Genomic DNA, 137,296 nt, shown 5'->3' with positions numbered 1-137,296 from the left:
GTTTGACTTTTCTCTTTCTAACTTCATATGTGAATTGATCAGAGCGGGCTGGAGGCAGGTTGCATCTATAAATGTATGTTGACTTTGGACTTTGTGTTCTGATCGATCATCTCCAGCCTAAGCAGAAACATGTGTGGCCGGGGTGTAGCTCAGGCCTGCCAGGGCAGGTCAGCCACTTACCAGGTCGGTGGTTCGATCCCAGGCTCCAGGTTGCATGCCAAATATCCTTGGGCAAGATACTAACCCCATTTGCTCTCTGATGCATCCATCGGAGTGTGACTGTGTATGAATGTTAGATAGCGCAGTTAAGAGCTTAGAAGGAGTGAATGAGTGTGAGTGGTGAATGAAATAGTTGTATAAAGTGCTTTGAGTGCTCAGACAGAGAAGAAAAGCGCTGTTTAAGAACCAGTCCATTTACCACTGCTGCCTCAGACTTCCGTTCTTCACTAACAGAGTGAAGTCTGGCTGCTGTGAGCAGTACTAACAGCACTTCAGCCATAATCAGCCTGACCTCTGACCTCTCCCCTCATTCACAGAGCAAACTGCTCCCTGGAAGTGTTATTCTCCATTATGAACACAGCAGTGTCGTCTGATTTAAGACTCAAAGGAGCTCATCTCATCTGCACTCACGCTCACACAGATCACAGCGTTCCTGCTCTGATGTGACAGACTCAGTCTGCACGAGTAAAGGTCAGAGGTTATCTCACAGTTCAGTCCATGCACTCAGGGCTCAGGTGCTTGTAAGAGTCACAGATTCTTTGAGGCTCAGAGTGTTTTTATTAGATGCACCATGTTTGTAAAGGTCTTAATTTAAAGACGGCAAAAATGTTTCATTATAATGTTATAATGTATAATCCTCCTCTCGACATAGATGGAGCAGCTCCTCTGTCAGGTACCTCGGGTGCACCTGACTAACACCATCACCTGCATCAACATCACGACTCTTATAAAGAAGTCGACCACCACCTCTGTTTCCTGAGGAGGCTGAACAGCGCTGGGCTGGATGTTGGTGTCCTCGGGTCCTTCTACAGCTGCACTGAGGGGGTTCGTAAAGTCTGCAGAGGACTATCAGGTGCAGCTTAACGTCGATCAGGGACATCTACACCGTCAGGTGCAGAGAAAGAGCCACCTGTATCCTACCTCCTCCCCCACCCTGCACATGTACTGTTTACTCGCCTGGCCTCCAGGAGGAGGCTGCACTACATCAATGCAACACCACCCAGACTGACACACAGCACACATCTGTTATTTATATCAATATATTTCTGTATTTTGTTTTTAATATTAATTTTTATATTTATTCTACTTCATTCAGCTGTTTGACCTGTTGATTCATGGCAGGCTGCAAATATCATCACCTAAAAACTGTCTTACAGTCACATCAGGTCAAACAGCTGAATGACAATAAAGCTTCAAATTTAGTGTAAAATGTGTTAAAGTTTCTTATTATTGTGCACAAAGTATTATGTTCCATAAAATAGATGTTCAAGAAAATACATTTACTCCTGTTAGGTATTAACTCAAAGTAACTCAAGATCAAATCCACAAATTTATTACAGTTTATTGCAAATAAAGACATAAAATAAAATCAGGCAAAGTTCAGCAACAAAGAGAATAAACTAGCAACAATAGAAACAACAGAAAAACCGAAACCATCAAACACAAACTCCAGAAATTTGATTCTGTTGGTCTGGATGGACCAACGTTTCATCCTTCATCCAACTTCAGCCTCAGCTGCCTGCAGCTCTCCAACCTTATTAACAGCACATTTACATCAGGACTGACACAAGCACCTCTGACTAACAGTCAGGTCAGTTTCATGATCATAAATATGTAACATCCAACCTGCAGACTGAAGGAGTCACTTGGATAAGTGATGAAAAGTTTCTCTACTTCCACATGAACAGAATCAACTTTCTGGGATTTCTGTACCTGGACGATTGAACATGCATCAAGACAGCAAACACAAACTTACACCACAAAATCACTGAGAAGACGCCACAGTGGACATCATGACCTGAGTGAGAACAAAGAACAGAGACAGGAGGAAACTGGTGAGTGTCCATAGCGAGGGACCGGCTGAGAACAAGTGAAGAAGACTAACAAAAAACAGAAAGGAAATGATGGAAACAGCAGAACTAATTCCAAAACATGACAACAAAAATTCAAGTTTCAAGATTCTTTATTTGGCACGTGCATAGTTATACGAGTACAACAGGCAGTGAAATGTGACCTGATACGCTCCTCAAAATTCTTGTTCACCTGCATTAGTTTATTTTAGGCAGGATGTTGTTGTCCTTATAAATGCATCCAGTGTTAGAGAAGACTCCAGCAGAGCACAGGCATCAGTGATGACACATCTGTGTGGCTGCAGGAACTGTAGCAAGTGTGTGAGGTGTTATCATTAACCATGTCTGTGTCCTGTCTTCATGTAAAAAAGTCAGAACGCTTTGATGGACTTTAAAACTGTGTTTTATAATTTCATTTTTTTAAAAATAAATAAAAACACCATCTGGAAATGAAACTGGGACGTTGAAAGAAGCAGCTTTAATACTGAAATGATTTTAAAGGCCCAGCGTCGTGTCTTTGATCCAAGCTGTGAGACGAAGCTGATAAATGTGTCTCTCAACATGTCCTCGTCTAGTTCCTGCTGAATGACTTTATTACGTCACCGCAAAGAAACGTTTGTTCAGAGTCGACTTTGTGTTGCAGTTTATATAAGGGCCACATGATGGTGCTGGTGCTCCACCCAACAGGCAAAGCAAGCGCCAGCACTGCGCCACCTACAGGACCCTCACAGCACTGCTGCAGCTGCAGTGTAGACTGTCAGGCTCTCAGTGCAAAATCATGTGAAGAAATATGATATTAGATTTATGCTGCAATAAACAGCTGTAACATGGATCCTGTGTAAGGTTTACAGGATAATGCTGCATTAATGCTGACATAATCAATCATCAGTTCTCTGATGTCCGACATTCAGACCAGCAGAACAAGCTGTTGCTTTGAATCACGTCTAACTCTAGATTTTTACACACTTGTAGTTGTGGAGTTTGTTCCACAGAGACAGTTTCACTTCTGACTCTTTCAGTCAGAATGAAAAAGAAGCTCAGACTGAAACCATGTTTGCTCGTCTGTGCCGCCATAATCCAACCATGACTAATCTTTAAACTGTGAGTCTTTACTGAGCTGTTGGTCTCACACGTTGGTGTTTGACTGTTTCTCACATTAAGCAACAAAAACATGACCTTAAAGCCTCCACCCAAAAATCCCCACAGCTCCATCACGGCGAACCAGTCCGTCCAGACACACACTCCTCCAGTTATTTGTAATGAATGGATACATGAATGTATTATTAATGTATCATCTTTTTGTTTTTGAATCTCAAAAAAACAAAAAGTGCTGCATAAATATCAGCTATAAATACTGAAGTTGATTTATTTCCTGGAGACTTGTGACATGTTTAACCATCACGTCTCGTCTATCATATATTCATATATTTTCTTTATGTCAGAAGATTAATTAAATGTTCTGTTTTCAGTCATTTATTTCACGGTTCAGGCTTCATAAATGCTTCTAAAGTTTTTAATGTGTGGTGTCAAACATAAGGCCAGAGGCCCAGAGTCGGCCCACTGCACGTTTTGGTAAATCTGTCTGTGGACGGTTTAATAAATGGGAACATTTCCAGACTCTATTGCTTCACAATAACTTTAACTGTAATAGTTTTGCTGTTCCAGCCAAAGTGACAGTTTTAGGTGAACATGCGCAGCAACATTCACCGGTCGCTGACAGACACACACATCGGTCTGTGTTTGTTCCTGCGCACATCACAACGCGCTCAAACAGAGTTTGTACCAAAGCTCCAAACGACTGTATGAGTCATTACTGTGTTTGTCACACTGTTCACACTCAGCACTAATAAAGACGTGAACAAAGAAACACTTTTCCAGTTTGATGTGGAAGAACTGTGAACATGTGCAATCACATGTTGTGTCCGTCTCAGAGCTTCCTGCTCTGCTTCCATCAGCGATGAGTCGCACCTGATTGGTCGCTACATTCTGCATGTAAAGTCCTGATATGAAAACAATATAATAATAAAGATCACAGTATGTCGACAGCGCTCAGCACTGACCTCTGGCTCTTTCCTGTGTTTCCTGGTTTGGTTGATGCCGTTCTCTCTGGTCTGCACACAGACTCAGTCCAACACCAGCTGAGGTCCAGATCAGGTGAAATAACGCTGTTGGAGCTCAGTGAGGCTCTTCTGTCTGAGAAAATCTGTGCAGCAGATTCAGTGTTTGAGCAGAAAGGATCACGTTTTACACGCATGCTCAGCTGTCAGTCTGCAAACTTTATCTGTTTCTTTCAGTCCTCAGCACAAACCTGAAGATGCTTCTTCAGAGTTTTTGAATCCAGTTATTAACATGTTGTTACTGTTTGTCTCCTTCAGTGTTTATATGTGGAAGCTTTAACTCAACAATCAGCAGATAAACATGTGATGCACAGATCAGAACACATGTGACTGTAAAGGACTTGAGCTCTGCTGCCACACTGAAGAAAGCGATGTTGCTGTATTCTAATGTATTATACATAATGCATATTTGCCTGTATTATAATGACTCTAAATGGACATATTTTTATTTCTTGAGAGGCACAAAGTTCCTGAAAGTGTGCAGGCTGCTTCAGCTGCAGCTTTTTTCCACCACGTGTGTTGGAAACATTCTGAGGTCGGGTTTTTCTTCTTCCGCGTCTGCTGCCGGATGTTTGTCAGGTTGTGAGGCGACCTCAGAGCCTCCCACCGCTGCAGCGCCGCTTCCTCGCTCTGCCCTGCTGCTGCTGGCTTCCTGTCAGCGGTGAAGCTGCAAAAACAACAAATAAAACCCACCAACAAACAGACACAGAGATGTTGGTGTGGTTACAGCCACGTCTCTGACACTCACACAAAAACAAGGTCACACTCTTCATAATGAGGATGATGATGGTGACATCTGTAAACATCTGCAGGGACTCAAGAACAAAGCAAAGGACACACAAGGACAGTGATGTCACACTGGACAAATGCAATGATGAAATGATGAGTGAAACTGAAAGATGTGTGATGACAGTGGACAAAAGAGTGAACGAGGTCTCCAAACATGCAGGGCCTCCAGCAGCAGCACCCAGGGTGACGTCTGGGACCAGTTCTTCCAGTCTGAAACATTTATTGGTTTATTTTCTGTGTGGAGCTTTTTACTAAATCAAGTTGTGTTTCTTCAAACTCAAACACAGAAAACATGAAGCAGGTCAGATTCCAGCAGACGGCTCTGATCGGGTTCATAATATCAATGAGGGAACATCGAGGCTCCGCTGCAGTGTGTAACACACGATGAAACAGGAAGTCCTAATAAAACACACAAAGTAACACTAAAATAATCCCTGAAGCATTTTTCTGTGTCTGTCGGTCGAGACATCAAACAGTTCAACACTTCTCACTGATCTGACTGCTGCTGTGCATAAAACAGAAATCTCACATGAACTCAAACATCCTCCTAAAGTGTTGCTCACAACTTGTCAGCCTTCTTCAAATGCATATGGACGCTAATTTATCAGGTTTTTTTGAAGCATTATCGAAATTCATTTTTATTTCAAAGCTACATGTGCAGAATCAGGAAAATTCACCATCTGAACACAAAGTCAAGGAAGTGATGAAATAATTTCAGATAATTACAGAAACAAATACAAATAAACTGAACATGTGTCCTAGTAAATGAAACTTCTCATCAGACTAACTGACATATTTGTACATTAAAGAAATGAAACAAGCAGATGGTTTATTAAAAATAAAACTTTAATTTGTTAAAGTTGACTCGACTGTAACATTAAACTGTTAGTTTTAGACGATGCATTTTAAAGGCCCAGCCAAGGTTCAGTTTTGCTTCTGAGTTATAAAAGTCCAATATTACTCAGTAAAAGGATTAGAAACTGAAACTATATAGATTTTCTATTTATGACCATAATTTAGTTTTTTTTAAACATGAATTATGTTTATTTACTTTCTAATAAAGTGTCTATTATAATATAAAGTGGAGCTTCTAACATCAAAGATAAGCTGTGATTATTAAAGCTGCTCCAGTTTTCTAACTGAAACATTTGCTGCTAAAACACAGGAAGAAAGAAAAATATCCAAATAAGACGAAGAGCTTCATTTATGCAACATTTTACTGAAATATTTGGATTTTAGTGAAGATTTACAAGCAAAACTTTTACTTTGGCCTGAAAAGTGTTTCCTGTTTCAGCCACAGTTTGAGTGCTGACCTACCCTGGTACAGTAAACCCTGTGCACTGAAAATTCACAAGACTGCATTCTTTATTTTCATTTTCTAACATGTTGTAACATCATCATAAATGTACACGTGTTCACAGTAACTATCTGTACTCGTGTGCATTTCACTGAATACTGAACTGAGAGAAGGTCGGACTCCATCGGAGCAGCTTTGTCATATATTTGAAAAATACATTAAAAATAAAACAATAAATATTTCTGATCCTGTGACACCGACTGAGGAGGTTGTGACATCACAACAACAGAGGAACTAAAGTCTGTTTTCATTTTCCTGTCATCTCTCTCGACCCTTCGAGCTGGACTTTCATTCATGCTTCAGAATCTGTAGAAATCAGTGAAATTCACCTGTGACAGTAACGATATTATCAGACATAAATAAAAATAAATGGAGATATTTAACAGTCAACAGCAGATATAATAAATTAGCAAATCACACAAATACAAGTTTGAGCTGCTCCACACTAACAAGAACAGCCCACGATCACGGAGTCATTCTTTCTGCTCACGTCTCAGAGATGAAAAGCTGAGTTTGGCTGTTGGTGAAACAGAGCCGTGAAATGTGAAACAGATTTCTTTGATCGTTAATATTTGCTGTAACAAGTGAAAGTGCACAGATGAATTTGGGTCTCCTGGTGCAGCTGTTGGCGTGTCCACCTGCAGACGCACCTGAGGTCGGATTTTTGGCCTCATCTCTGTGACGTGAAAACTGCGGCGGTGCCACCGGCTGCACACGTTTCATATTTAGGCGTCTGATCTGTTTTCTCACACCGATTGTGAGGCCACACCTGATCGCACATCCTTACCTCCGGCACCGCCTGACCTCGATTTCCCCGCCCACCCCCACTGACACGCTTCCTGTCCCAGCAGGCTTTGGGGCAGAAACCGCAGCCGCCTTCGTCTGTGACGCAGCCATCACGCTGCAGCTCGATCACATCGGGTGACCACATCCTGTGGAAACAGTGAGGCAGAAGATTTTCCAGCAGCAGCAGCAACAGCCAATCAGATCGCAGATACAAACACCTCCGCAGAATGACAGCGAATCTCTCACACTACAGAAAAATGTGTCAACTTTCACACTGAGATAAAGCAGGCAGATTAGAATACGGTGCTTCTGATAATTATTTCATTCAGTTGTTGGATGTAAATGTGTCTGCAAATGTAAAACTTCTGTCACAACATTTCTGAAAAAGAAAAACTGCAGTTTTCTGCAGAAAACAGTCCAAAATTCTAAAACTGTTCTTTGTAAATCATCCTTTAAATGAGCCTCAAACTGTTTTGTCTTGACACACAAAAGTAGAAAGTTGGCTTTAGGACAGGAATGCGACCGAGCTGAGGGCAGCATCTGATCAGACATGCACGGGGTTGTTACGCACATCGTAGATGAAAATGTCACACACACAAAATCACACAAATTTGGCTTTAAGAAGAAAAGTCGTATAACTTTGCATCGCCTGCTGCTCCTGTGACTCAAACCCGCACAGAGGAAAATGGACGGAGAGTTTTGAGCCTGCAGACGGCTGCAGTTTAACAAAACTGAGACACGCGTGCAGTCAATCTGTCAGCAAATGTTTCTGTTCTTCAATCTTGATAACCAAAAGTATTTGGACAGCAGGTCGTTCTACCCAGATACGTGGTATGGTGTATTATGGGATTCATCTCCCAGTTACTGTGACTGATGTTACCTCATGAAGCCTTGATCACAGTCAGTGTTTGATTGTTTCTTTAAATATTAGCATCATCTAACAAACACTTACTTGTTGACACAGTGTGAGTGGAAACTGTTCTTAACGATCGCTGCGTGCTGCAGGATTAAGATTAAGCATTATTAGAATATGTGGCCGTGACTGCTCGTATACTTTGAGCACAGAGTCAGTGCGCTCAGACAAACAGGAAGTTTAACAGGTTACATATTTCTTTTAAAATTTGAAGCATTTCTCATTTTTTCAAAGATATAAAACTTACAAAGACAGAAGGTTGAAGTTTGCAGCTAAAATGTCTTAATCTGTAGATATGATATTAAAACACACAGTATATAGCAATAATGAGTGTGTTTATGTGTATATATGTACTTATATCTTACAGCACACAAGATTGCATACAGTATGTGTACAATACAGAGGTCAGAGGTCATGCATTCAGAGCGATGAACAGGAGATAACCACCTTACAGAAGGTTACTTCATTTAAAAACAAAGTTTGTCAGCTGCAGTCTGAACGTTTAATCTGCACGTTGTTACATTAAAGACAGAAAAGAAGCTAAAGAATAAACACAGACAGATTCTCTCTGCCAGTGGAAAACAGGTGGAGTGGAAGTGGTGTGGATGTCTCTCTCTGTCACACACACACACACACACACACACACACACACACACACACACACACACACACACACACACACACACACACACTGTTTCCACTGAGTGTGGTTGTGTAACCTGGAAGTGTCAGCACTCAGTGATCAGACCGACATGATTCATCCTCACAGATCTGATGATCTGCACTCAGATCAGTAACTGCACAAACAAATGAACTTTATATCTCACAGCAAAACATCCCAATGACGAGAAATGTGTGATTGGGCCGTGATGGTAAACACACCCTCTGTGTCATTATGAAACTTTATGTGTATGCATATGTAAGGTTCATCTAACCTGTTAGAAACTTCAAAGCACAAATAATCAAACTAATGACACTGATAACTATAAATCAGGGTTCTCATGATACTAGACTTTCAAACTTGCCATGGACCCAGGAGAACTCTGGATACTCCTCATACTTTTCAGTACTATGGGAAAAATCTTTGTCTCCATCCTGCAACAGCAGAAACAGTGAACAAGTCATTTAGTGAAAAAGTTTCTTTCATTTATTTTACAAATTATTTATTAGATTTGCCAAAATAACTCTTATTATTAATTAATTATTTTTTAGGGGTTTTATTTGTTTTGAAAATCATTTAGATCATTTCATCACATTTGGTAAAGGTAAAGTAAAATCTTAATCTACAGGAGAGGCCAGCCAGCTCGCTCTTTTGGTCACTACCCACACTCGTGACCATGGGTGAGGGTGGGGACGTAGATCAACTGGGAAATCGAGAGCTTAGGTTTTACACTCAGCTCTCAGACTGGTGCAGCGGCTGCAGTGATGCAGCCGCTGCACCAGTCCATCTGTTAAGCGCCTGCTCCCTTCTCCCGTCACTCGTGAGATACTTAAATTCCTCCACTTGGGGCCAGAACCTGACCCAGAGTGGACACTCCACCCTTTTGTGGCTGAGGATCCTGGCCTCAGATTTGGAGGTGCTGATTCTCATTCCTACTGCTTCACACTCGGCTGTAAACTGCTGCAGTGCAGCTCCAGAAAAAAAACACATTACATAAAAAGTTTGCATGAATTTGCATGTCCTTTATGTCATTGACAGAAATCTGACTCCCACAGATTACAGTCCATCTGTCAGTTACTGATACTCATCATCTCTACTTGTTATAAAGCACATCTGGCCCAGATTCAGTTTCTTCCAGTACTTCCATAAAGTGAAGAAACCCTAAATTCTCCAGTATTTGTAGACTTTTTATTTTTTTATTTTTTTTACTTTAAATCAGCAGTTTTAATTAAAACTTGTTTTACTGCTTCAGGAAGATAAGACTTTGTTTGGAAGTGAGATTTTTTTTTAAGGAAAATTGAGACTCTGTAATTAATATAGACTTTACCAGCTTTCATGATTTATGTCTCTTTAAAATGAGACTGTCTTCAAATCTGAAACAAGTAAATATGTTTTCTTTGTTTGCTGGTGACACATCAGCCTGTGGGCTACAGCCTCACATCCACTTTGCACCAACGAGTGTATTTCTAAATTATTTATTTAACTTTATGTTAAAATATACTCGCAGGAGGATAAGAGCACACACACACACACACACCCACACAGACACACACACACACACACACACACACACACACACACACACACACACACACACACACAGTTATCTTTGTATTGTTGTTGTATTTTGCGCAAACAGGAAACAGAACAAACAACAAACCACAGAGAGAATCGCAGCTCGCTCCAGTTTAAGCAGCTCTGCTGATCTCAAACACTGATTACTGTTTTCTGCATCGAAGAATTATCTTTAGAATCAGCAGCCTGTTACAGCCATCTTAGGAGTCATGATTGAAAATAAAAATTTAAATCAATTAAAATGTAAAAATGTTGCAGTGAACAATGCTGCTGACTCAGCAAGAAGGTCATGAGTTTAAATCAATGATGTTTGGAGTAACTGGCAAAAAACAGGTGTATGAATGTCTGTGTGTTTACCCTGTAAGCTGTGTATGGTACACGCTGCCTTTAATCCTGTGGCAGCTGGAAGTTCACTAAATCCATCACGTTTCAATGCAAAAAACAAAACAAAACAAAACCAATTGAATTACCTGTTATTTGTTTAAATACTCACATTTTTTTTAATCCATACTAAATGTTGTGGGTTACAAAGTAACATTATTCTCTCTTTTTACATTCTGTGTGTAGTACAGAGGGTAAACCTTTCACACTGATACATAATACAACTGAAATATTATCAATACTTCTTCAGGGTGTTCAGTGTGAATTGGGGGCAACATTTCAATTGTTTTAATTTATTGATTCATTTAAAAAAAAAGAGTCTTCAGATCAATTCAACTTTTTTCAATTGAATTTATATTGTAAGGTAACAATTCTATATTAATATAAAGAAAACCCCAACAATCAGATGACTCTCTATGCACTTTGGTGACAGTGGGAAAAAAACTCCCTTTTAACAGAAGAAACCTCCGGCAGAACCAGGCTCAGGGAGGGTGTATGTGAGGAGCAGGATTTTGAATTCTGGATTTAACAGGAAGCCAATGAAGGGAAGCCAAAACAGGAGAAATCTGCTCTCTCTTTCTAGTCCCTGTCAGTACTCTTGCTGCAGCATTTTGGATCAGCTGAAGGCTTTTCAGTGAGTTTTTAGGACATCCTGATAATAAAGAATTACAGTAGTCCAGCCTGGAAGTAATAAATGCATGAACTAGATTTTCAGCATCACTCTGAGACAGGATATTTCTAACTTTAGAGATGTTGCACAAATGGAAGAAGCCATCCAGGTCTTTATATCCATAACATGCAACTGTTTCAATTAGATTGATTGTCATTTTAACTGACTTTTTATTTTTATTTGAACTTTATTGAATTTTATTGAATTTTATTTTATTTGTATTGTTTCATTTATTGTTGCTGCCTGTGTTTGATTGAGTAATTTCTGTAACTGTGAAAAAAAACTCTTGAAAAAGAGGTTTTTAATCTCAATGGGATCTTCCTGGTTAAATAAAGGTTAATAAAATAATGTCTTAGTCCCAGGATGCACAGACTGATTCAATATTGAATCATTTGTAACTTTGCCAAAACAATGTGGGACTCTGTAGTTTTCTCTGGTCCCCTCCCCAATCAGACCAGGAGTGACATGTTTAGCCGCATGTTCTCCTTAAATTGCTGGCTGTCTGAGTGGTGTCCCAGAAACGATGTGGGCTTCATAGATAATTGGGAAACCTTCTGGAGGAAACCTGGTCTTGTTAGGAGAGACGGCATCCATCCCACTTTGGATGGAGCAGCTCTCATTTCTAGAAATATGGACCAATTTATTAAACCCCCAAAACATGACTATCCAGAGTTGGGACCAGGAAGCAGAGTTGCAGTCTTACACGCCTCTCTGCAGCTTTCTCCTCCTGCTACCCCCAAAACCCATCTCCATTGAGACTGTGTCAGCTCCCAAACAGACAAAAAACAAACCAAAACCAGCAACAAACAACTTAAACATAAAAAACACAAAGAAAGAACAATACAGTATCCACATCTGAACCAAAGAGTAAAACAGTGAAATGTGGATTATTAAATATTAGGTCTCTCTCCTCCAAGTCTCTGTTAGTACATGACTTAATAATTGATCAACAAATCGATTTACTCTGCCTTACAGAAACCTGGTTGCAGCAGGATGAGTATGTTAGTTTAAATGAATCAACACCCCGAGTCATTCTAACTACCAGAAACCTCGAAGCACAGGCCGAGGGGGCGGTGTGGCAGCAATTTTCACACCAGCCTATTAATCAACCAAAGACCAAGACAGACTTTTAATTCATTTGAAAGCCTGATGCTGAGCCTCGTCCACCCCAGCTGTAAAACTCAGAAACCAGTCTTACTTGTTATCATCTATCGTCCACCTGGGCCTTACACAGAGTTTCTCTCTGATTTCTCAGACTTTTATCTGATTTAGTGCTCAGCTCAGATAAAATAATTATTGTGGGTGATTTTAACATCCATGTAGATGCTAAAATGACAGCCTCAACATGGCATTTAATCTGTTATTAGACTCAATTGGCTTTCTCAAAATGTAAAAGAACCCACCCACCACTTTAATCACACTCTAGATCTTGTTTTAACATATGGCATAGAAACTGAACATTTAACAGTGTTTCCTGAAAACCTTCTGCTGTCTGATCATTTCCTGATAACATTTACATTTACAATAATTGATTACACAGCAGTGGAGAGTAGACTTTATCACAGTAGAAGTCTTTCTGAAAGTGCTGTAACTAAGTTTAAGAATATAATCCACCCACTGTTATCATCTTCAATGCCCTGTACCAAACATAGAGCAGAGCAGCTATCTGAACGCTACTCCAACAGAGGTCGATTATCTTGTTAATAATTTTACCTCCTCACTACGTACGACTCTGGATACTGTAGCTCCTGTGAAAACTAAGGCCTCAAATCAGAAGTACCTGACTCCGTGGTATAATTCTCAAACACGTAGCCTAAAGCAGATAACTCGTAAGCTGGAGAGGAAATGGCGTGTCACAAATTTAGAGGATCATCATTTAGCCTGGAGAAATAGTTTGCTGCTTTATAAGAAAGCCTCCTCCAAAGCCAGAACATCTTACTATTCATCACTGATTGAAGAAAATAAGAACAACCCCAGGTTTCTCTTCAGCACTGTAGCCAGGCTGACAAACAGTCAGAGCTCTACTGAGCCAACAATCCCTTTAACGTTAACTAGTAATGACTTCATGAACTTCTTCACAAATAAAAATTTTATCATTAGAGAAAAATTACCAATAATCATCCCACAGATGTAATATTATCTACAGCTACTTTTAGTACCATTGATGTTAAGTTAGACTCTTTTTCTCCAATTGATCTTTCTGAGTTAACTTCAATAATTAATTCCTCCAAACCATCAACGTGTCTTTTAGACCCCATTCCTACAAAACTGCTCAAAGAAGTCCTGCCATTAATTAATTCTTCAATCTTAAATATGATCAACCTATCTCTAATAATCGGCTATGTACCACAGGCCTTCAAGGTGGCTGTAGTTAAACCTTTACTTAAAAAAGCATCTCTAGACCCAGCTGTCTTAGCTAATTATAGGCCAATCTCCAACCTTCCTTTCATATCAAACATCCTTGAAAGAGTAGTTGTCAAACAGCTAACAGATCATCTGCAGAGGAATGGCTTATTTGAAGATTTTCAGTCAGGTTTCAGAGCTCATCACAGCACAGAAACAGCTTTAGTGAAGGTTACAAATGATCTTCTTATGGCCTCTGACAGTGGACTCATCTCTGTGCTTGTCCTGCTAGACCTCAGTGCTGCGTTTGATACTGTTGACCATAATATCCTATTAGAGCGATTAGAACATGCTGTAGGTATTACAGGTACTGCACTGCAGTGGTTTGTATCATATCTATCTAATAGACTCCAATTTGTACATGTAAATGGAGAGTCCTCTTCACACACTGAGGTCAATTATGGTGTTCCACAGGGTTCAGTGCTAGGACCAATTCTGTTTACATTATACATGCTTCCCTTAGGCAGCATCATTAGAAGACATAGCATAAATTTTCACTGCTATGCAGATGACACGCAGCTCTATCTGTCCATGAAGCCAGGTAACACACACCAATTAGTTAAACTGCAGGAATGTCTTAAAGACATAAAGACCTGGATGGCCGCTAACTTTCTGCTTCTTAATTCAGATAAAACTGAGGTTATTGTACTCGGCCCTGAAAATCTTAGAAATATGGTATCTAACCAGATTCTTACTCTGGATGGCATTACCTTGGCCTCCAGTAATGCTGTGAGGAACCTTGGAGTCATTTTTGACCAGGACATGTCCTTCAACGCACATATTAAACAAATATGTAAGACTGCTTTCTTCCATTTGAGCAACATCTCTAAAATTAGAAATATCCTGTCTCAGAGTGACGCTGAAAAACTAGTTCATGCATTTATTACTTCCAGGCTGGACTACTGGAATTCATTATTATCAGGATGTCCTAAAAACTCCCTGAAAAGCCTTCAGCTGATCCAAAATGCTGCAGCAAGAGTCCTGACAGGGACTAGAAAGAGAGAGCAGATTTCTCCTGTTTTGGCTTCCTTCATTGGCTTCCTGTTAAATCCAGAATTCAAAATCCTGCTCCTCACATACAAGGTCTTATATAATCAGGCCCCATCTTATCTTAATGACCTTGTAGTGCCATATCACCCTATTAGAGCACTTCGCTCTCGCTCTGCAGGCCTACTTGTTGTTCCTAGAGTATTTAAAAGTAGAATGGGAGGCAGAGCCTTCAGTTTTCAGGCCCCTCTTCTGTGGAACCAACTTCCAGTTTGGATTCAGGAGACAGACACTATCTCCACTTTCAAGATTAGGCTTAAAACTTTCCTTTTTGCTAAAGCATATAGTTAGGGCTGGACCAGGTGACCCTGAATGAAATTATTCATCTCTGGCTCTCTTCTATAGTGAGTCTTTGTCCATTCTTCCTCCCCTGACCCTCAAACGGCCACAGCAGATGGTCACTCCTCCCTCTCCTGGTTCTGCTGGATGCTTATAGTTTGTCAATAACTGACTTGCTTGATCAAAATCTGACAGTACTGTTCATAACTTCATCAAGTTTGACAAGGTCCTCAAAACTACTCGCAGCCCGACACCATGACACGGCCTAAACCTGACAGATAGCTGTATCACTGTTGTACCTCTCTCAAGAACGCTTCTTACATATTGATAAAGATTTTTATTTTTCACTCCATCAGACCTATTGACACTGATTTAGAGCTGTTCCTGTGTAATTTGACACATCCCAGCCTTTTACATCCCATTTATCTTCATTAAGAGAGGCTTTGACAGTCACACTTCCACTGAGATTACATCTGATGAGGCTTCTTATGCAGCTCTCAGGCTCTGTGTCTATTTTCTGCCTAAATGTTTAACAGGTCACTGTGAAATGACTTAACCAACTAAACCACCAACCAAACAAAAAGCTAATTTCTCTAAAACCTTCGGGGGCAAGAACTAGACTGACTGAGTGAAAAGGCAGCAAACATCCAAAGAAAACTTTGAAAGCTCTTCAGAGAGCTGAGAAATATTGCTCAGGGTCACTTTAGAAATCAGAAGAAAGTAATGAGGAAATGAGGGAGAGCTCCAGACTTTTGTTCAGTTCGGGAGGTCCTTTGGAAAGTCTTCTCTAAAATTATGGTTAAACATGTGACCTACAGTCTGACGTGCTGTGAGTGGTCAGTAAAAATAGAATCATGCTATATAAATGCAAATAATTCAGAATAAAAACAATCTCACTGTTTTCTTTTTAGCTTTTATTACCACATCACACAAAGAAATGATTGAAAGGACAATCTGTTAAACATAACTGTGACATTTACATCATCAAGCGAGACAGAGTTTAATTCATTCATAAAAAACATCAGTGACAATATGTAAAGATAACATAAAATCAAACTTTTTGGAACAATCAACAATGTATTAAAGGATAACGTCTATAGAGCGTTATTAACAGATGGTATGATAAACAGGTAATATGATATTTATACATGATATACACGCTGAAGCTCAGTGAACTTCAAGTTTCATCCAGTCACACAGAAGATTGTCCTCTTGGCATTTCTGTGAAGTTTCTGAAAGACAAAACATAAAACAGAAATTTGATTCATGTGAACTGAACCTGCTTTAATACAAACAGTAAAAACAAACTTCACATGCTGCTGGTTTGAAACCTGACGTTTGTTATTGTCAGAGTTTCTTTTCTATCCAGGAGAGAAAGCAGATACAAGAAAAATGACACATTTAAATATTATCTAAATATGAAAACTGACCAACAATATTCCTGCTGTTTTAAAATAAAATGTAACTGTTGATTAAGACGTCAGGTAACTCTCCTATCTTAACCTGGTCCTGTGAGAGAGTTTTCAGGACTTTGTTGACCAAACCAACACCAAGAGAATCATTTTCAAATGTAACAGTTTCTGGTTTGTATGTAAAAGAAATAACAGAACAGCTTTTCATAAACACAGAGCTTTAAAGAGTATCAAAGAGAAACCCATGCACTGTTACTGAACCACGTGAGTCACAGGTGAGGACTCTGTAATATCCTCTGCTGCTTCCCACAGTGAATTTTTAACTGTGATAATCTCAAAGGCAAAACAAAAGATTTTATAAGATCACCCAACGTTCATGAGACAGAGTTTATGAAGTTTGACATTCACCTTGGTTTTATCCACATCCCTGATTAGACGATCAGGGAAAAAACAACTTGTTTTCTATCTCGAGGTCGATGTATAAATTGGATCTTCGTGTGTCGTCTTGTATCATTTCCACTGAGGCAACACAGCTCCATGGACTGTATTTGTCATGGTTTAGGATTTGTTTGTTTGGCCAGTTACAAATATTTCATCAAATTTTCATGTTTAAATATTGGAAATTAGTTTTTCTGTTTAATAAGTCCAAACCGTTACCAAAATGATTTTATTGCCTAAACCTGACAGGATGTGGACTATGAACTCTGATCCAGCTTTGATTATCCAACAACTCACAATGGACACAAAGCAGATTTCCATTTCTAACATGCTCTAAGTGTATATCACAGTTTGACTGATCCTGGGTTATTCTGCAGTCTACAAATGTGTGAAAATTGGCAAATGCAGGTAAAAGTTTCCCAAATGCAGGCTCCATATCGACTGTCAGGGATCTGTGTACTAAACCTTTATCTTCTCATTGGAAAATGAACAAAAAGGTTCAATAAAGCTCAGAAAACATGTTTGTCTTTCTGTGTGTGATGGAGATAACAGTCAAATAACCCAATATAGTTAAACATCTCCCCAGTCACCAGGCCACAAACACAAACACGTTACATTTGTTTTGTACTCACACTGACTAATCCACAGCCGCAGAGTCATTATGATGTTAAAGATGATGGTCTTGATGAAGATCACTCTGAGAGCCAGGATGGTCAGAGACATGAGGTTCACCTTTGGATCTGCAAACAGCACAATCAGAAAAATGTCAACCAACAAACACAAACAGCTTCTTTCAATCCACCTGTTTAATCAGATCTAATACATACCTGGCTCCAAAACATCAACACATGGGCTGTCACCATTGGGTGGTGCTGAAAAAAATCAAACAGATAAAAGTGGTAATTAGCTTCATTTCAAAGTAAATCTCAGCAGATTGGGGAATTACATATCAAAACAATCGGCTACTTAAATCCAAATGTGAATATCAAGCTTTTGATTGATGATACTTTTCTGAAGTATCAATGTTTTGTTTTTTCCCAATTATGTCATTAATTATATGATGAAAATAATTCGAATGAATTTCTTGATACTTACATTCACAATCTTCTGCATCATCGCCTGGAAAAACCACCTGGTTGTACAGATCCAAGTTTGGTGATATCGCCACAGCTTTTGTCGTATTGAATTTCTGAAAATATGGATGCTGGTTGGATGCTGCATTGTGTCTGCTGAACCCAGTTGCCAGGCATGCCGTATTGCTGCCTTCTCCCAGTTTGAAATAGGATGGCTTGTACTCTACCCCTGAAAAACACAAACGAAGAACTCATGAACAAACTAGAATAATGTGGAATTATCTGCAGCTTCAGCATTTCTCTCAAAACCTCTGATCACTTGTTGGCCAAAGAAACGAGGTTTAATGCAAAGAGATGAGTTCACTCACAGACACACTGTGATTCAGACATGGTCAAAAACATCTGAGCTGCCGAGATCAAACTCAACAAAAGGATAATCAGAATGATGCTGCACTCTGTAAAAGATGGTTTCTTAACTTTGTAAAACTTTGCTGATGGTATTTGTACAGTTTTACATGTTATTAACACGAGAACACTTTCACTTAATGAAAGTAAATCCTCATGTGGATTCACTTTCATCTGGTCCACAGCAGGAATTTACTACTTTATCACAACACAATTACAACTTCAGGTCACAACCTTTGTGACTCACATGAGTGGACATAGTATAATATATATTTTTACCAGCGTTATAAAACATGTTACGTGACTCAGTCTTTTGTTTTAAAGTAACTTATTTAAGTACATTCATGGTGTTTGGTGCAGTAGTTTCATAAAAACAAGTTATTTGTCTGTGTTGTAGTATTTAGTATTAAATAAATATAAATCTGTTCACAAATACTGTACTCAATTAAAATATCAAATTGGAGCTTTTTAGTTATGAGCGTCTGCTTGCTATGTATTTATACAAAAGTTTATTTAGTTTCAAAATTATTTCATACAGTGAGGTGAAATAATGATCAGATATTACTTTATATTACATTAAGTACAAAGTATTTCCTATTGAGATTATATATTAAACTCAGTTCTGAATTCAGGCAAATGAAAAACATTTTAGAATTTCATTAATTTTTCAGGTTATGCAGACGATCCACTTACTTGAGGATGAAATTAATGTGATTCCTGATCCAAATATGACTTTGTAATTATTGTTATTCACACTGCAGCTAAACCAGTTACAAAAACCAGTGCAGCTCTTAACCATGTATATGTAAATAATACTAGTTCAGTAAATGTCTGTCAAATTGTTTTACTGTAGTGTAACATATCAGTAACATTACAAGCATGTTTGAGTTGTTGTTAACACTATTACTAACAGGATACAATTCTGGTAATAAAAAGCAACCTAACATAAAGTTAATGACTCAGAGATTGTGTTTGCCTCTGAGGTGCACGTCAGGAAAAATAACTGAGACAGTGTTTAAAATCATCTCTCTGACTCACTTTGACCCAAAATTTGGTTCCATCACCAAATATGAGTTTAGAGGCTTCAGATCGCTTCACACATTGTTGTGGTGTTGGATAATTACTGCTCTTCACCGCATACAGTTTATTTATTCTTTAAATATGAATCATGATTATAAGATCACTGTGTTTAATTTAATGTAAGACTTTTGAAATGTGACAGAGGAAAAAGGTACTTGTTATCATTTCACCAAAAATATAAAAAATATAAGTTCAACATCAACACTGTCATTTGATGGGTGTGAAAACATTTGATTTAAAGAGTGTTTGGATCTAGTATGTTGCTTCTGTACACATCAGAGTCACAACATCAGAGTCACAACATTAAGTTAAAGTATAAACTAACAGAAACAGAACAGAAAAATAATTTACTAATGGAAACTAACAGTCATCTAGATTTAACAACCACTCTGATACAAACACCCTAAACACTGCAGACAGATTAAACGTAAATGCACTTACGTGACTGTACAGTAACTTTGACCCCAGAACCAAAAACCAGCTTGTTGTTATTACTGTTCACACAGTGAATCAGTGGCATTCAAAAACTCCTGAACCAGATTCATCACTCTGTGTTTCACTCAGCTTCTGTTTCTTTTACTAAATAAATAAACACATTTTTCTGTGTTACATAAAATGTTTTCCATCATTACAACCTAAATCAGAAATTCAGAAACAACAGTTTGGTTTACAGTTTGTGTTTTGCTGACCTGAAAGAGTTTGTTTGATTTAAGTAACATCGTCTGTCCAAACAAAGACTACTGCTCCTGTTGTTGCATCCATCACTCACTAAAATCACTCAGGTCCAATCAAATTCATTCAAGTTAAAAAGACTCAATCTGGACTGTTTGGGAGTCAGAGCTGAAGTTTTCTCTTTTTCTCCACATCACTACTTTAAATCCAGATGGTATATTTTGTTATATTTTGTTGGTGTAGAAGCTTTTTTTTCTGAATAAAACTTTTTCACTCACTTGTTTGAACTCTCAGACGACTTCCTGAACCAAAAATCAGTTTCAAATTATCACTCTTCACACTATGAACGATCCAGCAACAAAAACTCACACGCAGCAGCAGCAGTAGAGCCCAACAGACAACAAACTGATATTAACTGAGTCACTGATCATGTGTTTACATTTTCCTTTTTTCCCACAATCTCGACAATTTGCTTTTGTTAATTATGTATTTAATTAATCTAATTGGGTAAAAGATCCTTTGAGGTTTGAGTCAGGAAAAGTATTCAGTGTTAAAAAAAAGAAAGAAGCTGAACGAAGCTTAACTGAGGTTAAATGTATTTGTGTAACAAAAAACATGAAATAATAAATAAGCATTAAAAATTGACTCTGTTCATCTGAGTTTAATTTGTTTTCAAAGACTTACTTTTCATTACATTCACAGGTTTTGTGTGTGTGTGTGTGTGTGTGTGTGTGTGTGTGTGTGTGTGTGTGACTAAATGTGGTAACAGAATTATCTTTAGAAAATTATAGGATGTTTTTGCTCATTGTCATTTGAATCTAACATTAAAAGCCTAACAGAATAATAATATTTACATTTTTAAAGTTGCAAACGCTGATAACTTATCTTCTATCAAACATGCTGATGTGGGTTTGGTGAAGTCGTGATTATTTATAATTTTAACAATGTGAGATTCACTAAACATCAAACATTGATGTGCAGTTTTAATGAAAGGAAACTCTTACTCTGTTGTACTTTCAGCTCAGTTCCTCGTCCAATGATTAGCTTTCGTGTCCCATCATTCACACACTGACTTACTTCATCACAGAAACTGAACAGGTTAAAGTTTCACCTGCTGTTTATGGCTCGAGGACATTTAAGTGCAGACGTATTCAGAACCAGTGTTTTCTCTGCTTAAACCTTAAAACCAAACATTAAGCTGTCATGTGAATGAAAAGGATTATTTAAGGATATTAGTTCGCTCACTCATACCTCGCACCCTCAAAGCTGCACTTTGTAACTTAAATGATTATATAAATATACAGTGTTTGGACTCTTAGAATGAAGAAAAACTATCAAATCAAAATCAAATTAATAACTAATAACTTCTAGTAACGCCTCGTTTTTCTTCTTCTCTTGCAGTAAACACGACTCACTGTCAGAGATGATGACTTTCATTCCAGATCCAAACTGTAGTTTTTCATCAGCTGATGCAGTCGCACAGTTAAAGAAGACTGATCAATAACTTATCTACACCTTACAGGACGTTTGTGTCATTTTTCTCTTTGCATGTATTTAGATAAATGAGCTTATTTAAAAATTATTATTTACTAAAAAACTTTTTTGAGAAAAAATATAGATCAGTATTTTCTGTGAATATAGGAAAAATAAATAATATTACAAATGTAAAATGAGAAATGTTCAGTGATGTTCGTTTGTTTCATAAACCTACTTTTCTCTATTTTCAGCTCGGTTCCGTCTCCAAACACGAGTTTTCCCGTCCCATCATTCACACAGTGAAACACTTCTTAACTTCAACTCAGTAATCAGCTGAATGTCTGACATCTTCACAGTAACTAATAACATATAATTATAAGAGTAATGATATTAACAACTAAGCACGTTGGATCAGTTGTGTATTTACCTCAAATTCAACCTAAAAGACTGAAACTCAGTGACGATAATCTTGGTTATTCATCAACTTTGGTTTGCAGATGAAGCTGATCGTTTCAAGATTATTTTGGGTTGTTGAAATATTAACTTGTGAAATCTCATAAGAATACAATAAATACACATTACTCAGTGTTGTGCTGACAAACTGTGGCTCTGTATTAAAGTGTAATGACATTCAAGAAGACGTCAGGACAAAAGAAAAACTGTTTCAAAGACAGAAAGGACCCATTTAGTTCTAAGTCATGATTAATAAATGATAAATGGCTCACGAGTTTGAATAATCAGCCTGGTTCCACCTCCAAAGTGGAGTTTTCTGCCTGCAGAGTCAGTCACACTGCACGCTGCTACAAACCAAAAACCTCAACTACAAAACTGCTTTTAGTGTAAATGGTTTGTTTGTAACAATAACTTCTGATAGCTCAGTAACATCTTCTCTTACATATAAAACTCAAATCTGATGCATTTAGTCATGAAATTATGAAATTTTGTCCAAAGACTTTCTTGAATACATGAAACTATTCTAATGTTTCTTTTAAGTAACTGCAGGCAATTTAAATTTACTGCTGAATAATGACTTTTTTCAATGGTTGAAGTTTAAAGCATGTTTTTGTGTCTAATGTTGTAGAGTTAATCTGAATGATTGCTCTGCTGTAATGTGTGATTGATAACTTCTATACACGATCTTTGGATTATGAATAAAACGAGCTTACAGGCATCGACTGTGACTTTGGTTTAAGAAAAGAAAACCCTGACAAAGTAAATGACAATAATTTACCAGCTGATGTCACAATAACAGCTGACCTCATACTTCAGTTTTATTTAAGACTGAATATTAATGTTGTAAAACTACCTTCAGTTCAGACTTACTGGTTTCTACATGCAGAGTTGTTCCAGTGCTGAAGAGGAGCTTAACGCCGTCATTCACACACTGAGAACAGACTCAGCAAAAACCAGTGAGAGCTCAGCGAGGGGCGAAACACATGAAACCAGTTTAAGGCTGGACATTTGTTCCTGTGTTTATAAAGGATTTAAAGTGACTGGAATTTAAAAACACATAATGTTACCATAAGGTAGACGTGGCAGACACAATATAACTCTAATTACCAAGGTTACCAAAGGTACAGTCTCCATACTCTGTTAACCTCCACGTACTGAACTACTCCATTGGTTAAACAGGGAAGATGGACTTACTGAAGCCATCAGGTGTGTGCCTTCACCACAGGTGAGTTTATAAAGCCCAGAGTCAGTCACACACTCAGAGACTGAAAGGATGCAGCACCATGGAGTGAAATACATTTAGGGGCCAGATGAAGAATAACCACAGAGAAATGTTTCTGTTCTGATGTCAGTCATAATGATTTAGTTCATCATGTATTTTAATTATATTATGTGATATTTATTCTCCTGTGAGAACACCATCTGACCATGAACTGAAAAGAAACGTAAAGTCATTCCTTTTATTTTTATATGATTTCATTTTAGTTGTTTTGATGGCTCAGCAGGAGAACAGCGACAGAAATTAGGATTTATTTTAAGTCTTCTTTCTCCAAACAACAGTTTCCAGTTTGTTCATCTTTCTATCCACAGCTTGTTTGTCTTACACACTTGACTCAATGTGTTTTGGAGTCAATTAATAAAAAAAACTGTTAACATTTTTTATTTAACATGTTTTTGTTTTTTAAATCTCAGAGTTAAACTGATCCTGTCAGCAGCTGTTTAAATGTTCTGACGTGCACGTTAAAACTACATGTGACTTTTATAAATCATAATTTTCCAACTGAATCAAAGTCCAACACTGTCATGAGTAAACCGTATTATATATTTGGATATGGAATATTTGAATTCGACTCACTGCTGTTTACAGTCAGTTTAGTTCCTTTTCCAAAGAGAAGTTTCCGGTTTGCTCCTGAGGCAGTCACACCGTGGAGCTGATCGCAGCATTAACTGGAGTCATAATCAAATCATCAAATCATTGATGATGGGACAACTTTGGCGTTTTGAACACTTTGTTACTTTTAGTAAGTTTTTTATCTGTGACACAGTGAAGAGTAACAACATACAGACGTTTTACAAACAGACTTTGTGTCTACTTTTACTTCACAGATATCTGTGGACTGCTGGTATCATTGTTCTGGGTAAAAATGGGGATAGTTAGCTGAGAAAAGTCAGCTGCATCGTTTCTGTTCCCTAAATAAAAACGACTTACTTGACTCAGTTCTAACTTTTGTGCCCAAACCAAAGACGACTCTGGAGTTTCCGAAGCCAGTCACACAACAAAAAACACAATCACACAAACTGACTTCAGTTAAATCCATTTCCTGAGTGCACATGTCCACAAACAACATATTAACTTATTCACAAAAAATCTTTGGCTAATAATATTTTACTTTTGTTTTATTTTTTACCAAATCTCATTTGGCTTAAAACAAAATATTAATATATATAAAAATGTAAGAGTAGCCAAAATCTACACGTGACAGTTATATGCAGGTCAGAGTGTGATGACATGTGTATGTCAGGTACAGATGAATAACATAAGTAATAATTACGGAACTGAAAGTTTAAAGTTTCTGTCCAAATAAATAAAAGATAAACTCAGATGTTTATAAACACTTACCTGACTGAACTATGAGTTTACTACCAGGACCAAAGACCAGCTTGTTTCCATAGTTACTCACACAGTAACACTAACAGTGACATAAACCTCAGAGATAAGCTCTGACACAGAAACTAAAATTAGTGCTGATGAAATGTGGAAAAATCCAAAACGCAGGAATAATTTTCATTGTTTGTACTGAGCTAAGTTGGTTTTTATTACTAACTGTGTTTTGATTTAATGAACTGCTGATAAAAATTCCACTTACTGTCCATCACTGTCATTTTTATGCCGTTCCCGAAAACTATTTTCCAGCTCCCTGTCCCAGTCACACAGTGTGTGTGCGCTCAGCAAAAACTACCTGAGAAGGTCGTCGTCTGTAAGAAGCTGTGCGCTAATCAGTAGAGAACTGCTAGATTATTAGAGTATTGGTTTGTGGTAATTAATGTGTTATGTTTTATATCTTTATAGTTAAAAACCTCAACATCACAACTAATTATAACATGAAGAATATCATTAAACTGCAAACACATACAGGCTGAACTGTGTTTGTATAGATGTGAACAGTTACAGTATTACAGTCATGTGACTGTTGGGTTTTTCTCTGTGTGTGATTGTAGGGTTTACCTTACAGTATAAAGCACCCTGAGGTGACTGTAGATGTGATTTGATGCTGTATAAATAAAACTGAATTGAAAATTGAATCATTACAAGAACTGTGTTTGTGTCTAATAATAACAACAATAATAATAATAATAATGATGATGATGATGTAACTTTGTTTGGGATGTGAAAAAGGACTTACTGGAGCTAACTGTCAGAGTAACGCCTGACCCAAAGCTGAGTTTGGAGGATCCGGAGAGCGTCACACTGTGACTGCTGTCAGCACTTTAACCCAGAGCTGCAGGTGAGCGTGAGTGAACGTCTTCACCTTTAAAGGTGTTTAAATAAATCATGAACTTCTTGATGAACCAAACTGCAAAATGAGTAAAAGCATTTGATTTACAGTCATTGTCGATGACGCCACATGAAGGACTCACTTGGTGTTTAGTTGTTGCAACACGTAAAACTACTTAGCTAACTAAAGTACATGAAAATTATTTTTAATTCCAATACTTAATATTTACTGAAGTTACTCACTGGTTACTATGGTTACTTTGGTCCCTTCTCCAAACAGGAGTTTGAAGCTCGCCCCTCCAGCAGTCACACAGTGGAGTCAACATGAACATTTACCCACAGGAAGGATGGCAGAGAAGTGAAAACTTTGTCTGGGCGTCATTTGTGTATTTTATATATTGTTGTTTTATTACTGTTTCACTATTTAGCAAATTTGTTTAATCAAACTAACAAAACAGCAAAAATATAAACTGTACTTACTGGAACTGACGGACAGTTTAATGCCAGAACCAAACAGGAGTTTGGCACCTCCAGTCACACTTGGAGAAATGCTACCACATAAACTCACAGCTGACACATCGAAGAGCAACAGGTACTGAACATGTGCAGCATGTTTACGGACTGATTAAAACTTTAACACGGGTCTGTTTTGAGTTTGGCTGCAGTTCTTCCAAATAATGATTGAAACATCTGAACTGCACTGCTGTTCTAACTGTAGTGTGTCATTAGCTGAAGCTTATGTAATGGTCATTAGTTCTTTGATTAAGGACTTCATGATAAGTATCTGGATTAAATCAAAAAGCTGTTTTTATTCACAAATCAACAAGTAGCTGTAACGAATGTGGGCAGTGTTTCAGTCCTGCACTGAGCTCTCGTTCTCAGTATTTCACAGTTTTATCACTTTAACACATGTACAGTACGTATGTTACAGGAAACACTAAATATATTGTTTATATGTTATTTGAATTCTTTGGATACTCACTGGCTTCAATGATTAATTTAACACCAGCCCCAAAGAAAAGCTTCCTGCTTGCTCCAGTAGCAGTCACACAGTCGCTCCTCTCACACAAATAACTGATGAGCAAGTGATGAACACTGACGACCTGATCTGTGAGCTGCATACATGGAAAACCTCAACATGGACACACAACATCACCAGTACAGATACTAGTATAAGTATCAAAGTACAAACTCCTGACACTCACTGGTTTGTAGAGTCAGTTTGGTTCCTTCTCCAAAGATCAGTTTGAAGTTTCCTGATCCAGAAGTCACACAGTGGATCTGCCCTCAACACAAACTGGCTGCCACTGCACACACGTGTGTGACAACACAACAACAGCTAATCTACACTTGGTTTTTCTAAAAGTAAATATAAACAAAGACTTGTAATGTAAACTTGTCCAGGACATGCTGCTGATTATCTGTTTGCTCTTAATAAAGGTGGAATGTAATGTAATATAAAACACCTTGAGGCGACTTTTGTTGTGATTTGGCGCTTTATAAATAATATTGAATTGAATTGAATTGAATGCAAAATGAATTTACTTAATTATAAATTTGAGGTTTAACTTTTCTTTCAATCACTATGAGCTTTAATTTTTTTTCAATCTAAAAATGCAAAATAAAAATAGTTGAACATGATGAAGTTTGTCTGTACAAAGAAGGAATGATGAGATTTTTCCACCTGATTGTCTTTTCAGAGACTGTTGTGATGATAAATGTGACGCTTTACAGTCAGACTGAGCGACACTGTTAGAGGATTTATTATTTGGTTTTATGCACTTGATCTATAACAGAAATGATACTCACACGCTTCAACAGTCAGCCGAGTTCCCTCACCGAAAACTATTTTTCTGTTTCCAGTTCCAGTCACACAGTGCGCCTACGCTCAACAACAACTACGAGCTCACAGTTTCATTTGTCAGGATATGTGTGTGTGTTTCCCCTGATGTCAGATACATTTAGTTGATATTTGGACTCTCACAAATAATTATTCACTGAATGATCAAACAGTTTGACAGTTTGTTGACATGAAACACTGGTGTTTCTAAATTTCACGCATCACTTTCCAGTTAATTCTAAATATCTGACACAGCAGCTGTTTGCTGCACAGAGATACTCACTCGATTCTATGGTTAGTTTGGTTCCTGTGCCAAAGACAAGTTTGTAGCTTCCAGTCAGAGACGCACAGTGAAAGATATCAGCACAGCTCCACGCACAGACGGGTCAAACAGAGCAGTGATCAAAGCTAAAGTGTGACATTTATCCACATATAGATTTTAAAACTTTACTGACAGACTGAACAATTTTACTTTTTAAAATTTACCAGTGAAAATTCAGTTAATAACAATGATAAACATAAAATATAAAACTTTTCATTGTGTCCTCCACAGAACTTTGATTTTGTTATCAAAGTCAGTTTAAATCATTAGGATTGGACGTTAAAGTCACTGAGATGAACATTTATCAGTGTAAAGCACATCGTCATTATATTCAGTTTATTCTGATCATGGTTTATAGTACTGGTCTTACTGGTTTCAGTGTTCAGTCTGATCCCTGCTCCAAAGACGAGCTTGTTGTTTCTATTATCCACACAATAAGAAACAGCCGTACACAAACTCACAGTGACAGAGCTGATGTCATCCAGCACACCGAATAACATAATCAATAAATTTAAAATATATGTTTAACCTTTGAATTTCATGATGTATCTTTTTATATCTTTTTTGGAGACAGAGTGAAAATCTGCAGTTGAAGATTTTGCATTTCTAATAAAAGACTTAACTGTTAAAAAAGAACAGAACTCTGGAGATTTCATTTCACTTAATAATAAATGAACTTGATGAAATATTAAAGTGATATATGTTGAATAAAGTGTATATTATGTGTGGCTGATGGAGTCAGACTCACGTGTTTGACCCACAGAACAAAAACTACCAGAGTCCTTTCAAACATCCATCATTCTTCATGTAACAAACATGTTTGGAGCTCAAACCATTTAAATATCTTTTGTATTAAGTTTCTGTTTGTCTGGATCCTCAGGATTTATTTTTCAGTGACGGAGTTTCACAAAAGCTGACTTTCCTTCTACTTTAAACATTTATATATGTGATATATTTAATCATATGTACACTAATGATACAAAGTAACCTTAAGATTAAAATGAATTCAACTTACTGGCAGCAACATGTAGCTTTGTGCCTCTTCCAAAAATAATCTTATTAACATTCACACAGTTCAAAGTGCCAGTGCTAAAACATCATCAGTGCAGCCCTGCAGAAACCACCTAAACCCAACACTGCTCAGACAGACTTCTGAAGTCTGAATATATTTTTCAAATATTTCAATCAACTCTCTCATTAAATCATCATGTTAATCATTGTCTGTGCTTCTTTAAAAAATCCCCATGGCAACGATGTTACTGATAAATGAACTGGACTTTTAATTTGGTCCCACTTCCACAGAGAAAGCTGAATTGTGACTTTCTTTGTACCATTTTTGAGCCCCTGAATATTGATTTATTTGAATTGATATGATTACTTACAGGTTTCAACGACTAATCTGGTTCCTCCTCCAAACAACATCTTATATCCAGCATTCACACAACATGAAGCTTCACAGCACAAACGTCTTGTTGGGCTTAGACTAAATATGTCAGTGTCGATGCTTCATACAATCAAACTCGTCAGCTTGATTATCATGATTCATCATTATTGTTATTTAGACAATATTAACGATCCTAACAATACTTGTGGTTACTCTCGATCACTTACTTGGATTAATGGTTAATCTGGTTCCCTGTCCAAAGATGATCTTACCAGCAGCGTTCACACAACATGAAGCCCGAACACACAAACTGAACACTGAAGAACTGCAACAAGCTGACTGTAGAAACACTGTTTCTGCTCCTTTCTATTTCCTAATACTCCTGTTTGCTAAGAAATAAATAGAAATTAATACTAAAAATTAAAATATTGTTTTTTTTTAATAAACCACATGTGTCACTGGCTTCTAAAGATATAACATATCTGTGGTCAGGATCAGAGAACTTACTGGTTTCAATGGTTAATCTGGTTCCCTTTCCAAACATTAGCTTAAATCCACCACCATCCTTCACACAACATGTTGACCTTTAACACAAACTCAGCACTGCTGTTTATTAGTTATGGTTTTACTTATTTCTTCAATATTTCTGTTAGGCTGCTCTAATATTAACGTGCTGTGCTTGTTTTTACTGATTTCAATGTTTAATCTGTTTATTTCTGTAAAACTAAAAGAGTTAAAATTCTGTTTTCAGGATCTTTTATTTCCACACTTATCTAAAGACTGACAATTTTCAAAATAAAAGTAGTACATAAGCCTAACATTTACTGAATCAGTTCCACATACACACGTTTTTCATATGAAAACAACAGTGTACTCTGTACTTACTGGGTTCCACAGTTAGTTTGGTTCCACTTCCAAATATAAGCTTAAATCCACTGCTACTCGTCACACAACATGAAGACTCACAACACAAACTCAGCACTGACTCTGAGTCCTCTCAGAAAGATAAAAACTCATATAATTGATCTTATTACAAGCTGGTTGTGTTTTCTTTTAATGTTTGTTTGTTTGTGTATGGCTTTCCTGAAACAACAAACAGTCTGCAGACAGTAAATGTGTGACGTACAGTCAGACGGGTCCTGGATAATGAAACTAACACTAGAGGATTACAGTAAATCATACTCACACAAATCAACAGAAAGCTGAGTTCCCTCAGCAAAAAGTATTTTTTGGTTTCCAGTCACACAGTGCAGCTCCCCTCAACAACAACTCTGACACAGTTTCAGTTCAGGATTTAAATTTGCACATGTGTTATTAGATATTTAAGTCTGAATTATTAATATCCAATGAGAGGTGAAACAAACAGTAATAAAAGAGAGAACAGGGCGATAGAAACATGGTTCCTATTTTGTGTCGTCCTCCGGACTTATTATTAGAAAACAGGAAGTTGCTGCGTGAATAATTACATGTTTGAATATTTCGTTTTAGTTCATTTTGAATTCAAACTGGACTTACTGGCTTCAACGTTCAGCCTGGTTCCCGACCCAAAGATGAGCTTGTTTCCAGTATACACACAACAGGAAACACCTCTACACAAACTCTACACAACTAACAGTGATGCTGCTCATATTATTAATTCATCTGACTCATCTGAATAAATAACACAGTTGTTGATATTGTAAAATAATGTAATATAAGGCAGAAACGTTCATTATGAAGTTCCTGTGTGTAAGATCTGTTATGGAAACATTTTTAGAAAAACAGAACTGTAAAAAAGTCTTTTTAAACTTTTACGCTCCAAAGTTTAGAAACTCAGTGAAAACCAAACAGACTGAAAGCTCCACAGCAAACATGGTTTCACACACAGTTCAGACTCTGACCAGTGAACAGAGCCAGGAGCCAGAAGCTGAACCTGGAGTTCAGATTAAATCACATTCGACTTTTTCTGATTGTTTTGTGTGAAACAGCAAAGCTGAACTTCAGACTGATGTTTCTCAGAGTCTGTTTTATTATTTCATTGTTAGTTTGTGTCCTCGCTGGACCTGTTTTTGTTTTTAATGAAATGACACCTACTAACTCAGATTTATAAATATAGTGATGATTTGTTAAAAAACAATTTTACTTATATTACTTACTGGTTTCAATGGTTAATCTGGTTCCCTTTCCAAACATTAGCTTAACTCCACCACCATCCTTCACACAACATGTTGACCCTTAACACAAACTCAGCACTGCTGTTTATTAGTTATGGTTTTACTTATTTCCTCGATATTTCTGTTAGGCTGCTCTAATATTAACGTGCTGTGCTTGTTTTTACTGATTTCAGTGTTTAATCTGTTTATTTCTGTAAAACTAAAAGAGTTAAAATTCTGTTTTCAGGATCTTTTATTTCCACACTTATCTAAAGACTGACAATTTTCAAAATAAAAGTAGTACATAAGCCTAACATTTACTGAATCAGTTCCACATACACACGTTTTTCATATGAAAACAACAGTGTACTCTGTACTTACTGGGTTCCACAGTTAGTTTGGTTCCACTTCCAAATATAAGCTTAACTCCACTGCTACTCGTCACACAACATGAAGACTCACAACACAAACTCAGCACTGACTCTGAGTCCTCTCAGAAAGATAAAAACTCATATAATTGATGTTATTACAAGCTGGTTGTGTTTTTTATGTTAACAATGGATTATTGAGCCTTAAGAATCAATTATTAATATTGAGACCAAATAACTGGAAATCTTCTTTTTCAAAGAGCTCTTTACATCTTGCATTTGTGACTTGCTGACACGAGTCGATAAAGAAAAGTGATCTTTGTTTGATACTCACTGCTCTCCACAGTCAGCTTGACTCCCTTTCCAAACATGATTTTCCAGTTTGAGGAAGTAGTCACACAGTTCAAATCATCTCAACAATAACTGGCGCTATAAAAGCATGCATGTATAAATCTAGAAGAAATATACATATATATTCTATTAAAATGTATTATTAATCAGTTAGTCTTATGAGTAGTGTGGACAAAGAAAATGGGCTTTCCTGAAACAACAAACAGTCTACAGACAGTAAATGTGTGACGTACAGTCAGACGGGTCCTGGATAATGAAACTAACACTAGAGGATTACAGTAAATCATACTCACACAAATCAACAGAAAGCTGAGTTCCTTCAGCAAAAAGTAATTTTTGGTTTCCAGTCACACAGTGCAGCTCCCCTCAACAACAACTCTGACACAGTTTCAGTTCAGGATTTAAATTTGCACATGTGTTATTAGATATTTAAGTCTGAATTATTAATATCCAATGAGAGGTGAAACAAACAATAATAAAAGAGAGAACAGGGCGATAGAAACATGGATCCTATTTTGTGTCAACTAATTATTAGAAAACAGGAAGTTGCTGCGTGAATAATTACATGTTTTTTTTTTTTTGTTTGTTTTTGTTTTTTAATATTACCTTATTGTTAGGACTGTTTTTGTTGTGCATCTGCACTTTATTGTTGTCAATGTCTACGCATGGGACAGTGTGAAACGTAATTTCAATTCCTTTGTATGGCAAGTACATTTGAAGAAATTGACAAATAAAACTGACTTTGATGTTTGAATATTTCGTTTTAGTTCATTTTGAATTCAAACTGGACTTACTGGCTTCAACGTTCAGCCTGGTTCCCGACCCAAAGATGAGCTTGTTTCCAGTAAACACACAACAGGAAACACCTCTACACAAACTCTACACAACTAACAGTGATGCTGCTCATATTATTAATTCATCTGACTCATCTGAATAAATAACACAGTTGTTGATATTGTAAAATAATGTAATATAATGCAGAAACGTTCATTATGAGGTTCCTGTGTGTTTTTGTTTTTAATGAAATGACACCCAATAACTCAGATTTATAAATATAGTGATGATTTGTTAAAAAACAACTTTACTTACTGGTTTCAATGGTTAATCTGGTTCCCTTTCCAAACATTAGCTTATATCCACCTGCTCCAGTCACACAATGAAGAACTTCATAACACAAACGTCTCCAATGATTCATGTTGAAAAATTAAATCACTGTTTGGCAGAATTGCAGGTTTCTGACTACACACCATTCTTCTAGACTTATTCTTAACTTTATTCTTATTTTATGCCAGTTTTATCTGCTGTCCTGCATCTTAAATGATAAATTATCTGAATCAGTTTCACATACACATGTTTTTCATATGAAAACAACAGTGTACTCTGTACTTACTGGGCTCCACAGTTAGTTTGGTTCCAGTTCCAAATATAAGCTTAACTCCAGCACTGCCATCCTTCACACAGCATGAAGACCCACAACACAAACTCAGCACTGACTGGGTTCAATGGTTAATCAACATGTTATGTATCATTTCCCTTTTGATTGAGTTATCTCTTTAATGGGCCTTCAGAATAAATTGATAACTTTTGCACTCTATGTTTGTATAATTATTAAATATTAAGATGACATTTCTTAATAAAATGACCCATTAAATACTATATATGTTGTTTATATGCAGGTTTTACTCTGAGCTGTGTTTTTCTTTGGTTTCCAGCTGTTTAAAAATATTTTATATTTACAGTTCTCATTTTAACACTGATCATAATTAATATCATTACTCACTGGGTTCAATGGTTAATCTGCTTCCACTTCCAAATGTCACCTTAGCTGCACCAAGATTCACACAGCATGAAACTCCATAACACCAACCTGAGACTGAGTCGTGCTGAACTTTGGAAAACATGGATTTCATATTTGACAATTTTCTCTTTACATTAAAAGAACTACTCTATGAGAAAAATGATCTACTATGTTGATTCATTCTTCGTACAGGTATTTATGTGATGAAATTAAAAGTATTACTGAATATTTCTTTACTCTATGATGGTTTGATGAGACTCAGATGAGGCAATAGAGCATCACTGCCATTGTCCATTTAAACTCAAACATTTCATGTCTTATATTGTTTTTAATACTTACAGGATTCAACAATTAATCTTGTTCCACTTCCAAAGCTGATCTTATTTCCACCACTAACAGTCACACAGCACACAGCTCCATGCCACAAACCTCAGCTGTGATCATCTCCAACAAACTATTAGGAAAACATGAGGACACAAGCCAGCATCCCCAAACTAACCAGAGCAGTTATTAACATATAAATTCTGATGTTTAGTGTAAATCTGACATGCAGCACTGTTTGGTTTTACTGAATACAGGAATTCTTAGTTAATGTATTTGAATGACAAACACAACATAGCAGTAGTTACATCATTTTCCCCTGATTTCTGTCAAACAACTATATTTTATCAATATATTCACATATTCAGTTTATTCTGTCTGTTTATGTTTCTTTCATTTGTCAGTTTTATAATCCTGTTACTCATTTTCATCACTGTTGAAAGATTAGTTAAATTAATGTGAACTAATTTAACTATTTGCTACAACTGTTATCTAATATGACCTTTATATAAACACTTACTTGGATTAATGGTTAATCTGGTTCCCCGTCCAAAGATGATCTTATTAGCAACATTCACACAACATGAAGCCCCATAACACAAACTAACACAAACTAACACAAACTAACACAAACTAACACAAACTAACACAAACCAACACTGGATAACTGAATTTAGATAAAGAACTTTTTCACCATTAATAATTACACTGTTCGATACTCTTTTCTAAGAAACAAATATACATTCAATCTTAATTTGTGTCTATTTTTAAAAAAGTTTCTCCTTCTATTTTAGAGATGCAGGTTTCTGACGTCCCAACATAATTTATCTCGACTTAATCTTAATGTTATTTTATTTCATGACAGTTAGTTCTTCTGCTGTGGTTGTTTAAACACACACATTATGCAGCCACATGTGTGATCTTAGGGTTGTTTTTAAAAGTAAAAAGTCTTTCGGTAACCATAGAGACTATTTATTCGACATTCTAAAATGAAGCGATATAAATGTGTGTCATCGGATGGCAGCGCTGCACTGAACTGTTTCATGTTTTCTTTTTCGTCAGATTGTTTGTTTGGTGTTGATTTGACAAACATGTTGAGACTGAATCATCTAATATTCATAATCGTAGATTTTCAATCAGTGGATTTCTGAAGTTAATTTAAACCTTTTCTCATCAACATCTAGCATAACATAAAATACTAAGACTTACTTGGATTAATGGTTAATCTGGTTCCCCGTCCAAAGATGAACTTATTAGCAGCATTCACACAACATGAAGCCCCAGTACACAAACTCAGCATTGAATAACTGAGTTCAACTACACTTTAAAAAGCACATTTTTCACAGCTGATAATTATTTTTATTCTTGTTTCTTAAGCAACAAATATGTATTAATTCTTAAATTTTGTCTTTTTTAAATGTTTTATCTCAGAGATCCAAGTTTCTGACTGGATGTGATTTTTCTAGATTTGTTCATTTTATTCTTACTGTTCTTGAGTTTTTGTTTTTAAGTAAAACACATCATCATAGTACTTACTGGGTTCAATGGTTAATCTGGTTCCACTTCCGAACATTAGCTTTGTTCGACTGGCGTCATTCACACAGCACGAAGGCCTTCAACACAAACTCAGCAGCCTTCTGTTAATGTACATGTGAGCCATTCTTGGCTTTACTAATTTAAACTTGGGCTGCGTTCTAATTTACTCCCATTTCCAAAACAAATTTAGTCTCTCAGCTTCATATTTTCTGATTTTCCTTCATGAACCTGAGTCAGTGCTTTACTTACTTGGTTCAACAGTTAATCTGGTTCCACTTCCAAAGATAAACTTGTATCCACTGCCACTCGTCACACAACATAAAGACCCACAACACAAACTCACTGCTGACTTTGACTCAACTCAGGAAGATCATAAAACATATCTCTTACAGATTTTATGCTCTTGCATGTTGATATAAATGCTGAGCTGTATGGTGTAGTTCTTTTGTTCTTTAATGTTACAAATTTTCTTCTTTTTGTAACAGTGTTTCAATCAATTATGTCTCAACATTTACCTAATTAATCATATTGATTTGTTAAGTACAGTTAAGTTGTGCTTTAAAAATATTTTGTATTTATAATCAATAAGAGTACTCACTGGGTTCAATCAATAATCTGCTTCCTCGTCCAAATGTCATCTTAGCTGCACCAGTATTCACACAGCATGAAGCTCAGTAACACAAACCAGCTAATGAAACATGATGTTCATGTTTCACAAACATGTTGATAGTTTACTTAAAAAAACAAACAAAAACAAAAAACAAAAAAAACCCGACTGTGTGAGAAAAATTTGTAATCTGCCAATTTAGATTTTGGTGTACAGCTGACATGAAGAACAGGTATTTGCATATCAGTGAATTCTTTGTTAATAATGTTATAAAGATAAGAGTCAAACAAACTGTTTTTATTGTACTTTTGATAAAACTCAGATGAGACTTTAAAGCTTCACTTTAACATGAACATTATGTTCAGTCAGAATAAGGTGTGATGTAGTTTATGGTTTATATAAAACATTTCTTTTACTCACTGGATTCAACAGTAAATGTGATTCCTCTCCCAAAGAAGATCTTATTCTGATTTGTACCAGTCACACAACAAGAAGCTGCATAACACAAACTCAGCAAAGCTAAAGATCAGAACTGAGACGTTCACTCTAAACATTAATATTCAGACATGATTAAATCATCGAGATCCTCTCATGTTTTTACATTTTGCTGTGTTATTGACCTCACATGATTACACTGATGAGGCTGCTCATGATTCACATATGATTAGGTTTTAATGAATCAGTTCACCAGCATGCACCGTGTTTAAAGATGATTCAATTTAAATATAAATACATACATAAAAATATGTATAATTACTTAATTACTTAATTATCACTGTCCTCAAATTGTTGTCTTTTATTATACAACATGATGTTTTGTGCATATAAGATCACAAATTTAATTACTTAGAATATTTTGATGTGTACTTACTGGGTTCAATAATTAATCTGCTCCCCCTCCCAAATATCATCTTAGTTCCAGCTCCAGCATTCACACAGCACGAAGCTTCGCAACACAAACTGAGCACTGGTGAACTTCATTTATCAACAGTGATTTTGTCTCATTTAAGACATTTGTTTATTAAAAATACTGCCATACGACCTCATTATTACATTTATATTTACATAACTGGCATTACTGGTATACTGATGATTTTTATATTCAGTCAGTGTTAAATATGTTATTCACATTAAAGCATTAAAAGTCTATTTTTAGTATTTGTGATTTAGTATGTAGCTCTAAAAAACTAAGGTATGATTTAGTTTATGATTTATATTAAACACTGTTGTACTCACTGGATTCAACAGTAAATGTGATTCCTCTCCCAAAGAAGATCTTATTCTGATTTGTAGCAGTCACACAACAAGAAGCTGCATAACACAAACTCAGCAAAGCTAAAGATCAGAACTGAGACGTTAACTCTAAACATTAATATTCAGATTTGATTTAATCATCACCTCACATGTTTTTACATTTTGCTGTGTTATTTGACCTCACATGATAATGTGCATTAAAGCAAAATGACTAAACTGATGATGCTGGTCATGATTCACATATGTTAGGTTTTTATGAACCAGTTCATCAGCATGCACCGTGTTTAAAGATGATCAATGTTTAAATACATAAATAAAATCATGTTCCACTGCATATAATTACTTACTGGTTTCAATGATTAATCTGGTCCCACTCCCAAACAAGATCTTATTACCACTTCCAGTATTCACACAGCATGAAGCTTCATAACATAAACTCTGCATGTGACCAACTGTGATCCACTTATATGTTTGTAAAATAGAGGAAATCAAATTTCTAATATTAAGATTTGAGCTTTATTCACTTTTGTATTTCAGATTATTTCTAAAGAACACTCGTTATAGCTTTCCCCTGTTATTAATAGATTAGTACTTCTTAATCATCTTAAACCTTTATTAGCTCTCTGAGCTGTTATGACACCACAGCATCACGTAGATCAAACAAAAACTCTTAATTTGTGAAAATTTGATGTTTTGAAGTTTTCCGCTTGACAACAGTGTTATATATTTCTGGTTTGGTGAGAGCTACATTAACCCTGATTTTCATAAGTATCAGAACTTAAATGGTTTTAATGATAGTTTTAGTTCCACTTCCAAAGAAGATCTTATTCTGACTTTTAGCACCCAAACACAAAACCATATATTCTAATTTACTGACATTTTCAGTTTCTCAGCTTCATATTTTCTGATTTTCCTTCATGAACCTGAGTCAGTGCTTTACTTACTTGGTTCAACAGTTAATTTGGTTCCACTTCCAAAGATAAGCTTGTATCCACTGCTAGATGTCACACAACATAAAGACCCACAACACAAACTCACCACTGACTTTGACTCAACTCAGGAAGATCATAAAATTATCTCTTACTGAATTTCTTCTCTTACAAGTTTACATAAATATTTTAGCTGGGTGCTGTTGATTTTTATCTTTTACAGTTGTTGTTGTTGTTTTCATGTTACAAGCGTTTTGTGTAACAGTGTTACAGTGAATTATGTCTAAACTTGTCGTTAACCTTGAGAGTCATTTTTTAATACTGATACCAAATAACTGGAAATGAGTTTTTTTTCAAAGAGCTCGTTGTATCTTTTATGTTTAATACTGATGTGAGGCCAAATAACATGAAATATCTTTTTTTTTTTTCAAAGAACTGTGTCAGATTATTCAATGTTCAAATGAATTTGCAGATTTGTTATTAAAAAATCTATCAAATATTTTATATATAATTTTACGGTGAACTGAGGTTTTGTTTGTGTTCCAGTGATTAAGTTGTTATTTTAATTATTTTATATTTGCAGTTGTCATTTTAACACTGATTATGATCAATAACAGTACTCACTGGGTTCAATCATTAATCTGCTTCCTCGTCCAAATGTCATCTTGGTTCCACCAACACTCACACAGCATGAAGCTCAGTAACACAAACCAGCTAAACTAAACAGGATTTCCATGTTTCGCAAACACGTTGATGTTTTCATTAAAATAACTACTGTAAAAATCTGCAACTTTAGATTTATGATGTACAGCTGATATTAAAATCAGTTATTTTTATATCACTAAATTCTTTATTCAGGTCAAAGATAAGAATCAAACAAACTGTTTTTATTGTACTTTTGATAAAACTCAGATGAGACTTTAAAGCTTCACTTTAACATGAACATTATGTTCAGTCTGAATAAGGTGTGATGTAGTTTATGGTTTATATAAAATATTTCTTTTACTCACTGGATTCAACAGTAAATGTGATTCCTCTCCCAAAGAAGAGCTTATTCTGATTTGTAGCAGTCACACAACAAGAAGCTGCATAACACAAACTCAGCAAAGCTAAAGATCAGAACTGAGACGTTAACTCTAAACTTAATATTCAGACATGATTAAATCATCGAGATCCTCTCACATGTTTTTACATTTTGCTCTGTTATTGACCTCACATGATTACACTGATGAGGCTGCTCATGATTCACATATAATTAGGTTTTAATGAATCAGTTCATCAGCATGCACTGCATTGAAAGATGATCCATATTTAAATATAAGTACATAAATAAAATCATGTTCCACTGCATATAATTACTTACTGGTTTCAATGATCAATCTGGTCCCACTCCCAAACAAGATCCTATAAGCATTGCCAGTATTCACACAGCATGAAGCTTCACAACATAAACTCTGTGATCTGTATTTGCAGAATATAGAAAATTTAATTTTTCATATTAAGATTTGAGCTTTTTTATATTTTGTATTACCATACCTAATGACACTGATTTACATATAATTATGATTCTTGCACTTTTTAAATGATTATCCATATTAACTGCATATTGCATGATGTGACAGGTAGCACTTATCATAATGTCACATCATTAAGCATAACTGAGGTATTAGTACGCTTTTAAGAAGTGTGTGATTCACACGCCAAAAAAATTAACCCAACATGAACTCCATCAAATAAATTAGCTGTGGATCTATTTTAGTGTTATTTAAAAAATAATAATTTCATATATTTATTTTGTTTTTTTATTAAAAAGATTAATGCAAATTCATTTAGTAAAAACCTTTATAATATATATATGAGTGACTTTATCCTGCAAATACGATGACATTTAGTTTTCCAGCTAACAACAGTGTTATGTTACTGGTTACATGGTTTTACTATTATTATTATTAATATGAAAACTTACTGGCTTCAGTGTTTAGCTGGGTTCCACTGCCAAAGAATATCTTATACTGATTTGCACCAGTTGTCACACAGCATGAACCCCCATTACACAAAGTCCCAGTAAGGAACTGAACCAAACACATGGAAACCAGTAACATTTTACAGTTTCATGTAAAGTATTTCTACAGTAAAGGTAAATGTACTTAATTGATGTTAACAATGGTTTGAATTTATTACAGATAAACTGCACTCAGTGCTGCTTTCAGAGACATCTATATAATAATAATTATAATCAATGTCAAAGCACTTACTGGGCTCAGCAGTTAATCTGATCCCTCTTCCAAAGATCAGCTTATTACGGTTTGAAGTAGTCACACAACATGACACACCAGCACACAAACCAGTAACTGACAGGAGCCAACCACACAAACCAGTAACTGACAGGAGCCAACCACACAAACCAGTAACTGACAGGAGCCAACCACAGTTAAAACAATTTGAATGAAAAGACTCAACTAACTTTACTTATTTGTCTTCTAACTCATCCTTCTTTAAACACACTCAACTATTTTACTGACTTACTGTTTATTTACTCAATTATTTTGTTTAAGCTTTTCAAACATTATATTTTTTAATTAATTCCATTCAAGTTACTTCAAATTGTAACTTTTAAAATGATTATTATAATACCACAACTACACACAAACTGGGTTACTGGTTTTTTTTGTTTTGTTTTGTTTTGTTTTGTTTTTTTAAAGGTAAAAACAGTTTCTAGGCATATTTCATGCTAAACCATTAAAACATATATCAGCACTTACTGGGTTCAGTGGTTAATCTGGTTCCACTTCCAAAAATGATCTTATAACCACCTCCAGTTTTCACACAACATGACGCTCCAGCACATAAACTGTGATGTAACATCAGACGCCTTTAGAAATGCTTTTTCTACTCTCAGAGTGGGGATATGTCAAAACTGTATTTATATTATATTATATATTATATTATGCATCTATATTTAGTAGAAATACTGTGTAAAGTCATATCATCCACTTTGATGTTGTATCTTATCTTTGTGTCTTATTTTTGTAGGTCAAAGTAAATGTGCTTTGGGTAAGATTTCTTTTTAAATTGACAAATGTTCAAATTTCAGCATTTCAGTCACTGACACTGACATGTCTGCTTCATCTTTAGGGAATTTCATGCGTAATCTGCTTTTGTATTAAAAATATGATTCTAAATGTTTACTTTGTACTTACTTTGTTCAATATTTACTCTGGTTCCTCTTCCAAAGGTAAGTTTCTGTAAGCCAGCATTCACACAGCATGAAGCTCCCTCACACAAACTGAGTCAAACTCCATTCAAAAAATAAATTCGACTCTGAGCTTTTTGTACGAGCGTTTGGTTTTTCTGTCAAATTGATGTAAAATTGTTCAGTTTAGTGCAAACTTAAATTTAAACACTAGTTTTACATTTTAATCACTTTTCAGTTTCTACAAAACAATTGAAGGTCAGAGAGTTAGTAGCTATCCTTTTGTTGCTTATTACATTATTATTGGTTTGTTTGCACTCATATACATATCAGAACAATAAACTTACAGGTTTGGAGGGTTAATCTGGTTCCTCGTCCAAAGATGAGCTTGTTTGTATTTTGAGTCACACACAGTGAAACTCTGTTACACAAACTCAAAGCCATTAACTGACCTGAGCTTCTGTGAGTTTGCATGTGAGACTGGTGAAGAATATTCAGCTAAAATAAGTTTAAAATAAGGTTTTATTTGTATGTATTTTTATAGCAACCTTTCCTTAACAAACTGTATTTGCTTATTATTATTTATCAATAGCAGTACTTACTGGGTTCAATCAGTAATCTGGTTCCAGTTCCAAAAATGAGCTTAAACTGATTCCCAGTAGACACACAATGTGATACTACACAACAAAAACCCAGCAGTGGCCCTTTACTACCCAGAACAACTTTGTAACACAAATACATTTAAGAACAGTTAGCTCTCATTGTGTAATTGTCATTGTTCAAGATCTGACTCTTATTTACAAATATGAAGGGAAACAACTTTAGTTTCATAAACGTCTTTAACAAACAAACAAAAGATAAAATATTATTCTGCTGTCTGATATTCTACTGAAGAGAAATCAGAGAAAGAGAAGAGAAAAGTAATCTTACATATTTTATGTGTCCCTAGAAAAAAAACTGCAGTGAGTTTTTCCTACTGTTGCTTGTATATTATAAATATATACTTTAAATTACTCACAAGATTTATCTGCATTGAGTTTTAACACTTTGAACATATTTATTATGCAGAAACACAAACTGACTTACTGTCATTAACATATAGTTTGGTGCCGCGTCCAAAGATAACCTTGTTTGCACCCCCGCTGTATGTCCCACAGTCTGCAGCCTCAGCACATTAACCTGACTGACTGCAGCAAACTGACAGTGTTTATGAAAATCATCAATACTGTTTCATTTTCTATTAAATCTTTTTGTTTAAATAATTACATTTAATTATACTAACAAGCAAATTCTTTGGTGAAATATAGAGGGTTTCAAAAATAGCCCAAAAACATCAACTTTAAAGTTGCCCACATAAAGTGGAAACATCAATGTCATCATCACCTTTTTAAAGCTAAATCTTTAACAAGATTAAGTTTATCAGATAAAATCTGTCTCTTCTTTGCTCTCAAAGATTTCCAAAATAACAAACTTCTGGAGGGCAGTGTTGCTGTTTATATTATCTATCAATATAAAGCATTAACGTTAATCAAAGTGTTTGCAGTAATGAAAATAATTCTTAGTAATCCTTTTATACACTTACTGGCTTCAATCATCAGGCTGGTGCCGCTTCCAAAGATGATCTTATATGTAGCAGTATTCACACAGCATGAAGCACTGTGACCAAAACTAAACCAGGCTCCATTCACACAACCATGTTTTTACATTTGATACTTTATATGAAAATGCTGTCTGCAAATTATAACTTTATATTTCATTTAAGATGTTGATTTGACTTTATTTTTTGCACTTTGAATGATTTTTTATACTTTTAATGGATAATAAAATCTGTCTTTTTTCTTTTCATGCACTCAGTTTTTCACCACTAAACCAAAAGAGTTGAACTTACTGTCATTAATGAATAATTGAGTGCCACTGCCAAAGATCACCCTGTAGTTCCCACCAGTGTTTGTCCCACAGTCTGCAGCCTCAGCACATTAACCTGACTGACTGCAGCAAACTGACAGCGTTTATAAAGATCGTTAATACTGTTTTAGTTTTATATTGAATCCTTTTGTCTAAATAATTAATTTGTAAATAAATAATTATATTTAATTAAACTAATAAGCAAATTCTTTGCTGAAATATGCAGTAGATGTAAGTTAGACATGCGTTTGTACTGCACTGATGTGTCTTTGTTTGAATGCACATTCAACATGCACAGCTTCAGCTTATTTTAATATGTTTTCAAATAAACTAGTTTCTCATTTGGTTTGGTGGATGTCTTTAGGTCTCAAGGTTTCACTACATTTAAAGTGAGTTTGCATATACATATGTATGTATGCAACAAAGTACTGGTATATTAAATGATGAATGTTAGATTTACTTACTGGGCTCAACATTTAATCTGGTTCCCTTTGCAAAGATGAACCTGCTTCCAGTATTCACACAGCATGAAGCACCACAGCCAAAACACAGTGATAAACTCAACCAAACTCTGTTTAACAAACTGCATTATGTGACCTTTGACCTGCTGTTTAGTTATTATACACCATTAATCTGTTGATTTTAAAAACTTTTGAACATTTGTTTTATGTTCCACATGTGAGTAATCATCAGTTAAGGTGCATTGATGATGTATATTACTTCAGACTTCATGTACTTGGGTTTCCTTCACTAAAAGAACTGAACTTACTGTCAGTAACATAGAGTTTAGTCCCACGTCCAAAGATAATCTTGTTGCCACCACTGCTGTATGTCACACAGTAAGAAGCTGCAGCGCATAAACCTGACGCACTTAGTGTTTCCAAAATAACCAAAAAATAACCAAAAACATCAACTTCAAAGTTGAAGTGGAAACATCAATGTCATCATGACCTTTTTAAAGCTACATTTTAACAAGGTTTCACTTCAGTTAATCAATAAAGCCGATAAAATCTGTCTCTACTTTTGTCTCACAGATTTCCAAATGAACAAACTTCTGGAGGGCAGTGTTGCTGTTTACATTACAGTGACGTTATAAATGTGTATCTTTCAATAACAATGCATTAAAGTCCAAATATTAGCAGTAATAACAATGTTTCTGGGTGATCCTTTCATACACTTACTGGGTTCAATCATCAGGCTGGTGCCGCTTCCAAAGGTGATCTTATTTGTACCAGTAATCACACAGCATGAAGCACTGGGACCAAAACCAGTGACAAACTGAACCAGGCTCCATTCACACAACCGTGTTTTACATTTGATACTTTACATGAAAATGCTGCATTTAAGATGCTGATGTTAACTTATTTTTGCACTTTGTAGGATTTTTAATACTCTGAATGAATAATTAAAGTTTTTTTTTCATGCACTCAGTTTTTCACCACCAAAAAAAAGGAATTGAACTTACTGTCATTAATGAATAATTGAGTGCCACTGCCAAAGATCACCCTGTAGTTCCCACCAGAGCCGTATGTCACACAGTCTGCAGCCTCAGCACATTAACCTGACTTACTTACAAATACAGCCTTGAATACTGTTAATCCCATTCAAATGGATAAAAAGAGTCTGAATATAATGTGATTACAATGTTACCCTAATAGTTACTATATTACTCTGTTAGTTTGGTTCTGTATCACTGAGGTGATTTACATTCAGGGTGATGTTGTTTGTATTCTTCACTGAGATGATAAGTCTGGATATAAAACAAGGAGCAGCTGTGCACACACATCAAATATACAAGATAACCCCGGCCTCCAAACATCATGTCTGCTTGTACACGTGTAAGTAAGAAAAACTCGTTTCTGAACTGAACTTACTGTCATTAATGAAAAGCTTAGTGCCACGTCCAAAGATGAGCTTGTTTGAACCAGAGCCAGATGTCACACAGTGTCAAGCCTCAGAGCAATAATCTACAACTACACAGACCTACTCAAACCTGCACTGTAACTCAAAAAAATAATAGTTTGGAGATAAGTCTATTATTATCTACTTTATTGAGTTATCGCATAAAAAGTCAAAGTGTGCGCTAAGATTTTGTTCAAATGCATTGAAAGGAACAGCATCTTAAAAATGTTTCAAAGTCATCTGTCTGATCACTAAAATCATACTGAAAAACTGCTGTGTGTCATTTTCTAAATATTTCACCTACTGTTGGTTTGTTACAAGTTCCATAAAAAAAACTTCCACATAAATAATATTTTAAGTTGTATCAGAACTTACCAGGTTCAATGGTTAACCTGGTTCCTGTTGCAAATAACAGCTTCTGCCCAGAATTCACACAACATGAAACTCCATAACACAAACTCAGCATCAACTGAGCCAAGCATTTAGGAAAATATATATATACATATATATATATATATATATATATATATATATATATATATATATATATTTAACATTAAAACACTGAAATATGTTTCAACAGCTGTTTATTGTAATGTTACTGAGTATGGTATAAGCTCCTTTTTGTGTTTTCCTTTTTTTATTGCTCGTATTTGTATTATTGGAAGATTAGAGGTTTTTTTTATTTCATTTATAAACTTCATAAATGGCTGTAAATATTGTTTTTAACCTGAACTAACTTCACTTCAAATGACCAGTTTACCTGACAGTTTACAATAATAGATGTAATTACATTTTTCTGATTTCTACTTATATTTGTGTTCAGTATCAGCACTTACTGGGTTCAATGAGTAATCTGGTTCCTCTGCCAAAGATGATCTTAGCTACACCTCCAGTATTCACACAGCATGAAGCACTGGGACCAAAACTAGTGACAAACTAAACCATCCACACAACCATGTTTTTCACCACTAAAACCAAAGAATTGAACTTACTGTCATTAATGAATAATTGAGTGCCACTGCCAAAGATGATCTTGTTAACACCAGAGCCGTATGTCACACAGTCTGCAGCCTCAGCACATTAACCTGACTTACTTACAAATACAGCCTAAAATACTGTTAATCCCATTAAATGGATAAAAAGAGTCTAAATATAATGTGATTACAATGTTACCCTAATAGTTACTATATTACTCTGTTAGTTTGGTTCTGCATCACTGAGGTGATTTACATTCAGGGTGATGTTGTTTGTATTCTTCACTGAGATGATAAGTCTGGATATAAAACAAGGAGCAGCTGTGCGCACACATCAAATATACAAGATAACCCCGGCCTCCAAACATCATGTCTGCTTGTACACGTGTAAGTAAGAAAAACTCGTTTCTGAACTGAACTTACTGTCATTAATGAAAAGCTTAGTGCCACGTCCAAAGATGAGCTTGTTTGAACCAGAGCCAGATGTCACACAGTGTCAAGCCTCAGAGCAATAATCTACAACTACACAGACCTACTCAAACCTGCACTGCAATCCAATAATAATAACAATAACAGTAATAATAATAATAATTTGGGAGATGAGCCATTCTCATCTGTTATTATCTACAATTCTTCTGGGCAGTGCTGCTTTTTAAATTACAGTGAAGTTGAAAGTTTGTATATTTGAATACAAAGCATTAAAGTTAATCAAAATATTAGCAGTAATCATAATATTTCTTTGGTGTTTTGCATTTTGTAGAATTCGTAATACTCTGAATGAATAAACAAAGTTGTTGTTTTTCACCACTGAAAGAACAGAATTAAACTTACTGTCATTAATGAATAATTTAGTGCTGCTGCCAAAGATGATCTTGTTAAAATTAGCGCCAGTTGTCACACAGTGTCGACCCTCAGAGCAAAAATATAGAACTATATAGACGTATTCAAACCTGCAGCATAACTCCAAAAATGATATTATTTTGGAGATAAGTCTGTTATTATCCAATTTATTGAGTATGTTATTGCACATTAAGTTCATTTTGCACATTACGCTCCTTTGTACATCCATCTACATCGACATCTGCATATCGCTTGTCTTCACTTACTTATTTTTGTACTTATTTATTTATCTTTCATTATTTTTATCCTTATTTATCTTGTTCCTTCAAACTAACCTAACTTGGCATTTGCGTGATGGACAGCAAAGGAAGAATTTCATTGCACAGAGAAATACTATTTCTTCTGTACACATGGCAATAAACTCTTTGAATCTTGAATCTATGGTATAAGCTCCTTTTTATTTTCTATGTTTTCCTTTTTATTGCTATTATTATTAGAAGAAGATTAGATGGGTTTTTTTTTCATTTATAAACTTCACAAATGGCTGTAAATATAATTTTCACTTAAAGTGGTCCGGTGGAAGACCAGTTTAGCTGACAGTTTACAATAATACATGTAATTACATTTTTCACTTACTGGGTTCAATGAGTAATCTGGTTCCTCTGCCAAAGGTGATCTTAGTTACACCTCCAGTATTCACACAACATGAAGCACTGGGACCAAAACTAGTGACAAACTAAACCATCCACACAACCATGTTTTTACATTTGATACTTTATATGAAAATGCTGCATTTAAGATGCTGATGTTTACTTATTTTTGCACTTTGTAGGATTTTTAATACTCTGAATGAATAATTAAAGTATTTTGTTCCATGTACTCAGTTTTTCACCACTGAAAGAACAGAATTAAACTTACTGTCATTAATGAATAATTGAGTGCCGCTGCCAAAGATGATCTTGTTAACAGCAGAGCCAGATGTCACACAGTGTCAAGCCTCAGTGCAAAAATATAGAACTATATAGACGTATTCAAACCTGCACCGTAACTCCAAATAACAACAATAATTTTGGAAATAAGCCATTCTCTGCAATTATTAACTACTTTATTGTCCATAATAGTACTTTATTGTACTTTTATATCACAAAAACTTTGCCTAAATGCACTGAAAGGAACAGCAACAAAAGTTTAATCCGATCTGTCTTTAGTAATAAACATCATGCTGAAAAATCACTGTGTCAAAACATTTGTTTTGTTACAAGTTCCTTTAAAAACCTTGCATATAAATAATATTTTAAGTTGTATCAGAACTTACCAGGTTCAATGGTTAACCTGGTTCCTGTTGCAAATAACAGCTTCTGCCCAGAATTCACACAACATGAAACTCCATAACACAAACTCAGAGACAGTAACTGGGCCACGCTTGTGTGTTTACACTTGAGACTGCTGCAGAATATTAAGGTCGAATAAGCTTAATATTAATCATAATATTAATAAACAAAGACATGAGCTGCTTTCTTTCATTTAACATTAACCACTGCTATAAATATTTTATTATGACAAATTCTGACAGCTAAACAAATCCTGAAAAACAATATTTCATTTTTATTATGTCATTATTGTTATTTTGTCTGGTAAAATGTACTTAAAAACTAATTTATTCATGTTTAAATCGGTGGCTGCACTTACTGGGTTCGATCAGTAATCTGGTTCCACTTCCAAAAATGAGCTTACGTTGGTTTCCAGTAGACACACAATGTGATGCTACACAACAAAAACTCAGCAGTGGCCGTCTGAACAACTGAGACCGTCCACTTTAAAGTTCAGATGGTTCCATTCAATCAGCTATGAGGTAAAAATGAATTCCAGAATAACCAGTTACCTCTCAGTATATGACTGCCATGTTTTCAGATCTGCATCTTATTTTTACATCTGAAGATAAAACAATATTTATTTTGTTTTATAAACTTCTTGGTCAGACAAACAAAAGAAAACAGATTATTCATCTGACATGATACTGAAGGCCAGCACTGACACTAATGTCACAGTGATCTCAGATATTTTATGTATCCATAGAAAACTGTGTTTGGTCTTCACAGTATGATCGGTAATAACATTATTTCATGTGGACCAGTAAAACTTACTGGGTGCAACTGTTAATGTTGTTCCCATTCCAAAGATGACCCTGTTTCCACCAGCATCCTCACAGCCTGAAGCACGTTAACAAACACTCAGTAACAAGCTGCACCAAAGCCTTCTGGGAAAATCAAAAAGATGCTGTTTATACATTAAAACTTTATACTTTTAATTACTACTTTGATTTGTTTGTATTGAGTTTTAATACTTTGGGTGAAATTTTAAAGCTTTTTTTATGAGGTCAAAGATGAGCTTGTCTGTGTTTTCACACAGCATAAAGCTACTGTCTGACTGACTGCAGCAAAGTTTGGTGTAACATCAAGAGCTCCAAAGATGATCTTCTTGTTAGTGCTGCGTATAGTTTGGTGCCGCGTCCAAAGATGAGCTTGTTAGTGCTGCTGTATGTCACACAGCATAAAGCTGCAGCACACAAACCTGACTGACTGCAGCAAACTCAAAGTGTCATTGTGACCTTTAAACGCTAAATCTTTTGTTTTAACAAATACATTTCAGTTAATCTGAAAAATCTAAAATCTGTCTCTACTTTTGTCTCACAGATTTCCAAATGAACAAACTTCTGGAGGGCAGTGTTGCTGTTTACATTACAGTGACGTTATAAATGTGCATCTTTCAATAACAATGCATTAAAGTCCAAATATTAGCAGTAATAACAATGTTTCTGGGTGATCCTTTCATACACTTACTGGGTTCAATCATCAGGCTGGTGCCGCTTCCAAAGGTGATCTTATATGTACCAGTATTCACACAGCATGAAGCACTGGGACCAAAACCAGTGACAAACTAAACCAGGATCCATTCACACAACCGTGTTTTACATTTGATACTTTACATGAAAATGCTGATGTTAACTTATTTTTGCACTTTGTAGGATTTTTAATACTCTGAATGAATAATTAAAGTATTTTGTTCCATGTACTGAATTATTCACGACTAAAACAAAAGAACTGAACTTACTGTCATTAATGAAAAGCTTAGTGCCGCTGCCAAAGATGAGCTTGCCAACACCAGAGCCAGATGTCACACAGTGTCAAGCCTCAGTGCAAAAATCAACAGCTATTAGACGTATTCAGACGTGCATCATAACTCCAAAAAATAATAAAAAGTTTGGAGATAAGTCTAAGATTTGCACTATGATTTTGTTCAAATACACTGAAAGGAACAGCATCTTAAAAATGTTTGAAAGTCATCTGTCTGATCACTAAAATCATACTGAAAAACTAATATGTGTCATTTTCTAAATATTTCACCTACTGTTACAAGTTCCTTTAAAAAACTTCAATACAAATAAAATTTGAATATGTGTCAGAACTCATCAGGGTTTGTTTGTTTTTTACATTAAAACACTGAAAATATGTTTCAACAGCTGTTTATCACAATGTTATTAGTATGGTATAAGCTCAGTTTGTATATTTTCCTTTTTATTGCTGTTATTATTATTATTATTATTATTATTAGATGAGACTTTTTTTAGTTATAAACTTCATAAATGGCTGTAAATATTGTTTTAAACCTGAACTAACTTCACTTCAAATGACCAGTTTACCTGACAGTTTACAATATTACATGTAGTTACATTTTCCTGATTTTCAGTCATATTTGTGTTCAGTATCAGCACTTACTGGGTTCAATCAGTAATCTGGTTCCTCTGCCAAAGATGATCTTATTGGAACCTCCAGTATTCACACAGCATGAAGCTCCAGCACATAAACTCGTGTTGTCAGGCGCAGCCAGCTAACGCTGTAATTTTAACTGTAGCAGTTTTGTTTGAATGTTAACATACTTCTTTACAGTCTTTGTGCTTTTGTTTTCTATTGTTAAAAACATATAATAATATTACAAAATTACATCTGCACTGCAGTCAGTGATTGGCCAGCTTCTAAAGATAATCATGTTTACAACTACAGTTGTTTTTGTAACTGAAAATCAGCTGACAGTTACATGATGACAATTTATAGATCAAATGTAAAATGTAAAGAAATATTTTAGAGATGGTCATTTTCATCTGTGTTCATTATGGTCTCCATTTACAAGGTTTTCATAACTATCTGATATATTTATGTAGTGTGTAAAGTTTATTTTGGATTCTACTGATTCTACAGTTTAAAGTACAGTAAAAGTGCAACACACACACGTCAGTTTGACAGTTTCACGATTTCACCTGTTTCTTCTTTAGCTTCATTATTGTTGTCTACAAATTAATATTAATGTTGTATAACAAGCACTTACTGGGTTGAATGATTAATTTGGTTCCTTTTCCAAATATGATCTTAGTTCCACCTCCAGCATTCACACAGCATGAAGCTCCAGCACACAAACTGAGCAGATGACTGGATCAAACTGACAAACCTTACACACGATTCTTTAAGGTTATGATTTGTCAAACATTGAATGTAATTCTGGTTTGTTTTTTTCTCATTTGTTTCAAAAAAGCCAAATTATTTTGGTGCTAATCAATATAGTTACAATCACAATTTTTCAGACACATTTTTCTGTTAAATTGTTTATAGATGCAGAATACAAGTAAATAAATAAATAAGTGATCTCTGTCAACACTCACTGGGTTCGATGATCAGCCTGCTTCCTCTACCAAAGATGATCTTTTGTGCATTCACACAACATGAAGCTCCTGAACATAAACTCAACCTGATCCACTGGATTCACATCTGTTTATATCTTTAGGTAAAATCATCACTGAATTTAAAAATGTTTAAAGCTGACAAGTTTTGTAAGTTGAAGTGTCATAATTATTATAATTATCATTTGTCAGACATTATTTTATCTTTGAGTCTCAGTTTGAACCAAACACCATCTGGACACATGAACATTCAGCTCTCGGTTAATGAGCTTGTTTTCATTAAAAACAGATGTTTTACATGTATGATAAATGTAAGCTCTATTTTCACTTGGGTGGAGAACAAAATGCTTCTTGGATTATACATGTGTTCAGTTCTACACTTTTACTGTTATTATTCAGACTGTAAGGGACGTTTAAAATTCAAACATCTGGCTTTTCTCTCTCTTCTGCCTGTTAGTGACTCAGGTGTGAAACACCAGATAACATATGTAAGATCACATGTTGTAATTCCAAAATCACATCCAGAAACACATTTCTGTCCCTCTGGCATCAGTGACTAACTTGGCTGCACTTCCATAAACAATCTTAGATCCACTTTGTAACGAACAGTTTTCACCAAACTACAAATGAATGTTAGAAACTCTTAACAGATACTCACTGCTGTTAACTGTCAGTGTGGTTCCTTCCCCAAACACAATCTTCCGTCCTCCACCAGAAGACGTAGTCACACAGTATTTCTGACCTAACACTTAATCTAAGCCACATCACCTGCACAGCATTCAGCTCAAAGAGGCTCAAATTAACATTTTTTCATCTTTTACACAAACATATATACATTTCCACTGAGTTAGGTAACTTTGGGAGGGTTTAGTAGTCTTTGTCACAATTTGCAACAGAATGTGCGGTTATATGATCACAGTCAGAGACCGATGCAGAAACTCTCTGATTAAACACCAGATGTGCACCAACACCAGCCTGCAGGTCAACTGTAAGTAAATGAGCTTAAAATGAGAATAAAAAGATAAAGATGAGCAGACTTACAGGTTTCAACAATCACTTTAGTTCCTGTTCCAAACAAGATTTTACCGACACCAGAGCTCTTCACACAGCAACACACTGCCTGACAAAAAGCACAACTAGCCCAACACACTCGTTCTTCTCTAATATTCTCAGGATTTAACAGCATCACTGAGAAAATCACTGAGTTTTCAGACCAGAACACAACAAGCTGAAACATCAACGAGACGCTTGAAGCTGCTCAGACTTCAGCTTGATTTCATCTGTTTTACACAAACGTTTTTCCCAAACTCACAGCTGTTACTGAAACATCACCAAGCTGAATATGAAAAGTCACATTTCTAACAACTACAGACACTTTTTATTTGGACTTTTATTTAATGACTCACTGAACATTAAACATTAGACAAAGAGCTTCGAGTCACTAATTCAATCTAACCTGTCAAAGTGAAAACAGTTATTAATAAGACTGATTATTGTCTGTTAGATTGAAACTTCTTACTTGCTTCCACAGTCAGCAGAGATCCTTTACCAAACATCATCTTCTGTGCTGCTCCAGTCTTCACACAGCACAAACCAGCTCAGCAAAAACCATCAGCCTACAGCAGCTGCTGAGCTTCACTATAATATGTTTATTATATTTATTTTCTTAAAACTATTTGTCAGGAACAATTTGATGTCCTGATGTTAGGACTAACATGCAATCTGAATTTTTTAAACGACACCAGCTGCTGTGTTTCTCACTGTTTGCAGATAACGTGTTTCTAACTCAGTGTTCAGCACCAATAACCAAACAGCAGCGTTTCACCTTTACTGTTCACACTCACTAAAAACAGAGCAGCTCAAAACTCAAAGACACAGTTAAACTGTAACTTTTTCACCTTCAGTCTGAACATCCTCATGAAAATGTGTTTAATGTTCGTTGCCTGTAGCTTTAATTTAAAAATTAAACTTACTGCTGTGGACGTTCAGTCTGGTGCCCGATCCAAACAGCAGCTTATTATAATCAGTATTCACACTATGAGAGGCAGCGTGACAAAAACTGGTTCCTGGCTGCCTCTGTGTCTCGCTTCTACAACCTGTCCTGGACTACAAACATGTTGAAGTCATTCAGTATGTTGTGGGTCAGAATCTGTCCTCACAATTAGAATCTGAAAACAAATATCTGCTGGGACTGAAATCTTGTGACTGATGTTGGTGTTAAACTTACTGCTGTGGACATTCAGTGTGCTGCCCGATCCAAACAGCAGTCGCCCGTAAGAGCCAGTCTTCACACCGCGATGTGAACCATGACAAAATCTACTCTGAGCAGCACAACCTTCACACAGACTGATCCCACTTTAATTTAAAAAAGGAAAGAATTTCTTATTTGGCTCAGCAAATGTTTAGCTCTGCTAAATCAAACTTGTGAACCTTGGACATTATCAATATGACGTACAACTGATGTAAATATTTGTTTTTCCTAATTTATTTACAGAAAAAAATTATTTTAAGTGATCAGTTTTTGATCCTTTGATCTCTTCATGATATTTATTCTGATATTTGTTTTGAAGTTTTAATTGAATCCATAACAGAAGTCAAATAAAGACATGGCAGCACTCACTGGCTTCAATGATTAACCTGCTTCCTGCTCCAAAGATGATCTTTTGCCCAAGATTCACACAACATGAAGCTCCATAACACAAACTCAGCACATCATACGTTCATCAACTTCTTTGACTTCTTTATGAATAAACATGAACAAACTTCTAAAGTTGATCACGTTGGTCAGTTGTGTTTATTACAAGTTAATGTTTTCATTGTGATCATGATTTATCTGAAGTATGTTAAACAGATGGATCGTTGGCTTCAGAGCAAACAGACTTTACTTCAGATATGAACATTTCACGTCTGCAGTCACTTTTTGGGCCAACAATAAATAATATAACTACAGTTTTGGTCAGCTGACCTGTTTCTATTTGCTCTGATGGTTTTCTGAATAAAACAAAATGTAAATTCTGACATTTTCCTGTAGATCATGGAAATCTTTCAAAGTGATCCAGAGTGGATATGTTTGACTCGTCGTGTATGTTTGATGAATGTTTTTACTCTTCACTGTTATTCTAATTGTACCTGTAAAAGTAACGTTTTATTCTTAATGCTCAGTTTGCTTCATATTCCAGCATTTAAACATTTGGTGTTGCTTTGTGGCCAAAAATTAAATCCATTCATATTTAATACACTGCAGATGTTTCAGCTCTGTTTGCATTATTGCAGTTAACTTAAAACTATGACTGTTACTGTCACTTATAAATGGAAGTGTATCAGTACTTACTCGGCTCAACGGTTAATCTGACTCCTCGCCCAAAGTTAATTTTTTCTAAGCCGACATTCACACAACATGAAGCCCAATAACACAAAGTCAGGAAAGGATCAGCTGAACCAAACTCTGTGTTTGATCTTTACATTTAAAAATACACAGAAGTTTAACATATATCATAAACATAAGCTCAGCTATTTTCACTATAGTGAAGAACAAAGTGTTTTATCATAAGTTTGTTCAGTTGATGTATTTTAGTCTTTATCTGTGTTTATTTATCTCTATAAATGTTACAGAAATATTTGTAATTTAGAGATAATTTAACATCAACATTTCTCGCTGGTCTTCTGACCTTTAAGGGGTCAAAACATATTGATTTAATGTCCCTCAGCTGTAAACACTGGTCAACATTTAAATGTGATATTTACAAATCTAACCTGATTTTGCTTGTTTGCCAATAAAAAAACGAATAAACAACAAACATTTTTCAGCACTTACTGGTTTCAATGATTAACCTGGTTCCACTTCCAAAAAGCATCTTATACCCAGTATTCACACAACATGAAGCCTCATAGCACAAACTTAGCAGATGATCAACTGAACAAAAGCTCGTCTTAGACGTGATTTCTGAGTTTTCTCACTACTGTCATATTATTTTTAGAATTATTAATCAGAACTGTCGTAGAAATATTTATATTTACAGTAACTATACTGCATATAGTATTGGTGTCCATGAGTAACCCTTTGTTAGTTGAAGTAATTACTGTATTTTTGTAACTGCACATTTTACAAGAAATCACAGATTGTGTGTTTTTATGCAAATTTAAATATACATGTTAATTTGAATGTCAGCATTTTTTTTATTTCTTTACTTAAAATGTTTTGTCAGTTTCTTCTTTATGCTTTGATCAACTCTAACTTTCAGCACACACTCACTGCTGTTGATGATCAGTGTGGTTCCTTCCCCAAAGACCGTTTTCCATCCTCCGGTGGAAGACGTACTCACACAGTGTTACTGATCAGACACTTAATCTGAGGGCAGATCAGCTCCACATCACTCAGCTCACAAAGGCTCAAATGAACATTTTATTATCTTTTACACAAACGTATATATACTCTGTTTCACTGTATGTAGAGGGAAGAAAGGCTTAGTTTTAAATACCTGACTGTGTCCAAGTAAAACATACATGAGGTAAAACTTACTGGACTCGACCGTCACTCTGATCCCAGAACCAAAGACCAGTTTCTGGAAGCTTCCAGTTTTCACACAGCAACAAATGTCAGTGCAAAAACTGTAACACATCACTTCAGTCTGTCTGATATAATAATCTTAATATACATTCATGTTTTCTGAGTTTGGTCTTTCAACTGAAGATAAGAAATGAATTTTGAATGCACAGCTGTCCTTTACAACACAGCTGAACATCTCTGATAAACTTTAGTTTTTAAGTGTTTATTTATGAGATTGATGCAGAAACTCTCTGATTAAACACCAAATGTGCACCAACACCAGCCTGCAGGTCAACTGTAAGTAAATGAGCTTAAAATGAGAATAAAAAGATAAAGATGAGCAGACTTACAGGTTTCAACAATCACTTTAGTTCCTGTTCCAAACAAGATTTTATCGAGACCAGAGCCCTTCACACAGCAACACACTGCCTGACAAAAAGCACAACTAGCCCAACACACTCGTTCTTCTCTAATATTCTCAGGATTTAACAGCATCACTGAGAAAATCACTGAGTTTTCAGACCAGAACACAACAAGCTGAAACATCAACGAGACGCTTGAAGCTGCTCAGACTTCAGCTTGATTTCATCATCAACTCAAACAGCTGTTACTGAAACATCACCAGCTGAAGCTGGCAATATGAAAAGTCACATTTCTAACAACTACAGACACTTTTTATTTGGACTTTTATTTAATGACTCACTGAACATTAAACATCAGACAAAGAGCTTCGAGTCACTAATTCAAGCTGACAAAATATTTAGAGTTTATTATTATTGTCTGTTAGATTGAAACTTCTTACTTGCTTCCACAGTCAGCAGAGTTCCTTTACCAAACATCATCTTCTGTCCTCCTCCAGTCTTCACACAGCACAAACCAGCTCAGCAAAAACCATCAGCCTACAGCAGCTGCTGAGCTTCACTATAATATGTTTATTATATTTATTTTCTTGAAACTATTTAATTTTAAGTTTAATGCAGTTGTTAGATTGTGGACAGTTATCATGATTTCTTATGGTTCTGATATTATTTTCATTTTGCCAAAAAGAAAGAATAAATTTTTTAAATACTAAATATTTTTTTATGTTATTTGTATCTGTTTGTTTGGATTAATGGACACGGCCATCAGTTTAGTTCATTTCCAACAAGTTTGACTGAACACTGATAAGATCTCTATGTTAGGTGTGACTGTTACATCATCACAAATCGAGAGAAAGGCTGATTAAACGAGAATTATGATTCTGCTGAATAAGTTTAGTAGAAGAAGAAAACTCAGACTTACAGCAGCTTTAATAATTTAATTTAAACTTACGGCTCTGGATGTTCAGTCTGGTGCCTGATCCAAACACCAGTTTGCCATAACCGCCCCCAGTATTCACACCATGACACACAACATAACAAAAACCTGGTTGTGCATCTGTGTCGTTCCATCTGTTCTATTTAATTCTTTCCTGACTGAAATGTTTCTGAGCTGAAGGTGATTCTCACACCAACTGTAAAGAATCTGATTGATGCTGTGCTTCGACTATTAGAATATGAAAAATAGAAATTCCATCTTGTGACTGATTCTAGTGTTAAACTCACAGACGTGGACATTTTGTCTGCGCTGATCCAAACACCAGTGTTGTGCTTCCAGTGTTCACACCGTCAACTAAACCATGACACAGATTTAAGCCTTTAATTGTCTGTTTGTTACTAAACTGAATCCAAATGTTCCAAATATTTCTTGTTTATTTACTTTTGTGCTGCCAGTACATGAAAATATTTGTTCCAGATTAACAAAATAACTTTTGCTGTCATGTTTATTTTCATGTACTTGTGCAAGGTTTTCAAATGTAACTTTTACTGTTGAAACAAGTTACAGTTACATTTCTCTCTCTTTAGACTAAAAGTCATTAAATCATAAACACAAGAAACGATTTCATATTTTCCTTCATCCTATGGTGATGTTTGTTTTTATCAGCAGATTCATGAAACTTTCAGTCTAAACTGACCTGATTCGACGATCAGCCGAGTTCCTCGACCAAAGATGAGTTTTTCTGCACTTCCTCTCACACAGTGACTGACAGCTGACTCAAATCCTCACACAGTCTTTCTACTTTTGTTTTGGTGTAAACACAAACATTCAGAAATATTCACTGAGACATTATTATAGACAGAAATGGCAGCAATGCTGAGACTTTCCTTAGTGTATGTTTGTTTTGAAGAATCACCGTCATCTCACCCGAGCAGACGAGGAGTCGGATTCCTCCCCATGAATCAGTTTGTCTGCACTTAGTTTCACACAGCTGACTAAAATGCTTCACCCACAGTCTGACGTGGAGACTCGGTTTAAAACATTTTGGCTGTTTCTACAATGAAGTCCTGTCAAAATTAAACTGGTTAACAGGCTCTAAACTTCACAGCGGTGCAGCATTACTGAACCGCACTGACTGTAGTCACAGATCACGTTCTTTGATTAGTTTTTATTTTCAGTCCCAGTTCAGGAGAATATTTTAATCTTTGACACTGAAATGAACTTTTTTTCTGAATGAAAACTTTACGTCTCTCATAGAAAATAATCTGTGACAGGTTTAGGATCTAATCATCGTTTCTGCCTTACAACAGTCGAACTTTCACTTTGACTCGTTCTGATGGCGAAACCTTCACACGTTAAACTGGATTTTGAGCAATAAAAATAATATCATGTTGTTCTGCACATAATGTCCTAAATATTTGTTAAATATATATTTAAACTCACTGGAGTTGACAGTCAGTCGAGTTCCTCTGCCAAAAATCATTTTCTGTGCGTTTCCTTTCACACTGTGACTGATCGCTGAATAAAAACCTCCAAAGTTCAAACTCATGTTTTAATCTTAAGTTTGAATCGTTGCAATGAAAATATTTCAATCATCAAAACCTGATGATTGAAATATTTTCATTGCACTAAAACAGGGATTTACCTTTTTAAGCTTTAATGACTAAATATAAATCATTAAAAACTGAACACTGTGTTGGATTGAAGTATTGTTCTCCTCTGATTTTATGTTTTAAATCTATAAAATTTTACCTGATTCGACACTCAGTCGAGTTCCTCTGCCAAAGATCAGTTTGTCTGCAGTTCCTCTCACACAGTGACAAACAGTTTGATAAAAACCTCACAGCTGCCTTTTACTGAAAAGTTCCTGATTAATCATTTTTAATCCACTGACTGGTTTAAAATGACAGAAATATGTGTTTAATATTGTGGCAGTGAACAGCTGGAGGCAGCCGTGTGATCTGAGTTTTTTCTTTGTTTCTCACAAAAGTGAATGTTGAACCTTCCAACATGTAATCAGATCTAATTATAGCTGCATTATAGTCACTTATAAACATTTATCACACACGTTTGTCCTCATTTTAAAGTTCAAATGTTCAACTTTCAGCAGAATCATTATTTATCAGTTTTCTGTTTGACTTCATTCATAGTTTACAGCTTCTGTTACTTAAATCAGTGAAAATATTCAGTGTTTTGTAGAAACTTTAAATAACTTGGGTTTAAGAAATGTTGTTTAAGTTCATGTGTTACTGACAGATCTGTAAAAATCAGGCTTTCATTAAGATTCATGTGCATCAAACACATAATCCTGGATTATCACAGCATCACAGTATTTAACATTTTCTGTGATCTGCAGCTTCAGTTCATGTTTTACATCATTTTAAAGTTACTTACTGGACTCTACACTGAGTTTTACTCCTGGTCCAAACACAGTCCTGTAGCCTCCCTGACCAGTCACACTAAGATACAGCGCTCAGCAAAAACAGCTGCCTGCACTGGGACCAGTTTAACTGCTCAGTTTTCTCCCATCTGAGTCAGAATAATACAAATCTTTAACTTCTGCTCGTCACGTCTCATTTTTCCTCCTTAGCCCTACAAATGCAAAATCTAAAACTGTAAAACTCACAAACCTCACATGCACCAACAGGAGACTCAGTTTATACTTTGCATTTACACTGAAATTCAAAACCAAAGTAATTTTTTTATAACAGACTTTTCATTCAGCATTTTGAGGCTTTTTCAAAATGTTTTACTTTTTATTTATTGTAATTTTTCCAATTTATTTAGTTTTAAAATTATTTTCTTTCCCTACAGTTTTTTTTACTCCATCTTGGATTTTCTCATCTCCTAAAACTCATTTTACTTAAATTTGCTTGCACATACAGTCTGCATGTGAATCCAGTCTGCATCAAACAGACAAACTAAAACTGAAGGTTCTTTAATGAAAAATGTGTAAAATCATGAAAATAAAAAAGTCTTACCGCTTTCTACCATCAGTTTGGCTCCACTGCCAAAGAAAACTCTGTTCACTCCCTGATTATTCACACAGTAACAAACACTGAGACAAATACTGCTGCACAGCTTTTATTTCCCATCTGTCCTACTTTATGTATCTGTTAGTTATTAATCACGTTTCACATCAGGTCTTTGTAGAGTCTCAGTTTTTGGTTTCTTTGTTTTTTACATTAAAAGTCACATAAAAATATACAAATGTTTATTTATTTCCATTTGCAGCCAGTTTGCACCAATAAAACCATCAACATTAAAACTAATAACAGGTTTTTTTTTTTTGATCTTACCAGTTTGTACGATCAGTTTGGTTCCTCTCCCAAAAATCATTTTGTTTCCTGCTTGATTCACACAGTAACACACACACCGGCAAAAACTGCAGTGTGTCAGCACATCTGTCTCTTTTTATCCATATCTATGTTTACACCATGGTCCTTCATTATAATCTAATCTCAGCAGTAATTTATTTTGTTTCTGTGGATCTGAAAATGTTTCTGAGCCTGTTTGTGATCATTGTCTGTCGTCAGCTGCAGATTTTGACACGGTTCATTTATTTGTTGATGGATTTCACTGCAGATGTCTCTGTTTTAAGTTCCACTTAAACTCAGTTTGACTTTCTTTGTTTTCATCTTTTGAATTTCTCATCAGTTTGTTTAATAAACTGGAAAAAGCAGAGCTGATATTTGTTCATTTAAATAAACTGTGTTCTTTCCTTTCTGACATGATTCCTGTCTGCAGCCTGCACCAGTCCAGAGCTGTTTGCATCTGCAAAGTGTGAAATCATTAAAAGAAATCTAAGTCTTACCAGCTTCTACAGTCAGTTTGGTCCCTTTGCCAAAATAAAGTCTGCCGGCTGCTCCCTGATTATTCACACAGTAACAAACACTGTGACAAATACTGCTGCACAGCTTTTATTTCCCATCTTTGCTACTTTATGTATCTGTTAGTTATTAATCACGTTTCACATCAGGTCTTTGTAGAGTCTCAGTTTTTGGTTTCTTTGTTTTTTACATTAAATGTCACATAAAAATAAACAAATGTTCATTTATTTCCATTTGCGGCCAGTTTGCACCAATAAAACCATCAACACTAAAACTAATAAAAGTTTTTTTGGATCTTACCAGTTTGTACGATCAGTTTGGTTCCTCTCCAAAAATCTGGTTATTTGCCTGACAAATACCCTGGTTAGTTTTCATTTTATTCACAGTATGTTTTGGTTCATATTACACACTGGCAAAACTGCATCTTTTGGTTTACTTGGTTGTGTCAGCTCCTCTGTCTCTGTGTTCATGTCTGTTTCTACACTGTGGTTCTTCATGTTCATCTAATTATAAGAGTCATTTATTTTGTTTCTGTGGATCTGAAAATGTTTCTGAACCTGTTTGTCATCATTGTCTGTCGTCAGCTGCAGGTTTGGACACGTTTCATCAGTTTGATTTGAATTTTCTTCTTGTTTCTTATTCGGTCCAAATAAAGCTCTAATAAACTCATTTTAAAATTACAGCTAAAACAAAACTACTTCAAGTAATTTCATGAAAGTCAGCATCTTGCCAGCTTCTACAGTCAGTTTGGTCCCTTTGCCAAAATAAAGTTTCCTTGCTCCCTGATCATTCACACTGTCACACACACTCCAACAAATACTGACAGGCTGAGCTTGTTTCATATTTCTGATGCAGTGTTGTTGTTTCTTATGTTCGTCTCTATTTGTATCAATATTTGTTATTCTGTTGATTTAGTTTTATTTATTTTTCATCTTTTGAATGTTTTTTTTTCTTGTCAGACTTTTTGGATGAAAGCAGAGCTGATATTTGTTCATTTAAATAAACTGTGTTCTTTCCTTTCTGACATGATTCCTGTCTGCAGCCTGCACGAGTCCAGAGCTGTTTGCATCTGCAAAGTGTGAAATCATTAAAAGAAATCTAAGTCTTACCAGCTTCTACAGTCAGTTTGGTCCCTTTGCCAAAATAAAGTCTGCCGGCTGCTCCCTGAGTCACACAGTAACAAACACTGTGACAAATACTGCTGCACAGTTTTTATTTCCCATCTTTGCTACTTTATGTATCTGTTAGTTATTAATCACGTTTCACATCAGGTCTTTGTAGAGTCTCAGATTTTGGTTTGTTTGATTTTTTACATTAAATGTCACATAAAAATATACAAATGTTTTTATTTCCATTTGCAGCCAGTTTGCACCAATAAAACCATCAACACTAAAATTAATAAAAGTATTTTTTAGTCTTACCAGTTTGTACGATCAGTTTGGTTCCTCTCCCAAAATCATTTTGTCTGCTCCTGGTTATTCACACAGTAACACACACTGTGACAAATTTGTTTGTATGAGGACAGTTTACATTTGATTTTCACTGAAATGTTTTGGTTCATATTTTTATTCATCTTGTTGTTTTTGCATGAATCTGTATTTGTTTCAGATTTCATGCTGATGTCTCATTGATGATTTTCTTATCTTTTGGTTTACTTGGTTGTTTCTGTTTGAAATCATTTTAATACATTTTATAAATGTGTTCAGATATTTTCTTCGATGATTATCTGCAGCCTAAAGTCAACTTCAATGAGACAAAATGTAAATCGTGAAATAAGAAAGAAATCTTCTTCTTACCAGTTTTACGATCAGTTTGGTTCCTTTACCAAAAATCATTTTGCCTGCTCCCTGAACATGTAACACACACACTGGCAAAAACTGCTGTGTGTCAGCATATCTGTCTCTTTTTATCCATATCTATGTTTACACCATGGTCCTTCATTATAATCTAATTTCAGCAGTAATTTATGATGTTTCTGTGAATCTGAAAATGTTTCTGAACCTGTTTGTCATCATTGTCTGTCGTCAGCTGCAGGTTTGGACACGTTTCATCAGTTTGATTTGAATTTTCTTCTTGTTTCTTATTCGGTCCAAATAAAGCTCTAATAAACTCCTGTTAAAATTACAGCTAAAACAAAACTACTTCAAGTAATTTCATGAAAATCAGCATCTTACCAGCTTCTACAGTCAGTTTGGTCCCTTTGCCAAAATAAAGTCTTCTTGCCCCTGATTATTCACACAGTAACAAACACTGTGACAAATACTGCTGCACAGCTTTTATTTCCCATCTTTGCTACTTTATGTATCTGTTAGTTATTAATCACGTTTCACATCAGGTCTTTGTAGAGTCTCAGTTTTTGGTTTGTTTGTTTTTTACGTTAAATGTCACATAAAAATATACAAATGTTTATTTATTTCCATTTGCAGCCAGTTTGCACCAATAAAACCATCAACACTAAAACTAATAAAAGTATTTTTTTTAATCTTACCAGTTTGTACGATCAGTTTGGTTCCTCTCCCAAAAATCATTTTGTCTGCTCCCTGATTCACACAGTAACACACACACGGCAAAAACTGCTGTGTGTGAGCATATCTGTCTCTTTTATCCATATCTATGTTTACACCATGGTCCTTCATTATAATCTAATTTCAGCAGTAATTTATTTTGTTTCTGTGGATCTGAAAATGTTTTGAGCCTGTTTTCATCATTGTTGTCGTCAGCTGCAGATTTTGAATCTTCATTTATTTGTTGATGCATTTCACTGCAGATGTCTCTGTTTTAAGTTCCACTTAAACTTAGTTTGACTTTCTTTGTTTTCATCTTTTGAATTTCTCATCAGTTTGTTTAATAAACTGGAAAAAGCAGAGCTGATATTTGTTCATTTAAACGACTGTGTTCTTCCTTTCTGACATAAATTCCTGTCTGCAGCCTGCACCAGTCCAGAGCTGTTTGCATCTGCAAAGTGTGAAATCATTAAAAGAAATCTAAGTCTTACCAGCTTCTACAGTCAGTTTGGTCCCTTTGCCAAAATAAAGTCTGCCGGTTGATCCCTGAGTCACACAGTAACAAACACTGAGACAAATACTGCTGCACAGTTTTTATTTCCCATCTTTGCTACTTTATGTATCTGTTAGTTATTAATCACGTTTCACGTCAGGTCTTTGTAGAGTCTCAGATTTTGGTTTGTTTGTTTTTTACATTAAAAGTCACATAAAAATATACAAATGTTCATTTATTTCCATTTGCAGCCAGTTTGCACCAATAAAACCATCAACACTAAAACTAATAAAAGTATTTTTTTAATCTTACCAGTTTGTACGATCAGTTTGGTTCCTCTCCCAAAAATCATTTTGCCTCCCTGGTTATTCACACAGTAACACACACTGTGACAAATACCCTGTTTGTATGAGGACTGAGTTTACATTTGATTTTCACTGAAATGTTTTGGTTCATATTTTTATTCATCCATATCTGTATTTGTTTCCAGATTTCATGCTGATGTCTCACTGATGATTTTTATCTTTTGGTTTACTTGGTTGTTTCTGTTTGGAAATCATTTTAATACATTTTATAAATGTGTTCAGATATTTTACTTCACGATGATTATCTGCAGCCTAAAGTCAACTTCAATGAGACAAAAATGTAAATCGTGAAATAAGAAAGAAATCTTCTTCTTACCAGTTTGTACGATCAGTTTGGTTCCTTTACCAAAAATCATTTTGCCTGCTCCCTGATTCACACAGTAACACACACACTGGCAAAAACTGCTGTGTGTCAGCATATCTGTCTCTTTTTATCCATATCTATGTTTACACCATGGTCCTTCATTATAATCTAATTTCAGCAGTAATTTATGATGTTTCAGAATCTGAAAATGTTTCTGAACCTGTTTGTTAATTGTTGTCCTCAGCTGCAGGTTTGGACACTTTTCAGTTTGATTTGTTTTCTTCTTGTTTCTTATTCGGTCCAAATAAAGCTCTAATAAACTCCTGTTAAAATTACAGCTAAAACAAAACTACTTCAAGTAATTTCATGAAAATCAGCATCTTACCAGCTTCTACAGTCAGTTTGGTCCCTTTGCCAAAATAAAGTCTGCCGGCTGCTCCCTGATTATTCACACAGTAACAAACACTGTGACAAATACTGCTGCACAGCTTTTATTTCCCATCTTTGCTACTTTATGTATCTGTTAGTTATTAATCACGTTTCACATCAGGTCTTTGTAGAGTCTCAGTTTTTGGTTTGTTTGTTTTTTACGTTAAATGTCACATAAAAATATACAAATTTTTATTTCCATTTGCAGCCAGTTTGCACCAATAAAACCATCAACACTAAAACTAATAAAAGTATTTTTTTAATCTTACCAGTTTGTACGATCAGTTTGGTTCCTCTCCCAAAAATCATTTTGGTTCCTGCTTGATTCACACAGTAACACACACACCAGCAAAAACTGCTGTGTGCCAGCATATCTGTCTCTTTTTATCCATATCTATGTTTACACCATGGTCCTTCATTATAATCTAATCTCAGCAGTAATTTATTTTGTTTCTGTGGATCTGAAAATGTTTCTGAGCCTGTCTGTGATCATTGTCTGTCCTCAGCTGCAGGGTTCATTTATTTGTTGATGGATTTCACTGCAGATGTCTCTGTTTTAAGTTCCACTTAAACTCAGTTTGACTTTCTTTGTTTTCATCTTTTGAATTTCTCATCAGTTTGTTTAATAAACTGGAAAAAGCAGAGCTGATATTTGTTCATTTAAATAAACTGTGTTCTTTCCTTTCTGACATGATTACTGTCTGCAGCCTGCACCAGTCCAGAGCTGTTTGCATCTGCAAAGTGTGAAATCATTAAAAGAAATCTAAGTCTTACCAGCTTCTACAGTCAGTTTGGTCCCTTTGCCAAAATAAAGTCTGCCGGCTGCTCCCTGAGTCACACAGTAACACACACTGTGACAAATACCTTGTTTGTATGAGGACTGAGTTTACATTTGATTTTCACTGAAATGTTTTGGTTCATATTTTTATTCATCTTGTTGTTTTTGCATGAATCTGTATTTGTTTCCAGATTTCATGCTGATGTCTCACTGATGATTTTTATCTTTTGGTTTACTTGGTTGTTTCTGTTTGGAAATCATTTTAATACATTTTATAAATGTGTTCAGATATTTTACTTCACGATGATTATCTGCAGCCTAAATTCAACTTCAATGAGACAAAAATGTAAATCGTGAAATAAGAAAGAAATCTTCTTCTTACCAGTTTGTACGATCAGTTTGGTTCCTTTACCAAAATAAAGCCTGTAGTTTCCTCCCTGAGTCACACACTAACACACACTGTGACAAATACTGCTGCTCTCACTTTAGTCTCCACATGTTTCTGTTTATTTATTCTGTATTATTCAGTCTCATTCTGTGTTCTCGTCCAGCAGTTTTGTTTTCTTCTGTTTGTTTTGGGGTTTTTCAGACGTTTAAAAGCAGTTTGGTAAATTCAGTCGTTTCATCCCAACATTTAAACTCAGTATCACCAATCCTGTTTTTATCTGATGTTATTTTCCAGTACAGTCGTCAGCCTGCAGTGTTAGTCCATCAAAATGAGTGAAAACCTTTCAAATATGTAATATTCAATAAATACAAACAGTGATTGCAGACTCTGAGCACTGAGCTGACCGCAGCATAAAATGATAAAAAGCGACTTCACGTTAAATCTTACCCGTCTCTACGCTCAGTTTGGTTCCACTGCCAAAGACGAGCTTGTCGTTTCCTCTCGTCACACTACAGCAAACACTGTGACAAAAACTGCTGCACTCTGTCATGTTTCAGGGTCAGCTTTAGAGTTTCACTCACTTTCATATTGTGCTTATTTATGTCATTAATCAGTCTAGCACACGGTGCTCGTGTATCCATGGTTACTGTCTGGATGGTTTGCATGAAAAAATGTTTCAGTAAAATATTAAAACATTTAACTGAGTCGCTCATTTCACAGTGTTAGTCATAAAAATATATAAATATAATCATCTTACCAGCCTCTACAGTCACTTTAGTTCCTTTGCCAAAATAAAGTCTGCTGTTTCCTCCCTGATTCACACTCTAACACACACTATGACAAATACCACTTTTGTCTTTCACAGCTTACATTTCATGTTTTCACTGGAAATTTTACTTATTTCATATTTTTATGGTGTTTATGGACGAATTTGCATCTGTTTGTGCTTCTGTTGGGTTCATTTATTAACTGATCTCATTGTTTTACAGTAACATGAGTCATATTTTTATTCACACTGTTGAACATTTAATCATTTAATCAACAAATCTGAATTCATTTTAAACTCTTCATTTATTTGCATGTGTTTGTCTGTGTTGCTCACAGCCTGATTATTTCTATCAGTCAAAATCTGTCCAGTTCCATAAATACACAAATGCAACACACACATAGATTCTCTATAGACGCACAAAAACTAAACACTAAAGAAAGCAAACGTACCTGTTTCTACAGTCAGTTTGGTTCCTTTGCCAAAATAAATTTTGTCGTTTCCTCCAGTCACACAGTAACACACACTGTGACAAATACTGCTGCTCTCTGTTCCTGCTGTTGTTCTGTCTGTTCGTTAATCTTTCAGAACATCTGTTTATGTCTTATTTTAATTATTTGTCTCAGATATTCAAACTTGTGTCGCAGTTTTTACTGTTTTTGATGTTTTTTTCACTCAATCAGAACGAATCAGACAAAAATGCAGTGAAAGCAAATAAAATCATGACTGCAGGTTCTGTACTCACACTTTGATATTATATTAAACGATTTTACACTTTCTACAGTCAGTTTGGTTCCAGCACCAAAATACAGGCAGCATCCACTCTGTGTTCACACTGCTGCACTGTTGTCATTCAGTGTTTGTTTCTTCTTCTCTCGAATGTTTCACATTTTGTTCTGAGCTGAATGTGAGCTGATGTTTCTCACTAAGACTGAATGGAACCATCTCAGTTTGCACTAATTAGAATCTACAAAAAGTAATAAATTTTCAAAAAAATTACAAATGAAAGTTTAAAGTCTAAAATCATTTAACCAAAGACACCTCTTACCTGTCTCTACAGTCAGTTTGGTTCCGTTGCCAAAATAAAGTTTGTCTGTCCTCTGATTATTCACACTGTGACTCACACAGTGACGAATACTCACAGACTCGTGTGGATGTCAAATATTCAGATTTTCTGTCCATGATCAGTGTTTTTATTCCTCCTGTCACCTTCACAGTTTAGATTTATTTGGTTTTCTTGCATTAACTGGTCATTTCTGTGATGGTAACGTGAAACATTTACATAATTACACATTCATTAAAAGAAGCTTTGCTATCAAAGAGTAAAACAGATATTTCCTCCATAAACATTGTGTCATTCACTGTTTTCTGTGTTGTTCCATTTTGTTTGTACGAGACTTTGTTTATCCTGTTTTTTGTTTTTTGTTTTTACATAGAAATAACATTTTTCTAACACTGTTTGTTCAAATTAGAAAATCATGTAAACTGAAACTTACCTGAGACGATGTGGAAGAGTCACTGGGCTCGTTTTCAGATATCCACCTTAATCCTTCAGACTGAGTCATTCTAACCAAACACGTTGTCTGTGTTACTCTGGATGAAGCATCTGTGTTTTCACTGGTCGCCTGTGTCCCCTGATCCAGTTATTCCCACCTCTGTCAGAGGGGTGTGGCCTAAAACCTAGATTACAAAAGTTAAAGTTAAAGTTTACTTTAAAATGTTTTTTAAAGCTTTTAAGAGCTCACAACAGGTCACAGTCACAGTGTGGTGCAGAAATAATCAGCGTTGTATGAAAGATTATTCTGAGTAAACGATCTCCAGCTCATGTGGCCATCAGTGAAGTTTAGCTGTGTTACAGTTTAAGACCAGAACTGAACTTCAACAAGTTCAGCTGATTGTTGGTTTTGTTGTCAAGCATCAAACTCTGAAGAAAAACTTCCTCTAAAAGTGAGTCAGTCCTGCAACACGACCATGTTCACATCACATCAGACGTAAACATGTTCACAGCCTCCATCTTCACAGCAGTACAGGGGCTGATTTTAAGCTTAATGTTTGCATTATTGGGGGCGTGGCCTCTTTGACTGACAGGTGGATGGTGACACAGGTGGCTGCTGTCTGCTAGGCTTCACCTCAGTTAGTTAGAGTCCCTGAACTGGACCTCTGGACCCTGTTTGTGCTGTTGGAGCCTTTTTAATGACACAATAATAACCAGTGAGCAATAACACAGCTCGCTGAGCGGTTACTGACACTAACAGAGCTTTTATTAACATGTCGTGTTGTACAAACTAGTATCTGTGTTAGCTTTTAGCTATCACCTGATTAATATTTGGTGATAATCCACTCTGTAGTCCTGGTAACCTGATAACAGGCTGCCCAGCAGGTAAACTATGATGTCAGCATCACTGTCACTTCATGTCGCGAGTTTGTCTGGATAACACGGGGAGGTGCCTGCAGTCAGACGGATGGCAGAGAGTGATGGAGGCTAATGTAACCATATTATTAAAAATGTCTGTTAACTCAGATGTGAGAACAACTGAAACACATGTTGGAAATGATTTAGTCAAAAATGAGTCATTTGTGTCAAAGTTAAAGAATGAAAAACGAGCTGAAAGTTTAAAACAAGCTTACTGACAAACAGTCACAGTTTGAAGATTATTGCATCATTCAGGCTAAAAATAGTTTCGACTAAACTCATCAGAACTGTGTGTGTGTTTTACACATGAAACTCACAGTGTGTTTGCAGGAAGCCTGACTGAAGCGTCTCTTGGATTTCTGGACGAGCGCCTCCTCTGCTTCTCCTTCTCTCACATACAAACTCATCCAGGACTACATTTATAGTTTGTGTGAGACGCAGGAAGCAGAGCGCAGAACTGATGTGACCTGTTTCTCAGACAAACTTCACCTGTGGCCTAAAAACAGTGTGAATAAAACATCCAGCTGTTAGTGAGTATTTTGGGCTCTGACCCAGTTTGCAGTGCTTGATCCAAGTTTCCATGTTTGCTAACTACAGCTCAGTTACAGCGCTGTCAACCAGATTCATCTGACTCACATCAGGCGGGCCTGTGACAGTCAGACTCAGCCAACATCATCAATGTGTTTCAGACACAGCTGCAAACGTGGGCAGGTATGCAGGGCCCAGCATACCTGATGTTCTCCCTGTGCCGTCCACTGGGGGGCAGAGTCTCTCTGTGGCAGCCGCATTTGTGCTGCTGTCACTTTTAGAAAAACTCTGACAGGTTTTTCCGAGTTTGCAGGGTCTGCACTGGCAGTGAACCTGATTTACTTTGTGGGGATAAAATGCTGCTCATGGGGCTGCTGAAGGTGATGTGAGTCAGATCAGAGGTGCAGAATCAGAGGCAGTGTACCTGTCAGCTGTCAGAGATCACATGACTGCCTTCCACCAAAGCAGGTCGCTCCAGTGTTTGGTTGATGTTTTATTTTGTGTAAACAGATCAATACCAAATGTCCACAAAGCAGCACGATAACGAGGTTTAAGATTTACATGGAAATCAAAGATTCCTGCATCGAACAGTTTATCATTTATGCATCTGTGAGCTTAAAGAGGACAAACCTCCAGAAGCTTAGTTCAGCAGATTTTACAGAGATGAGCCTGAAATTCTTACAACCATCAAAACAGGACGTGTGTCTCATTAAATGTGTTTTAAACATGGTTTTCTGTTTGTGTTTGTTGTATCTGATTTTAGTGTGTTATAAAAGTCAAAGTTAATCAATAATAAAAAGAAGAGAATTGCATGTTTCCCCTTTAATGATCAGTGTGATGCTGTAACGTGTAACTTGCTGTGAAAGTGTTGCAGAAAGCGTGTGAGGAAACGAGCTGCTCACAGCTTCCTGTCGATGTGAAACTGAGCTTCTTGCTGGTTTCTGTCTGATTTTATCTGCAGCTTCACGTCTGACTGTTCAGCTTTCAGTTGAACTGTGGTTTCAACTGAAAGCAGGAAGACACAGTGAAGCACGATGAGGCAAACGGGGTCAACTGATGACGACGTCACAGGTGCAATAAGAGAGACAGAGACTTCACCTGTGAGCAAACTTAAACTCTAATGATTCGAGGGAAGCTTTTAATCAAAGAGCAATCCTTTATTTAACCCTGCGGCAGGTCACATGCTCTGTGAGGGTGCAGCCACCAAAAACCTGCAGTGGCTGTGATGATACTGCACGCTGCCCAAGTTTAAATCAGTATCAGAAAATGAAGAGAAGATTCAAACACACAAACAAGTTTATTTTGTATTAGAAGCAAACGATGTTTCAGTGAGAGCGGTCACACTGACCGGAGAATAAAGTGTACAGACACAAATCAGATACAAACGATGTGATTATAAACGACAGGAAGTAAAACTAAATGTAATGTTTGTACAAACAGCTGAGAAGCTGAGAGTGTTACACTGACAGGGTTTATTTACAGCAGCTCAAAAGGACGAAGCAGAGCGAAGACGAAGCTCTGACTGTCAGCACAGCTCGGCTCACACTTTCACACATCAGCAGGTTTAACACATGACATTGTTCTTCTCTGACAGAACATGTCGAGACCGTCAGGGCATCTCATGTTGAATCAGTTCACTGCATTCATTCATTAGCCTTTGTTCTTTAAGACTAAAGTTTAAATTGCACACTGACTTTAAGTCTTTGCTGTATTTTGTACAGATAATTTGAAACATTTAACAGATTTTATGTTTCTGGTTTAATGTTTATTGCATGTATTTACAACAAAATGATAAAAATGTGTTTCCATGTTTTTTCCATTTGGGTAAAAATTTCTGTTTACTTTTAGATTTTGTTGGAATTTGAAACGTTGCTCTTATATGAAGGCAAATGATCCTAAAATCAGACCCAAAAATGTTTGTGGCCAAATGTTTGTGCTTTATGTGCGAATTTACAGAAGACGTCCTGAACGTTTGTGCTTTTATCAAAAACAGGAGAAAGAAACTGAAGCTGAAGCTCTGCTCTCATCTGGCCGACCTGCTGATGGACTCAGACCAGCAGACCTCTGATGGTCAGGATGGTGTTGAAGGCCAAAGTCTTGGTGAACAGCACTCTGACTCCGTTCATCACCAGCAGGTAGAAGTTGAGCTTTGCTTTTTCTGTACAGAGGTGAGACAGACGTGTTAGCTCGGACTGAGACACGAACACGATTTCAACAGGAAGGTAAAAAAGATAAAAAAGATTCCCGTGTCGATCTTCACCACGGCTCAGTTATACAGAGACAAAGGACACAGAAGAAATTTATTTTCATGACTGCAGTTTAATTAATAAACACTAATACTCACTAAACTCTTCATATTTCTGTTCCTGTATATTTCTGCTTGTTTGTTAACGTGAACACATCAGTGTGTTGTTCTCTGCACTGATACATCAGCACCCACACAAACTGACCACGTGAAAAATCCACAGATGAGACCGAGGTGTGGCAGAACTGATGACATGTTTGATCATATTTACACTTCAGTTCTTTTTTACTTTTATTCTCTTTTGTTTTGTTTTGTTTTGTTTTGTTTTTTGTTGTTTGTTTTTTTTGGAAATGAAACTTTGAGTAAAAAGCAAACAGATGATTTTCTGCTGCTCTGATATGAACTGCATGTTTTCAGCCTGTGTGACTGACATTATATATTATATATAATATTTGAGGTTACACAATAATCTGTCAGACAGCAGTGACGTTGTTAGTGATGAGTCCTATGATGACGATCTCGTTCATGTGACTGTGAAACAGCTGAACGTGTGTTCAGGTGTGTTTGCACGCTCACCTGGGTAGACGCTGCTGCAGGCGTCATCTGTGTGGAAATATGAAGTCCATTAATCACACAAACACGTCACACAGATTCTGTGTGTGAGCTCGATGAACTGTTTTTATATCTCAACCCGAAATAATATAAGAAGGGTTGAAATTTCGAAATGTCAAACAAAGTCTCAACCAACTATGACATGAAGTCATTTTATTTATGACCATATTTACAGGTTTGTGTTAAAAATAAAAGATTAACAGTGTCTGAAACAAACACAGCTGAAGTTTAAAGTGATTCTGAGTCTCACACTGGCATTACTTATTGTTTCAGTGAGTTCGTTTTCATACCAGCTTCGTTATTGGTGGAGACTCCTTGCAGCTCGCAGGAGTGGATGGTCTGGTTGCTGAATCCAACAAAGTAGTAGGTTTTAGTCTTTGTGGACAGAACGGCCTTGCTGAAGTTCGCGCTGGCCTTCCCGTCCCTGACATTCATAATCATTTCTCCTTCATTTGAATGAAAATCAGTGGCCAGACAGACCTCTGGGCCCAGAGCATCAGCGGGCTGCGGTGGATAAGCAGAAGGTGCCAGAGGGGTCAGAACGTGAAGGGTCGGGGTCACATTAGGGCGATCTACACAGGAAAACAGGATAAAGCAAAACCACACAGACAAAGTTATAAAGTAGAAAAGGATCATAAGAAAATAACAAAGTTTCAGTGTCCACAAAACAAACGTTAATGTTTCAGCTTTAAAACAGGTTCATTTATCTGACATTTGTAAATGAAATCTTATGAAACTCCAAACATGATGACTCGTGTGACCCTGAATCCTTGATTCTACATTTAGAAGTGCCGTGATCGATATTTCAGTTCTGTTAGGTTTAGACTTTGATTGTTGTGGGTTTGTGTTGCAGTTTGCAGCTAAGAACAGTTTGCTCATGTTCAGGGTGTGTAAATGTTAGTAAAGACTGTGCGATGGAGAAGACACACAAAAGCCTTTCCCCAAATTTATGTTGTATAAAATTTGTACATTAAACTTAAAGGATAACAAAATTATTTTAGTTGTTCTTTGTAATTACAGCAGGCTGGAAATAGTCGCCCGCTCTGAAGGTGACATTAATTACTGAGGCAACGAGTTTTTATAAGCCAACTGTTTGACACGAAGCTCCTGTGGATACAAACTCACAGTTAAACTGAGAGGAAGCCGACGGCGACTGTGCTCGCTCCGCTCCGAACACTTTAATCTTTTTATTTTAGGATTTAAGAGTTTGACAAAAACACTGTGACATTCACACTTCAGCCATTCTGTAGCTTGTTCGTTTGTATTTCACATAACTAACGATGAGTTCTTTGACCTGAGAGTCAAATTTCAGTCCAACAAAAATAAAATGAACTGATTTTGGTCCAAACTGAGCCAACAAATAAAAATCAGATGTTGAATATTTGAGTAAATATTAAACTTCTTTATTTCTGTTGTATAAAGTTTATTTTCAGATGCATTTAACTTTGTTTAATGCAGCGTCCACAGTATATATCATCACTTACCAACATACGTTCGACCAAACTGTTCAGTTCTGCTTTTTTATGCTTTACACATAATTTAAGACATAATCACATCTGAGTGTTTCCTTGAAAGCTCTGATATAAAAACACGTATTATCTGTGCCGAACCTTCAGTGCTTTAATTTGATGTTTCTTACGACAGTTTCCAGAAAATCCTTTTTAGAAAACTGAACTTTTCTCACAGCTTTTACCTTTATTTTCAGTTCAGACAGTAACAATCAGAAAGTCACTGCGAGCTCATGTTCAAGTATTTTTTAGCCTGTTGTGAAGAGTCAAGTGTTCAACTACCAAAACCTGAAGTTCTGTCCTTATAAGTATTTATCCAGGATTTTCTTTCTTCTGTGCCAATTTGCAAAAACAGCTTCATGAACATGATGCAGGTTCTTTTATTTACGTCACTATAATTGTGCACATTTATAACTCTTCTGCCTTTTTTGTGCTTTACAGTCACTATCAGCAGCTCTGGGAGGTTTCTGTTACATTTTGTTTTGTTGTTTGTTTGAACAGACTTGACTCTTTGGCTCTAACATTAAATATATCTTTACTATTTGTACTCATTAATACTTTTAGCAGACTCATCAGAACTGCACACAAAGACGTTTCAGAGAATTCAGGCCGACTTTGTTTGATTTTATATTTTCAAAACGAGATTTTAAAAACAGAATTTCAGATTTTTAAATCTGACAGTTTGTTGGTTTGTTGACATGTTTCTGTAGCTAATGTTCAGGTTTCCCTCTGAGCGTTTTTTTTCTTTTTTACTGGTGATTATTTTACTTTGTTTTACTTTTTGCTTTGGTCCTCACTAAAGTCACAATTTTCTGGTACAATAAGTTCATTATTCAGTCATTAAAGTCTGTCATTCTCTGCAGAGTTATAACACACTAACTACATGTTGCAGCTGACTCTATTTTGGACACTTTCACACTTTGAATGAACAGAAAACAGGATTTAAGGCGTTTTCAGGACATCCTGTGTGAGACAGAGCAGCTCTGTCTCACAGCAGCTCGTCGTCACGTCGCTGCACTACTGATCCATCAAATTCAAGCTTTAAAACATAAAAACTCAGTTTTGGACTAAACAGACCTTTAAAAGGAGATTATTTCTCACAGTATCAGCCAAGAAAAAGGGATTTTTCTTACCTTTAGGGCGGACGGTGAGCTTGATCGGATTTCCAAATGTTAGTGCATCACAGTGTTACAGCCCCGTACAAAAACCTCTCGGCTGTCAGAGGTCCTCAGAGCAGCTCAAACACGTTAAAAAATCCACTTCCACAGGACAGACACCGAGCTGTTACACCAGAGGAACAATCAGAAAGTCATTTTTAAGTTTTCATCAGGTTAACACTAGAAGTCCCAGGCTTTTCTAACCCTCTGTCAGCCAAGTGGAAGCTAACTTGGCTAGTCTGTTAGCATCAATTCATATGTAAATTGGGTCGTTACCTGAGAATTGTGGAGGGGAGTGGGGGTGTGTGAATGATTGCGGATTTCTAACTGCAAACTGCCTCTTTGTTTGTGTGTGGGGAGGGGGAACTGCTAAAAGCTGTGAACTTCATTTTGTGTTCGTCTTGATGCATTCTCAATCATCCAGGAAAATAAATCTCCAAAAGATTTATTGATAAAAACAGTACAAAAAAAAACAAAAATATTTCTACAAAACAACCATTTGTACACATATTTACAGATAATAATAAAAAGTGAGTGAGTACATTTCAATCACTCACAATCCTAACTTTACACCATGGTATCTGTAGTCTGCATTTACCACATGTGTATCTGTAGCAGTGAACACATCGCACAGTGGCATGATTGTTCTTGCATTTGTGTTTGACCTGACACGTGGCTCTTTTTCCAGGGCTAGGTGTGGAGGGTTGTGTCTGAAGCAACTGTTCTTTTCTTGCCTTCTTCCCAGCTATATGAGAGTTAGCCAACTCTCTTGCAAACTCCACCAGGAAGTCCACCCGTCTTTCCTGCGTCCCGGTGCATGCTTGATACAGCACATGTGCATTCAGTGCTGCCATGTCAATCATGTTATAGGACCGTGTACTCCCGCACCATCTGGTCCATCACATCCATGCCACACTTTGTGGTGTTGTAAAGGGTGACAGTGTTTGGCTTCCTTTTGGTGGTGTTATCAGTCTGAACCACGCTGTGCATGCTGCTAAGAATATAGACTGTCTTCTTCCGTTTGGCCGCATACGCCGTCAGCGTGGCAGCAGAGGTTGAAAACACCTAAGAAATAAGATAAATTGTTATTTCCATAGCACTTTTTACACACAATGAAACACATAAACATAGAACCACAAAAGACCTGCAGCCTACCTGAGTGGTGAATTCATTGCGATTTGTGTATCTAGCGGATTGAGGAATTTCCGTGAATCTTGCTGACTGTGCCAAGGATGGTGGTTTTCCGTCTAAGAAGTTTTTTGCTAAGTGAAAGCGATGTGAAGAAATTGTCCGTGGTAACATTTCTGCCCTTGTCTAGGAATGGTTCCATCAGCCTCATCACTACATTTTCAGACAGTCTCTCCCCACTGGGACGATTGAGGTCCTTGCCAAGATATGTGAGGACATTGCAAATGTACTTGGGTTTTAGGTCGCAGGCCACCCAAAACTTGATCCCAAACTTGTCAGGTTTACTTGCAATATACTGCAGGAAACAGCACCGAGTCTTTGATCTTGATCTTGATCAAAGATCTTGATCTTCTTGAGGGGTTACTAGGGTTCCATCACTACGTGACTGCTGGTCAGCAAACCTGGGAAACCCACAGATCATTGGAACTATGCCGGCGTAACCGCTTCCAAGACATCATGCAACACCTACGCTTTGATGACAGGTCCACCCGCAGTGATCGAGCAAAGACTGATAAGTTCGCTGCAGTTTCCAGTGTGTGGGGATCATTTGTCACCAACTGCATCATGTGCTACAACCCTGGTCTACATATCACCGTTGATGAACAGCTCTTCCCATCAAAGACTCGGTGCTGTTTCCTGCAGTATATTGCAAGTAAACCTGACAGGTTTGGGATCAAGTTTTGGGTGGCCTGCGACCCAAAAATCCAAGTACATTTGCAATGTCCTCACATATCTTGGCAAGGACCCCAATCGTCCCAGTGGGGGAGAGACTGTCTGAAAATGTAGTGATGAGGCTGATGGAACTATTCTAGACAAGGGCAGAAATGTTACCACGGACAATTTCTTCACATCGCTTTCACTTGCGCAAAAAACTTAGACGGAAAACCACCATCCTCGGCACAGTCAACAAGATTCGCCGGAAATTCTCAATCCGCTAGATACACAAATCGCAAAGAATTCACCACTCAGGTAGGCTGCAGGTCTTTGTGGTTCTATGTTTATGTGTTTCATAGTGTGTAAAAGTGCTATGGAAATAACAATTTATCTTATTTCTAGGTGTTTTCAACCACTGCTGCCACGCTGACGGCGTGCGGCCAAACGGAAGAAGACAGTCTATATTCTTAGCAGCATGCACAGCGTGGTTCAGACTGATAACACCACCAAAAGGAAGCCAAACACTGTCGCTTTACAACACCACAAAGTGTGGCGTGATGTGATGGACCAGATGGTGCGGGAGTACACGGTCGCAGAGGAACACGGCGCTGGCCAGTTGCCGTGTTCTATAACATGATTGACATGGCAGCACTGAATGCACATGTGCTGTATCAAGCATGCAACGGGACGCAGGAAAGACGGTGGACTTCCTGGTGGAGTTTGCAAGAGAGTTGGCTAACTCTCATATGGCTGGGAAGAAGGCAAGAAAAGAACAGTTGCTTCCGGACACAACCTCCACACCAGCTCCTGGAAAAAGAGCCACGTGTCAGGTCAAACACAAATGCAAGAACAATCATGCCACTGTGCGATGTGTTCACTGCTACAGATACACATGTGGTAAATGCAGACTACAGATACCATGGCAGTGCCAGGATTGTGAGTGATTGCTGAAAATGTTGAAATGTACTCACTCACTTTTTATTGTTATTTGTAAATATATGTACAAATGGTTGTTTTTATTTTGTTTTTTGTACTGTTTTATCAATAAATCTCAGCAACAAAGGAAATACACCCATGTGTGTTGATTTCTCCCTAAGGCAAACTGAAACACAAGTTTCCTTGTGGCTCAGGAAACTAACCACTCCAAGTGGTTCAGCATGGCCCCACCTTATTTACATAACAAAAGCAGCTGTTCACAGGTGATTAAGGATATTAGCTAAAAGCCTACCAGCCATTTGGCTCGACGGTGGGTTTTATAGGTAGAAAAGCCAAATGGCTCTTCTCTGGGACTTCTAGTGTTAAAGTACAAATATAAAACCATCTACCTGCACACAGAGCAGAGCCATGAGGGTCAGAAAAGTGAAGAAATATTACTTTTCATGTAGAATTCGAGCTGCTGAAGACTCACCTGAAGCAGATGTTTTGTTTCTTGATGTTTTTCTGAACTTTGGCTGATTCCATGTTTTAAAGACGGTTCAGATGAAGCTGCAGGGTTTTTGTTCAGCTCTGTGTGGATGTTCAATCACTGTGGAGTCCACCCCAACACAGTGAAAAACCCTCGTACAAAAACCTGCCACAGCAGCAGGAGGAAGCAGATGTGAGTCGCTGCCACATGAACAAAAACTTACTGCTCACTGTTTCTCTGTGACTCTCTGTCTTTACTTCATTTCTGCATGTTAGGAAATAAATGCTAAACACATAAATCAAAGACATCGTTTCAAATACCTTTCACGACCTTATTACACTTCAATGTATTTGATTTAACTAATATCTTCACTTGGAAAGTGCTGCGTAGGGAGAGGAGGGATTTTAAGGAAACTTGAAGCACACTGAGGAAGAGGAGCTAAATGAAGGACATGAGAGGCAGTCCAGTCTTTAATCCAAGCACAGGTGATACGCAGACAAGTCATCAAGGAAATCAATCAATGCAGAGACAGAGCAGGAACATACAGAACACTGAAAAAGACGAACAAAATTAAAGATTAAAACACCAGGAGAAACAAAAACACTGGTAAGCATGTTAGAAAGGATCATTTGTAGTACAAGGAGTGCGAGGCAGGTCTATCCTGAGCAGACTGACAGATGAACACATGTGTGGATGGATGGGAAATACTGGAAGGGCAACAAAGTGTGTGTGTGTGGCACAAGGCTGCTGAACTGTCCATCATCTTCCGCCAGTTTCCTCTTATATAATAATCTGCCTTTAGCTAGCTGACATGCACACAAACAGTTCATGATATTTGTCGAGATACTGTTCTTCGGGCCTGCCGTTGCTTGTCGACTTCCCCAACTATTAAAAACAAATTGTATCACCTGCTTTGGAGAGAAAGTGGCCACGTGGTTTTCATTTGCTTCAGTTTGATTTTCTTGTAGTTATCTTTAGTTTAAGTTAGAGTTTTGTGATTGCACTCATTCATTAGTTCTTTCTGACCAATAGCAGAGCAGTTCTTGTGAAAAATCCAGTTGATCAATTCAAGAATCATCTTAATGCAACATAGTGTTAAAGCCAGGTGGCCATGGAGAGAGAGCGTGGACCCAAAGACAGTGCAGAGGCAAGTTTGGTTTTCACTAGTTTATTGTGTATTTACAAGTTATGGTGATGTGATGTAGTGTGACTCTAGGATCTCTGTTTCTGCTGCACGGGGGTCAACGAGTCTCTGAGGAAAAGACACTGCAACAGAGGAGATAAGAGTTGATGACTGGAGGGGAGAAAATCAGAAATCTCAGTAGCAGAGGTGTGGTGAGGGGCTAACTTGAATCTGCAGGTGAGTAGACGTGAGGGGAGGGAATCAGGAGAAAGCAACTTCCAACCTGTTATCCAGTATTCCAGCAGCCAAGGAAGAGGCAAGTAACTCAACATGAGAAGAGATACAAGTTAGTTTCAATCAAAAACATGCAAAGAATTTCTACATGGCCTGGTGATAATGTTAGGGTTGAAAACTTTTGTTTTGTTAGTATAAATAAAACCGTTTTATTTATGTTTAAATACACACTGCGAATGTGCTCATATGAGTTAGCACTCTGTCTTTTGAAGCTTCATTCGGCGTGACTGTTTGGACTGATATTGTAGGAATTATATTACAGAGGGTTGTTTGCAACACACACACACAGAAAATGGTTAGAATAAGTTTCTGGGTTACAAGATATCCAGAATCAGTAGAAGAACAATGGATAATAACATTAGGCTTTTCTGTCTGTGACAGAGGAGGGAGCAGATACCGGGTATTATACATGCTTCCCTTAGGCAGCATCATTAGAAGACATAGCATAAATTTTCACTGCTATGCAGATGACACGCAGCTCTATCTGTCCATGAAGCCAGGTAACACACACCAATTAGTTAAACTGCAGGAATGTCTTAAAGACATAAAGACCTGGATGGCCGCTAACTTTCTGCTTCTTAATTCAGATCAAACTGAGGTTATTGTACTCGGCCCTGAAAATCTTAGAAATATGGTATCTAACCAGATTCTTACTCTGGATGGCATTACCTTGGCCTCCAGTAATGCTGTGAGGAACCTTGGAGTCATTTTTGACCAGGACATGTCCTTCAATGCACATATTAAACAAATATGTAAGACTAGAGATGGCACAATACCACTTTTTTATGTCCGATACCGATATCATAAATTTGGATATCTGCCGATACCGATATGAATCCGATATAGTGTTTTTTAATCAATAAAACTGTTTTTTAATATCTTGTTGCATTTTGTATAAGTTCAAACTCAAGTTTAAATAAACAACAACACTAAAGCTATTCTGTTATACCTGTATGTAAAAAATACACTGCACCCAAAATATTTCATAGTTCAGCAACACTGATCAATCTAATAAACTTAAACCTGCTCCATCCTCCCTATTCTGGTATTTCAAAGAGTACTTAGCAGAAATATTAAGCAACCTAACTAATAGGGTTGCAAACTCCCAGCAAACAAAAATAGGGAACCACCCCCCACCCTCCACCTCATGATGCTTAATCGACGTAATCAACTTTAATTTGATGCAGGGTGAAAAAAAAATGCACAGAAATAAATTATTTTTCAAGAATAATTAAATAGATTCAACATCTTTCTTCAACAGAATTGCAGACTGCACAGATGGAACCTTCCCAAAGGAAAAAGTACTATAGCTTACTAGGGTATATTAGACTTAACAGTTACTATATACAGTAATGGACTTCTATACATTTTACATCAGATTAAAACTTTGGGTGTAAGATTCAGATAATTATTTATTAAAAACGAGACATTTTAAATGAGAATAAGAAAGAAAAGTATGTCTTTGTGCCCCCTTTTCCCTGTTCATGCCCTATCGGCCCCCCTGGCTACACTTTGCTAGATCCGCCCCTGCACAGTTACCAGCCGTCAGCTACGTAGAAAAGGATCCTGGTGTAGAAAGTAATATTAAATAAATTCTAACAACAGCTTATCAAGCTTAAACGTGCTGCTGTTGTTCAGCCGCTGGTTTCCTCTTTCTGGTGCAAAGTGGGCCAAACACAAAGAAGAGAGACGGACTCGCGACAGAAAAGCCGATCAGCTGATCATTGATCAGTTTCATGATTGAAGTAGCAGCAGGAGAGGGAGAGAGGCAGATGTTAGGCAGAGATTAAATGCTGGTTTGGTAGCGAGGCTACAAATACACACAGCCGCTCTATCACGTGAGCACACTGCTCCAACGTGCTACGGTTATGAGCCGAGTTACGCTGTGTTGCAAGTTTTGTGAGGTGTTTTTTTGATATTTAATGGATCGGATTACATTTTTTATTTCTCTCCGATATCCGATCCAGTAATTGGATCGGTCCATCTCTATGTAAGACTGCTTTCTTCCATTTGTGCAACATCTCTAAAATTAGAAATTGTCACGGTTCTGGGTCCGTTGGACCCAGTATTTTGAGTTTATTATGTTTTGGTTTAATTTTGCATTATGGATTGTTTTCTTATTCTCTTGTAGTGCTTGTGTTGGTGGCGGCGATGATGATGATGATTATTATTATTATTATTATTATTATTATTATTATCATTATTATTAGAGTTTCTGTTTATTCGTGTTTTGGAATTGTGGTCATGTATTGTTTGAGTTCCATGTGTTATATTCTGCCTCTCAGTCTGCGTCCTTGTTTAGTGGTTTATGGTTTCCTGTTTTGTTTTGAAGGCGTGTGCTTTATGTTAATGTGAGCAGCTTTGTTCCCCCTGTCTCGTTAGCCCTGATCTCTCCCTGCTGTGTCTCCCTCCTGTTGCCGATTCCCTCATTACTGCCCTGTGTATTTAAGCCCTGTGTTTTCCCGTGCTCGTTGTCGCGATCTCCCTCATGCTGTGTGTTTCTCCCTGTGTCTCCTTATGTGTGTATTGTTAGATTTGTCTCAGTTTAGGTTTTTGTAGATGTTCTTGGTTTAGCAATAAACGCTGCCTTTTGAGTTCAATCCCGTTTCTAGTGAGTTTGCGTTTGGGTCCAATTCCTGCCTGCACACAGCGAAACATGACAGAAGATCGCGACCAGTACATGGACCCAGCAAACCGCTCTCAGCTGCGTGAGCGTCAGGATGCTGCCTTTGCTGAGCTGGAGGAAGAGCTCCGCTTGAGGCCGTGGCGCACTCCTGACTACGGGCGGATTTTCCAAGGAACTCGGCTGGCTCTCGGTGGTCCCCGGAGCTGCCGAAAGCCCCCACCTGCTGCTTCGGCTGCACCCAAGCCGCGGCCGCTTCAGGTGGGAATTCTCCGCATCTCTTCAGATGCCCATGCTCCAGCCTCGGCGTTGCCGTTCTGCATGCCGGAGGCTCAGCTGTTTTCTCCGTCCCGTCCCCTTCCGAAGGAAGCGCGCGCGCCGCCATAAACTGGACAGTGTTACGCAACTCCCGGTGGTGAGTTACAATGATTATTTTTCTCCCGCTTCTTTGGGCATTAAAAACAACAGACTCACTCCTGATCCTGTCGATGTGTCCCTGCTGGACGATGACATAGACTGGGAGAACTTTTTCTGCTCTGCTCCCTCTGAGCTGGGACATGACAATGTTTTTGAAACCGTGAACTCTATCAGTACCAGACCTAGAAAGACTGTAAAACATTGTGGGAAAGAGGCAGAATTTATTTTGGATAGGTCTGTTTTTGTGGACCCGGTGGAGATTCCGTTTGAGCCTGCCCAAGCAAAGACTGTTTTTTCTGAGCATAATTCTCCGTCTACCTGTGTTTCTTCTCCCAGGGCAGCTCGGGCCCGGCTTTTCTCTGCACCCGTTTCAGTCCCTCGGGTGGAGAAAGCTGAGGTCCAGCTGGTCCCTACTCCGGCTTCCCGGCCGGCTGAGGCTCTGTTGGTCCCTGCACCCGTACCAGCTCCTAGGGTGAGGGCAGCCGTCACTCAGCTTCCTCCTACACCTGTACCCACTCCTCGGGTGGGAGCGGCTCCTGTCTCGCAGATGCCTGCACCCGTTTCTGTATCCACTGTAAGCTCAAGCGAGTCTGTCCTGCCATATTCTTCATGTTCAGAAGGCTCAGAAGAGTTAGCTCAGCCTCCGTCACAATTGCCATCGCTACAACAGCCCCTACAACATGTATTACAGTCCCTTGCTCAGTCATTCACTCTGTTGGTAGCCCAGTCCCTAGCTCAGTCCCCTGTGCCCCCGCTAGCTCAGTCCCCTGTGCCCCCGCTAGCTCAGTCCCCTGTGCCCCCGCTAGCTCAGTCCCCTGTGCCAGTTCAGACTTCAGTTCAGTCTCCCCTAGCACAGCTATCCACGCAACCACCGGCTCCACTCTCATCACCACCCTTAGTAGCCCAGCTCCCCGTGTCTCCGGTAGCCCAGTCTTCTGGTCCGCTTAACATTCAGCCAGGGGTCCCAATACCCCCTGGCTCTACATCAACACTTGCTGGAAGCTCGGATGAGCTCATCCAGCACCCTGCGGCTCCCACGCCGCCACCTGCCTTCTCCGCTGGAGGGCCCGAGGAGCCCGTCCAGCCTCAGGTTTCGTCAGCTGGAGGGCCCGAGGAGCCCGTCCAGCCTCAGGTTTCGTCAGCTGGAGGGTCCGAGGGGCCCGTCCAGCCTCATGCCACGTCAGCTGGAGGGCCCGAGGAGCCCGTCCAGCCTGAAGTTTCGTCTGCTGGGGGTTCGGGAGAGCCCAGCCAGCTTCAGGTTTCGTCTGCTGGGGGTTCGGGAGAACCCAGCCAGCCTAAAGTTTCGTTAGCTGGGGGTTCAGGTGAACCCAGACAGCATCCTGCCACGTCTGCTGGAGGGCCCAAGTCGCCCATCCAGCTTCAAGTGTCGTCAGCTGGAGGTTCAGGAGAACCTGTCCAGCCTCAGGCCACGTCTGCTGGAGGTTCCGAGGAGCCCGTCCAGCCTCAGGCCACGTCTGCTGGCGGGTCCGAGGAGCCCGTCCAGCCTTACGCCACGTCTGCTGGCGGGTCCGAGGAGCCCACCCAGCACCACACCTCGTTAGCTGAGGGTCCTGGAGGACCCAGCCAGCACATCCTCATGTCAGCTGACAGTCCGGGGAGGTCTGTTCAGCCGTCACCTGCTGAACTATCCCCCGCGACTTCTGCATCATCTCCTGCAGCATCATCTCCTGCAGCATCATCTCCTGCAGCATCATCTCCTGCAGCATCATCTCCTGCAGCCGTCTCGCTGCCGTCAGGTTCCGCACCCGTCTCGCTGCCGTCAGGTTCCGCACCCGTCTCGCTGCCGTCAGGTTCCGCACCCGTCTCGCTGCCGTCAGGTTCCGCACCCGTCTCGCTGCCGTCAGGTTCCGCACCCGTCTCGCTGCCGCCAGGTTCCGCACCCGTCTCGCTGCCGCCAGGTTCCGCACCCGTCTCGCTGCCGTCAGGTTCCGCACCCGTCTCGCTGCCGTCAGGTTCCGCACCCGTCTCGCTGCCGTCAGGTTCCGCACCCGTCTCGCTGCCGTCAGGTTCCGCAGCCGTCTCGCTGCCGTCAGGTTCCGCAGCCGTCTCGCTGCCGTCATCCACGTCTGGTCCGGCCTCCGTGTCTTCATCCACGCCTGGTCCGGCTTCAGCTTCGCCTTTGTCTGGCCCTGCCTCGTCTACGTCTGGCCCTGCGGTTGCCGCACCGTCATGGGACCCAGCTCGTCCTGTTCCGCCTCGCCTCTGCTGGCCGCTTTCTAGGCCTCTAGTTGGGCGTTATGGCCGTCGAGGCCGGCCTCCGGAGAGAGATCATCGCCGCTGCTGGCATCGCGGCCGACCTCCGGATCTGCTCAGTGGCCGCCACTGCCTTCCGAGTGGTAGGCCTCCTGAAACTGTTGCCCGTCGCCACCATTGCCATGTACACGGCCGGCCCCCTGAACTGTCTTGGTCCTTGTGTTGTCAACCTCCGGGTCGACCCCCTGACTTTACTGTGGATTCATGAATAGCCTTGTTTTGTGTTGACCTGTGTTCTTGTGTTTTTTGGTCTGTTTGTGGACTCTTGTTGAGCTGTAGTTTGGTTTCCTTTCTTGATGTGTTTTCCTGTGTTCTGGACTGTTCTGCTCCTTGGTTTTTTGTTTCGGTCCCTCCATCCTGGACCCCCTCCACCCGCCCTGGCCTGGTGCTTTGTTGTGCTTTTGTTTAGGGCTGTCGGGAGCCAGCCCTTAGAGAGTACTGTCACGGTTCTGGGTCCATTGGACCCAGTATTTTGAGTTTATTATGTTTTGGTTTAATTTTGCATTATGGATTGTTTTCTTATTCTCTTGTAGTGCTTGTGTTGGTGGCGGCGATGATGATGATTATTATTATTATTATTATTATTATTATTATTATTATTATTAGAGTTTCTGTTTATTCGTGTTTTGGAATTGTGGTCATGTATTGTTTGAGTTCCATGTGTTATATTCTGCCTCTCAGTCTGCGTCCTTGTTTAGTGGTTTATGGTTTCCTGTTTTGTTTTGAAGGCGTGTGCTTTATGTTAATGTGAGCAGCTTTGTTCCCCTGTCTCGTTAGCCCTGATCTCTCCCTGCTGTGTCTCCCTCCTGTTGCCGATTCCCTCATTACTGCCCTGTGTATTTAAGCCCTGTGTTTTCCCGTGCTCGTTGTCGCGATCTCCCTCATGCTGTGTGTTTCTCCCTGTGTCTCCCTATGTGTGTATTGTTAGATTTGTCTCAGTTTAGGTTTTTGTAGATGTTCTTGGTTTAGCAATAAACGCTGCCTTTTGAGTTCAATCCCGTTTCTAGTGAGTTTGCGTTTGGGTCCAATTCCTGCCTGCACACAGCGAAACATGACAGAAATATCCTGTCTCAGAGTGAAGCTGAAAAACTAGTTCATGCATTCATTACTTCCAGGCTGGACTACTGTAATTCACTATTATCAGGATGTCCTAAAAACTCGCTGAAAAGCCTTCAGCTGATCCAAAATGCTGCAGCAAGAGTCCTGACAGGGACTAGAAAGAGAGAGCAGATTTCTCCTGTTTTGGCTTCCCTTCATTGGCTTCCTGTTGAATCCAGAATTCAAAACCCTGCTCCTCACATACAAGGTCTTAAATAATCAGGCCCCATCTTATCTTAATGACCTTGTAGTACCATATCACCCTATTAGAGCACTTCGCTCTCGCTCTGCAGGCCTACTTGTTGTTCCTAGAGTATTTAAAAGTAGAATGGGAGGCAGAGCCTTCAGTTTTCAGGCCCCTCTTCTGTGGAACCAGCTTCCACCTGTTTTCCTTCTCTCACCCCAACCAATCACAGCAGATGGCCCCGCCCCTCCCTGAGCCTGGTTCTGCCGGAGGTTTCTTCCTGTTCAAAGGGAGTTTTTCCTTCCCACTGTCACCAAAGTGCTTGCTCATAGGGGGTCATATGATTGTTGGGTTTTTCTCTGTATGTATTATTGTAGGGTCTACCTTACAATATAAAGCATCTTGAGGCGACTGTTGTTGTGATTTGGCGCTGTATAAATAAAATTGAATTGAACTGAATTGAATTTAAATGAATACCAGATGAGGTCAGACATGGACGGGGAGGATTTGCAGGAAGACAGCAAGACTGCTTCGTCCGTGTGGGAGTAAGATAGCCATGATAATCTTTGTTTTTGTCTCACTACAAAGTTGTACAACCCGTTTGAAGCTTATCCTTTTTATAAAGCAAGCTGCTGGTTCACACAGAGGTCCACAGCTCTGTGTAAACTTGTAATTTCAACTGCCAAAGCAAATTAAATCTTTTTAAAAGACAGAACTTTCTCCTGAAATTCTGTCTGAAAAATTTGAACACAACAAAAACAATAAGGTAGTTAATGGACTGGAGGAGAGTTGGTGGAGATCCTCATGTTAAATGCTCCTCCTACTGATTGCCAGCAATGACGAACAGGTGAACCAGGCACGTGTGGACTCCGGGCTCCACCCAGAGTGGGCGGACACTGCAGGACCAGGCCGGAGCAGTGAACACTCACTGAGGACTGAGGAAGCATCTAGTCAGACAGCTGAATCACCTCAGTGGGCTTAGATTTTTCTGTTTTATCAGTTACAGTTTTCTTTGTGTTCTGATGTTTGAAGGATACTGAACTTGCTTTTTAGTGCAATCCTCAGATGTTAAACCAGTTAGCCAAAGCTCCCTGCAGTCATTGAGGGAAAATCTCTTATCTAACAGTTATTTTGCATCACGATAGGAAACCTTGAAACTGCAACAATGGCTTACTAAATTAGAGATCTACAAATTAGCACAGAGGGCTACACAACACAGGTTTTCTTTGGATTCATTGGCTCCACAAAACTAAAACTACACTCAGACATAACAGGTATCACAACAGAGGTCATTAGCTGTCAATGTGCAAGATCATGTTGTGGTTCATTTGACTCCTAAAATGATCCCTATGAGTGCTGCCTAATAAAATGAAATACAGATGATGTTTATAGAATATAAATAAAAGTTTAAATCTGCAAAGAACATTTAAAAATATAATAAAATGTAACACTGTTGCAAATAAGACAACATGCTGCAAAGAATCTGCATTCTGGTCATTTAGTGCACATAGCAGTAAAATAAGCTTTTTAATTCTTGTTAATTCTTTTATAACTGTGAGGGAGTGTGTGCTCTCAGTGCTGCTGTTTGTTTCTAATGTGATGCCTGCACGTCTGACATTCAATATTCAAGCTTTCTGTCCCGCAGCCTTAGAGGAGACGCGGGAATCACTTCAGTTTGTTTGGAGGTCAAAGTGAAATGGATCGACTGAACAGGATTTCTTGTTGTGTGTTCTTGCAGCTGCAGTTCCAGCAGCGGAAAAGAGACTTAGCTGTCATGAACTGGCTACACCGAGTCAAGAGCAAAACCCAAGCAGGGAGACGGGAATGGTTGTGCTTAACAGTCTTTCATTAACAAAGTTAATAGAAGTTTATATGTTGCATTGGCAGGACTGACTGGGAGCCACACAGAGGAGGTGCAGGGTAGAGGGCAGAGACCAGTTAGGGTCCATGTCCAATATGTAACTATAACTAGAATATGTTTCAGTAAACATGTAAATAAACAAATCTTGTGTCAGTGTCCAAATATACACGGACCTCACTATACTGTTTAAGACCCACACATATAAGACAAGAATATCTTTACTGTCATTGTACAAGTAGAGCAAAATTCATACAGTGCTTAATTACATAAATAATATACACAAAATAAATACAAGGAAATATGAACTGATAAGGCTAAACAACATAACAGACATAAAGTAAATGTGTACACTAGTCCCTGCAGTCATGATATAGTAATACCTCAAAACTACTCTTTAACTGCATTTAATACAAACTGATGTTATTGTCCTGTATTTTGCTATTGTTTGGTCATTTTTGCATTTTGCTGGTATACTTTGGTTGACTCATCAAACCAACCTCAGTCACCTCCCTCAACTTCTCCACCTGCCAGCTCAAACCTGCAATGCCAAACCTTACCTGGATTTCAACCAGCATCCTGTTCCCTTCAAAGTAAATCCCTACACACCTTCTGTTCTCACTCACCATCACAGCAGTTACTTTGGATTTAACACTTGTCTCTAGTCTCTAGTGGATTTCTTTCCCTCAGACCTGCAAGAAACCCCCCACCTCCCTGAATTCACCTCCACCTTTTTTGTGTGGAGTAAAAATTGACATTTTTGAACTTCATCTCTATTTAGTCAATCCTAGTGCTAAGTTTCTCTTCATGTAAGGATTATACACCAAAACACAAATCAGACAATGCAAACCTTTAAAAATCAGTCCAGTAGATTCAAGCTGTTTGACATCATTTACAATTAAAAACAAAAAGTGGAAGTAAGAAACTGGTCTGAACAATCTAACAACAAACATATTAATAAAGACTTAAACATGAAAAAACATGTAAGGTTTGTTTGAAGGATGAAACTTGCTATTCCATGAGCATCTTTTAAAGTCTTTTTTTTATAAAGTTTTTATTTTGATGGTGAAAAAAGTCTCCAGAGAACCTAAAAACAAACAAAATATGTGTGAACCTGCTGACTGACTGCTGACTTAGAAACTCTATTCATCTGCTCTGTACGAGCAGCGTTCAGACCTGGAAATGCTGTGGATGGGTTTTTGTAAGGGTGTCACACTGACTTCAGTCACTGTGGCCCCGTATCCACGGTGAAAAACACTCGTACAAAAACTGTTGAACTGTTTGTCTATGGCAGACGTGCAGAAGCAGCTGAACACAGCTTGAGGTTTCTTCTCTGTGGTTTGTTTGAAGACAGGAGATGCTCTTATCTGATGGAGCTGAGCGTCAGTCTAAAAAAGGGGCTTCAGAGGTTTTACTGCCATGCTGAGCAAAATTACTATTGTAATTATATTTAACTGCTGTGTTCTGAACAGGCTGAGCATCACAGGAATAACAAAGAGCCTCCTGACCTTCTTCACTGCAGTGCCAGCTGCTATCCACAGGATCACATCACTGTCATCTTCTGAATTCTTTCTTTTAAGCTAAATCTCAGTTTCACCTCAGCAGACCGATAAATCTGTTTATATTGCACACAATATTATTTGATCTGTAATATTTAATGTAGAATATTACACAATAAGTGCCTTATTTTTAATATTGTTCCTCATTTTTGCATACAGTTACTTTTAGTATCTCTGGGTTTTACTGGAGTGACCACACCAGTGTTTTGCAGTTAAGCAGCAGGTTTCATTAGCAGCCAGCAAGTCACGACTCAAACGAGGGAAAGTCTCGTTTAGCATCAGGAGATATCTACAACATAAAAGCTGAGGTTAGAAACCTCACACATAACTCATGTGATCTCAGGAACAGTGCTGAGATATAAAGAAAAGCTTGTTGGGAGTTTTTGTAAAGGTGTCACACTGACTTCAGTCACTGTGGTACGTCCACACGGTGAAAAACACTCGTACAAAAACTGTTGAACTGTTTCTCTATGGGAGAGTCGCACAAGCAGCTGAACGTGGGTTGAGGTTTCTTCTTATCAGCCTCTGTGGCTTGTTTGAAGAGAGGAGGATTTTTATCTGATGCAACTGAACATCAGTCAAAAAAAGTCATTTTAAAGGTGAATTCAAACATTTGACATGTTTGCACTCAGATTAACACAAATGTTTGCTTTTTGTAGCTTTTTGACTATTTTCATTGTGTTAAACTGTCATTTTTTCTTTTATAAAAATACAAATATTTCCATAAAATGCTAAAAAGTGTAGAAATTAATGCATATTACTTCAAATTCATCAAAATGCAGCTAATTCATTTTATGACGCTCAAAATCCTCCAAATGTTAAAAGGGAGTTTTTCCTTCCCACTGTTGCCAAAGTGTTTGCTCATAGGGCAGTTGTTGAGTTTCTCTGTATTATTGTGTTTTAATGTTATTTGGTGCTATATAAATAAAATTGAACTGAATTGAATTAATGCTGTGTGAATATGTTTCTTGCTCTCTCATTTCATTTCACAATCAAGTAATAGCACCGCCACACAAAGAGCTCTGTCCATGGTTCTGAAATCACAGCCTACATGCATCTCTGTGAACTCCTTTGTTTTTGTTGTTATTTCGTGTATCTGTATAAAATGTACACAGACATTTGAGCCAGTGTGGATGCTAACTTTACCGACACGAGCTGTCAGATTTCATAACATAGGCTCTGCTCCAAATCTGGGAGATCCAAGATCCTGTTCTAGCAGAATTAGGTACCCTTTAGCCCTGTCCTCAACTCAACAAGGAGCAGCAAGTGGAGAAATCATCTAGACTGGACTTACTAAATAGGGACAGTTTTGTGATTCCCTGGACTGTAAAGTTGTAACTTCTGTATAACGTCTTGTTTTATTTTGGTAAAGGTTGTCTCCTGTATCTTGTGTCTACTTCCTCCCACGTTTGATTGTGCACCCGTGTATATTTGTAGTCTTAGTTTCCCATTGTTCCTTGTCTGAGTGGCTGTTTGTCTCCCTTCTGTGTGACTTTCTCATATTTGATCCCACGTGTGTGTTTTTTGGCTTCATTTGAAGAATCTCAATGTAGTTGTCTTTGGATTGTTTTCTTGGACTTCGCTGAAATAAAAGTTTTTGCACTTACCTGTTTCATGTGTTTCGGTTCTCTTCCTTCTGCGTTTCATGACAAACTTTGCTTTTAGTTATGCTCTGTGTTTTCTTTTTGTTTTCTGAGCTGATTTATTTTTCCTGTTGTTTCATTATTTTTTCAACAATATATTTCTAATGTTTATAAACAGTATATGAATTATCCCTGAACCCTGAAACCATACCTCTGAGCCTTTGAGAAAGGCTGTTAGAGCCTAGAAGATGCATTCTTGCTAGACCTTTGTGAAATGAATCAGTTCATTGTCAATATTAGGAAATCACAGGTAGGAAGGCTTGGCTGTGCAACAACATACATAAAGTTAAAATGTATAAAAACAACACAATGTCTGATCACACAGATTCAAAGCTGTATTCATCCCAAAAAATGGAGGACATTTTTTAAAATGGTGATTTTACACTTCATATGAGGACTCACATGGAGAAACATTACCCCTGCAACACCTGTGAGAAAATATTTAAAGGCGTGTGCACACGTACACACATACTCACACACAATGTTCCCTCTAATTTTTCATGTGTCTGAGCGAACACACAAACTCCCTGAGCGATCCCTTGGACCACTGTGAGCGACATCAGACATGTGTGCTGTTGTCACGCCAGCATCTAATCCATCCAAGTTACATGGTTTATTAAAATAATCAAATGACAGCATTTACATTTATGTTAGACTATTTTTAATTAAGTGATTTAGCCCACTTACATTGAAAATTAAAAAAAAAAATCTTGTTCATGACCTGTGTAGTATGTTAACACTATTGGAAGCAAAAATAAATTGAACTCCAATTTTGAAAACACAACTTTCTTTTCTTTTCTTTTTTTCTTTTTTTTTATAAAGCTCTGATTTGTATTATGAGTCTGTGGTCTGGGAGAGAGTCTGTAACTCTCTGTCTGCAAAATACAGTAAATAATGACCAATGTTGGGCAATTAATTATATAGTTACTTCTTCAAAAAAGTAACTGAGTTATGAAAACAAAGGGGGTTTTTTGCAGCTATTTACCTAAAAATGCAGCCAATGCATTTTTTTTAAATAAACATTTCAAAATATTTACAGAACAATCAGCTGTTCTGCATCAAATCTGATGCCACACAAATTATTTGTGCCTCTCCAAAAAATAATTTCTGTCCACTATGAGATAAAGGAGAACAACAGCCTGATACCTGCAGGCCTGACAACAGGAGATGTATCACTGCTGTAACACCTGTAACATTCAGCAGTCGCCTCATTGTTCTGACACACACAACAAAACTATTGACTACACTACACACTAACTACACAAGATAACACACTAACTTTAGACTCCAAACACGCTAAACGTCGCAAATCTCTCACATCTCAAAACACTCCTAAAACTTCCCCCCTTCCTAAACATCTAAATGCCATGTTGCCATATCACTTTTTGATTGGTCTACATGGTACATTTTTCGACCAATAGGAAAGGGTGGGGTTTTTTTTGGGGGGTGTCTTTGCTCACAGGCTTTCGAGCATTTTCCTTATAAAATGCTGTTTTTACTGTTTCTTCCCGCAGTAAATATAAACAATGATAGTATTCAGAAAAAAACAAACAAATATTGCAATATTTTTATCATAACTCTGGTTTTACATGGTCTATAACACAATTTAAAAACTGGTATAAAGTCCACACTTTTCCCGTCAGTTGTTCCGTCTGTCCTGCTCACATCTCCAATGGTTGGACACGTTGTCATTAACGTGGCTTCACTCCACATCAGCCACGCCGCTTTGCTAGCTAAAACACCGGTGTCGGCACATAAGGACGCTGTCATAGCCTGTCAACCACGTTGATTAGCTGCATATATACGAATGTGAATCGCATCACTGGCTGGAGCAGCCAGTCTCTGGTCACTTACTGACTCACACTGCAAAACAGAATTAATTGTTAACGTATTTATTTTAATTGCAATTCATGTTAGATTTTTTTGTGCGCAACGCAGATTTTCTCTGCGCAGAGACCGTGCCAGCGAGTGCGCACGCGCGCAGTTTAGAGGGAACATTGTTCACACATGAAAAAAATACTAAAAGACTTTGGCCAAACATATTTAAAGTTTCTGATGAATTCTATCATTTAAAACATTTAAAGGTATAAAAGCACTGACATGTCACATCAGAGAGTTTCATCAGCTTTCATTTTGTTGTAATTGTTTTACTATCGACATGAGTCCTACAGGTTAGAAAGTCTAATCCTGCAACACCTGTGAGAAATGAAGCTTATAGTACATACGAGAACGAACACAGAAAAAAAAAACCCTCACTCACTTACCCCTACAACATAATTAGGAAAGTTTTAAATTAATGAAAAAAGTGAATTGACATTGACAAATCTCACACAGTAAAAGCTATATTTGTGAGAAAAGATTCAAAGCCGTGATTTTACCATCCACATGAGGACTGACAAGAAATCTCATCCCTGCAAAACCTGTCAGAAAAGATTTAAAGATGTTAAAACAGTGAAATGTCAAATGAGCACTTAAATGTTTAAAGATGCATGTTGGCCAAATGTTACATTTTTAACTGTTGATTTTACTGATAATATGGTGTTCACACAGGTGAGAAACCTTATCCCTGCAACACCAGTGAGAAAGGTTTTAATGTATTTCAATTCAATTTTATTTATATAGCAGCAGTTCACAACAGTCGTCCCAAAGATCTTATATTGTAAGGCAGGGCTGGACTGGGACAAAAAATCGGCCCGGGCATTTTGACTAGAGACCGGCCCACCAGGATAGAGATTGAAAATGTGATGTCATTCAGGGGTAAAACCGCAAAGGATTCTGGGAACTTGAGGCAAGAGGTACTAGCGCACGCAGGCTTTCAATTGAACTCAGTTACACAGCGATAAAAAGAAACACAAAAAATGGCAAGAAGCTGTTGTATTATTAACTGCAATAGCCGGTCGCGTGACAGCCACGGGTAGCCGACGGGTAAAGAGATCGTTTTTTATCGGATTATGTCGTTGAAGAGAAAATTTTTAAGCCATGTTTCCGAAGTAAGAGCCGACGGATGGTCTGGATATACCAAATATAACGTCTCAGAACACTCCTGCTCACATGTTAGTCTGCTCCAAGCATTCCCACAAAGGTCAGTGTTTTGTAGTAGTTAATATGTCATTTTTCTTAGCATAATTGGTGATATAGGTTACAAGCAAGTCTGGCGCTGAACAGAAATTGTCGCGCTATGCTCCTTTACTTATTGTGCATAAATAGTGAATTGTCCTGACACAATATTGCGTTTCGCTTCTGTTATTACCACGGTACATTGACAAAAACATATACTTTTATTCACAGGATAAAACAGTTTTTTTGTATCACTAATTGTCCAGTGCGATTACAGCATACAGTATTATTGTCACTGCTACATTTCTGTAATGCCTACCAGAAATTATTTCCACTACTAATTAATTACCGTTGAGCTCAAAGGTCCTATTAATAAACGGTTAACGATTGTGTATTTATGAAGACGATTTGTGAGACTGGTAAACTTACCTTTGTTTGTATGATGGTCGTTCTACACGGTGCATTTCAAGGTCCTGTAGCCATCTGTCGGTAAACTGTACCTGGGCTTGTTGCAGTGACCTGAAGTTACTAAAAACTTCATGAGTGTATGCACTCACTCCAAGAACCGTATAATTATAAATCTGAGCGTGGTGAAAGTTGGGCAGCACGCTGACGTCTTTTGTCCACTCTGTGTGCTCCTAAGGGTCTGACCCTCTCACTCCTTTGATTTTTTCCTCGTATCTTTTCTTTGCCTTTTCGTCGAGTCTGTCTTTGTACGGTCCGGCATTATTCTCCTTCGTTTTGTACATTCCTTTTTTGTGCGGCAAAGAAAAACCAAGAAGGTATTGGAACCGGAGAATGAACGTTTTGCGGTGCTGCAAATGCTTGCATTTGATGCGGTACTTGGATTGTTTTGCCTCGAGTTCCCAGCATGCAATGCGCGAAAGTCACGTGATCTGTCAATCGCTATAGGAAAAACCTTAAATTAAGACCAAGAACACTAGAGGTGAGACATGATCATTAATTAATATTAAAATTAATAAATGACAGATTTAGTGATATTTTCATAAACACCTCCTTTCCTTTTTTTGTTCTCCATTTTCTTTAGTTCCTCTATAAGATTGCTAAACAAGGGGGAGGGTGCATCCGGCCTCCTCGGCTGTAATTGGTCCAGCCCACAGTCAATCATGACCAACTGGCCAATCCAGCACCTTTCATTATATATACCCTTCCTAAAAAAAAAAAAAAAAAGAAAAAGAAAAAAATCCATCGGCCCATAAAAACAAAAAATCTCCAGCGGCCCACCGGGCAAATGCCCGGTATGCCCGATGGCCAGTCCAGCTATGTTGTAAGGTAAAGATCAGAAGGAAACCACAACAAGCAAACAACCCCTATTATCAAACACTAACAATGGGAAGAAAAATCTCCCTTTTAACAGGGAGAAAACTCCAGCAGAACCAGGACCAGGGAGGGGCGGCCGTGATGGTTTGGGGTGAGGGGAGAAAGACAGGGCAAAGACATGCTGTGGAAGAGAGACAGAGATTAAGCAGGTGAGTTAAGGAGATGTATTTATTTTATGTTACAGTTCATGTAACGCACTGCAGGTAACTGTGGTCTTCAAACTGATTCTATCCAGGCAGAGAAAACATGGGTTTGGGTGCATGTTTGACCATTAAAAACATGGTGGATCTCAAAAAATATCAGTGAGCAACATGATCTGGACTACAAACAAGGTAACAAACAGCCACACTCTCACTTACGACACACAATGAAAGGAACAACTCAGCTATATCTGGAAGAAACAACTGCATCAGTCAGACAGTTGCAGAATAGGATCAACTGGAACAGAACAGAATATGAAACAGTTTCAGACAACAATTAAAGTATCAATGACGACTGCTGCTACAAATGAAGAGTACAATCAGAGGAATAAAACTGAGACTCAATTAGTAATTATCCACTTAAAATGTAGAAGCCCATAGGCTATTTTTAATCATATCAAAGAATATTTTAACCAGTTTTCACATCCACCCAGTGTCATTGCCTTATCTGAAACTTGAATTAATATGGAGGAACAGACTTTGAACTGGAGGGTTATGAATTCACATTTATAACTCTGCAAAACAAAGGTGGAGGAGGAGTGGCCGTGTGTGTGGACAAATCATTGAGATTTAATGTGGTGGATAAGATGACAACAGTGATTGATAATGTACTGGAATGTATAACATTCCTGTACATTATCTATTTATGAAATCTATAAAGAAAAAAGTAAAAATGTAATCATTGGCTGTACAGAGCTCCAGTGGTGTTGAGAGATTTAAAGACTGGATAGAAGAAACATTTACTGAAATAGTTCATGAAAACTTTTCATTTGTGGAGATTTCAGTATTGATTTGCTAAACCCAAATAAACATAAAACCACAGATGGATTTATTAACACAATGTACTGTATGAACCTATTCTCTAAAGTTACTAAACCTACCAGGATCACATCACACTGTGCATCTCTCATAGACAACATGTTTACAAATAACTTTGAAAATAAGACAGTAAGTGGAATTCTGATTAACCATGTCAGTGACCATCTTTCAATTTCTACAATCTACAGTAGGAATAACAAGATTAATAAAGTGGACAGTCAAAAAGTGTACAGACGAGTAAGAACAGAGGAAACAATAAATGCATTTAAAAAAGATTTCATGAAACAGAACTGGGGTGAAATTTGTAAGAAACAAGACGTTAATGCTGCGTATAATGAATATGATGAATATTTACATTATTGTATAATATTTACATTATTGTATAATTATTGTATAATATTGTATAATAATATTTACATTATTGTCCAACAAAGCAATATAGTAAGTTAATAAATATTCTAAGATATAGTAAAAACAGAAATACTATAAGAAGCAATTATATAATAATATAAATAATATAAACTAGACTGGACAGGAAAAGCAGAGGTGCCAACACCACCAATTTTCAGTATCTGGAATTTGTACCATCTGGTGCTGTCACACATTCAGTCTGGGATTCTTCACCACTTAAACTGGCACCAATCAATGCAAGGTCTGTGCTGAACAAGACTTTCATATACTGTGACCTGTTTGTCTCTCATGGCTTGGACTTTCTTGTTATTACTGAAACTTGGCTATCCACTGATGATCTAGCTGCTTTTGTGGAATTGACTCCTGAAAACTAACCTCCCTAACACACCTAGAACCTGCCATCATGGAGGCGGCTTGGCAACAGTTTTCAGAGATCACTTTAAATGCAGAATGCTACCCAGAAGTGACTACACTAGTTCTGAATTGCAACTGTTTATGCTGGATCGGTGCTCTCCTGTACTCTGCTCTAGTTTATAGGCCTCCTCAGCTTAACAAAGATTTCATTCAGGAATTTTCTGACTTTCTATCTGTGACACTGCCAACCACTGATAGGCTTCTAATCCTTGGTGACTTCAGTATCCATATGTGCTGCCCCTCCAAACCTTTGGTTAGGGAATTTTTACAACTCTTGGACTCATTTAACCTGAACCAGTCTGTCAACGGCCCTACGCACAAGCAGGGCCACACTCTAGACCTCATCTTGTCATCTGGGCTCTCAGTGATCAGCGTTGAGGTGATTGATGTGTGTCCATCTGATCATAATTTCATTTTGTTTAATATTCCCATTCCTCACTCGTCCTCTAAACAAACCAGGCCCCCTCTCTTATAACAACTGAAACTGCTCCCCAATTCTCATTTGCCTTTGCTGCATCTCCTTTAGCCACCTTTGATGAAAGTTCTCCTCATTGCAATAATCCTGATGAGCTTCTTGCATGTTTTAATCTCTAAAATGTAGACGGCAAAAATTTAAAACTGAGCCTTGGATAAATAAGGTCACTCGTGCCGTCAGGCAGGAATGCAGGAAAACAGAACGAAAATGGAAGAAAGATAAGCTCCACATCTCTTACCAAGTGTTTAGAGATTGTTTAAAGAACTATCAGCACACCATCAAGGTAGAAAGAGCAAATTATTTCTCCAAGGTCATTACTAAGAAGTCTGGTAATCCTAAAGTTCTATTCAACACAATCAACTCTGTCCTGCATCCCACCACTTCAGTCATATCTGAGACTGCCTCACACACTTCTGAGGATTTTCAAAAGTTCTTTACTAAAAAAATTGATAATATCAGAGCACATATCCCGCTCCCATCCCAAGACCCTTCGAAAACACCTACATGTTCATTCTTTTTCTCCGAATTTAAACCAGTCTCATTATCCCATCTTACTGATATAATAATGCACATGAAACCAACTACTTGCCTCTTGGATGTGTTACCTACACCATTTCTCAGAGATGCGCTATTGTAAACAGAAGTATCTCAAATGGAACTGTTCCTTATTCGTTTAAACAAGCTGTTGTCCAGCCGCTTCTAAAAGAAACCTGGTTTGGATCTGTCAGTTCTTGGCAATTTTAGACCAATCTCTAAGCTGCCATTTTTGTCTAAGGTTCTCGAGAAAGTTGTCCTCCACCAATTATCCTCATTCTTAGACACACACAATATTCTGGATAAATATTGTGAAGAATAGAAATATTTTCCTGCTATTATTTGCTGCTATTTTGATAATCATCATTACCGTTTCATGTTAATAGTGATGTTGCTTTCCCAGATGCATTCAGATGTTCAAATATATTGGTATTATATCAGTCTTTATTACAGGTTGTTATAACCACTTCAAATTGTGGAGTTGAATTTATAATTTAAAGGTTTTTGAATGTTTTGTATTCTTATACTGAAGTCTTCAGTGGGTGAGAAGCCGACTTTTGGTAAGACAGTTCAACACTGATTGGGTTGTTGAACTCACACATGTGTTCATTAAAATGCCGTCTAAATTGCACACGCCTGGATCTGTGGTTATTTTTGGATTCCTCTCTCAACATTGAACCCTAACATTTGGGGGCTTCGTCCGGTGAGAGAGATGGAGGAACTTTGAGAGATCCGGGGTCCGTGGTAATTGGACGGGCAGACGGTAATCAGTGGTGAAAGTGAGCAGGCATTCCCCGGGGCATTTAAAGGTAAGACACTGCCTGTTGAAATATATTTCCAAAAGGTGTCACATTGGGCATGTCAAATTAAAAGCCTGGTCACTGTAATTACTGGTGAATGTCTGTTTTGAGTTTGATGGGAATTTCATGAGCATGCTGGTTGAAGTAATGATAAGTGATAAGTAAAAGTACTGGGTTCAAGTCCCAAAGAAACGTAGAAAGTAGGGAAATTGGTCATTTCTGTGGGTTCAAGTCCCGCTGGACATTGGGTCTATCTTGTGATGGTCATCTCGTGGGTTCAAGTCCCCTATGTCCACAAAGGTAGACCTGCCTCAATCTTAATCCTGTTTTGGGCTTAGATTGTTGTTTCAAATTATTGTAAATTTTTCTAGGACGACAGCGGCGTCTGTTAAGAAGCGCATTTTCTCGGAGGTAACACTCCCTCCTGGATAAAGACGTTTATCCTTGACCTACCCTGAAGAGTAGGGTTAGTACGGCACGACGAGCAGGGAAGGACTGGGGAATCTTCAAAATTGCTAGGAGTTAGAGTCTCCTATTTTTGCGCTTTTTTGGCTACCGGTAAATTAAGTTAGGGCTAGAAATCTGGACAGAGCAGTTCGAGTCTGGTCTGGTGAATTGGTCGCAAAAAACCTGGGGTTTGCCCGTTCGAGTCGGTTATGGTAAATCTATCGAAATTCGTAGGAGCTAAGAGGCCTAGAATCTGTGCAGTTGTAATTAAAGACGTCTGTAATATAAAATATGAGATCTATGAGTAAGATCAGTCTCTGTGTCAGTAATGCACAGCCGGATGTGCACTGATGGTGTGTGTAAATGCAAATGAGCAGCGGTGATGCGCAGAGAGGGTGGTTTCGGTTTCGAGAGTATTGAGCTTTATGGCTATTGTTTGCCAATTTTCCTGTATATAAGAGGTTGGTTTTGCTTATTACGAGAGTATGAATACAGTTTGAATATATTAGTGTGGATGTATAGAAAATGACTAGAAAATGACTGAATTTTGATAGATGTATATTTTGTGAGCCATAAATGTTGGTGTGTTTTATTTTTCAGTTATGTGTGTGTGGGGAGAAGCTGTGTAAGACGATGAGAGGTTTCAGTTTTTCCTTTTCTTTTGACTTGCTCTTTCTGATCATGGAAGGCATGTCCAAAATACTCGTATGAAAGCGTATTTCGAGTGATTTTAACCGTGTGAATGCTGTCAGTATTTGATTTGAGTGACTCTGCATGATTTGTCTGAGTGAGTGGAAAATGGAAGTTTGAGAGAGAAAAGGCAGTGTGTGTGAGACGATTTATGGCGTCTGAAAGAGGTTAGAGCATTTAAAAGGGGTGTATGAAATAAAGGAGTGTGAAATATATTTCTTTTTGTGATGTAAAATAGGATGTTTAAAGTTTGCAAGTGCTTTTAATTCAAGAAACGCATGAGTGAGGTTATGAGAAATTGAGTTTATTTTTCTGATGGAAAACATATAAGTGTATACGCTACAAACTGATCTAAAGAAGGGTGAAGGGTGATGTGTGTGGAGAAGTGTTAGTTGTCCTGATGTTTGAAAGAGCTCTATTTAAATGTGTGTGAGTGAAATGAAGGTGTATTGTTTTTTAGATCAAGATTTAGTAGACTTAAAGAGGGTTTTTAGACTATAACTATAAAGGGAGACAGACTCTGCAGAGAACAGGAAATAGTGAACAGGAACTCTGCATGCCCATAAAAGGAACTGAGTGTGTACAGAGAGAACACAGAGAGACAGATGAGGCACATGAAGCAAATGAAGCCTTTAAGAAAAAATGAATATAATACTAATTGTATGCTTTAGTGTGTCAATACAGGTGGACGTCTCTCAACTTTGGAACCTTGAGTGCAGCACCAGAACAATAGATTAACAGAATTGGGAGAATAAGCCAGTCTTTGGCTCGAAATTGTGCAGCTTGATCTCTCACTTTGTCCCTGAAACTGAGAAGAAACTCAAAGGACAGTCAATTTCCTGATGAAGACCGACAGAACATCGTGGACTTGAAGAATTAACTGAAGCTAAAAGCAGTGCAAGCGAAAGCAGTAACACTGACAACCACTGATGAGTCCAGCAGTGTGAAAGATGCAACATGCATGCTGGTGAAGAACAGGGTGATGTGTCTGCTTGAAGGCACTGACTCTCATATTTGCCATGAATGGAGAAGAAAACAGAGCAAATGAAAATAAGACTGAAGGCACTGAATGTGATATTTTGCCATGCTGGGACTTAACTTAAAAGAAAAGACTGTAAAGAAACAGAGAAGAAGACAACAGCTGAGTTGAAACTGTGTTTGCTGGAGCTTTGAAGCACGAACAGGACACTGTGAATGAAAAAGGGACCGGTGAGAGATGAAGCTGGACGAGTTTAATTGCGAGAATACAGGATATGTTTGGACTGAAAATTGAAACCTGAACTCATGACTGTTTAGGGATGTCCACTACAGCATAACAAAGAGGTAAACATTAGAAAAGGTAAGAATAATGAACGAGAATAATTGTCATTACCTTAATGAATAGAAAACACACATACAAATTGTTACATGTGAGATTATTTTTGAAATGAATCAGAAGGGAGATAGTTTGAATCTAAAGCTCAGTGGTGAAATGCATAAATTAAATATGAATATATAGGATGCAATGAAGAAACAGCTGACACGTAGTGTACATTAACATGAATACATAGAAATGCAACGAAGAACTCAATGAATTAATTCAATGAAGAAGCAGTTTACACCCAATTAACATAAAATGCAAGGAAGAACACGCTTACATGCATGGCATAATTGGTGTTTCTGATCAGAGATAGAGAAATGGGTTATTTAAGCACTTGTGATAATAATGAAAATGTCTTAGTTTTGTTATTTTCAGGAGTAAAGCAGACTTGGACCAACTCTCCAGACGCACCAGTCGGAAGGAAATTGTAGGTTAACATCAATGGATAAGTTAAGGCAAGTTTCTGGTTGAATTGTTCACAGAATCATGTGTCCATGAACCTGAAAAGCAAGCCCCAGCTCCTGGCTGAAGACCAGGAGGGATTTTATTTAAGGTGGGAAATCAAAAGTTTCGGTTAGTAATTCGGGGAAAGAGAAAACTGACTGGATAACTGGAGAATTGGGAAGGGTCTGGGAGACTGTGAAGCCATAGATGCAAAATGACACATACCCATACACACACAAACAGAAAATGCATTAACCTTATAAAGACAAGCTCCTGAAGCTTAATGAACAGATATTGATTAAAACCCTGGCTAAGAACACAAGCATATGCAATGAAGATCTGCTTGCTGCTTGTATGAGTGAGAGAATGGTGTGAATGGTTAATAAAATTGATGGAAAGATTTAAAATAGATGGAAAAAACAAAAGAAAAGTGTTTATAAGAGTGACTTAGGAGTGCTCTCGTACTGAGTGATCAAAACCGGTGATTAGTATAGAAAGAAAATGAGAATAATTCAATAATGTGATAAGGTTTAAACATGTATTTCTCTTGTCAAGTTGGCTGTTGAGCTGTGAGTCTATGCAAATTAGCTGGAGCAGAGACACTTCCTGTGTGCGTGTGTGTCGGAGGCTTTCAGTTCAAGAGAGAGCGGTGGCTGTTGAAGATTATTTGGCGAAATATATAATGGTAAAGTATCAGGATATTTGATTACGGTGGTCAGGTCTGTTCAGAGGGGCAGATTTGGACAGGAAATTTATAATTTAGTGATGGTACGTTGTTGAAATCGGTTTAGATCTTATGCAGAATGAACACATGGTAAAGTGAGGAAGGGAGACATTGTGCAAACGGTCTTTGATCTTTTGACGAGGTTTTCAGTGCGTTGAATGGGTGAAATTTAAGATGGTTTAAGATTTTTGGGGCTGTTGTTTTCATTTTAATAGAGGGGTTTTGATAAACATGGACATGTCTAAAAGGGCCCATAGTTTTGGAACAGTGCACTTAGAAAAAACCTGTCAGGTGATTTTGTTTTGTACTTTGATGAGCTAATAATCAGCTCTCTTTTTCATTTTTGTTCTAAGCAGGCCTGGAAGAGAGTGAACGGACGGGCGCTGACAAAATTACCAAGTACGAAAATCAGGTGGGCATTACAGAATTATAATTGATTACAATCAGAGACTGAGTGGCGGCGAGTCCCTGTCTAAAAATGATTGCAGCGAGTCAATCCAGTCAAAAGTATAGCGAACTATTTTCCTAAAAAGGAAAACGAAATAAAACAAATGATTGAGCTCATTTTGCTGATGTGGAGCATCTGATGACGCATGCAGAAGGCTGCAGTATCAGCAAAAACATCAGGTGTGAATGCATGTGAGTGAATGCAGTGATGGGACCAAGGGGAAATAAATGAAAGGACAAGTGGGAGACTTAAATAAGGGGTGCTGATTTTGGGATATTGATGGATGTTTGGAGAAAATTTCTTTTTACTGGGGTTAGATTATGGGATTACATTATATTGTTGGGAGAATGCAAAATGCTAAAAGGGAAACATTGTTTGATGAGATTTAAGTTACCATTAACTGAGGTAACTCAGGATTAATAACTGTTTTGTTTAAGGTTATTTTTGTCATGACACAGACTGGATCATAAAGGGGGAGAGTGAAGTACAGGTTTTGTTTCCAGGAAGTTCCAAGGATCCAGAGTTCGATGGAGCAACGATTTTGAGAAGATTTGACATAATAATTTAATTGATTTTGTTCCTTTGATAGGTTTGTAGCTTAAACCTATTCGCTGGAACGTTGAAGGCAATGTGATCACACAGCAAGCAAGACCCGAGTAGGCAACATTCTTTATGTTTCACGTGCACGGGAGAGAACTGGACAGGCGCGTTCCTTCGCTTGACCCCAGTTGCTCTCGTCCGTTCCCCGTAACACTGCTCTTTTATTGTGGTTACATGAATATGCATAGGTTCATTAACATATGACATCTTATAGGTATACATGTGAACAAGGAATACCTTGTGTGTGTGTGTGAGCTGCTGACCAAAAGGGTCATAAAGCAGGAACAACATCCTAGGTCATAAAGAGGGTAACCTCCCCACACCCAATCTATGGTCACCCTAGATAACACAGTGAAGCCATACAAAGGGCAGGAAGTTTTACCACATCAGACCTTCACAAGGATGTTTGCCTGTGATAAAACACTACAGCCCCCACTCAGAACCTCGAGAATCTGGGAGGGAGAACAAAAGAATTCCTTTCAACACACAGTTAAAGTACAAATGGTAAGAATAAAAATGACAAACATTTAACAATTCACTCTAACATCTTAAATACAGGTTTTCAGGGCTGGAGCAAAATACCGGAGAGGAGGATGGCTGAAGTGTTCTGAGGAATGATATGATAGGACTAACATTTTTTCCCTTTTAATTTCCTAAGCTTGGGTGAAGCATGTTGAGTTTTTGCCACATGAGATGTGTCAAAAAAGAGAGGGGTTTAAGATTTAATTTGTTTAATTTAAAATGGGTTTTAGTATAATTTTATAATGATTGGGGTTGTTTGATAATTTAGATATGGTAAAACCGAGGCAGAGATTGTTAATTCTAAAAAAAGGAGTAAAATGAACTGAATTCTGTTTAGAAGATAAATTGCTGGTGTTAATAAGAAGTTGTACACCAAACTTAGAGGGAAATGGTGGGAATAAAGGATATGCTTTGGGGAAAATAGTGAACATTTTATGAGTAGAAAATGTGGGATTTCTTTTTGATTTTTAAGATAAGTTGTCACAGTGACATAATGTTAGAATGTTGTTATAATGTAGGCTTTAGAAACAGAGAGTAAATAGATTTATTTCTAGGGTAGAGGAGAGCTTTTATGAGGATGTTAAAAGTCTCGCTGACTCAAATGAATAATATTGGAGATTATATATGTAGAAATGATTTTTCATACACATTGCATTTTGTGCCTTTAACGGAGTTGTGGCTCAGAGAGTCGTCTCTTGAGGGTCACAAACTTTTGGTTAACGTTATGATTAGCCAATCTACTGTGAGAATGACCTGAGTTATTGAAGGATTGCACACGCTTACAGACATATAGAGTTCATTAAGACACATGACAGGATTGATTCCAGGCAAAAGGCCTGAAATCCATTTAGCATTTAACTGAATAGGAGTTTCGCTTGTAACTAAATTGGGTGACATGTAAAATATGGAGATAACACATGCAGCTCCAAATGAGTCCTCTTATATAAAATGCAGTTACAGAATAACAAATGCCTGTTGAAGTGACTAAGTTTTTGTTTAGAACAGAAGCAAAGGGAGAAAGCTTATATAGTCTGCTTAAGTCTGATAAAGAATAAATTAGAATGTATCATTACAATAAGAGCAGCAAAATGAAATAGAATGATATACACAGAAGTTGTTCCTAGGGAGCTTTTAGCTATGATGAAATTTATTTAGGAGCTATTGATAATGTGCTTACACGTAGTGATTAAAGTGGTTGTGTTTTTTATCCTTTAGTAGAATAAGCAGGTATAATGATTTTCTTGATACATTTTCTTGTAATAGGTGACTTTAGATGAGAGGCACCTGCAGCAGCGACAGTTTTGTGTATAGGATGTTGGTGATCAGATAAGGAACCAACAGGAAGCCTGCAGAGACGTGCAAGCAGTGCTTTTAAGAGTTTTACAAATGCTGAGTATGGTTGAATGAGATATAAAAATAAAAGTCAAAAACCAAATACAAAATTAGGTTCATGTTTTGAGTAATATTAGCTTGAATCAGGTTTGAATGAAGAGAACAAGAGAGGGTCAGAGTGGGAGAAGTGATCCTAAAGTTTATGACGTCAGGGGTGGACAGGGAAGCAGCTGAATGGGCCAAGGAGTGACCCAACATAATGTATTGCGACCTCTGGTGGTCCAGAGGTCGAGAGTGGGAGTGTGAAGAATAGAAATATTTTCCTGCTATTATTTGCTGCTATTTTGATAATCATCATTACCGTTTCATGTTAATAGTGATGTTGCTTTCCCAGATGCATTCAGATGTTCAAATATATTGGTATTATATCAGTCTTTATTACAGGTTGTTATAACCACTTCAAATTGTGGAGTTGAATTTATAATTTAAAGGTTTTTGAATGTTTTGTATTCTTATACTGAAGTCTTCAGTGGGTGAGAAGCTGACTGCAGGGACAGGAAGTTACATGTGTTTGAAGTTGCAGGCTTCTGCAGAAGTGAAACTGAAACCAGAGTTTAACTGCAAGTTAAGAGCAGGGTGTTATTATGCATGTATCGTTGATTAACACACACACTTAGTTAGAGGGATCACTGATAGGGGAAGTTCAAATTGTGTTGCTTGGGGTGGCTTTTAGACTATATTAGGAGGAGCAAACATATTGGCAGATCTGAGAAGGAAAACCTGTGTTATGAAAATGATTTTAATCTTTTATACATGATTGCATTTGAGGTTATGTTATCATCATTGGAGTGTGACATTTAGGCCAAAAGTCACTCATAGTTTAGCTGTATGAGCTCAGGCCTTATGTCTGGCTATGACAGAGGTGTGAGGTGAAGCTGGGGTGCAGGAGAGGTCACGACACGTACACAGTACACAGTACACAGCATGCACGCGCCCCCGCACGTGCACACACACACAGATAGACTCATTTAGGTAAGAGTTTATAACTGCAAAGTCGAGGCGTACGTGGTAGTCTGTTACAGGAAGTCCACCTGATGTTCGGGGAGATAAGGAGGCGCTCATGGAGCGACAGCGAAGACGAGCTGAGGGGAAGCACCGACCCGAAGACTATGTTCTTTTAAAACTATGTTAAAGGTTGTTGACAGAACATTTGTGGTTTAGGCTGACGTATGCTGTATTAAATCTGCCTAGCAACAGAAGAGGGGGCGGTACAATTCTCACCTCTATAAAGTCTTTGTTTTGACTTTTGGTAAGACAGTTCAACACTGATTGGGTTGTTGAACTCACACATGTGTTCATTAAAATGCCGTCTAAATTGCACACGCCTGGATCTGTGGTTATTTTTGGATTCCTCTCTCAACATTGAACCCTAACAATATCAGTCTGGTTTCAGAGCCTTCCACAGCACAGCGTCTCTACTGAAGGTGTTCAATGATTTACTTTTAGCTGCTGACTCTGGTAAAAGTACAGTTTGAATTCTTCTAGACCTGAGTCCAGCATTTGGTACTGTTAACCACACAATCCTATTAAACCGTCTAAAGATGTGTCAGCATAGAAGGAAGTTATAATTTAAGGGATTTTGAAAAAGCCTTTTTATTTCTGTGAGTGGAGCAAAGCTGTGGAACAGTTTGAGTTTGGAGAAATTGATGAAATTCAGTGAATATCTCTGTTTAGGAAGTTTTATAGTGTGCTGTATATATTATATCAGAAATATGTTTGTTATTATTACTGCAGATTATATCAGTAAGGAAGCTGATGAAATATTGACTGATAACTTATGGTGAAGGGGTGGGATTAAATATGCGTGTCCTTCAAACTCTTTTTCGATATGTAACTGAATCAGAACAGGTGAAGCAATGTTGATATGTATTGGGGTTTTTTGTATACTATTTTTTCTCTTCTTTTCTTTGCTAAATGAACTTTGTATATTGTTTACATAATCAAAATAAATTAACAAACAAACAATCTTTTGAAACCGATACTCTATGCAGATGACTGAAAACAAGACCTGCGTGTCAGTGTCTTCATTCATTTCCCTGGTTTTAGGGCACAACACATGAACTAGTTTTTCAGCATCACTCTGGGACAGGATATTTCTAATTTTGGAGATGTTGCACAAATGGAAGAAAGCAGTCCTACATATTTGTTTAATATGCACATTGATGGACATATCCTACTCAAGAACAACTCCAAGATTCCTCAGTGTTACTGGAGGCCAAGGTAATGCCTCCAGAGTAATAATCTGGCTAGACAACATCTTTCCAAGAATTTCAGGGCCGAGTACAATAACCTCCATTGTTAATTAATATAAAATCTGTAAAAATAAATTCACATCAAATGACACACATCAAAGATTCTTCCAAGCCAAAAAATGTGTGAAAACTGGTGATTTTATCATATGATTACTCATATGGATGAACAACTAAGAAACCGTACCCCTGGAAAGATCTCAGAGAAAATCTGTAAAATTAAACTCCATACCACACCAGTGACAAGAAATGTAAATGTATCAAAGCATCAAAACATCAGATCTCAACGATTTAAGACATAAAACACTGATATCCCATTAGTGTGAAGCAGCATTCTTGCGAAAAATGTTTCATTGATTGGTGATTTGATTGTCCATTTTAACACTCACATGTGTGAAACTTTACTCTGGGAACACCTGTGAAAAAAGTTTAAATGCATAAAAACAGTAAAGAATTTGCATCAGATATCAAAGACACATTATTGCCAAAGCAATGCGTTAAACACCTACATGACACACAGGGAGAGAGAAACCCTACCCCTGCAACACTGGTCAGAAAAGATTTAATGACATGAGAACCCTCCACATTGCTTATAATTTCTCTAGTAAAGAGTCCTAAACACATGAATCATAAGCAATTTTAAAGATTCAGAGATATATTTGTGTGTACCAAATATAGTTTGACCATCACATTATTGCACACATCACATTATTTCAATGATTTAAAGCCAAAGTCCTACCAAAATGTGAGGACTCATGCAAATGGGAAACCTTACCTCTGCAACACTAGCGAGCAATGTTTTACACAGGTGGTGGAAATTATCCATTCATCCATCCATTCGCTTCCGCTTCTCCTTTTCAGGGTCGCAGGGGGCGCTGGAGCCTATCCCAGTTGTCATAGGGCGAGAGGCAGGGTCCACCCTGGACAGGTCGCCAGTCTGTCGCAGGGCTAACACACAGAGACAGACAACCATTCACACTCACATTCACTCCTGCATTCACACCTATGGGCAATTTGGATTAATCAATTAACCTATTTTCACAAACTGCATGTCTTTGGATGGTGGGAGGAAGCCGGAGTACCCGGAGGGAACCCACGCGAACACGGGGAGAACATGCAAACTCCACACAGAAAGACCCCGGCCTGAGGGTGGAATTGAACTCAGGACCTTCTGTGCGGCAACAGTGCTAACCACCGTGCCACCGTGTTGCGGTGGACATTATTTCAGAAGTAAACATATAAGCAATAAATAATCATTATTTATTTCTTATATGTTTATACAAGCTTCAACTTCATCAAAGTCACAGATACGTTTAATAGGTATCCTTGGTGTTAGTGACTTAGTTAAGAAAAATCAAAGTCATCGACCGAGTGAATATTTTATTTTCCTTAGAGCTAAGCAGTGCCCAAAGCAGTGAACAAAGGCTTCTAATCAACCCTTATGTCCCATGACAAAAAAACAAAACAAGGAGGACGTCTGAAGGGCGATGGTTCTCAGGTGGAAAAGGATGGCGTGCCCACTCTAGGTCAGCGAAGAGTTGCTGCCAAGAGTGCAGAAGTTTAAGTATCCCCAGGTCTTGCTCATGAGTAAGGGGAGTGGCAGAAATGAGCTTACTTAACTTAGACATCAGGCGAGTGACCTCCTGTGATTAATTTATGTTATGTTTTATGTCCCACAAATTTCTTTTGAATTTATTTTAACGACAGACTTTGTGTGAAAGTAAACTGTTCTTCAGTTTCAGTCGTTTTTTTTTCACAGCTCTGAACAGTGGAGCTGAAAGTTGTAATTTTTCAAGTGCGCTTGATCTTTTCAAGTTTCCCCTGGACACTGGCAGCTTTTTCAGTTGTTTTCGGTCTTGTCCTCGTGCCTGACCATTTTCAGAGAATTGCTCTTTGTTTGTTAAACCTCTTAAAGATGGCACATGACTCAGTGAAACACTAGAAAGGTTCTTAATTCAAGGGATGAACTCAAGATTTGTGTTTGCACATAACAGACAACAAGAATTGCTTTTAAATTGTATCTTTACCCACTTTGTTACAAGCAAAAACACATAATTACTTCATATGTACTACACTACCATGTACTTTATTTTGATTTATGTTTGTAAATTTTAATACTTTGCAATACATTACAATTCCTGGCAAAGTATAAAAAAGAGGCTCAAGACTTTTGCACAATACTGTATACTAGCTGTGGAAGAAGGAACAGAAAGTGAACAACATCCTGTGCTGCTCTGGTCCGTTTGGCAAAGCTTTGGTGACCTCTGGTGGTCAAACAGGTGAGGTGAGGAACCAAAGCTGCTGTGTGTGTGTGTGTGTGTGTGTGTGTGTGTGTGTGTGTGTGTGTGTGTGTGTTGTGTGTTTTATAGATCAAAGAAAATGTAATGGATATACACTTACATAGAAATTTATTGTTCTGCTTATTAGTTCAAACCTCTCACTAATAACTATTAGTAGAGTGACACCTGCTGGGATTAACTGGATATGACAACTAATTGCTGATGAGTCTCTTACTACTTATAAGAATTCTCCAAATAAGACCATAAATCATTACATAATCTTTGCACCTTGAGTCTAAAATGAACCAGAACAAAAACACAAGGAAACGTGTTTGTTGCTCGTTATTGTTTCTTTACCCTAAATATGGTCGGACTCGAATAATGTTCATAATTTATGCACGAGTCAGGCACCACAGTGACTCTCCCTGAGTATGAAAACTGTGATGATTGTAGTTTTTCTTTCTCATTGTTTCTCTTATCTACATTCTTTAATTGTGAAGATGAGTTTTTGTGAAGAGTTTAAATATGTGTATCACACGGCTCCTTATTCTGGTGATTTTGCTGAACCTCAGTGGTTATTACACATGAATATCTGGTCCTAAAACAGTCATAGTCAGTCATATTTTAACTTCCCTCACAGAAAGTGTTTATACTGAATTATAAACTGCAGATCTCCTTATAAATAGAATGTTTCATTGATAAATAGATGATTAATCCTTAATTCATCTTTCAGAGAGCAGGGAGATTTTTTTTATTAGATTTTTTAAAAAATGTGTCTTGGAGAAAAACATCTACTTTGACAAAATATTATGTCCTGTTTTACCTGAAACATGAAAACATAGGAGGCATAATGATTTGCATATAGTTTACTGAAAGTAAAACTATATGTTCATGTATAAAAGTGTCCCTTATACTGTCCTCACTGCTATATTGTGAATAAAACATACTTGTGTACTTAATAATTAGATCTATAATAATCAATGATAATCTAACATTAGGTTAACACACTTGGTTGGAAATCACTCTCCACACCGTTAACTAAACCTGTGATCTCACACAAAAAGGCTGAAAGTGTTCAAACATTAGGAACAAGCAGAGACGTCTGCTTTCAAATGCAAACTTGCATCAGTTCAGATCGTTTCTCCTGGAGTTCAGTACCAAACTGTCCCTGTTGGATCTCCTCCCTCTGGAAGCTCCTCACTCCTCTTGAACAAAGATGGATGAAAATGTGACCTCTGACCTCAGTTAAGCCTCTGGGAGCAAGTTAAAGTCAAACCTCAGATACACAGTGACCTCTAGTGGCAGTTGAGTGAAGACACAGCAGCTGCGGTTTCTGAAAGCAGGTTTAACAGGTTTGGACTCACTTTAGATGAAACAAACAGTTCAGACGTGCAGGAAAGCTTTTCTCCAAGGTCTCTGCAACAGTTTTAAGAACAATAACTTCCACTGTCATAGCAAAGATCAAATGATATCAAAATATATAATGACAAAATGACATAGCTCTGAACAAGCTGCATGTCACACTCAGCAGGGCTTGTGTTAGCTCAACTTTTGGTAGGTCTCTGGATGTCAGGTGCAGGAGATGAAAGTGAACTTTAGTGTGTTACACATTACCTAACAAGCAAAAGGTCCACAGTCTGAGGAAAGGCATGAAACCTCAGACATGTGGAACGACTCGCTGTGGGATCACTTCTCAATCAGGGAGCAGGTGAGAGCAGCTTCGCTGCAGCCACACCAACTCATAAAACACACCATAAAGTACCACAATGTGTGCTGACGCAAGAAATGATTATTACTGAAAATGATCTTTAAATTCAATTCAATTCAATTCAATTTTATTTATATAGCGCCAAATCACAACAAAAGTCGCCTCAAGGTGCTTTATATTGTACAGTAGATCGCACAATAATAAATACAGAGAAAAACCCAACAATCATATGACCCCCTTTGAGCATATGATTGTTGGGTTTTAAAGTCATCCATCATTTACAGCTGGAATGTAAAGTTGCATTTCGGAGAGGAATTGTATTTTATTGGAGGCTCTTTCCTCCTCTGCTGGAACTTAAACACAGATCAAGCAGCAACACATTAAACTGATGGTTTGTGATGGGAGCAGCTGAACATTTGTTTCCAAGATAAAACTGTTTTCATTTTGAGACTGAAATCAAACCCACAGAGGTGGATGTTCCACACATGGCTGCATTTATCAGTGGGCAGGTGTAAACCTTGTGTTCTTTAACACAGCCATATCTTGTGATGAAAATGGATCTACACTGTCTCCTAACAAACTGCAGAGGTTTAACAGTGTGTGGCTCCCTCTAGTGGATGTTGTGGAGTATTCTGTTGTCTTTGCTCCAAAGGTTTTTGTACAGAGTTTTGGTGTTTCCTGTCACTGTGGGCTGCAGAGCACAGTAGTACACAGCAGAGTCAGACAGATGAAGCTTCTGGATCTTCAGAGGAACTGATTGTTGTATTTTGTTGATTTTAGCATCAAATCTGTCTTTTGGAAACTCCTGATCATTATCTTCTGTTCCTGTAGTGTCACGTCTTAAAACATACTTTGGAAATTCATTTATTTCTTGTTTGTACCAGAACAAATATGGATATGCATCAGTTGTTTCATATCTACAGTCAAGTGTAACTGTGACTCCTTCAGCAGCAATGACATCTCCTTGTTCCTGGATCACTTTGTCTTCTCCTTTACACTCTGAGGAAGAACAGAACATGCAGAGGAAGAGATGGATCAATAAACATGATTGAAGTTATTGAAAAGTTCCACAGTGTAAATGATGAAATCCCCTCTTTCTGTCCTTGTTGTGAATCGTGTGCAGAGGAAACATGTTGATGTTTGTATCTTACCAAAGAAAAGAGCAGCAAGAATAATCCACAGCCAATGTTCCATCTGTACAACAAGGTTTCAATCAACAGGAGAAACTAGCTGATGTTCAACATTCAGTCTGAGAATTGTTCTCTTCACAGCAGCACTTATTATTGACACAATGGTTGAACACAGTGCAGAAGGAGAGCACCGCCTACTGGATGATGTCGCCCTCTGTCTCCTCTTTGAGCTGGATGTTCACTTCTCTCACTTCCTCTTCCTCCTGGTTCACAGACTGTTAGCAGCATTTGAGTCACTGTGAGGAGGGAGGAGGGAGCACTTTGCACTGTGTGCAAGCACAACGAGCCAAATGTTCTCCATCACTGAGGTCATTAATGCTTCTCATGCTTAAAGTGAGACTTGAAAAGCTTTGATTATGGTTTAAATGATTTGGATTTATGAAGCTGTATTTTTCTTTAACATGAAGCATTACGTGTTTCACAGAGCACAGCAAAGAAAGAACAGAGGAGCTGCAGTGAAACAATAAGTGAGAAAAGAACAAAAGTAAACCATAAAAGTTAAAGCAGTCGTCTGTAGCAGCAGAACTCAGCGTTAATAAACCAGCTGCCACATGTGGCTGATTCTATACTGGGGATAAAGTGAGATTTGGCAGGTGGGTTAACCATCAAATATGGACAGATTCTTATATAGCGCTTTTCTACTGTCCTGGAGTACTCAAAGTGCTGTATACAACATGCCTCATTCACCCACTCATACAAGCACTTCTAAACTCAAGTGTAAACTAATAAACATTGACACTCCAATGAACGCAGCGGAGGGCAATTTGGGGTTAGTATCTTGACCAAGGATATTTGGCAGAGCCAGGAATCGAACTAGTAGCTGATCTGCTCTACCACATGAGCCACGGCCTCCCCTTATAAATAAGGGACACTCTGCCAGAAGCACAACACACAACCAGCTGAGCTTAGTGTAGGATCCACAATGCAGGTACTGGCTGGGGTACGAGTGAGTGTTTATTTGTAGTGAAGTAAAGTACAAAACAGGAAATAAGGAACGGGAGCAACTAAAGCCTAAACTGGGAAAACTAATAAACAAACCTGAAAACATGAGGCCGTGCAGGGAAAGGAGAGCAGAGAGACGCGAGGAATACCAAAACACACAGATGGAGCGACAACAAACAGAGGCAGACACACACTATAAATACACACGAGGTAATGAGGGAATGACACACAGGAGGGGAGCACAGCTGAACAAAGTAAAACAGGAAACTCACAGACTGTTTTACAAACATAATCTCAGAGACACGAACAGGACACCGGGAGAGGACACCGGGAGAGGACACAGGTCGGGACGACAGAAACACTAAAGACAAGACTCAAACCCTAAGAACTAATACGAAACAGAAGAAACTAGAAAATAATAACAATAAACTCAAAACACTGGGCCAGCAACCATGACAGTGTAAATATGCACTGTATGTGACGCTGCAGGTAACGGTCACTAAACGGGACATTTAAAGTGGAATAAAGGAAGAAAGAGTTTTGCTCATTATGGGACAGTTGGCAGCTCTACAGGTGGGGACCCACATCAGGTGAAGCAGTGCAGCACGGACAAAAGAAAATATGAAAGTAAATAGAATAACTGAGACTGTGAGCTTCAGCAGGTGGGTTTGCTTTGTGTACAGACTAAGATGAGCTGAGCTGCTGCTCTTTGTGCATTTACACAACTGACAGAAGACATAAGTTCGGGACACAGAAAGCTGCTGTAAAAAGTTGAATCTGACGAGTGAATCGAGTCAGATTAGTTATTCGTTCAGTTTAAACTGATGTCAGTGACCCTTCATGGAACCTGACCTCACCGACATCATTCAGGTTTTCTTTGTTAGTAAATAAAATTTACAGTGATGATAAATAATCAGAATGTTGAAGTGATTCTTTCTCAGCATGTCATTCAGATTTTCTTTGTTATTTATGGATTCATATCTCAGCTGATAAACTGTGACTCAGCAGCTTTTTCACTGTGGTCGATTCAGAGAAACATGAAATGCTGCTTTGACTACAAAATAAAGGAGCTCGTGATGAGAATACAGCTCACACTGCACCAGTCGCTGAGTGTAGAGTCAGATGGGCTTTGAAGCAGCCTGGTGTCATCTGCAGGGGTTTAATGGGGCGAACCACAGAGGAGTTCATGTGTCATGTCAGAGCGCTCTGTCCACACATTCATCAACATATGTGTCCTGCTGCCTTCAGGTGTCTGCAGGGCTTCAGTGTGACAGAAATGAGGTGCAAACTGAGTCACTGTCTGGGTATGTGTGGGTGTTACTGTGTGTTTGTAAGGACTCTGCTGCTTTGCTCCTTCAGGGCTCTGCTTTGCAGTGTCTGTGCTGCTGCTCCTGACTTTAAACCAGAGGCTGATGTTCATGGATTATAGGAGAGGACGAGGTAGCTGAGAACATTATGCAGAGGCCACAAGAACTGATTATCTTAAAGAATTACTGTTGTTTTATACTTCGAACATTTTTCAATTTCATTCAAACTACAAAGACTCTGTTTCCTCACAATCCAGAGCAGTTTAACAGTGTGTGGCTCCCTCTAGTGGATGTTTTGGAGTATTCTGTTGTCTTTGCTCCAAAGGTTTTTGTACAGAGTTTTGGTGTTTCCTGTCACTGTGGGCCTCACAGCACAGTAGTACACAGCAGAGTCTGTCACTGCAGCAGAGGAGATCTGAAGATCCAAACGCTTTTTTCCAGACAGTTTTGTGGAGAATCTTGCAGCTGATTTCAGAAACTCTGACAGTCTAGAAATATTCATCCCTGATATGTGGATCAGGAACTCTGGCGGTTTCCCTGGATATTGTCGATACCAGAAGAAATGATCATTGAGATCTGCATCTTGGGAATAAGTGTAGGACAGAGTGAGAGTGTTTCCTTCTAAAGTGGACTCTTCATCCTTGACTGCAGTGAGCTGATCACAGCTGACACCTAAAGGAAGAGATAAATGTTGTTAAAGACGATGTTAAACTGTGGCGCCTGTTCCAGTGATTTCTAGCAAACAGATCCTTTAAAGACATTTCTTCTTCCTGCTTTAACCGACCTGTTAGTGTGATCAGAAACAAAGGAAACATGAGCCAGTAATGCAGTGACAGCATCTTCCACACACTATCTGTTCTGTATGCTTCAGATATTGAATGTATCTGACAGTGGGAGTCCTTTTCTGCTCTGCTCTGTGACAGTGTTGCTCCTCCTTCAGCCTCTTCCTCCTCTCATATCTCTGCATGTTACAAACACCAAAACCAAACCTCAATACATGTTACAGCTTTCAGCACAAACTCAGAAACCTCCAGTGGATTTAATCTTTGTGTTTCATACTTTTGGATTTCATCTTGGACTTAGACAGTAAATGAAGACTGACTGGCACAGCTGGATTCATGCTTTAAATTATAAAAATATAAATGATTTGGGTACTTTTAGTTTCGGGCTGCTGTAGCGTGAACCTGCCACTGGGCGGTGCGCTATTGTCAAGCATTGAGTTTTTTCTGTGTTCTGGAGTTATTAAAATGAGTTTATGAGATTAAAATCATTGCAATTTGTTTTCACTTTAAAATATTGTGTGAAATTGTGTCTCACTCAGTGAAGTGAACATTGATGATTTATGATCATGTTTATGTTTCAGGAGTAAATATTCCGTCCGACCTGAAACTGTTTCCAGCGGTTGGAGTAACATGTCTGCTGTTCAGCGTCTCAGAGAGTTTATCACCGAGGAGGAGGAGGACATGTTGGAGTCTGAGGAAGACTCTGGTGATGAGGAGCCTCACAGAGCAGGTCTGAGCTTACAGCTTACACAGCTATGTGTAATATTTTAGTGTTTTACCGTTTTTAGGCTCACAGACTGAAGGTAAATTCACATAAATGTCTATAATAAGAGAAACGTCCCGCAGTGATCACACAGTTCATCGGTAAAGCTAACAGCGCGCATTTCTGTGGACGCTGCTGTAGAATCAGACTGAGCAGCTGCTCAATACACACACGTTTATTTAAAGGCACGGAGGGTGTGTGAGCCTCTGAAGGTTCCACGTGGTACTTATTTCAATAAAAATAATTACTTCTGTCAGCAGCCTGTCTGTGAGGAGGAGGAGGAGGTTCTCCCTGAGCAGCAGCTCTGGGACCAGGAGAGGAGCTCCAGTCTGGAGCAGGAGGAACCAGAACCTCCACAGATTAAAGAGGAACAGGAGGAACTGTGCAGCAGTCAGGAGGGAGAGCAGCTGGGACTGAAGGAGGAGACGGATACCTTTATGGAGTTTGAGTGCAGCGCCGGTATTGATGAACACACAGGTATCGTCCAGCATGCAGCAGCAGTGTGTGATTCTCTGCTGGTTTGAATGAACTCAGCTTTCAACTCAGTTTTCAAAAGACGGCCAATCACAGTGAAGTTGGATTAAAGGATAACGGAGCTAAAACATCATGTTTCAGGATGAGCTGAGGGGCTGCAGCGGCTCCAGTGTGACGGCCTCCTCGCTCACTGTGAAACATTCAGAATGCTGGACGAGCGCTTTTGCCAGTGTCATTAAAACAAAGCTCACTTTGTAACTATAAATATATATATTATTTATTAAAGTGTAGAATATAAATGTTTTACATACTCATGATTTTCTTTTATCGAGGTCAGTGCAGACCACACGGCCGTCATGTTGCCACCAACATCAGTGACTTTCATGTGATTTCATTGATTCTAAGGTGTTTGTAGCAGTGAAGTGTGTGTCAGTGTGAGCTGTACACACGAGTCAGTGATGTGGTTTCTCTGACTTCGTTCTGATGTTTGATGTGACTCAGCGTCTTCAGTTCACTCTGTTTGTAGCAGACTGACAGCAGGTCTCAGGTCTCCAGGCTGGTTTCCAGTTAAAGTTAACATTCGACTTCTGTAGTACAGCAACACAGCTGTGTCATGGACCCCTGAACTCACTGCACCACCCTCCTCTGCAGCCGCAGCCCACACCCAGTGTTACAGTGAGTTACACAGCTGATGGAGCTGGGCTGACAGCACCTGTCACCTCCATCATAAACAGTGGGGGCATTTGTTCTGGGGAGCAAAGACAGAGTTCAGACTCAGCACAGCCCGTCAGTTTTTAATTTGCTTCATAACAAGCAAAAATGATGTTTGAACTAAACGCTGTGTCGTCTGTCAGAGCTCCACTTCAGTCATGTGTTACATTTGCTGCATGGAGAATCTCTGTCTTACACTGTGACAGTTCCATCTGAGGCATGAAGCACAGACGTGTAGCCCACATTAGCACCGTGAACTGTGACGACACAAAGACGGAGCACCGACTGACTGACTGTCGTTTCAGTGTTATGCTGATGAATCTCAAATCTACTTTCCTTTTAAAAAAATCTACAGACTCTTTAAAGTTTTGCTGGACTGCCTTGATGACATGAAATCATAGTTGGCATTACATATTTTGAATGTAAATGATCAAAAAACTGAGATCGTACTATTTGGACCTTCTGACCCTCGTTCTTCTCTTGAGGTTGACCTTGGCGCTCTGGAAAACTCCAGAACTCTCTTTGATGGCAGTTTTTCATTTGACAAACAAATAACTTCTGTTGTAAGAGCCTGATCCTTCCAGCTCAGGGCCTTTGGAAAAATTATGAACATTTTGTCATCTGCTGACTTTGAGAAAGTGATCCATGCATGTATTTCATCCAGGCTTGACGACTGTAACAGTCTTTATTCTGGTATCAGCGCTGCTGTCTCATCTGCAGCTAGTTCAGGATGCTGCAGCCCGACTCCTCACAGGCACTCGTAAACACCACCATATTTCCCAGTCTTGGCTCGTTTACACTGCCTTCCAGTACATGTAGAATTGATTTTAAGATTTTAAATGGATTGGCCTCCTCGTCCCTCTCTGATCTTCTAACTGAAAATACTCCAAACAGAACTCTCAGGTCAGCTGATGAGTTGCTTCTGATTGTTCCTAGCAGCAGCCTAAACCACGGACGAGACGGAGACTTTATGATGCTGTGCCTAAACTTTGGAGCAGTCTGCCTCTTCAGTTAGCGTCTCTCCAACACTCCACATTTTTAAATCCCGTCTGAAACACATCTTTACTCAGCAGCTTTTAACTGTGACTCCGTTTTGTTCTCTTTGTGTTTGTTTTACTTTGTGCAGCACTTTGTTCAGTCTGTGTTGTTATTAAATGTGCTTATAAACTCATAATGCTGATAACTGTAAATATATAAGAGTGACCCTTTAACCCAACACTGAGAGCTGAGTCACACACACTGGCTGAGTGTCAGAACTCAGTCTCACTCTGGTGCTGGACTCTGACTCTGCTCTGAGTTTTTGCATCTGTTATTTTGCTCAGGTACTTTTTTTGTCCTTACATAAGTGACCTTTGTCTCCTCTCTCTTTGTTCCTCCAGACGTCCCACAGCAGCGTGTCTGTGAGGAGGAGGAAGTCCTCACTGACCAGGAGAGGAGCTCCAGTGTGGAGCAGGAGGAACCAGAACCTCCACAGATTAAAGAGGAACAGGAGGAACTGTGCAGCAGTCAGGAGGGAGAGCAGCTGGGACTGAAGGAGGAGACTGATACCTTTATGGTGACTACTGCTGAGGAAGGAGAGCACAGTGAACCAGGAGGAGACGGGGAGCAGCTCCTCTGTCACAGATCTGCTGTAGCTGAGAGTCAGCATCTGGAAGGAGGCAGGAGTGCAGACTCAGGACGTCTGAAATTAGGAACAGAAGTGACAGCAGGAGGTTCCCCTACATCAGAGAGTCGGTGTAACTCTGACATGGGTAAAAAGCCTGTAAACTGTGATAGTTGTGGGAAGGACAGAATCCACACAGGTGAAGAGTGTGGGAAAAACTTCAGTTCTCGCTCTAACCTGAGCGTCCATGTTACAGCCCACACAGGCGAGAAGCCGGATTCATGTGAAACACGGAAAAAGGAGAAATCCATGTGAAAGGTGGACTGTTTCCATGGCAACTTTCTGTCTGTCCTAGCCAAAGATGCTCGTACAACCGAAACTCTCAAACTCAAGAACAGTTAAGAGATGGGAGCGGTATTCTGTGAAACAGAGTAAAGGTTTCATTTAAAGCAGTGAAACAGGAAAAGCTGCCTGAGGTTTAAGTGAAGCTGCGCTTTCAGCAGTCACGTCTCTGTGCAGATTATTCATAAACACAGTCTGATTTTATCTGTCTTTGCATCCTTTTTTATTTATTTTATGCTTCAAATTGTGTAATAAACAAAATCTGATGATATTTGTCTTTGAATGTGACTAAACCTAAAACTACAGCTGCCTTCTAACTGTGCTGTTTCCACATCAGGACAGAATTAATAACACTCAATGTCCCAGGTGCTGTTAAACAGAGCAGAGAGCTTTAACAAACATCCTGCTTTTATTTTGGATGCTTGTAATTTGATGGATGGAAGGTGGGGGGGAGGTCCTTATCTACACAGTGATGGTAACTGTTCTGACCATTAGAGAAATCATCATGTAAATGAAACTCTGTAAAGCACCGGTAAAAATGAATAAATAAAAGTATGCTGATATTGGAACAGTCAGCTCGTAGCTCTCACAAAGAGTAGATCACTCCTGCCTGAGTGCTGATGCAGCAGAGGGGAAGCAGGTCACCCCTCCCTCCCTCACCTCCAGCTGTTTTCCTCCCAGACTGAAAGAAACCAGTTCAGCAGCTGTCTGCAGCCCAGATGTTTCCTCTGTAGTGTATGTGTATATTAAACTGTTTCCTGCGTGGGTCTAGTGTCACTGCTTTGTTCATAATGGCCTCTCTTAGTGAACATGAACGTGGATGTTTTATATTCTCTGTACAGCTTCACTAAGGTCCTGAATATTTAAACCTTTATTTTGAAAAGAAATACTTTTTTTTATATATTTATTTTTTACTTTATTTGAAATTATAATTTGAACAGTCAGTCATTCCAGTTCAGTTTGTACAGTAGACATACAGGGCAAATAAAAGTAACAATATACAGTACAATGAAATAAGAGGGATAAATAAATAAAGGATAAAAAAAAGAGAGGGATGTGACAGACGTCATAACAACTTTGTACTTGAAAGTTGTATCTGTGACAGCTTATTCGTTAAACATTTCTGAATGAATTTCAATCAATGATAAACCTTTTTTATTGGAAGTTAATTTAAGAGAGTTTAAGTAATATTCAATTTCAATCAAAAACAAATTAAATGATGGGGTTGAGTTTTGAAATTTACATTTATGTATATGGAATTTCCCTAATAAGACATAAAGATTGACAATGGCACATATTTTTTTTCTTTAGTTTCAAAATAAGTGATAATGTTCTTCCCTTCAATTTTGATTTCGTATTTTGAAAAGAAATAACAAACCTGACGTCATCATTCTTTCTTACTGCTCTGTTCTTTGTTTTTATCTCATCTTTTATTTTCTGCTCAGAGCTCGAAGCAGTTAACGGTCTCCGGAGGGCAGCGCCGCGTCATATCCGGTAGAAGCACCGGCGAAATGCTTGGCCTGAACCGGAAGTGTGTTGTGTTGTTGTGTGTGAGCTGAGTGTGTGAGCCGAGTGTGTGAGCTAGTGATGGGTAGATGAGGCCTCGTGAAGCGTTTCAGCACATTCCCCAAACTGTGTCGACACAATGTTGCTGTTTTGCTCCATACTGACACCTGCTGGACCTTAAATATCATTGCAGGCAACTTACTTGAGACTCGCAACAGACACTGATTCAATGACCTAGTCATACGTGTATACACTGTAAGGTATTGTACTTTCCATGGAATCATTTTATATCTTTTATATTACAAATATTGTAGACATCTTTAAAATATATTGTGAATGACATTAAGTGAAAATTAAAATTAAAGTATTGTGAATGTAATATTACCCATTTGACTCAGAGTTTATTATAAATTTCTATTCAGAAAAATAAGTTTATCCAATGTTTTTGCATTCAGTCTATTGCGGGGGGTTTTTTGACACCATTTCCCCAGCTTTGGAAAACATACAGGCACAGATGAAGCTGGGGTACACAAACTGTAAAGCCAGGTGGAAAAGGTTCAGATAAGATGTCTTCCTTTCCCCCAGTACGTTAAAGGATCCTCTGATCTTGGAATGTTTCTCTCCGACACTCTCCACAATACTAAGGGGTTGGCAGTCCTTTATAATAAAATTCAGGACTGCCTGGTCCAGAACAGTCTTGCTTGATTTGAAAATAATAAAACACACATTAATAAAAAAAAAAAATGATGATAAAGCTGTTCAGTGTCTATATAGGCCTACCAGTGTTCATTCTCGGTGTGTTTGTCTCCTCATTTTCATGTTTGGCTCTGTAATGCCTAAACACGGAGGAGGTGCTTTTGTTTGTGTAAGAAACGCAGACCAGATGCGACATTTAACCTGCATAAAATGAAATAAATAATTTACACTTCAAGTCACATTGCTGTTTTTCCTATTCTGATAGATTACACTGAAACAAAGACAGACAAACAGTTACCTTATTTGCAGTGAAAAGATCAAAATGATCCCGCACAGCAGAAACATTTCTTTTTCTTTCAGGCTCCATTTTGTTTTTGGAGAGATGTGTATTTTTTTTTTTTTTTTAATCTTTGCGAGAGTAATTTTGTGTGTTTTTTGGTGGCGACTCATTCCGTTGGCAGATGCGGATGCGGTACCTTTTAAACACAGTTTGGAGCGTTGGCAATGAGCGATACAGCAGCTGTATCGATCACGTGACTTTTTCTTAAAGCGACGCACGCACCGATACAGGCATCGCTAGGTGAGCTTGATACAAGCGTCGGTGCGTCAGTGTTGCAGGACCCATCACTAGTGTGAGCTGTGGCAGTAACAATGGCTTCAGTTCAGTATCTGAGAGAGTTTATCAACGAGCGACTAACTGCTGCTGCTGAACAAATATTCTTGGAGTTTGAAAAAACGATCGTCCAGTACGAGGAAGAGATCGACCGTCAGCGCAGACTGCTGGATATCACCTGGAAACCCCAAATCAAGCTGCACAGGACAGGTGAGTGTCCCTCTGAGGGAGGATCCTAATCACAGCTCTGCGGGACATTTATGATTGTGAGGACTTTTTGGAGATGTGAGCTAACAAAGAGCAAACAGAGGACAGGACTGCACTGTGCTCCATTCAAACAGCAGGCGGTGGATTTGAGGCTTTTCTCTGACCTGGATCACTCAATCAGTTTCTTTATGTTTGCTGTCAAAGTTGGAAAACATCGAAAATCGATGTTCAGAGTAGATTATTTATTCCAGATGGATTTTATACATATAAATATAACGTTTATATAAATGTATGTTTCCTGTTGCACTTGTGAAAGTTACAAACAAATGTTTGTGCAATAATAAAATATCTAATGTGACTGATCTACAGGCTGTTGCTCGTCCTCAGCGCTGTGATCTGCTGCTGTGCTGAGGACTGTTTGAAACCAGTTCCACTTTATCTTAATGTAAACACACCTGTTCTGTCTGTGTGTGAATCAGCAGCTTTTTGTGGTGCTGCAGGGGTTTGTGTACCTGTACCAGGCCCTATCCTGGAGCCGGGCCTGGAGTGAGTGTCTGGGGGGCCACAGCCCATAAAAAGCTGCATGAGGGGCTTTAGGGGTTCTGTTCTTTGAGCCTCGAGCAGTTTAATCTCTGACCAGTCTGACCACATAGGTGAGGAAAGTCACTTCTCTGGTGGACGAGCGATACCAGCATGATGTAGTCGGGTTTGCCAAAACACACAGCTCGTGTTATAAAACGAGTCAGCTGGAGACGGGCTGCACTCTGGCCTGGATTTGCCTTCTGTGAGCCGGGCACTCGTATCCCCTCTGTGGGTGTTTCCACAGGAAAAAGTGAGGATTCAGAGGTGCTCCTGCAGGAGGACGGGGTGGACCCACCCTGGCCGTTTCCTGTCTGGGGGTGCTCCCGCTCCCTCCCCCTTTCCTGTCTGCTCTGCTGCCCTAATCTTTAAAGTGAATCCAGGCCTCGTACTGCTGTAACGTTTCATCCTGCAGAACAGTTTAACGTCTCATTCAGCTTCCACAGCTTCAGATGAATTTTCACTCATATTTACTTTTTGTGAATTCATCATTTTCTGCAGGGCGTCAGACACTCAGAGCAAAACATCGATTCATCATTTCTGCACAGATCACTGACCTCTGTTTCCATATTGAACCCAGAATCATTCAGGCTCCGTGATTAGAGGTTTGGAGTATGACAGTTGCATGTAGTGTAGCATCTTCTTCTCATACAGCAGTGACCTGTGTGTGATGCATGGAGGGTGTGGGAGCTTGCACAAGTGATGCAGGTTATCTGACCTCTTGTCGTGGAATTTTCTGTTAATAAAATCTGCAACACCGTCAGCTGTGGTCAAGCTATTTTACTTACTGCATGCAGGAGAGCCAACACACATCAAATATCAAAGTTCACAGTCATGGGATCTCTAACCCTTTTATACCCTCACACACAACTCTCTGTATCTTTCAGTTACAACAGGTTTTTGTCCCACAGCCTGTTGCTGGGCAGAGAGCAACTCCCACTATCTTTTCCCAGGAAGCTCCTGGCACTGGTCTTCTTGGGGGGTTTGTCCTTGTACACCCTAACAGTTAGCAGATAACTTAGTGAAACATCGTTAAGCAAAACTAAACAGTTTTCACCAGGTCATACTGACACATACATACAATTCATCTAAGCACCTCAATCTAAATGTGGAAATGTGAAAACTAGAATTTTCCCATTACACTCTGTAACAGAAAAGTACTTCATTTTATTCTAGTTTTTGCTCTTATACATACTTATGGTTGCAGTGAATATTTACTCAGTTTTCTCTTTTTCATCACATCAATTTTAATTTTCTGTCCTCCAGACGTCCCACAGCAGCCTGTCTGTGAGGAGGAGGTTCCCCCTGAGCAGCAGCTCTGGAACCAGGAGAGGAGCTCCAGTGTGGAGCAGGAGGAACCAGAACCTCCACAGATTAAAGAGGAACAGGAGGAACTGTGCAGCAGTCAGGAGGGAGAGCAGCTGGGACTGAAGGAGGAGATTTATAGCTTTATGGTGCCTTGTATGTATGAGGAAAGTGACGACAGTGAATCAGAACTCCTCGGGGAGCAGCTCCTCTCTCCCAGCTTTCCTGTGGCTGAGTCTGAGGATCATGAAGGAAGCAAATATAGAGATTTAGGAGTAACTGAGAATGCAGAGGTGAAGCCAAAGAAGAGAAATCACAGTGAAAATGCAGAGGACCCTACTATGCCAGCAAGTCAGTGTAACACTGGCACAGGTAACAAGTCTGTATCGTGTGATGTTTGTGGAAAAGCCTTTAAGAAAAGGTACCAAATGAGGATTCATCAGAGAATCCACACAGGTGAGAAGCCGTACCTTTGTAAAACCTGTGGGAAGGGATTTAGTGACCCGTCATCGGTTAAAAAGCATAAGGCGGTCCACACAGGGGAGAAGCCATATTCTTGCACCACGTGTGGGAAAGGTTTTACTCAGAGTGGTAGTTTGTTGAGCCACATGAGAACCCACACGGGGGAGAAGCCGTATCTGTGTAACACGTGTGGGAAACGTTTCAGTCAGAATAGCGGTTTGTGGGTCCACATGAGAAGTCACACAGGGGAGAAACCATATTCCTGCAAAACGTGTGGGAAGAGTTTTAGTCAGAGCAGCAGGCTGTCCATCCACACCAGGATCCACACTGGTGAGAAGCCGTATCCCTGCAAAATGTGTGGGAAAGATTTTCGCTCTCAGTATCATCTGACTGTACACATGAGAAACCACTCGGATAAGAAGCCTTACCCTTGTAACACGTGATGTTTCCAGTGTCCACAGGAGAGTCTGCGTCTTTGTAGCGTAACTTCACAGGATGAGTTGGCTGCTTCCAGCTGCTGCTCATGTTTGCCCTTCCTGGGTTTATGTCTCCAGCTGAATTGAACCAGCAACCTCTCACTTGGCAAGCAGCTGTGTTACCCATCACACTATGAATCCTCTTATTTCACCGATTAACAATTTGTGTATAAAAAGTGTTTGAATCTGGGAAAAAGTCAGTTTCTGAACTGCAGGCTGAACCGATGCTTGGCTCATAAAGTCAGTTGGGTCTGGTTCTCTGTCTACCAGCAACTAGATGGATCACTGGCAGAAGCACAGGAACTAAACAGGACTGCAGCCATAGATCACGTGTTTTAATGGGTATCAATCTGGCAGTGATATAAAAAGTCTGATCAGTAGAAATCAGTTCCTGGGTTCTGTTTTCTATAAAAGCTGTTTTGGAGGATTTCTTTGAGACTCTGGAAGAAAACATGTTTGATGACGTCTCTGCTTCAGTAGAATCAGCAGCAACAGTGTAAAAATGACAAAGATGCAGCTCTGAACTTCCGCCTGCATCACACTCGAGGTTTTCTTCTTTACCTCCATCACTCTGTTTGCACCTGAACGTTTAATGGAAGATGTTTGACTGTCTGGACCACCTCAGTGATTTTTGGATTGAACTCAGATGTTGAAGTTTGTGTTTCAAGCATGCTCTGTTTTGTGTTCTCATCTTTTTAAACATTAAAGTCGTTAGAGCTGACACTAACAAACTGTATGAGCTGTTTGACCTGTCGATGTGAAAGGATCTTTATAAATAAAGTTTCCTTTGTGCTTCCACAGCAGCTCTGTCTCTGTCTCTGATCTTTACTGCTTCATTTCTCTGTTGTCTTTGTCATCAGTCCAATGACACAAGAATCAGAGGTTTAACAGTGTGTGGCTCCCTCTAGTGGATGTTGTGGAGTATTCTGTTGTCTTTGCTCCAAAGGTTTTTGTACAGAGTTTTGCTGTTTCCTGTCACTGTGGGCCTCACAGCACAGTAGTACACAGCAGAGTCAGACAGCTGAAGCTTCTGGATCTTCAGAGAAACTGATGTCTTGTTCAGTTCAGCGTCAAATCTGTTTTTTGGGAACTCTTGAGCATTTTCTGTTCCAGAAGCATCTCGCCGTAAAACATATTTCGGATAGTCATTCACGTCCTGTTTGTACCAGAACAAATATGGAAATGCAGAAGTTGTTTCATATTTGCAGTAAAGTGTAACTGTGTCTCCTTCAGCAGCAATGACATCTCCTTGTTCCTGGATCACTTTGTCTTCTCCTTTACACTCTGAGGAAGAACAGAACATGCAGAGGAAGAGATGGATCAATAAACATGATTGAAGTTATTGAAAAGTTCCACAGTGTAAAATGATGAAATCTCCTCTTTCTGTCCTTGTTGTGAATCGTGTGCAGAGGAAACATGTTGATGTTTGTATCTTACCAAAGAAAAGAGCAGCAAGAATAATCCACAGCCAATGTTCCATCTGTACAACAAGGTTTCAATCAACAGGAGAAACTAGCTGATGTTCAACATTCAGTCTGAGAATTGTTCTCTTCACAGCAGCACTTATTATTGACACAATGGTTGAACACAGTGCAGAAGGAGAGCACCGCCTACTGGATGATGTCGCCCTCTGTCTCCTCTTTGAGCTGGATGTTCACTTCTCTCACTTCCTCTTCCTCCTGGTTCACAGACTGTTAGCAGCATTTGAGTCACTGTGAGGAGGGAGGATGGAGCACTTTTCACTGTGTGCAAGGACAACGAGCCAAATGTTCTCCATCACTGAGGTCATTAATGCTTCTCATGCTTAAAGTGAGACTCAGGGTCAGATATTTCTGCAGATTATTTGTGGTTTGTGTCTTACAATAAGAGGAGATTTAATAAGACATGATTACTCATGACTAACATGTTTTTGAGTATAACTAACTGAGGAACTATATTTAAGCAGGAGTTTTTCACTCATGGGAGGCACACAGCGATGTTAGCACGTAGCCATGCAATAAAGCAACACACACACACACATTAGCTACATGCTTTATGGCAGACCTTCCCAAAGTGTGGGGCCCGCCCCCTGGGGGGGCGCAGAGCCATTGCAGGGGGGGCGCGGTATGAAAAGGGGGGGGGGGACAAAACGCTTGGACACTGCTAGCACGGGGCGCCTACAGGAACGCAAAGCAGGAGATGAAGCATCGCTGAATATGTTTCCAAACCAACTTCATTCTAAGCCAAAGATTAGAAAATATGATGAAGCATATCTGCCCTTTGGTTTCACCTGCACAAGTGCTGAGGTAGGTCTCCCCTGCAGAATTGGTTTTCCCTGTGAGCATGGTTGGGCTGTTCAAATCAAGGACAAACAGGATCCCACATTCTTGATTTTTAGTTCACAAACACTTGTTGTAATGACTAACTACTCCTGACATTTTGGAGATGTTAGCTCTTTATGCAGTAAAGTTACAGCGGGATACAAATAACATCAGGCTGATCCTGCCACGATTTGTAGAGAGACCAGAGTCAGAGTGATTTGAAAAAGCAAATGAAACCCAAAATCTGATGGTGTATAATCATGCCCATAAGAGGGAAACAGGGCTGCAGGTCAGCATCTGGTGGCCAGGCCTGAATTCATGGGGCGTGTTCGTGTGTGTGGATCCTCAGCATTGCAGCATCACGTCACTGATGGGAAGCACTGCTATATTAGGCATGTGTTGGCTATAACAGATACCACGAGGTGGATCATAAGTGTACTTGGTAGTAGAGAATCTAAGGCCAGTGTTCACAAGGGTATTGGTGCCTGTCATGGCAGCAATCTAAAGACCCACTGGTGGTCATGGTAAGGACTGAAGGGGGGTTTTCTTAGGGATCTCCTGAAGTAGCAGGTGGGAACTGAAGGGCTGTGGCTTTGGCAGTTATAGAAGTCAAAAGCTGAGGTGTGAGAGGAGTTTGGAGAGACCTTTTGGTCTGTTTAAAGCAGTTCAGGAAAGCTGTCTGCATTCAGCCAGGAAGCTGATGTAGACTGGGGTGTGTCCGGTGGTGTAACGACTCTTTGAGAAACTCCTGAACAGAAATGTCTACTGTGAAGGCAACAAAGCACAAAAGAGTCCTGGAAATTATGAATTATTAAGGTGTGAATATAGATGTCCAGATGTGTGTCCCAATCATCATATTACTAAAAGGTCTCTAAAAATTGATATTTTTGGAAAAGCCTGTAAGAAAAAGTCTAGAATGAAGAAACATCACAGAGTCCACATGGGTGAGAAGCCTTATCAATGTAAAACATGTGAGAAGAGGTTCAAAGCTGTCATTTGACTCACCACGAGAGGGCACTCAGAGAATCCTTACCCCTGTACCACCTATGGGAAAGATTTATTTACCCCTCACATTTGAAAGGTCGCATGATGTGTCACACAGGCAAGAAGTTGTCTTCATGTGTTGTGTGGGTTAGGAAGTACATTGTAACCATGGATACAGCGACGTAGACTGTTTTAGCTTGAATTTACGTATGAAATGACGTAAAGACAAATCAATGGGAAGGAGTTCTGTCAAAGTCGCAGGAGAAAGAGGACCCAAAATGCGGAGCTCAGGTTAGCAGGGAGAACAGTGCGTTTATTTACAGTGTCCAAAAAAGGTGTCACAAACAGTTAAAGGTGCTATCCAAAAGGTGTTCCAGTTAAATCCCTAAGTGCTCCTTCGTCTGTGCAATCCCGTGTGTGAGTAGTGCTTCCTGATCCTCCTCTCCGAGCCAAACTCCTAGGTGAGGAGAAAGCAAACACTGAGTTAGCAGAGCTCTTAAACCGACTATCAACTTCCCTTAAGTAACGAATGCTACCGGCTTGGAATAATAATCCAACGTCGATGGTTGCCGCCCATCTTCCTTATATACCACAGCTCTAAGATGGAGGCAGATTAGGAGCAGCTGGCAGAGCGATCAAGTGCAGGTGAGGCCACAGCCGTGCGGAGGAGCTTCCACGCCCTCCCCGGAAGCGCGAACTTCCGTATCTGGAGTTAAGTGTGACGATGGCTCTGCCTGTGATTGGATGAGCCTTTACATCTTCCTAGAAGGTGAAGGTTCAAACAGGAGATGATCTGAGTTTGATGGTGGTTTCTAGTAGTTTTATTTTGATGTGTAGATATTTTTGAGGAGAGGAAGTGAGCAGCTCATGATACTTTGGGCTGTAGTGATGACCTCTGGAGTGCCAAACCAAAGAGAATCATGGGTTTGTAGTAGCTCAGAACACTCAGTGGAACAGAGGTCAGAAGGACAGCAACTGTTTCTCAAAAAGTTTGTGCCTTCTGAGAAGCTTCAAGACGTTAAGTTGGTACTGAGCATTGTTGATGAATGTTGGTGAGGGGAGGTTGTCTGCTTAGTGTACTCCAAGGACCCCGTGGACCCTTTCCACAGTCATTTATGTAGATGGATCTAGATCATCTGTATTCTTGCTATGATGAATTCTTTGGTGTTTAGAGTCCACTTACTGAAGGCCCTGTTTGTGGACTCAGTCTTTTTCATATTTTTCAAAAGCAGACATGCTGAAGATGAAAACACTGCTGCTTTGTGTTATATTGAAATCAGTCCATTAAACATCCACCAAACATTCTCAGACACAGCAGAGTTATGGATTTTTTTTTTTGAAAAACTTTATTGTCTGTTATGAAATCATCCAAAACCTTACCTACATACTTTGATCATTTCCAGGTTACAGACTCTCAGATTACTTAGCCGTCGGCCACGTTTCACTGTTTTGATTTGCTTTCGTGTTTTTTGTCTGAACGTTCCTACAGTTGGTTTGTGGTTGATGTGGATTTGCTGCTCATGTGAATCCTCCCACAGTGTTTCATTAGCAGCTGTAACCACAGTGACTCTGATAAAACAGGAATTAGCAGAATCCATCTGATATGAAGCTGTGCTTTGAATACCACTTCCCTCCTCTTTGAAGAGTAGTCAGATATCTGTGTTCAGGTTTTTGTACAGCCTCTTCTACACTTTGTATCACTGTGTTTCTAGAGCACAGTAGTAGAGAGCTGTGTCTGCCAGGGTTAGGGCTGTTATGGTCAGAGTAGTTGTTGTATCTGATGTTGTGGACTGATATCGATTATCAGGAATATATTCACCACTGCCTCCTTTTCCTTGTTTCAGGAGTATAAACTGAGGAGCCTGAAGGTCAGAATGATGTCTGTACCAGTGAAGCCAAGCATTACTATAACTTGTCTGATATTTACATGTGAGTGTGACAGATTCTCCTTCTGTTTCAGTGACTTTATCTCGTTGAGGAGTGATTGAGTCTCCAGCTGTTAGTCCTGGAAAAAGTAGAGAAAATGAAGCCATCAGACTAACAATGTTCATGATGCTGAGAGGAGAAGACAGTGGAAATGAGGAAAAGTAGGACAGAAGTGAAAATCTAAAATCCTCCAGACCAATCATTCATTTCTAGCATAGAGTTCAGAGCAGAGAAAGAAATGTTGCGTTCTGAGAAAAGAGACAAAAGTTCACCTATGAAGTGAGATGAAAACAAAAAGAGGTGCAGCAACATGTCTTTGGAGTTATTAAAGCCAGACAGACAGCACATGAACAATGTTCTTCCACTGCAGCAGATTCATCAGGTTGTGCTTTTATTTCCTCAAACCTTTTGCTCTGCAGACAGAAATCATCTCATTGGTTGAACTTGACCTTTGTGGGCAGAGCCCACAAAATAGTGAAGTCAGTGGAAGAGAAAAATATACAGTGCTGAAAAAGTAAAAAGTGGTTTAACAGTGTGTGGCTCCCTCTAGTGGATGTTGTGGAGTATTCTGTTGTCTTTGCTCCAAAGGTTTTTGCACAGAGTTTTGGTGTTTCCTGTCACTGTGGGCCTCACAGCACAGTAGTACACAGCAGAGTCTGTCACTGCAGCAGAGGAGATCTGAAGATCCAGACGGTTTTTTCCAGACAGTTTTGTGGAGAATCTTGCAGCTGATTTCAGAAACTCTGACTTTCTTGAAATATTCATGCCTGATATGTAGATGAGGAACTCTGGTGGTTTTCCTGGATATTGCTGATACCAAAAAAAGTCATTACCAGGAGAAATTTTGGGATAAATGTAGGACAGAGTGAGAGTGTTTCCTTCTAAAGTGGACTCTTCATCCTTGACTGCAGTGAGCTGATCACAGCTGACACCTAAAGGAAGAGATAAATGTTGTTAAAGACGATGTTAAACTGTGAGCGCCTGTTCCAGTGATTTCTAGCAAACAGATCCTTTAAAGACATTTCTTCTTCCTGCTTTAACCGACCTGTTAGTGTGATCAGAAACAAAGGAAACATGAGCCAGTAATGCAGTGACAGCATCTTCCACACACTATCTGTTCTGTATGCTTTAGATATTGAATGTATCTGACAGTGGGAGTCCTTTTCTGCTCTGCTCTGTGACAGTGTTGCTCCTCCTTCAGCCTCTTCCTCCTCTCATATCTCTGCATGTTACAAACACCAAAACCAAACCTCAATACATGTTACAGCTTTCAGCACAAACTCAGAAACCTCCAGTGGATTTAACCTTTGTGTTTCATACTTTTGGATTTCATCTTGGACTTAGACAGTAAATGAAGACTGACTGGCACAGCTGGATTCATGCTTTAAATTATAAAAATATAAATGATTTGGGTACTTTTAGTTCCGGGCTGCTGTGGCGTGAACCTGCCACTGGGCGGTGCTCTATTGTCAAGCATTGAGTTTTTTCTGTGTTCTGGAGTTATTAAAATGAGTTTATGAGATTAAAATCATTGCAATTTGTTTTCACTTTAAAATATTGTGTGAAATTGTGTCTCACTCAGTGAAGTGAACATTGATGATTTATGATCATGTTTATGTTTCAGGAGTAAATATTCCGTCCGACCTGAAACTGTTTCCAGCGGAACTTCATGTTAACGGTTCTACTTCGCCGGAACTTCACTGTGACACCAGGCGGAAGTAAACAAAGAAAAAGCGGGGCTCAGCCACTGCTCAACAGTGGACTTTTAATTTGTTTTGATATTTTTGACATTTTCTCTGCTCATTTGTGCCATGTTGGATCATAAATCTAAGAAGACTCGGTTTTCCATTGTTGTGCTGATGAGTTGCAGCCAAATAAGCTTATCAGGGATGGAGCACTAACTTTGGGAGATCAACAATCTGTCCGTCCTTAAACAGAAGGAATGCACTGATCAGCTCAGCAACATTAAAAAGACCCGAAAGACTAAAAAGACAACTAAAGTGGTTTTGATAAGAAAAATTCTTCAGTGACCAAAGTCAGTCAGCTGATCTCAAACCAGCAGAGCTGCTTTTCACTCATTAAATAGAAAACTGAGAAAGAGACCTGCAGCAGCTGCAACAAAGGGCTGCAGATTATGTTAAGGAGGAAACATGGTGTCCACGGGGGGTTTGGAGGAGGGTTCAGAGGAGGTTGGGGATTATTACCATCATGGCTCATTGCGGTCAGGATGAGAATGAACAGTCAGCAATCACTTGCAGGGTTTTTGTTTTTATTGAATAATGAACAAAGGAAAGACACACATGGACTGCTGTCTCTGAAAGGTAGTGATGGGTCCAGCAACACTGACGCACCGGCGCATGTATCCAGCTCACAGAGCGAAACCTGTATCGGTGCGTGTGTCGCTTTAAGAAAAAGTCACGTGATTGATACAGCTGCTGTATCGCTCACGGCCAACGCGCCAAACTGTGTTTAAAAGCATCCGCATCTGTCAACGGAATGAGTCACCACCAAAAAAACAAAATTACTCTCGCAAAGAAAAAAAAAATACATCTCTCCATAACAAAATGGAGCAAGAAATTTCTGTTTCTGCAGTGTGGGATCATTTTGATCTTTTAACTGCAAGTTTATCTTTGTCTCAGTGTGATCTATCAGAACAGGAAAAACAGCAATGTGACCTGCAGTGTAAAATATTTATTTCATTTTATGCAGGTTAAATGTAGCATCTGTTCTGCATTTCTTACACAAACAAAAGCACCTGCTCAGTGTTTAGGCATTACAGAGCCAAACATGAAAATGAGACAAACACACCGAGAATGAACACAGGTAGGCCTATATACACATTGAGCAGCTTTATCATCTTTTTTTTAATTAATGTGTTTTATTATTTTGAAATCAATCATCTAGGAAGTGTTATGATTTCAATGTTGTGTTTGCTTTATGAGTGACTCCTCCCACCAGAGGATGGCTGTGGGTTTCTTCCCTCTTCTCTCTTAGGAGGTGGACACCTGGGCGTGCCTGCTGAGTAGCTGGGTGGAGTCTCTGCCTATCCTCGGATTGGATAATTGGTCGATCACCTCCAGTATTTAGCCACCAGATGACAGCCACCTGGCCCCCTCTCTCCTAACCTCCACCGTCCAACCAAGAACCTGTGTGTTGATTCGTTGCAGTGTAGAGTTTCTTTGACAAAGTGATTAGCAAGTATAACCTCGTGTGTGTGTGTCTGGCATTGTTATGTCAATTTTGTAAATAGCTGTAAATAGATTTGTCAAGTAGCGATCGTACATTTTGTTCACCTTGTATATATCCTTCACTGCAGCAGCCTAGTAGGCGTGAGAAGCCATTTTTTCTTTTTTTTTAACCTGTCTCGTTTGGCTCTTTTGCCATCAGAATTATTGTCTAAAGGCGAAGAAAGATGCCCAACGGATTTACTTTACCAAATGGACCATCCCAGCCTTGCCGTAATGGTCTATTTGATTCACCTTTCATTGTTTATTTTATTTTCACTTGCTGAATACGGGACAGACTTGACTGGTGGAAAGAAAGAGGAGAAAGAAAGAGGGAAAGAAGAAAAAAAAAAAAAACCTGAGAAGAGGGACGGGGGGAAAGGGCAAAAAAACCCAAAAACCAGCAGAATAAGCAGACAAAAAATACATATCGATGACCTGGATCACCTGTTGAGAAAGAAAAAAGAAAGCAAGCAGAAGAAAGCGAGTAATAAACAACATCACAATGATATATGGGAATATGACAGTAAATACTAAATATTAAACATTATTGTGCAGCGCGTGAGATCGACAGCGCACAGTGTGCTTTGAGGTAGGAGCCAAAAAGGGTGTAGTTTGTGTGTGTGATCACCCGTGTGTACACCTGTGAGCATGAACGCGCTTGTTTTTAAAAGGTTCCTTCATGTAATGATCTGCTAGAGGATGTGGGGGGGCCACTGCCCCGTCCTCCAGGGCATGAAGCAGGTATGGAGGAGATCAAAACTCCAGACATCCAGAGACCCCCAGAACACAAGAGACCAAGGGAGACCAACAGAGGGGCAGCCGCGCCACTATCCCAGAAAGAGCTGAGGAGAGTCCCAGATGAGGGGTCACTCAGCAGCCGCGGAGCAGAAGCCAGGGGGGGTTGCAGTGACGTGCCCGTGAGCTCCGCCGGCAGCCAGCTGTGCCTGAGTGACCGAGCCCCGGGCCGAGAGGCCGAGGGCACCCCATCCCCGAAGTGGCCCGAGCGAGCCCCAGGCTCCATGCCCCGATAAGTAGCCGCCAAGGAGTGAGCCGGTGGGTACCCGGGCGCCCACCCCCGGACACAAAGTACCACCAACGCACCGATGTCTGAGGGCGTCTGCCACCGGCAGGGGAAGTGGTGGGGGGAGATAGGCCTCCAAACCTTGGAGGGCCTGAGATGTCCCCAGAGAGGTGGCGTCTGATACCCAACCTGACATATAGACACAGACATACAGGCACACACAGATACAAACATCTATTCCCACCCTCATGCTCCCATATACAATTACTCAACACTCACCCAACGTGGAGACAGACATAAAGAGACACTGTACACACAATCACACTCCCCAAGCGTACTCTATGCCCCGGGTCTAGGTACCCTTGCCCCTGGAGGGGGAAACTGCGCCCAGACCCAGGTGGTGTTACCCTTTTCCCATTTTTGTTGATTACGTTTTCTCCTGTTTTTCGTTTAGGAAGTTAGGTAAGTGAATTGTCTTTTGTTTGGTTTTCATTTTGTGTAGGAAAGCATAGGGACCATTAGGGAGTTTTGTGTGTTATTT

The 137,296-nt window shown here is 38.5% G+C and overlaps 2 protein-coding genes across 6 annotated transcripts; one reads left to right on the top strand and one right to left on the bottom strand.

The window, feature by feature from the left end:
* Positions 1-15,944: 15,944 nt before the first annotated feature.
* On the bottom strand, positions 15,945-114,687 carry LOC116312420 (T cell receptor alpha chain MC.7.G5-like). 2 transcript variants are annotated; one of them, XM_039607830.1, is made up of 7 exons: positions 114,491-114,687; positions 114,025-114,338; positions 66,871-66,925; positions 17,993-18,199; positions 17,725-17,769; positions 17,530-17,637; positions 15,945-16,279 (listed from the first exon to the last, which is right to left on the bottom strand). In XM_039607830.1, coding segments are annotated over exons 1-7 (774 nt in total). In that variant the 5' UTR covers positions 114,534-114,687; the 3' UTR covers positions 15,945-16,277. The 2 variants fall into 2 exon arrangements, with proteins under 2 accessions (XP_039463764.1, XP_039463765.1); XM_039607831.1 differs by lacking the exons at positions 66,871-66,925; positions 114,025-114,338; positions 114,491-114,687 and adding an exon at positions 19,897-19,990.
* On the top strand, positions 111,697-128,088 carry LOC120437120 (zinc finger protein with KRAB and SCAN domains 8-like). 4 transcript variants are annotated; one of them, XM_039607827.1, is made up of 4 exons: positions 111,697-111,712; positions 112,204-112,205; positions 124,287-124,478; positions 126,321-128,072. In XM_039607827.1, the coding sequence occupies exons 3-4, from the start codon at positions 124,307-124,309 to the stop codon at positions 127,262-127,264; spliced, it is 1,116 nt and encodes a 371-aa protein (XP_039463761.1). In that variant the 5' UTR covers positions 111,697-111,712; positions 112,204-112,205; positions 124,287-124,306; the 3' UTR covers positions 127,265-128,072. The 4 variants fall into 4 exon arrangements, with proteins under 4 accessions (XP_039463761.1, XP_039463760.1, XP_039463759.1 ...); XM_039607828.1 differs by lacking the exons at positions 111,697-111,712; positions 112,204-112,205; positions 124,287-124,478; positions 126,321-128,072 and adding exons at positions 117,892-117,975; positions 118,142-118,290; positions 118,584-118,800; positions 120,888-122,230; XM_039607826.1 differs by lacking the exons at positions 111,697-111,712; positions 112,204-112,205; positions 124,287-124,478 and adding exons at positions 117,798-117,975; positions 118,142-118,290 and having other exon boundaries at positions 126,335-128,088.
* Positions 128,089-137,296: the final 9,208 nt, after the last annotated feature.

This window comes from Oreochromis aureus, unplaced genomic scaffold (assembly GCF_013358895.1).
Source record: "Oreochromis aureus strain Israel breed Guangdong unplaced genomic scaffold, ZZ_aureus HiC_scaffold_58, whole genome shotgun sequence".
NCBI lineage: Eukaryota > Metazoa > Chordata > Actinopteri > Cichliformes > Cichlidae > Oreochromis > Oreochromis aureus.
Note: the sequence above shows the minus strand (reverse complement) of the source record. Positions and strands in the feature narration are given on the sequence as shown.

Excerpts from the sequence above, each read along its gene's own strand:
- LOC116312420 (XM_039607830.1), bottom strand. The coding sequence starts at position 114,533 with ATGGAACATTGGCTGTGGATTATTCTTGCTGCTCTTTTCTTTG. Across the intron at positions 18,200-66,870 it reads CAAACTGATCGTACAAACTG|GGGTAGAGTACAAGCCATCC; the intron begins GTAAGAAGAAGA and ends TGTGTTTTTCAG. Across the intron at positions 17,638-17,724 it reads TGTTGATGTTTTGGAGCCAG|ATCCAAAGGTGAACCTCATG; the intron begins GTATGTATTAGA and ends TGCTGTTTGCAG.
- LOC120437120 (XM_039607825.1), top strand. The coding sequence starts at position 117,921 with ATGATTTGGGTACTTTTAGTTTCGGGCTGCTGTAGCGTGAACCTGCCA. Across the intron at positions 117,976-118,141 it reads CGTGAACCTGCCACTGGGCG|GAGTAAATATTCCGTCCGAC; the intron begins GTGCGCTATTGT and ends TTTATGTTTCAG. Across the intron at positions 118,291-126,331 it reads TGAGGAGCCTCACAGAGCAG|CAGCCTGTCTGTGAGGAGGA; the intron begins GTCTGAGCTTAC and ends GACGTCCCACAG.